The 131,410-nt window shown below is 50.4% G+C and overlaps 5 protein-coding genes across 9 annotated transcripts in view; 4 read left to right on the top strand and 1 right to left on the bottom strand.

Annotated features, from left to right (window-relative positions):
• The window catches only part of C2H21orf58 (chromosome 2 C21orf58 homolog), a 15,673-nt gene extending 2,470 nt beyond the window's left edge, over window positions 1-13,203 (top strand). The window contains exons 2-10 of one of the 3 annotated variants that reach the window (XR_011974028.1): window positions 1,156-1,216; window positions 2,042-2,115; window positions 4,237-4,398; window positions 6,520-6,631; window positions 7,053-7,189; window positions 8,785-9,011; window positions 9,529-9,653; window positions 9,971-10,038; window positions 13,003-13,044. Coding sequence is in view for 2 of the 3 variants with exons in the window: in XM_072640778.1 (XP_072496879.1) it covers window positions 1,156-1,216; window positions 2,042-2,115; window positions 4,237-4,398; window positions 6,520-6,631; window positions 7,053-7,189; window positions 8,785-9,011; window positions 9,976-10,033 (831 nt within the window). In the remaining variant the exon portion in view is untranslated. Of the gene's footprint in view, window positions 1-1,155; window positions 1,217-2,041; window positions 2,116-4,236; window positions 4,399-6,519; window positions 6,632-7,052; window positions 7,190-8,784; window positions 9,012-9,528; window positions 9,654-9,970; window positions 10,039-13,002 lie in introns of all 3 variants that reach the window. The other 2 variants (XM_072640779.1, XM_072640778.1) reach the window with 2 other exon arrangements.
• Window positions 13,204-16,768: 3,565 nt separating this feature from the next.
• Window positions 16,769-57,288, top strand: LOC140525399 (germinal-center associated nuclear protein-like). Of its 3 annotated transcripts, XM_072640780.1 has the most exons (24): window positions 16,769-17,954; window positions 20,728-20,860; window positions 21,700-21,896; window positions 23,297-23,436; window positions 24,404-24,601; window positions 26,010-26,278; window positions 26,927-27,089; window positions 28,769-28,929; window positions 29,724-29,965; window positions 33,437-33,777; window positions 35,180-35,280; window positions 38,778-38,930; window positions 40,407-40,604; window positions 42,067-42,135; window positions 43,159-43,293; window positions 44,296-44,443; window positions 47,099-47,360; window positions 48,144-48,241; window positions 48,674-49,064; window positions 50,298-50,552; window positions 54,739-54,859; window positions 55,384-55,566; window positions 56,178-56,313; window positions 56,925-57,288. In XM_072640780.1, the coding sequence occupies exons 1-24, from the start codon at window positions 17,327-17,329 to the stop codon at window positions 57,078-57,080; spliced, it is 4,878 nt and encodes a 1,625-aa protein (XP_072496881.1). In that variant the 5' UTR covers window positions 16,769-17,326; the 3' UTR covers window positions 57,081-57,288. The 3 variants fall into 3 exon arrangements, 2 of the variants coding, with proteins under 2 accessions (XP_072496881.1, XP_072496882.1); XR_011974029.1 differs by lacking the exons at window positions 56,178-56,313; window positions 56,925-57,288 and adding an exon at window positions 55,110-55,251 and having other exon boundaries at window positions 55,384-55,521; XM_072640781.1 differs by lacking the exons at window positions 56,178-56,313; window positions 56,925-57,288 and having other exon boundaries at window positions 55,110-55,476.
• YBEY (ybeY metalloendoribonuclease) lies at window positions 57,115-65,308 on the bottom strand. Its single transcript, XM_072640782.1, has 5 exons — window positions 65,180-65,308; window positions 62,796-63,023; window positions 60,767-60,898; window positions 59,580-59,648; window positions 57,115-58,827 (listed from the first exon to the last, which is right to left on the bottom strand). The coding sequence occupies exons 2-5, from the start codon at window positions 63,003-63,005 to the stop codon at window positions 58,738-58,740; spliced, it is 501 nt and encodes a 166-aa protein (XP_072496883.1). The 5' UTR covers window positions 63,006-63,023; window positions 65,180-65,308; the 3' UTR covers window positions 57,115-58,737.
• A 52-nt stretch (window positions 65,309-65,360) lies between these two features.
• MCM3AP (minichromosome maintenance complex component 3 associated protein) lies at window positions 65,361-98,123 on the top strand. Its single transcript, XM_072640783.1, has 29 exons — window positions 65,361-65,484; window positions 66,750-68,054; window positions 68,167-68,390; window positions 70,504-70,582; window positions 70,797-70,950; window positions 72,260-72,456; window positions 73,160-73,299; window positions 74,373-74,570; window positions 74,994-75,266; window positions 76,948-77,106; window positions 78,437-78,597; window positions 79,239-79,480; window positions 79,952-80,187; window positions 81,006-81,106; window positions 81,364-81,495; window positions 81,593-81,706; window positions 82,848-83,000; window positions 84,431-84,628; window positions 88,256-88,324; window positions 88,406-88,540; window positions 88,928-89,081; window positions 90,251-90,506; window positions 92,490-92,587; window positions 92,942-93,332; window positions 94,329-94,586; window positions 94,868-95,000; window positions 96,075-96,281; window positions 97,095-97,245; window positions 97,823-98,123. Exons 2-29 carry the CDS (start codon window positions 66,845-66,847, stop codon window positions 97,979-97,981), a joined length of 5,982 nt encoding a protein of 1,993 aa, XP_072496884.1. The 5' UTR covers window positions 65,361-65,484; window positions 66,750-66,844; the 3' UTR covers window positions 97,982-98,123.
• A 2,125-nt stretch (window positions 98,124-100,248) lies between these two features.
• On the top strand, window positions 100,249-130,244 carry LSS (lanosterol synthase). Its single transcript, XM_072640784.1, has 22 exons — window positions 100,249-100,402; window positions 100,663-100,819; window positions 100,912-101,050; window positions 103,372-103,480; window positions 105,202-105,323; window positions 106,906-107,002; window positions 108,371-108,506; window positions 109,978-110,086; window positions 112,709-112,827; window positions 113,411-113,508; window positions 113,796-113,823; window positions 114,767-114,823; window positions 117,024-117,095; window positions 118,104-118,154; window positions 120,961-121,110; window positions 121,756-121,852; window positions 122,304-122,409; window positions 123,034-123,099; window positions 123,409-123,492; window positions 124,524-124,694; window positions 125,634-125,712; window positions 125,886-130,244. The coding sequence occupies exons 1-22, from the start codon at window positions 100,389-100,391 to the stop codon at window positions 126,021-126,023; spliced, it is 2,199 nt and encodes a 732-aa protein (XP_072496885.1). The 5' UTR covers window positions 100,249-100,388; the 3' UTR covers window positions 126,024-130,244.
• The last annotated feature ends 1,166 nt before the right edge of the window (window positions 130,245-131,410 follow it).

The following is a 131,410-nucleotide window of genomic DNA, read 5'->3' on the forward strand; positions in this document are numbered from 1 at the left end:
CTGCCCTGCTGGGTCTCTGGGGAAGGAGGTGGGCAGCAAAGAAGATTCCCTGAAGGACTGATTGCTGTCTGGGGCTACAGTGATAATATGAATGATAAATGTAATGTGAAGAAGCTTTAGGAAACTCAGACCAGGAGCTGGGAGGGACCTGGGCCCAATGGTCCAATTTGCTCTTTTTATGTAGGAGGAAGCTGAGAGCCTGGCCAGGGAAGGGACTTGGCCCAGGTCACACTGGGAGAGCAGGGATTCGAACCAGGTCCTCATCCCTCAAGTCAGGGAGGACCCTACCCACTGTAGTCTCTCCTCTGAACATCACCACTACCAAGGAGGCGCATATTATAGTTATCACTTCCATTTTACATAGGAGAAAGTGAGGCTCAGACAGAGACAGCCACCATATCAGGGACAGGATTGGAAGGTAGACTCCAAGTGCAGGCTCATCTCCAGAATGTTATACCTACTTTGGGGGGTGGGGTGGGTTTCAGTCCATGATCCCAGGCATAAGAAGCTTGGCCTTCCCCTGGGCCTCAACTGGCCTGCTTCTTCAATGCCTGATTTCTCTGGTGTGGGAGCTTCCTCAGCCCAACCTGCATCACAATATCTCTTGAACTGCTATATTCTTCCTTCCTAAATTTCTGTGGCCAAGGAAATCACTCACCTGGGGTCAAACTGGAGGCAAGTATTTCCTCTATGTACCTAGGTTTGTGCTCAAGTAATAGATAATAGTGCTATTCTAGCCTCTGTGCCTGTATAGGGCATTGAAGGACAGTTCGAGGGTTAGTACCTTTTCTGAGGGGCTGCTCTTCTGGAAGGGAGGTAACCAGACATAGCTCTACTATGTACTTCCAATGTGACCTTGTCCCTTCTTCTAGAGGCTCAGTTCATCTGTGAAATGAGGAGAAAGGATCAACTGATCTGTGAGGTCCCCTCTTCCTTCTCTAGATCACCCTCCATAGGGGCTTTCTGCTTCCCCAATGCAGGGAGACTATGACATGAAAACCTCGAGAAGTTGCCTTGCATCCTTTTTGCATGATAAACTTGTGCCTGAGGTGACAACAACCCCCAAATATATTCCATGTGGTCTATGTCCCCATCATAGAGCCAGTCTGGTCTATGTCATCCCCTTGGGGTTCATGTCATGTTCTTTATCCACAGAAACTTGAGGCTGAACGAGAAAACATGGAAGACAATCTGGAGCCATCGGTCACTGCACCAAGTAAGAGCTGCCTATGCTTTCCCTCCTCCCCATGTGCTTGGGCACCCTTCCCCAAAGATCCCCACTCCCAGGGCCTTGCTCTATCAATCATTCATTCAACAGCTGTGGAATCTCTCAACAACACTGTTTGTTGACAGAATGTGCAGTGAATATGCCCTGAATGAGGAAAAGGATCCTCTAGAGTTGTGTGTAGCACGATGTGTATCAAGATGGTCAGGATCACTGGGGCAACTGAAGGGTGAATGAACAATGTAATTCATGCTCTTCATTGAATTCTAGCCCCCCACTCCCACTGCCATTTTTTCCACATCCATAGGTTTTTACAAAGTTAGAAATTATGGGTTTATCTAAATAGTAGAGGTGCTAAGGTACAGTGGGGACCCCTCACTCCTGCTGGCTGTGGGGCACTGATCCAGTCACTTAACTTCCCAAGGTTTCTGGGAACCCTTACAACTATAAGTGGCCAGCATTGGAAGAGAGAATTTCCTCACCTGGGAATACCCTATTGCAAAGGATCCTGTGGTTCTCCCCTTCCTGCAGTGTGAGCTCCAGGCGACAAGGACAGCTTTGTTTTGTCTTTGTGTCAGCTGCCCCTACTGCTAGGCACCTAATAGCCTCTTAAGAGATGCTTGTGGTGTTGTGTGGCATTGTGTTCTATTGAATTTGTATCATGTTGTGTGGTACTTGTGTTATATGGTATTATATTTGAATTGTGTTGTCTGTCAGTTGTATTGTGTCATGTAGTGTATGGCATTGTGCCTTAGGAAGCTCCTCTCTGAAGGACTTTTAAAAAGCCAAGCCCAGTGTATGCCTTGGTTTCCCCAGGGAACTATGATGGAGAAGATGGTGTTCTGCAGAGTGCCCTGAGGAGAAGAAAAGACCTTCTGCACAAGCTCCGGGTATGCTCATGGCAGCCGCACAATCCTGGGGGCACAAGGCTAGCACCTGAGGAGATCCCCACCTGCCAGTCACAACTCCCTGCCTTTACAAAGGAAGAAACTAAGGCACCAGAAGCGTCCCCAGACCCCTCCTTGCTGCACCTTCCTATGGGACCTTGTCCCTCCCCTTCAGTTATAGAAGGAGTCTCAGGGTCCGTTTGAGTCAAACCCCTCATTTTAGGGATGAGGAAACTGAGGCCCATCTAGGTGATTCGCCCAGGGTCACACAGCCAATGGCAGACTCCCAACCCAACACCTTGTCTCCATGCCCCACAGAACAGGGTTTTCTCCTGGTCCCTTTGCGGCCAATGGTTTGAGGTTCTAGAGGGGCAGCTGTCTGCCTTCCTTTTATTAATTGTAGACTTCAGAGAGGAAACAAATGGGCAGATGAGTACCACTGAGGCCCAGAGAGCAGAAAGGGACCCCCTCTACATCATACCTGGCCAGAGGGCACCTATTTCAGTTTGCAGGAAGGTCTCCAGGGACCCACTTCCCAAAATCACCGCCATTACCCTAACAGACCATATATCTAGGATACTTGATTTGGTGCAGTAGATGGACTGCTGGCCCCCCGAGTCTCAGGAAGACCTGAGTTGAAATCTGGCTTCAGATACTTATTTGCTGTGTGGCCCTGGACAAGTCATTTAGCTTCTGTCTGCCTCAGTTTCCTCAACTATAACATGGAGATGACAATAGCACCTACGTCTCAGAGTTGTTGTGAAGATCAAATGAGATAATATTGGTAAAAAGTGCTTAGCACAGCACCTTTCCCCTGACTTCTGGCTGTGGAAGGACTGAATTCACATGTGATTGTTCATAGAGGCATGTGAAGGAGTGTCTGTCCAGTGTGTGTGTGTCTGTGTCATGTCTGTCCTGTGTCACTCACATATTAAGGGATCCACCTGGAAATCGGCAGGTTGCTCTGCCTAATACAAGTGTGGTCAGCCTTGTCAATGCAGCAGCCACCCCTGCTAGCCTTTGCCCAGATTAGCCTGTGCCTAGAAGGCACTCCCTCCCTCCTCATCTTGGCATCCTTCCCCCATGGCTGCGATTTTCAGTGCGTGTTTTGGCTATGGTTGTGTACATACACACACATGTATGAGGACATGTGTGCACATTATCTCCCCTGATAATCCTACTACTAATAGCATGTTTATATGCTTTCAAATGTGCAAAATGCTTTACATGTTATCATAATTATCCAGGGAGGTAGGGGCTCCCATTTTACAGATGAGAAAACGGAGGCAAACGTAACTTTCTCAGGGTTACACAACTGGTAAGTGCCTGAGTCTGGATTTCAGTGTGGATCTTCCTGACTCCGAGTTCAGTACTCTACCCACATACTGCCTGGCTGTTCCAAAATTCACTTTTGCCTTTGTTTTCTCAGTACCTACCACAGTCTCCGGTCTGCAGTAGGCACCTGAAAAGTATTTGTTAATGGGCTGATTGATTGATTACTGAAAGTAATGTTAGTTAGCAAAGTGTTTTGGTTCATACTCAAAACATATTTGGGAAAGTGATTTTCAAAATATCCAAATAAAGCTCTTGCCAAAGCAGTGCTGAACACACTAAGGCAGTGGAGTGAGCGAGAGACTAGGGCGCTGGATCTGGACTTAGGAAGACTTGAGTTCAAGTCCTATCTCAGACACTAAATAGTTGTATGACCCCAGGCATGTCACTTCACAGCAGCCGGCCTCGGTTTCCTTGTCTGTAAAATGGGGATGATCATAGCCTCTCCTTCCCTCCCTCCTAGGCCAGTTGTGAGGATCACATGAAATCGTCATGTTGGGAAGGGAAAGGAGAATGTACCGGACACTGTGCTAAGAAATTTACAAATCTGATTTGGTTGGATTGACCTTAAAGTTCATTTCGATGGGAGCCATTAGGATTTCACCTTCCTCTGGTCGTTGAAAAAGTTCTTTCAAGTTTTTCCATTTACCAAGTCATTGTTAGCAATCAGTTACTGTTACTGCCAATCAAGAGCTAGCATTCATACAGTGCCCACTGATCACTGTGGGCTCTCCAGTCCTGAAGCTCTCTTCTGACCAATGTTTGCACCATCTCCTCTGCCTGGCTTTGCAGGAACAGCACCTTCTAGAACAGCTCTCTGGGCCTTATGCATGGGGAGGGAACCACAGAAGAAGCTACAGACCAGAGGTGCCCCCCGAGTTACCCCCAGTCCAGATCTACCCACCCTTCCCTGCAGGGCCCCAGCCAGAGCAGCCCAGGATCATCCAGCAGACGGTAAGGAAGGCTTTGCTCTCCCCAGGCTCAGACTCAGGAGATGCAAAGACAATAGTGACTCCCTGGTCCTTGAATGGATTCCCCAGGGAAGACTCTGGTCCCTCTCTCTAGGAAAGCCATTAGCCCAAGGCAAGAGAAAGGCGGCTGCAATAGTGCAGTGTGAGCCCAAATGGCTGGATTTGGCCATGTGGCTACAACTCACTCTCACGGTCCTTGAGGTAACCCTGAGGAGAACACACATAACTTCGCTAGTGGGCTGCCCATGTGAGGAATTCAGCCAAGGGCACATTAACTCTTAGTCAGAATCACTAAGAACAGTGAAAATATTGCACATCACCCACTCCCTGGGACCTCTGCACCCAGTGTCTGTGGGGGAGAGTGGGGCCATAGTATGGCAGAGGGTGCATGAGTGGGGTGTATATACCTGGGGCAGCCTGACCCTCAGCTTACACAGGTCACTGATAGCGGAGGCTCTTCTCTTCTGGGGTCTTTCAGCCAAACAGAACTCAGAGAGTAGGAACTAGGTTGGCCTCTAGGAGTTTCCACTTCTTGGACAGCAGGTAACAGTTTAGAGGAGGCAAAGGTAGAATCTGCTTTTCCAAATAGCAAAGATATTCCTCCAACAGACTTTTCTCAGTGGGAGGCAGCTGTAGAGACAGATCTTCCTGTGACCCAGCTTCCAGGACTCTTCTCTGAGCCACTCAGGGGTCTGGTTATGACCCCTTTGGTCTTTCCCAAAGCAGGATTTTTTTCTGTGAAATGACTCCCCTCTATCTCAAATTATGGTGAGAAGCCATAATCCCCACTTGTCATCCAAGCCACAAATAGGCAATATACACTTGTCTACTAGTTACTAAATAGCTCTAGCTGTCAGGTTTTCCAGCTTTTTGTTTTTAAGTCTCTTTACTCAAGTGTCTCTTTTCTGCAGGCCCGTTCCTGTCTTTGTCCCTTCCAGCAGAATTGTCCCAAACCAATGGGGCATCATTTTACAAAGCTGGTAGTAACCATAGAGGTGTGCCTACTGTGCACTAATGATGGGATGCCCAGAGGCCTCAAGGGCCATGTCATTAATAATGAGAGGAATCCCCCTGTGGTGTGCACAGTGGTCACTCAGCCTCTGCTTGGAGTCCCCCATGTCAGGAGAAGCAAACCCTTCCTAAAACATCTCCATGTCAGTCTCCATTCACCTCTTTGCTGCTCTCCCATCCCCACTCCCTAATGGCTCCTGGGCCTGCCCTTGGTCAAGTCTAATCTCTTTTGCACATCTCACTCTTCAAATATTTCTAGACCACTCTTCAGTTCCCCTGGAGTTTTCTCTTCTCCAGTGGGAGGATTCCCAATTAAGTCCCTTTTTTATGCCCAGCACTAAGTATACCAGGGCAAAAGCAAAACACCCTCTGCCCTTGGGGAACTTAGAGCCTACTGAGGAACCACACCGGCACATTAAAATCAATTCTCAGGGAAGTAAATGCACAGTAATTTCAGGGTGGACGCCAACATCTGGGGAAATCTTGGGACAGGCAGTGCTTCACCACACACTGAATCTAAATGTTTGTCCATTCAAAGACATTTATTCCTCCTATGTATAAAGCAGCCTCGTGGATACTTCCAGCACTGAGGGGAAACATAGGCTGGTCCCTGTCATCCAGGACCTTCCATTCTCTGGGCTGGGGCAGTGGAAGCAGGCAGGCTTTCCAGATGCTCCTGGGACAGGTCCTCTGGGCTAGCACCACCTGAGATCCCCTGGCCTCGGATAAAAGGACAAAGGATGGGCTAGCACATTGAGTGGGGTCATGTCCTGGGGGGTCTCAGAGGAGAAGGGGCAAGGCCAGGAGGCAGACAAAGAAGACTTGGCCTCTCCAAAGCAGAGGGAAAGGAGGATGAAAAGAGCCTGTGGTTTCCATGCTGAGAGCTGGACGCCCCCCCCCCCCCAAACCCCTACCAAGCAGAAGACTCGTGCTCCTTATGGGTCCTATCTGGGTCAGCACTTGTCTTAATGGGGAAACACAGGGAGGACCCTCCCCTCACCAGGCTTGAAGCAAGCATTGGAGGGGACAGGCAGGAGAGGACTAGGGGTAGAAACCTTCTTTCTGACCTCTCTGACTAGCTGAGCACTCCTAGGTACCCCAGCCTCCGGCCACCATCATCCAGCAGCTGCCTCAACAGCCCCTCATCACTCAGATCCCACCACCCCAGGCTTACTCTCCTCTAAGGTCAGGGAGCATCAAGGAAGGTAAGGCTCCTGGATCTCCCTCTTCTTTTTCTCCTTCCTCTCCCTTCCTCTCTTTTTCTCTCTTAATCTCTCTGTCTCTTTCTCTCTCCTCTCTCTCTTTCTGTCTTTCATTTTCTCTCTGTCTCTGAATCTCTGTCTTTCATTCTGAGTGTCTCTCTGTCACTGTGTCTTGTCACTGTGTCTCTTATTCTGTCTTTCTGTCTCTCAACCTCTCTCTCTCTGTTTCTTTCATTCTTTCTATCTCTGTCTCTCAACCTTTCTCTCTTTGTGTCTTTCTCTGTCCCTGATTCTCTCTGTCTCTCTCATTCTCTCTGTCTGTCTCGCTATCTCTCATTCTCTCTCTCAAGCTTTTTCTGTCTCTCTGTCTATCTGTCTGTCTGTCTGTCTCTGGCCCTGACCCTGAGGGTCTCTCTTCTCTCAGACATGGTGGAGATGATGCTGATGCAGAATGCACAGATGCACCAGATTGTCATGCAGAATATGATGCTGAAAGTCCTGCCACCCACAACCTCTCTGGTCAGTGAAGTGAACACGCCTTGGCTTCGACCTGCTCCACAGGTAGGCATGCCAGAGAGGTTCACCCAAGGTAGAGAAGGACAAGAAGGGACGAGGCAGAAGACCCAGGATTCTATGTGCACCCTGGGGGCACCTGACCAATAAACTGACCACAAGAACCGCCCCCGCCCCAGGTGCCAGGATTCCCATTAGCATCCAGCCTCTGGCTGAGGACCTAACCTCTGCCGGAGGGCTCTTCTATGGAGCTGACTGGGTTCTTGCTCCTTGGAGCTCCACCTAATTCTACAAGAGGTAGCCTGCTGACCCTGGCCCAGCCCACCCAGACACTCAAATGGGTCCCTGAATTCTGTGGGTCTCTTATGGGCTGTGTTCCATTATCTCTCCATACCTGTCTCCTCCTTCCAACACAAATATTCTGGGGGATCTATGGATGCAGGAACATTCTTAAAAGGGCCCTGGGTGGGTGGAATTAATGATTGTGGCCAACCCCTCCCCAGCCATCCCAGGGATGCCCAGGTATCTTCATTTGGGGTATTCTCCTCATCCCATCCTGGACATAGCTGTGTGACTCTGGGAAAGTCACTAACCTCTGTCAACCTCAGTTTTCTCCTCTGTAAAATAGGTAGACTCATATCTCCTACTTACCACAGTTTTTGTGAGACTCAAATGTGAGTGTTTTTCAGATCTTAGAGCACTATACAAAGATGAGCAGTGTTTAACACAGCTGAATTCAGGATGTAGTTATTAAGCGCCTTCTTGGGATCAGGAATTTTTCTAGACACCAAGTTGACAAAGACAAAACCAAGATGGCCCTTGCCCTCAGAGGTCTGAGGTCACCTTGAGTCTACAGAACACGACTTTTCTTTCCAAGTTATAGAAGGCTGGCTCATGGGCACCCAGCCACATCCCTGGGCTGCTCCAGCCTAGTGTCCAGGGCTGAGGACCAGTGACAAGCAGGGTCGTCGGATCATTGATTTAGAGGTGGATGGAAATTTTGAGGCCACTGAAGTCTCATGTGGTATATATGTCCTACATAATATGATATATATTATGTATTATATTATATATATAATATATCATTTAATAAAGTCCCATATAATAGCCCTGCTATTGACCTGACATCTGATCTCTTCTGGCCTATTAATGGCCTCACATTACAGATGAGGAAACTGAGGCTTAGACCCAAAGGTTCAAAGGCTCACAGACCTTGACCTGGAAAGATGGCAGACGCCATTCAAGCCAAGCCCCTCCTGTTCCAGGTCCCCTGGAGATGAAACAGCCTGCCCAGAGTCTCCTGGCAGGAGGTGATGGAATCAGAAAAAGGTGTCAGCCAAGGGAAAGTCTTCTGCTAGAGAGAGAGCAGCTCCCATGCCCCTTTTGCCCCCACTGGGATGTTGTGCAGCTCACAAAGCCTCCTTTCTCTTCTCAGTCTCCTTTTATAAATGACAACAGTGCCCTCTTGGGTCCCCTCGAGCCAGTTGAGTCATTGTCTTATTCTTGTCACCTGAACTGGTGGGCCACGCTGTCTCTGGACCATCACTCCTCATGCATAAACCTTTTACCTACTGCAAGAAAAAGGAGTTTGGAGAACCTACTGGAACTAACTTTTACCCCTTTTGGTCATTTTATGTGCTAAGGATCCACAGTTTGCATTGCGAGCTGAAAAGCCCAGGGCTTCCTCAGTCCACCATCATCACCATTACAGCCCCGCAGGGCTGCAGGCTCTCCCTGCTCCCCTGCCCGCAGTGGGCTACCCCATATGGCCTTCCCTGCTTCCAGCCCAGGCTGTGACCCAGGCCCCAAGCTTCCAGCCCACCATCCGGCACGTGATGGGGCCCACAACCACCATGCCTGCCCTCAACACGTAAGTGCTCTGGGGTGGAGGGAGGGCATTGTCTCGTTTGGGGAAATCCAGCCCCAGCTCCATCTCTTCTTCTTCTTAGGCTCCTGTGAGGCAGGAGGGCAAGGATATAGGGGGCCTGCTATTGGCCCCACCTTTCTAGAGCCCACCTTCTTGGGTTCAAGAGAGCAAAGGCCAGATGTAGACTTGGGGGTCTTGAGTTCAAATCCCTGGTTTCCTGCCTGTTACTCAGTAGAGAGAGGCTAGGCTTAGATGCAAGAAGACCAGGTTTCAAATGTCCCACTGGCGTTTCCTTGAGGCAAACATAGTCCCTTTCAGAATCTCAGTTTCTTCCCAACTCAAACAGGCATCAGAATCACTGGATACCTGCTTTGCAGGGCACTTGTGAGCACCAAAGGACATCCTGTCTGTACACTAAGTTTTAGAGTGAGGAAGTGTCTATGATTGTTAATAGCACCTGGGGGCCCTGTACCTCTGTTTCTCCATCAGTCATAATTATGAGTGACAGTTTTATCCAAAGTGTTTTATAGATTTGATCTTTGAGCTCTACATACCAGCGCTATGAGGCATGGGGATACCCATTTTACAGAGGATAAAACAGCCTCAGAGACATACCCACAGCTACAGAGCTAGTGAGTGGCAGAGGTAGGTCTTGTACTCACCTCTCTCTTGTTCAAATTGCTTTACATCTCTGGTCAAATGAGAGGCTTCAGGATCCCTAAATTCAAAAGGTTCAAAGGTCCCCAGAGGCAAGAGGGAGGTAGAGGGAGGTCTAATATATTCCAGCTCATGGTCCAGCCACAGCGTAGCCAGCTTAAGTGGCTTAGATGTCAAGTGATGAGACTGCAAATAAAGATTGTTCTGAAACTGTCATATGCTCATTCCCTAAGCCAAGATGGATGAGGCAGGGGAGCCAGAGACAGTGAAGGACAGGGATACTTAGGGGTTTTCTTTCTTTTAAGGGTAGCCTCCGAGGGAGCCCTGCCCGGTCTGCCCCCAGGCTTGTAAGCCCTGCAGGTCTCTAAAGTTGGTAAGTAGTGCAGAATGTTAATTTTTATTCAGTTTTCACAAACATCAAAGTATGAGCAAAACACCTTCAACTGAGCATTTAGTGAGTACCTTCTGTGTAATAGGCCCTGCTAGGGAAACAAAGGCAAAGGGGAATCACCCTTGCCCTCACGGAGCCTATAATCAGATCTTCCCTTAGCAGGAAGGATGCTCCTTGCACCAGGACATGTTTGCAGAGGCTCTTTGCGGAGGCTCTTTGCAGAGGCGGTCAAGCCTAGATGACCAAAAGACCTGAGAACATGGGGCAGCCCCACGTTCTCCACATCCTTCCTTACCCAACGGGAAGGAGTCTTTCTGTTTTATGGCATTGAGTCCATTGAGACAGGCTTGACCTGCCTCAAATATTCCCCTGGGTAGAGGCAGCTACTTGTAGTCAACTGGGCCCTACTGTGACATATATGTGTTCAAGGTTCTAGGCCTGGAGGCTGAGCCTATGCCTGTTTGGCAGATCCTCAGACTCCGTTTTTAAAAACTCAGTTTTTCCACTGAAGAAGAGGAGGATGGGACAAGACTTCCTCAGTGCCTGTAGTTCCCACTGTTCAAGAGTGAATATATCTGTGTAATGGGTATCATATTGTTCACCTTCTTGATGGATGGAGGAGAGAACTGGGGACTTCCAAGCTCTATGGGTCCAATCAACCAGTCAGATCCACTGTAACTGGACCTCAACATAGTCGGGTCATTTTGTCCTCTTGGAGAATCAAGGGCAACAAGTAGGGTTCTTTCCTTAGGAACCATGTGTCAAGGTTACTTCTGTCCCCAGGAAGGGCCAGCTGGGGCCTTTTCCAGCCCCATCCCTGTGTTCCTGGGTTCCCATTCACTTTATCTCCTTGGCTTTTCATGTGCTGTTTCATAGGAAATCAGTCAATAAACAGCTCTGAACTGGGCCCTGGGAGGATACAGGCAAAATGGAGCAGTCCCTGCCCTGAGTGAGCTTACATGTAGCTGGCTCAGACCCTCGGTCAATCAGTAAACACCTACTTCCTTATTTAAACTAACATTTTTCTCATTTTCTTTTTTTAAATTACATTACATTTTATTTTCACATGAACATTTACCTTTTCTCCCACCCTCTCCTGTCTTTCTCATGGAAAAAACAAGAAAAAACAACTCCCTGTTGCAAATATATGTAGTCAAGCAAAACTAAGTCCCATGTTGTCCAAGAACAAAGCTTTCGGTCGGCCTTGCTCTGCAGGCAGGTGGCCTGTTTCATTGTGAGTCCTCTGGATTGTGGGGACCTGAATTCCTACATCATTCCAAGCTGTCTATCTGCCATGTTGCTCTTACTGTGTCAGTCGGTCTTCTGGTTCCACTCATTTCAGGTTGCGTCAGTTCGTGAATGCCTTCCGAGGTTTCTCTGAAGCCCCCTTCTTCACCCTTTCTTACAGTGCTCTACTGCATTCATGCACCATGAGTTGTTCAGCCATTTCCTGAACATCCCTTCACTTTCTAACTCTCTGCCACCAGAAGAGCTGCTATAAATACGTTTATTTTCAGGGATCCTCGTCCTCTTTCTTTGGTTTCTGGCGTACAGCTCTCCTAATGGCTTTGCTGGGTCCAAAGGGTGATTGCACAGTCAGATAGCTTTTGGGCATCGCTCCAAATTGCTTTCCCACGTGGCTGGGCCAGTTTGCAGCTTCACTAACAATGCATGTGTACCCCCATTTCCTCACTGCTTCTCTAGCATTTGTCAGTCTTCATTTCTCTCAGCTTTTCCAATGTGAGAGGTAGGAGCTTGAACCTTACAGTCATTTCAATTTGTATTTCTCTATTTCTTAGTGATTTGGAGCATTTTTATGTGGCTTTCAAGAGCTTGGATTTCTTCCTCTGGAAAGTGCTTTTAACAAACATTTATTAAGACAGTGCTTCATGGTGTGGACACAAACAATAAAGATGACTAACACTGATGTAGCATGCAATGTGTGCCACGCACCATGCTGAACTCTTTGCAGTTGTTATCTCCTTGGTCCTCACAACAGCTCTGAGAGGCAGGGGCTGCTATGACCCCTAGTCTGTTGTTGCCTAGTCTTTCAGTCCTGTCTGACTCTCTGTGACCCCATTGAGAGTTTTCTTGGCGGAGACACTGGAGTGGTTTACCATTTCCTTCTCCAGCTCATTTTACAGATGAGAAAACTGAGGCCAACAGGGTGAAGTGACTGCTCAGCTAGCAAATGTCTGAGGCCAGATCTGAACTCAGATCTTCTTGAGTTCCAGACCAGTGCCTTCTTTACTTCATCATCCATATGCCTCAAAATAGGAAAATGAAACAGTCCTGGCCATTAGAGTGCTCACTCACATTCTGCTGGTTCAGACAATCAATAAATCCTCAAACCTTGTGGTGTGCCTGTCACGTGCCACTCTCTGAGCTAGATGCTGGGCACAGAAAGAGAAAACGGAGCCCACAATGTGCTCATATTCCTCATTACTTTTCTCTTGAAAATCCCCAGAAATACAGACAAGAGGGTCACTTGGGGAAGGTAGGAGAGTCACTAAGACATGGAGGAGGGGGCTGTCCGGTGGCACCCTGACAGCCTTAGGAGCAGGCATCTTGGTGGGGCAGGAGGAGGACGTTGCTTTGTTTGGGTGTTGGGGACATCCCTTTGTCCTCTGCGGGAGGCAGGAGGAAGCAGTACCCAACCCTAATGGGCTGCTTATTTCACAAGGGGAAGCTTTATCCAGAGGTGGAGACATAATTTAGGGGATGAACGTGCTCTGTCTGGCTTCCCCTCCCAATCAGAAGTGTGAGTGTGTGATGGAGGGGACAGAAGAATAGAAACCCAGCAGTCTCTGGCTGGGGGTGGGGGTACATAGGGGAGAAGCTCCCCAGAACCTGAGCAGGTGAAGGTAGGCCCTGGGTAGCCATGGCTGGGAGGCTCCAGCCACCATGATGAGCCTCTGAAGCATGGAATTTTATTTCACTGTGTAGGTCCGAGTCTGAAGCTACCATGAGCTGGAGATGGCTAAATGGGACCACTGAGTCATAACGGAGGTCTCTGGAGAAAGGAAGCTGGAAAGGGCAGGGACGGCCTTGATCTGGGATGTCTGGTTGCAAAGCTTGGCCCTGATGGTGGCTGGAGGAAATGGGCATCCCAAGACATGGCCAAGAATAAACAACGACTCAGTTTTTTGTGGTTTGTTTCCAAATAAGTTGTGCAACCCACGTCTCCTTCACCATTGTTATTATTGTCATTTGTAAAGAGCTGACCTCCCCAACCAACAGGGAGGCTGGCAGCACACACACACACACACACACACACACACACACACACACACACACACACACATGCACACACACACACACACATGCACAGACACACACACACACAGACACAGACGCGCACACACTGGACAGGCAGGTGGGGCCCAAAGCAGGCTTACAGAATAATTCAATTACAGGACAGTGGGGGAGTGGGAAGGGAGTGGGCACCTGCCCAGGAGGGGAAGCAAGAGCAGGGAGACCCAGTGGAATCCCCATGGAGCAGCCCATCCTGGCAAATTCAAGGTTTGAGCTTATGTGCCCCTGTCTACAAATACAGAGTTCTCTCATCTCTATAGCAAACTACCTCTTAAAATCCCACAGCAGAAGCCTTTCCTTGTCTAGGGAAACTGGAGTCTTTGTCCAGGACCTTCTTGTTGGCAGGTCTTGAAGGTAAAGGAGAAAGCGTTGGTCAGGCTTGTGTGCAAAATCAAAAAACGGGGCCGAGTCTGCAGAAATTACGTTTCACAGGAATTAACTAGAAACTGAGGCATGGTTATTGAGTGGGGAAAGGATGAACACAGGATGGCACATGAATATGACGGAAAATTACTGTGCTCTATGAAAGGATGATGGAGGTTTCAGAGAAGCCCAGGAAGACAAGGAGGGACTGATGCAAGGGAAGGGAGGTGACCAAGAGAATGTTTCACCCAGTGGCATCATAAAGACAAATGACTTTGAAAGACCAAGTGCCAGGATCCAGCCAACCTGCCTGCCTCCTGTCGCAGGAGATGACTCAGGCTGTGGAAGGAGACATTGGCTGGGAGTTCAGACACTGGGACTTTTTTTGACCAAGCACAGTTATAAAAGTTTTGTTGTTGTTTTTTCCAACGGAGGACAAGTAAGAGGGAGAAAAAATAGATTCTTGTAGACTGAAATAATTTAATTAAAAAAAGAACTATTCTAGAAACAGCAGCAGAAAATTCTGACTCACCGTAAACGTTGTTTCATAAATGTAAGAAAAGTTTTAAAGGTCCCCGTGGACAGCCTGCATCTCAGATTGCTAAATGGGACTCCAAGGTGGCCTTGTCTGTCCCCCTCATTGAGGAAGCTGGAGTCACACAATGAATTAGGGCCATGGAACCCTACCCCCTCATCTGACCCCTGAAGAGCCCAGAGAGGGGAGGGGACCTGCCCCACAGGCACTAAGCCCTGCTGTTCCAGGCTTCCTTGGCGGCATCCTTGGCCTTGCTCACACATCCAATGCGCAGAAGCAGTATTTCTAAAGGCCCTTGTCAAGAACACACCTGGTACCATTTTCCAAACCTCTCAGACGAGCAAGAGGTCCAGTGATAAAATAACAAAGTGGCTTCTGGTGAGGAAAGAAGAGAAAGGAGGCCTGCCATGTCCTGGCCTTTTTGAGCAGGTCTTGGAGGAGGCAGATGTACCCTGGCACATGTACCCCCTTTGTGGGCAGATGCTGCCACAGAACAGGGCACTCATCAAGAGGAGGTAATTAAAGATAGAGAGCAGGACACCTGAGCCCACTGTCAGGACAGAATGGCACTCCCAAGGCAAAAACATTGGATGAACTTTGGTTTCTTCCTCTTCCTTTACGCCCTAGCCAAGTACAATGACTGCCCTTTTAGGACTTTCAGGGCTCCAAAACTGATTCTCACAGCAGCCCTGGGAGGTGGGTACGATTGTGATCCCCATTTTACAGATGGGGAAAATGAGGCCCAGAGGAGGAGGTGACTTTCTCAGGGACACACAGCTAGTAAGGGACTGAATTTGGATTTGAATCCAGGCCTTCCTGACTACAAGCCCAGAGCTGTGACAACACTGGCACTGTGCTGTTGGGTCCATGGGCGTGAGTAGCCCCTGTACAGACAAGGAGAGCAAAGTTCAGAAAGTGTGATCACACAGCTGATCAGGCTTCCAATGGAGCAGTAACTGGCACCAAGATCTGCTGCTGCTGTGAACTGGGTATGCTACCTCTCCCAAGGAGTCCTTGGCTTCCTCTTGGGGCCTGAGGAGGGCACAGGGTGGATGGAGAACCAAAGGCTGCCCCTCCCACCAGAAGCAGCAGGAGGAGTACAGAACTAGTGGGGGGAGATCTTAGGGGGCACATACTTGGAAGGAATTCCCACTCTTCCACCCTTGAACCTTGGCCAGGTGGCCTCCAGTGAGAGGCCCCCTCCTGCAGCAGCCGCTTCCAGGCTGGGACAGCTTCTCTACTCGGAACCCTTTCCTTCCAAGAGCCTAAATCTGCCTCTTTGTAAGACCCCCCTCTCCTGATTTTACCTTTTGGAACTGAGCAGAGCAAGGTCAGCCCCTTCTGATGAGCCCCTTGAGTATGGCTGAATGGATGACTATCCCCCTAAGCAGGGAAATGGAGGGCCCCTTTCTCTGACCAAGAACTCTCCTCACATCACCTCCCTGAGCTCCCTTGGGCAAGTGCTGCAGTCTTTGTGTTACAGAGCAGGAACCAAGGCATAGGACAGTGACACCCTTCCCCCCAGCCCACCAAGGTGTTCAAGTTAATCTCTGAGGCCTCTGCTCTCCATGGGATGTGCTGTGTCTGCAGGGTGGGAGGGTTTATCAGCACCCGAGGGTCCCCATCCCCACCTGCAGGGACATCTCCCTGCACCAGCCTTAGGCTCTCCAGGCAACCCTTACTCTGCCAGCCCCTCGCCAGTCGACCCTCCTTCTGAAGAAGGTGCCACCATCTTTTCCAATCTCTAGCCCCTGGCCCAGCCCTCTGCCCCTCTAGCCCCTATCTCCCCAGGCCAATTCAGGCAGACTCTGATGCTGCTGAGCAAGATCTGCCCATGGCACTGTGTCAGGGCAAAACACGGGGCCTCTGTGACCTGGTGCCAACCCAGCTCTCCGGCTTGGCCAAAGAGGTCTGGCTCCATCACGGCCCCTACCCCGGGCTCTGTCTGTCTGTCTCTCTCCTGTCTATCTGTCACATACACCCTCTCCTTCCTTCTCCCTCTGTCTCTGTCTCTCCCCCCTCCCCCACACTTGCCCTCTCCTTCACCTCAGGGTCATTCTCTCACATCTCCCTCCCTGACCCCTGGTGACCGGTCTGGGGGCCAGCATTGGTTGATTTTACCCTGGAGCGGGAGCTTGCCCAGTCTGGTCATGTGACACCCCCTCCCTGAGTCTCAGTTTCCTTGTCTGTAGAATGGGGGAGTCTCAGCTCTGCCTGGGCCTGCTGGGGGGGCCCTAGGCAGCCTCCCCTGATCCCCTAGAGGCTCGGCCTCAGGACACACTCAGGCCTGGCCCTGTCCTCCCACCCTGGGCCTCAGTTTTCTGATCTATAAAAGGGGAGGGGCCTGGAGCTAGGACGGCCCTCCTCGGAGTCCCGGGGAGGCAGTTGCTCCCTGCATCCTCCCTGGTAGGCACATGACTGGGGGCCGGGCGGGGCCGGGTGGAGCAGGCCAGGGTGGGGGCTGGGGCGGGTCTGGATCCCAGCCTGGGGGGAGGGGAACTGAGAATGTGACCTTGAATGGGCCTCCTGGTGACCTGGGGCAGGCACTGTCTGTCTCAGGCCTCAGTGTTCCTCTCTGAAAAATGGGGTTGAAATGGGGTGGGCGCCATTCCCTGCGCACATACAGTGCTTAACAAGTCCTGGGGCTGCCCTGGCAGGGGCTAGAGGAAGGGGAGGCAGTAAAAGTGGGTGCGGCCCCTCCTTATGCAGGCCCAGGGCCACACAAACAGAGGGGCAGAACCAGGATTCTAACCCAGGGGCTCCTCTTTCCAGAGGCCGCAGACCCCCTCTGGGGACCCCGAGGTGCTGGGATTTGGGGGGACTTGTGGAGGGAGGGGATTCTTAGTCTGCTGCCTCCTCCCCAGCCCTGGCAGCCCCTAGTGCTCCCCTCTCCCAGCAGGCACCCCTGGCCCAGGCAGCCCTGGCACTCCCCTCCCCCAGTGGGCACTCTGGCCCAGCAGTCCTCTAGTAGCCAGGGCTCTGACTGAGTCTCCTCCCACCTCTTCTCAGGTTTCTGGGGTCCCTCCAGAGTTGTAGCACCCCAATACGCCTAGAACCATGAACCCCAACGGCCTGGGCTCAGAGCAGCAGCCTGTGGCTCCCCCTGCCAGGCTTGAGCCAGGCTCCGGAGAATCTAAGCCTCATTCAGCAGGAGGCCCCCTGGCCCCCAGCCCTGGTTTGGAGAGAGGTGGGGGGCCTGCCTCACAGCCCCTGAGGCTCCCAGGTCCTGATAAGGCCTGGCTCAACCACCAGCCCTTCTCTATTCCCCCCTACTCCTCTGGGGATACCTCGAGGTGCCCTCTGGGCACAGGGGAGCTGGCCCGTCCAGAGCAGGGTCCGAGGCAGCCCCTGGGCCCTCTTCAGGAGGCTGGCTGTCCACGGGGCCACTTCTCAGGGTCCCCTATGGCCTCAACCCTGCCTCGACCCAAGAAGAGGAGGCCCAAGCTGCTGCTGGAGGGCAGGAACAGCTCTCTTCAAGAGTCTGGCCACAGCCCCAAGAGGCTCAAGCCCGAGCGCGAGCCGGGAAGCTGCCCCCACCCCAGGCTGCGGCCCCACTACAATGCCTTGGACAAGTGGGAACTGGGGCCCATGGGTGACCACCCACTGAACAGGTGCTCTGCCCAGCTGAGCTGGCCCTCACCAGATGGGACAGCAACAAAAAGAATGCCGGAGCCAAGGAGTGAAGGTAAGGCCACAGCGTCTGTCCCTGGTACTGCCCCCCCGGGCCTCAGTTTACCTATGTGGAAAATGTGGCAGAGAGCCCTGGTACCTGAGAAATGGGAGCCACCAATGATTGTGACCAGCTCCCAAAAGGCATCTGATTAGGCTTGGCTCATGCCCACGTTTGCCCTGGCATTCCTGAGGCAGCAGAAAGAGCCTAGCTCTGGGGTCAGGCACCTGGGTTCCCATCTCGCCTCAGCTGCTTAGCTGCTGTGTTATCTTGGAGCAGTCACTGCCCCAGGCCTCAGATCTGCACAGAGGGAGGGTCGTCAGCCCTAAGGAGAGCAGAGCTTCTGCATCTGGGCCAAACTTCAGGGCTCGAGTCTTGTATCAATGTTAACTTCAGCCAATGTAGTGGGTACCTTGGTGGGCACCAGGGCTTTCTCAGGGTGGTGGTGAAACAGACCCTCACTGCTTGGCACCTTTGTTGGCACCTGATGCTGAGCCCTTCCTCCCAGAGCCAGGTCCATGATGACCACACCCCATCTGCCCAGGGCTGGGCACCCCCCAGGGTCACAACAGTGACCTTCAGGGTAAGTGTGCTCCCACACAGGCAGCCTCTTCTGGGCAGACTCTCACCCCAAGCCATTTCTGCCCTGGGGCACTGAGGGTATGTGACTTGCCCAGGGTCATACAGCCAAGGTGCGGCGGAAATTGCACATTGTGCCACATTCTTCTGAGATAGATGATGCTGTTCATGGTAGAACTGATAATCTTTTCCCCTCGGTGACCTCAGGGCCTTGCACCCCTACTTCTTTCCCAGCCTCTGCACTGCCTGGCTACACTCTCCTCCCTTCGGTACCTGGCCTCCTTGGCTGACCAGTCCAATTTGGCCTTGTCCCCTCTTTCATTGGCCATCTCACCCTGACAGGCCCTGACCTGTGTCTCTCCTTCCCTCCCTCCCCTACCTTCTCTCCCATTCCTGCGCTGAGGAATGGTCACCAAATCCTCAGCTGATGGGTCCCCAGAACGCTTGTTGGATCTGTCTTCCCTCTCCCTCTGTCCATGCTCCCCACCCCTAGGGTGCCTTCTCCCCCTCTTCCTCCAGGCCCATCCCCCATCCCATCTTCCCCAACAGATCCCCCACCATCTCCCTCCCTCACTTATCCCCCACCCCTCCCTGTCCACTGGACCACTTCCTACTAACTATAGGTGTGCCTGGAATGTCCCCACTTGTGCCTCCATCCTTGTGGTCACCACCCTTGGTGGTTAAGCTTGAAAAGACCACCCTCAAGGACCTCTACTTCCCCTCCTCTTGCTGTGTCCTTAGCCCCTAACACTGTGGCTTTGGACTCCATCATCCCATTCACCCTGCCCCCTGAGTAGTGGCCAAGCCCAGTGACCTTTTCTCAAGCCTCATGCTCTTTGACCTCTCTGCAGCCCTGGATGCCATGGGTTGGTCACTCTTCACCGACTCTCTCCTGACTGCTTCTTCTCTGTCTCCTTTCCTGGATCCTCCTTCAGGTCATGAGTGTCCCCCAAGATTCTGTCCTGGACCCCCTCTCCTTTCCCTCTGTGTAATCCCAGGTGTTCCAGGATTGACTCTAGAAGTGCTTCTTAGACCTATTTCTCAAGCCCCAGACCAGTGTTCTTTCCATGACACTGAGGAGTTCCCAGCGTATGGAAGGAGTTTGTCTCTCTCCACATGTGGTTTCCTTTGGGCCCCTCAGCTGCCCCAGGAGGGAGTCACTCGAGGATCTGCAGGCACTGCAGAAACTGAGGCTTAGAGGTGGAAGTCCCTTGCCCAGGTTCACACCTCTCTCCCAACACTGAGCCCAGGGGCAGGTGGGGCTCTGGTTAGGGGCTCTTCACCCTTTTGACGTCTTTGGCCCCCAGGCCTCAGGCACCTCTTCTGAGAATCATGCTGTTAAACTCATCAAATAAAAGACAGAATTACGCAGGAAATCAATTACTTGGAAACCCAGAGACCCAGATATCTAGGAGAACAACAGCCAGCTCCCCAAATATATGGGCACATGCCAGACCAAGTCCCCTCATTTGTTTCCTGGCTTTCCCAGTCCCCCATGTCACCCCGGGGCAGCTGGCCATGGACTCCAGCAACCTAGGAACATCCTTCCATCCATGAGCTCTCAGTTCAGAGGTAGCAGGGCCGTGCTAGGCGCCGCGGGCATCTCATGGCATTTTAGAGATTTCATTCTGGGCAAAGGCGTTTGTTGCATAAAGACTTCAGATGCTGGCACCAGTTTTCTCTTATGCTCAAGCAGATAACGACAGTAATGAAGTGGTAGATTAGATCTAAGTCAGAGGATCCCAAAAGAGAAGTGGCATAGTCTTAGTCTAGAGGGAAAATCACAGATTTAGATTTGAGACCTGGGTTCAAATCTTTCCTTGGATGTGTACTAACTGGGTGACCCCTGCCTATCCTCTTTGGACTTTGGTGACCTCTTCTGCAAAACACACCTAGTCCTAGCTGCAGCTCCTTTCTCAGCCAATCGCCTATTTATTGTGCTAGCTACTGGTGGTAAAAAGATAGAAGGAAAACAGTGGCTGTCCTTCAGGACCTTCCATTCTAAGTAGACGCGGCCTGTATTGGCCTTTCAGGGTTGCTGTGAGGACCAAATGACATCCTGAAGCGCTGTGTGACTATGGTGTTTCTGAGGCAGTGATGCTTTGCCTTCTGCTGGTCGGCCTTGGCTGCCCCAGGAGAGGAGCACATGTCTGAGGGACGCTGGAGTGGGTCCTAGCAAGGGTCTGACCTCCCCCAACCTCCTTTTCAGGTCCTGAGATGAGAGAGTCCCTGTCTGAAGAGCTAAAGTTCTGTGAAGAAAAGGAGACAGATGACTTCACCCCTTCTCCCCTCCCAAAGGCTTTACAGCCATCCTTGGCCAGGAGGGACCTCCCCAGCAGGAGGTGGGTCTGGGGCTCCTGGACAAGACAGGAAGGACAGGCACTCCTCATCGAGTGCAAGTGCCAAGAGCTCTCAAAGACTTCCTTCTGTCAGACAGCTTTGAAGGCCCCAGCTCCCCAGTGGATCCCTTGCTCCCCAAAGGAGAGAGAGTGTAGTAGCAGGGTGGGCTGTGGCCGGGAGGGACCTGGGGACTTCACTCACAAGTCAAGCCTTCAAGATTGCAGGCAGGCTTCAGGTATCTGTAGGGATACCTTTCAGTTCCACTCAAGGGCAGGACCAGGAGCCAAGCAGGGGAAAATCTGTGCTGCTTTGGGAGAACTTCCCAACCATCACAGGTGTCCTCACATAGAAGTGACCACCCTGGGAGGGAGGTGGGGAAGGAGTGGCTCCTCACTGGGGATGTTGTAGTCTCTAGAGGGACGTTCCAGGTATGGAATGAAGCTGGTGCCTCTGAGGGCCCCCAGCTCTGAGGGTCAGTGATCAGGCAGTGCTTGGGGCCAGGTGGACCCACAGGCAGCATTGTGTCCATCCCACTTTTCATTGTTTCAATGTTTCAGAACATTGAAGGGCCAATAGCTGGTTCCATGGGCCTGACTTCCTTCTTGTTCTTTCCTGAGACAGAGGAGAGAGCGGAGAGACCCCTCCTCTCCCACAACCTCATCCTGCTTCCAAAAGTCCTTTTTTAGAATTCACATTAAAATTCACCTAAAGACATCTTCATCATGACTTAATGGGCGCACCCCAGACCGGGGACCATGAGCAGGTGCCCTGAGGTGCCCAGACGTTGGCAACCCAGGAGGGTCAGTGAGTCTGACTTCCTTCCTGCCCTCTTCACTCTCAGCCACTTCTCCTCAAAGCCAGCCTTTCCCTGGACACAACTGCCCAGAGCTGAAGCTTTCCTGCTGGCTCCTAAGGTGAAGGCCTTAGACAGCCTGGGCTCCCCGCTGACCTCAGTTGCTGGCTTGCTCTGCACTGTGGCAAGGACATCGGAAGAGAAATACAATCTTCTCAATTACAGGGACAAACTTCTGAGACAAGGTATGCACTCCCTCTAGGTGTGCTAGTCCCATGCAGACAAAGGGCAGTCAGTCAGTGAGTCAGTCAACAAGCATCTCAGGCTGCCCTGAGTCAGACCACATCTGTGGCAGCAAAGTGTCCAGAGGAGGCAGCCTGGATGGGGAAAGCCCCAAGGTCAGTCTGTACTGTAGCTAACAGGGACAGAGTTGGACACTTTTCTGTCACACAAGAATGGGCATTCATGGCAATGGGTACTCTAAGGGCACTTTTAGGTATCATCTCCCATGAGCCTCATGGCTCTGGAGGAAGTTAGCGAGCACTCTGGCATTTTTAGCTGGGAGCATGCAGAGGACAGAGCGATGGCTCTCGATACTTGGAGCCAGGCAGATCTGAGTTCAAATCTGTCCTGGCTCTGTGACCCTGGGCAAGTCAATTCACTACCGTCTGCCTCAGTTTCCAAGTCTGTAAGATGTAGTAATGCCACCTTATTCCCATGGTTGCTGTGAGGGTGGAGTGAGGTCATCTTTATAAAGCGTTATGCAAATGTAAGCTGTTATTATTAGCCCAATTAAGGGGAAGAAACAGAGGGTCAGAGTGATCTTCCAGCTCATAAGCTTCAGAAGCAAGGTTGGCACCCAAGTCTTCCTGCCTCCAAGTATTGTGACTGGCCCTTGTGTTAATGAAGATTGGGTGTGGTCAGCCCAAAGCAGAGAAGGCTGTCTGGCTCTGTCCAGGGTGGGCTTCTTCTCGTTCTGCTTGACCACTAGGGGCAGGATCAGGAAGAGCCATGGGGGGAAGGTGCAGAGAGGAAGAATTAGACTCTGTGTTGGGAAACCATCCCAATGCAGCGAGGTCTGCCTTGGGAGGTGGGAGGCCCCCCTACTCGCAAGTTGAGGCTGGCCTTTGTCTTATATGCTGTAGAGTTGGTGCAGCACTCTGCCCATAGTAAGCACTTAATAAATGCTTCATCCACCCATCCACCCATCCACCCATCCACCCATCCATCCATCCACACACCCACCCATCCATCCATCCATCCATCCAACCATTCATTCATTCACTCATTGTAGAGAGTATGTTTGTTCATGTTAGGATTGGATCAGGTGGGCTCTGACATGCTGGGCTTGTGTATCCTGAGCCCATACATGGCCTGTGGCATCAAGCTGAAACACAGGAGCATGTCTAAGCTGGAAGACCCTTAGAAGCTCACCCAGTCGATCACCCTCTGCCCCTCTCCTGCTTCTGATGGAGCTGAGCTCCAGAGGGACGGGGCTCCCTGAGATTTGGGGCAGAGCCTGGACAGGAGCCTGGAGGGGAACCTGGGTCTCTGCCCAGCTGCTGTCATTCTCTCTAGACAGGTGGGGCCCACTGGCTGACCGTATGACTTGGCAGCAGAGCCACCCACATGCTTTGTCTTACAGCTCAAGTCAAGAGGACAGATTTGGGTCAAGCAAAGCCCTTGGTGGGGACCTGCCCAGACATGTGTCCAGAAAAGGAGCGGTATATGAGGGAGAGCAGGAAGCAGCTGAGCATCTTTGAGATGCTTCCAGGCTCTGACAAGGTACCTCCTGCTGTGGCCCCGCCTCTAGTCTGTGGCTGGCCTCTCTGGAGTGGGCAGCGGGGTCAGCGGCCCCTTGTTGGGCATCGCACCTGGTCCACGACTCTTGGGTCTTCTATCATCCCCTCAAATTCCATGCAGCCCAAGCAAAACTCCTCTCCTCAAAACCAGATCGTTCCCCTTCCTTTTCTGGGTGAAGTGACTTGCCTAGGGTCATACAGCTAGTAAGTGTCGGAGGCCAGATTTGAACTCTTGAAAATGATGAGTCTTCTTAACTCCAGGGCCTGTTCTCTATGCACTGTGCCACCCAGCTGCCCCCTACATCCCCTTCCTAACTAGGCGTGGAGAGCTAGGAGGGACCTGCTGCAGGCCCCTCATGTTACAGAGGAGGAAACTGAGGGTGAGTGAGCCATCCAGAGTCCCCTGGGACAGGAAATGCTTATAGGTAAAAAAGTCTGAGCTCTTGTGGGACCCTGCATGGGCATCTCAGTCTCTGTTTCTTGGGAGGTGGCCTAATCCATTCATAGCCACAGTTGTGTGTTGATTCACTTGGGAATGTGGAGGGCAGGACAGTAGAGAGACTGACAGTAATACCTCCTGAAGGTGGCCTGATGGATGTGGGTGCATCCCAAGTGTCTCTGTGCTGGAGGTGGGGCCTCTGCCTGTTTCTTCTTGGCCTCCAAGGGTAGAACCATCAGCCATTCTGGGGAAAGGTGCAAGATGGACATTGGGAAACCCTCCCTGACATAAGAGCTGTTCAAGCTTGGAAGGGGCAGCCCCAGGAGGCCCTGGGACCTCCCTTTGCATCATGCTTAGATGTGAACTCATCAAGGGCTGTTGTAGAAACAGGCATGCTTGGCCAGGTGTAGGCTGGGCCAGAGGCTGGGAGGTCCTGTGTGAGTAGCCACAGCACCCAGATCAGCATTTGTCCTCACTCTTAACTCTGGCTCTTCCTCCTTGTGGTCTTCAGGTTGACCACGCAGCAGCCATCAAGGAGTACAGCCGGTCTTCTGCAGACCAAGAGGAGCCCCTGGCCCATGAACTGCGGCCCTTGGAGGTCCTAAGCATGACCATGGACTACTTACTGACCCACGTCATGGATAGTGTGGAAGGGAATTCTCGAGAGTGGTATGATTTTGTCTGGAACAGGACTCGTGGGGTGAGAAAGGTCAGTCTTGGCTTCCTCTCTGGGGATCCTGGCTTCCAGGAGGCCCCACTTCACCTGTTCATTTCTTTTATTTAACTTGTCAGCTTTGTTATCGTATAATTGGGTGAAATAATTTCTTCTGTTAGGAATTCTTCTTTTTAATGTTTTATACTAAGAACTTGGTTTCTCTCTTTTTATCTCATTAGCTAATGCTTTACCTATTTTATTGCTTTTTGAAAAAAGTTGATCATCTTCATTCATTTTTTTCTTTTCAGTTTTGTTAATCTTTTCTTGCTTCTCAGAATTTGTCTTGGCATTTTTAGTTTGCTGTTTTAATTTTTGGTTTTTATTTTTAATTTTAATTTTTACCTTTTAATTGTTTGCTAGATTCATTAACCTGTTGTTTTATTCTTTTGTTGACGAAAGTGGCTAGAGATAAAAATTTCCCTCCCACGTTGCTCCCCAAATTTTGTGGTGCTTTTTATTCTACTTTGCTGTCTGGCTTTATTAGATCTGGGTGGTTTTTGTGTGTGATTTTTGAATACGGTGCTCAGCTCTTTCTCTTCACCTTTGTTTCATGGCAGGCCAGTGACTTAGATTCTGTCTCCTTGGCCTGTTTTTCTGGTCCCTTCCTCCTCATGGAGACCCCCTACATTTTCTTCATTTGTTTCAATCTCTGTTATCGCCTGTTTTTTCATGGGGTCCTTCACCTCTGTGTGATCCTTTCTCATTTTCAGGAAGGCGTAATTTTCCTGCCAACTCTTTTCCCTAGAGTTTTCTCTTCATTTTGAAAGTCCCTGGGATCTCCTGCTTCCTCTCCTCCTGGACCCCTGCAGGCCTCGTGGGCCTGGCCTTTGAGCAAGGCTCTGCCCACGGTCACCGTGAAGTCATTTTCTTTTGCTAGGCTTATGCTCTGGCCATCTCTGAATGAACAAAATCTCTTTATTGTTCGTGTCTTCTGTTCACTCCTATTCCTAACAGCGATTTTTGCCATGGCCATCCTCTGACTGCTTTTGTGTATGTGGGTGGGATGATGGGGTCTTGTTTCGTTTCAGTCTGTGTTGTCCTGGGTCCTGACATTGTCCATCTCCTCCCTAGCGTCTTCCGTGTGTCATGTTTTGGCAGGGGTCAGGTTCACCTACGTCCTACTCAGGTGGGTCCATGGACTGGCCCATTGACTTCTCCATGGCTGCCGCTCTAGTTAGCTCTTGGTGGGAGAGAGCCAGAGCACCTGATCTTTGGGTCTCTGGATCTGTGATGGGCTTGCCCACCCTGGGGAGGCCTGGCTGGGAGACCTCCAAGGGCCATGTTTGCCCACCCTGGGAGCCTCCGTCTAGAGCCTCCCTGCCTTCCTGCCCAGGCCCACAGGTGTTTGGGTCCAGAGTTTCCTTGGCCACTAGGTAAGTGGCCCTCTCCTCTTGCCCTCAAGGACATCACCCAGCAGCATCTCTGTGACCCCCTGACGGTGTCATTGATTGAGAAGTGTGTGCGTTTTCATATCCACTGTGCTCACCAGATGTGCGAGGAGCCTCTGGCCTCCTTTGATGCCAAGATCAACAGCGAGAATGCGCTTAAGTGCTTACAAAGTGTGAAAGAGATGTACCAGGACCTGGCTAACATGGGCACTCACTGTGCCTGTGAGGCCGAACTTAGGAGCTATGACATCCTGCTCAATGTCCACCAAGGATACATCCTGAGGTGAACCTGTGCATCCTTGTTAGAGGGTGGGTGTCAGACCAGAGTTTGGAATCAGTGTGACTGACTCAGCACCCATCTAAAAAGTGCTTATGGTGTGCAAGGTTGGGGGATCCAAAGACCTAAATGGCAAAGGGCCTGCCCTCAGGGAAAGCATATTCCATTGAGACACACAAAGTGCACAGTGCCTAGCTCACAGAAGGATCTGGATAAAGGCTAGAAAAACAAAAGAGAGGATAGATAAACCGAGGACAGCTGACAGAGGGATGTCTGTCGGTGGGGCACCTGTGGTAGGGCCTTCTCATCCCAGAAGATGCCTATCCAAGTCCTTACCTAAACCCTCCACAGAGACCTTCCAAGCCTATCTTCAGATCCTTTAATATGAAAAATATTTTAAAATATTAATTTGGGGAAAGCTGAAATGCTATAATATATATTTATTTATATGTATATGGGGGATCAGGAGAGGGAGCAAGAGAGGGAGAAACAGAGAGAAGGGGGTGGAGAGCAGAGCGGGGGGTGGTAGAGGAGGGTCAGAGAGAAGGGCAGACAGAGGCAGAGAGAGGAAGGGCCCTGGCTTGGCCTTGGCATGGCCCTGGTGTGGCCCAGGTGTGGCCTAATGACAGCTGTCCCTCTCCTGCCTGTCCCCAGAGAGTTGCAGCAGCTCCAGCCCAGTGTCCGGAACGCCCCCAAGATCACGTTCGCTGCCCAGGCTTTGTCTGCCCTCAACAGCAACAACTTTGTGAGATTCTTTAAGCTGGTGCAGGAAGCTGCTTACCTGGAAGCATGCATTCTGCACAGTTACTTCGGTCAGGTGAGACAGGGAGGGGCTGTTGGATGTTGGTCAGGGCCTTGTGGTAAGGCTCAGGACAAGGCTGGACCTGTGACTCCTGCCCCTTGAAAGCAGGAGGGTCCTGCTTCTTGGCCACTGAGACCCTTGGGGAACCTGACTTTAATCTTCTAGCCTGGGTCAACAGGGAGGGTCACACAGTCAGGATGGGTCCGAGGCCTATACTGCTAGATAGAACATGTTCTCCAGACTGTGTTTTAAATAATGAAATGTTTGGGGCCCTCCTTTAACCATTCTGGCCACATGGCTCCCTTGCTCAAGGGACTTCACATTCCTTTGCCAGCTTCCTTGCCTTTGCCCAGGCTGTGCTGCTCTTAGGATCCTGAGCTTCCTACAAATGCTATCCCTAATTAAGTCTCCTCCCTCTCTGGGCTTCAGTTTTTATATCTGTAAAATGATATTATCTAAGGATAAGAAGGCCATAGATTTAGAGCCAGAGGGGCCCTTGGACACCATCAATTCCAATCCCCCTTAGTCCAGATTAGGAGACTGAGGCTCAGAGAGGTTAAGGGATTTGCTCAACATCTCACAGCTAGAAAACATCAGAGGCAGCATTTGAACCCCACTCTTGTGGACTCTGAGTCTGGTGCCTGTCTACAGTGCCTCTCAAAAAGCAGCCCTGCTCAGCTTGTTGCATAGAGGTCAAGGTCACTGGCCAGACAGTCTGAATCTTCTACTGTGACTGCCACAGCCACGTCTGGGTGAGCCGGCTGGTCCCTGGATGTCATTGCCTCAGCCAATGATGGGCCATGAGTGGAGGATCTTGTGGCTGTCCTGCTACGAGATTCCCCTCTGAGACTCCTGCTTAATTTTCAGTTTACATCTTGACATGACTCCCAGTGGCCTGAGGAAGTTTTCCATTAAGTGATCATGTTCAGATCACTGACTTTGGCCTCATTTTCCTCACAGGAGGACAAGGATGGGAGTCACATAGGATGGGCAGACCTGGGTGGACTACAACCTGCTTGTGTGGAGGGAATGTCCACTTTGGGGAGATTGTGGGTCTAGTAGACTATTAGGGACAGGAGTGTATTTTAGAGCATCATCCTCACTAATTGTGATAAGGAGCTTGGATGCACTGGGACCAGATCCCAACAAAGGAGCTGCCTCTCAGGCTGCACCCCAGGGAGGATGGACCTTTAGGTGGATTTGCTCCATGGGCTGGGACCAGGTGGGCAGAATGCCCCAGGGATCTTGGTTTCCAGGCCAACGGGATCGTAGGGGTTGTCTTGTCTGGCCCCTCATTTTATAGGTGAGGAAAACAAGGCCTACCAAGCTTAAATGACTTGCCCATAGTGGTAAGTAACAGGTCCAGGATTTACACCCAGGGCCTCCAACTCTTTCAACTGAACCCTGCATCAGCTTTGCGCAAGACTAGGAAGATAAGCAAGCATGCTGGTTGATAGAAAATCTTAGTGATGCAGCCAACTGAGCTGAACATGGCAGGGAATTGGAAATAAATGTGAAGTAGCCCACTCGGGTCCAAGCAACCAATTGCTCAAGTCTCAGGCAGGCAGAGCCTGGTTAGACAATGGTCTGCACTGGATTCTACAACAGATGCAGTTCAGTCTTGAGCCTCTGCTGACAAAGTGCCAGGGTCTTTTCAGAAGATGGTTATTTGACTCCATCCACTTTGCTTCCAGGTCCGCAAGGATGCTCTCAAGGCTCTCAGTGTTGCTTACACCGTGAGCTCGCAGAGGTCCACGTTCTTTCCCCTCTATGACTTGAAGCGCATGCTCCTGTTCCAGGACTGTACAGAGGCAGCAGACTTCGTGACCTTTTATGGCCTCAGTGTGTCTGATGGGTATGTCAGTGCCTGAGGGGTGGTGAACAAATGAATTGAAAAGGCATTGATTCTATGCTCGCCATATGCATCAAGCACTGGGCATACAGAAGGCATAGCAGTCCTACTCTCATGGAGATCACCCTTTGGCAGGGGAGGCAGTGGATGGAGAGGGGCAGATGGCAGGATGCAATTGTCCCTGGTGTAGACCACACTTCAGATGGTAGGCTGAAGTGTTGGACCAGGGAGGAAGGCCTGCTGGTCGACCATGTCTCCAGAGGGCCTGTAATGGCTGACTCCCAATGTGTCCAAATGCCCATGGAGTCTGGAGGGGCCCTGACATGGGGAGCTCAGGGAAGGGGAGCAGGAGTCTAGAAAAGAGTCACAAGAGTAGGGTTCAAATCCTGACTCTCCTACTCATCACCTCTGTCACTCTTTGGGTCTTGTTTTCCTTATCTGTAAAATGGAGGTGCTGAACCAATGACCTCAAGCCTCCTTCTAGCTCCCAATCTGTGACCCTCTACATAGCAACATTTTTGTTTGGTATGTTCGGGTCACCTTTCTTCAGGCTCCAGGTGACAATGGAAAGCATGGTCTGTGGAGCATGGCTTCATGGAAACTGGGAGGGTCCTCTGATGTCATCTGGGCCGGGCTCTCCTCATACAGAGGAGGAAACTGAGTCACAGACTTGCCCATAGTCCTATGAGTAGAAAGTAGAGGAGCACAGTGGCCTCAAGGGTCACCACGGTCACAGAGGGTCAAAGGCTGCCAGCAGCAGACACACAAGCTTAAGCTTGTGGACTTTGTCTTTGTAGCTGGGTGGAGCTGAACCGCGCAGCCTTCCGCGAGTCAGAGAGGGCGTGCAAGCCCACCATGTCAGTGCTGATCAAACAGAAGCGAACCACGTCTGTTGGGGAAGTCATCAATGGAGGACCATTGCCCCCCATCACAAAGCACATTCCCATCTGCAGCTTCGATGAGCAGAGCATGTATGTCAGAGAGAGCCTCTATCCTGAGGCTACTCCCAGGGACCTTAAGACTCCCAAGGAACTGGCAGGTGCGTGATAGGCCATCAGGCTATGAGCTTGATTAGGTGTGACTCCAGTAGCCCTGGGACCATGGAGCCACTGCTCCCTGAGGGCAGGGATGCAACTGGAGTAGAGCTCAATCACACATGTGGATGGATGGATTGATCTGGCATCTCCTTGAGGTGGGACCCACTCCTACCTTGTCCTGGGTGTCTCCTCACAAGGCCTCTCCTGAGGCTCCACCCCAGTCCAGGAGGAGGCTTCCTTTGCCCATCATGCCTCAGCTGTTGGACTGCTGCTTCCTGTGGGCATCAGCCTTTATATACTGCAGCTTCCTGGGTTCCCCGAAGTGCCTGCCTGTGCAGCGATCATGTGCCCGTTGTTGCCTGTGAGCCTGGGCTCTGTTCTGCTCATATCAGGTGCACTGTGTGACATGCTTAGCATGGGGCATGATACCAGGAAGCCCTCTTTGATCAACTAATGGATGGACTGACCCATGTTTCCCTGTTAGCTCAGAACCACTCACCTCTTCTGGTCAGGATCCTCAACTCTCCCTCAGTTATACGTCCTGAATGTTGCCTGTTCTGCTGTTAACACTGACAAGCAGATCCTATTTTCTTTTCCTGAAGTAGTTTCAAGAACACACACATATGCATACATACATATACACTCAAAGTAGACATGCACACATAGGCACACACATGAGCACAGTACATGTTATATCTGTGTGTTGTAATGTATATAAAACACAGAGTCTTACCTTGAGCAGAAACATCTTTTCTCCCCAGCCTAGGCCTGTGTTTTGGGGGTGTACAGAATTCCTGAGGTAGAAACTTCCTCTGGCCCATCTATAACTTGACATGTCAGGGATTTTCTTGGGGCCTCAGAGATGAGGAGGATTGTCCTAGGTATCCCAACCTATATGCATCTGTTGTTCAGCCATTTCATTCATGTCCAGCTCTTCATGACCCTGGCAGAGATCCTGGAGTGGTTTGCCATTTCCCTTTTCTAGCTCAACTGGCATATGAGGAAACTGAGGCAAACAGGGTGAAGTGACTTGTCCAGGGGTATGTAGCTAGTGCATGTCTGAGGCTGGATCTGAACTCAGGTCTTCCCCATTCCAAGCCTGGTGCTCTATCTACTATACGACCTAGCTGGGCTGTATGTGTGTAAGGCAGGGCTTTGACTTAAAGTCTTTTGGACCCCAAGGCCATCTCTCTATTCCCTAGGTTACACTGCTGCTTCTTGAGGGCCCTAATATTGTTTTTTTTTTAAAATAAACTTATTATTTATTTAATTTTATCATTTATTTAAAAATATTTTTTGGGTTCTAAATTCTTTCTCTCCCTACCATCCCTCCCTGACCCATTGAGAAGGCAAGCAGTGTGATATCAATTATACATGTGAAATCATGCAAAACATTTCCACATTAGCCATATTGCCAAAAAAAAATCAAGAAAACAAAGTGAAAAGACTATGCTTCAATCAGATAATTCATGAGTTCTTTCTCTGAAGATGGAGAGCATTTCCCATCATGAGTTCTTTGGAGTTGTCTTGGACTGCAATATTGCTGAGAAGAGCTAAGCCGTTCACAGTTGATCAGCCTTAAAATATCACTGATACTATGCACAGTGTCTTCCTGGTTCTGCTCACTTCACTTTGCATCAGTTCATACAAGTCTTTCCAGGTTTTTCTGAAACCAACCTGCTTGTCATTTCCTATAGCACAATAGTATTCCATTACAAACAATCATATACTAGCCATTCCTCCATTTACGGGCATCCCCTCAATATCCAAAAGAGCTTCTATAAAGATTCTGTACATGTGGGTCCTTTTCCATTTTTTATGATCTTAGACCTAGAAGTAGTATAGCTGGGTCATAGGGTTTGCACAGTTTTATAGCCCTTTGGACCTAGTTCTGTTGTCCATAATGGTTGGATCAGTTTACAACTCCACCAACAATGCAATGTCCCAATTTTTCCACATCCCCTCCAGCATTTTTCTTTTCTGTGATATTAGCCAATCTGATAGGTGTGAGGTAGTACTTCAGAATTGTTTTAATTTGCTTTTGTCTAATCAGTAATGACTTAGCAATATTGTATGATGAAGGCTTAGCTATTCTCAGCAATTCAATGATCCAAGAGAAGCAATGATGTAGCATACCATCCTCCTCCAGAGAAAGAACAGATATTGTTTCAATACAGACTAAAGCTTGCTATTTTCACTTTCTTTTATTCCAGTCTCTTGTACAAAATGATTAATATGAAAATGTTTTACATGATTGCTCAAACCTGTATATGAGTGCTTATTGTCTCAGGGAGAAAGGAGGTAAGGGGGGGATAGAATTTAGAACTCAAAAGTTTTTTTTAAAAAAGGTTAAAATTATTTTAATGTAATTGGGGAAAATAAAACATTATATATTATAATTTGAAAAAATAGTGAGTTAGAGAATTTTTATGTGATTATTGATAGCTTTGATGTTTTCTTCTAAAGATTTCCTATTCATGTCCTTTAACTATTTGTCAATTGGGGAATGGCTCTTATTTTTATAAATTTGACTCAGTTCCATATATATTTGAGAAATGAGACCTTCATCAGAGAAATTTGCTGTAAACCTTCCCCCAACCCTGTTTCTTGCTTTTTCTAAATCTTGCTGCATTGGTTTTGTTTATGCAAAACCTTTTAAATTTAATCTTATCAAAATTATTACCCATTTTACTTCCCCTGATTCTCTCTGTCTCTTGTTTGTCATAAACTCTTCCCTTATCCATAGATCTGACAGGTATCTTATTTTGTGCTCCACTAATTTACTTATGATATCACTCTTTCTGTATAAATCTTGCACCTATTCTGGTCTTATCTTGTTATATGGTTTGAGATGTTGGTCTATGCCTAGTTTCTGCCAAATTGCTATCCAGTTTTCCCAGCAGTTTTTGTCAGATGGTGAGTTCTTGCCCTCAAAACTTGGATCTCTGGGTTTAGCAAACAGTAAATTGTGATGGCCATTTACAACTACGTATTATGTGACTATTCCACTGATCTACCATCCATCCATATTTCTTAGCAAGTATCAGATTTTTTTGATGATCACTGCTTTACAATACAGTTTGAGATCTGATACAGCTAGGCCACCTTCCAAGAATGGCCCTTGCTCTAAAGGAACCAAAGGAAATGGAAGCCATCAGCTTTGCACAAGCCTCCTATGTCCATAAAGGTTTGACTTGTACTTTCATGGAAGTTAGAGTCCAAAGGGCGACCCCAGAGGCCATCTAGCCCAACTCCCTTGTTTTACAGCTTAGGCCCAGGGGAAGGAAGTGAATAGTTATAGCCAAGCTGAGACTCACTTTCAGGTCTTAGACCCTGAGCCCTGGGGCCTTCCCAATGGGCTGTGTGCATCCTCAGCTTGAAGGCTTGTGAGCCTGGTTCTCCCCACTTGGGGTCTATTTCAGATGCCATCTGGACATTCCATAATCAGAGGCGTTCTTTTTTTTCTCTTGTAGCTGCTCCTGCGCAAGGCAGGAACACAAGAAGCATGGGAACCTTGATACCCATGGTACACCCCGAAATGATGCCCTCTCTGCTGCCCCTCTGCCTGCAGTCTGCACCAGCACCTCAACCTTGGCCTCGATCTGAGCTCCAACTGAGGCCTCTGATGTCTCCCCGGTCTCAGGGTGGGCTGCCCATGAAGCCCTTGCATCAGCCCCAACCCCAGCCTCAGCCTCCACATCCACTAGGGATTTCACCTCATTCTTCAGGAGCTGTGCAGCTGGTCCCATCTCCCTTCCAGGTTGTACAGTCTGTCTTTCCAGTTCAGAGAAATCATTCTACTTACATGGAGAGGGTAAGAGATCCCTCCTCCCACCCCAAGATGCTTAGGGTTCTGCCTGCCCACTTTCTGGTCTGGCTCACTCGTCCGCCATTCTCATATCTAGGGTTCCCAGAGATGGACCACCACCACATGGCTAGGGCTCACTCTCTTTCACATCCTAAGGTCTTAGGGCTAACACTGTCATGGAAGGAGGGAGTGAGGAAACACTTTGGCTACTTTCCACATTAGCTCATGGGCCCCTACCAGTGTGGTTTCTGTTTGCACAAAATCAGTTACTATGACACCATTAATTCTTAAACATAAAACATTTATTTAATAATAAGGCAAGAGCAAGACTAATTAGTGCACCACAGCCTGCACAAAGACCTAGGTCACCCCCTCTCACCCGTACATGCGTATCTGTAGGGGAGAGTGAGAACAGACTGAGGCCTTGCAGGGAGATACATGACTGAGAGGAACCCACGTGCTCAGGTCAGATCATGACGGTGGGCCACAGGCTTTGTTGTTCCCTTTGGGGACAAGCTACCCCACGTGGAGCTGCCCCTCTGTTAGCTGCTTCCCTTCTTGTCCTGACCATTGTCCTGCTGGCAAATCCACTCTTCTTCTGCTCTCCAACTGATGTAACAAAACCTCTTTTCACTTACAATCAACCTTCAAAGGAGGTAATATTATTACGACTTCGGAGATGCTCAGGCTGACTTTCCAGGTAACCCAGACATGCCCAGCCAGCCAGCTCCTCACTCACCTGGACTCTGAGCTGGCCAATCAGCACTCCACATGTAGTTCTAGTGTAACACAGCTCAGCAGTCTGGGCACTGCAAACAAGTTCAGCCTGCTTTGCCCAGATGGGTGCTGTTGTTCCATCAGCTCCCTGTTTGTGTTTAAAGCCATCTATAGAACCTGACTCCTCTTCCCCAAAGCTCCCAACCTCAGGGGTGAGGTGGCACCTCTCTCTGCTCCAGTCCCCCAAGGATTACCTGCTGAGTACCTTGGCTTCATCAAAGCAGCCCAGCCATCCTGGAACCCCAGAAGTTCAGAGCTGGAAGGGACCTCAGTGACCATTCAGTCCTACCTTGCCTGGGGTCACAAAGGAAGTACAAATCAAAGTTGGGACTTGAACCCAGGCTTTGCCGAGTGCCATAGTAGCAGAGTTGAGATGTGGCTCCAAGGCTAGTGGGCAGAGGATGGATCAGAGAGGGGAGAGGTTGTCAGGGAAGGTAGCATCAGGGTGTCCTCTGGGTGAAGGGCCTGCTTAGCTCTAAATCATGAGGAAAAGTTATCTAACAGAGAGCCAGGGGTCTTGGGACTTCCCTCGGTGGTGAGCCTTCCTTCTCAAAAGGGAGATTCTGTCAGACACACTTTCAAGTCTGGAGAATTCTCTGATGGTTCATCAGTTCTCCCCCTCTTTACCCAGGACATTGTGGATGCATTTGAAGAAATGGTCCAAGATGTCATTCTAGAGGAATGCAGGGGAATCTGCAGGTTGGAGGCAGCTTCCCACTGGGCAGCCTTCAGGTAAGATAATAATAATGCTTAGCATTTATAGAGCTTTATATATGTAAATTTGTTTGATCTCACAACAACCCTAGAAGGCAGGCCCTATGATTATCATCCCTTCTTGACAGATGAGGCAACTGAGGCAGACAGAGGTGAAGTTTGTAATGATCATAGAGATCACACAGTCCAACTGGTACCTGGACAAGGATCCCTACTTTAGCACACCTCACCTGTGACAACCTGTGGTCACCTGTGGTCAGCCAGAATTGGCCTAAAAACTTCCCCAGGAGATCCATCCCACTTTTGGGTAGCTCTCATTGTTAGCAAGTTGTTCCTGACATCCAGCCTCAATTCATCCCTGTACTTCTTCCCCACTTTGCTCTCAATTGGCCCCCGAGCTAAGCTGAGCCCACCTAACCTCTCTTCCATAGAGCAGACCGTCAGATGCTTTGAGACTACTCTCCTAACCCCTTGAGTTTCTTCTAACTCAGCCTAAATGTGCCCAATGTACTCAACTATTCTCCAGGAGGCACAATTTCAAGGCCATTTACTGTCTTGGCCATCCTCATCTGGTCACGATGGCCTCAGTCCTAAGGGAATATCCTCAGCTTGGGTGTTTTAGTGGGACCCCAAATCCAGCATAATACTTCAGCTGTGATGTATCCAGGACAGAGTACAGAAGGTTCATTCATTTCCTAGTCCTCTCTTAATGAAGCCTAAAATCTTATTAGCTTTTTAGGCAGCCACATCACAAAGCCAACTCCTAGTGAGCTTGTGGGTCACCATGATCCCCAGATCATTTCCAGGCAAACTACTACCTACCATACCCCACTCCCCACCTGCCATCTTGTAGTTATGCTGTTGACTTTTCAGAGTACTCATGTCTGACTTGATTTGTAGTCACCTCTTGTTGCCTGTATGACCTTGGGCAAAGGGTGAACTTTCTCTGAGTTTCCTCCTAGTAGAGGGCTCCACATCTATGACCTTGTGACTTTCCATTTATACATATTACATTTTGTCCTATGAGTTTCAGCCCAAAGCTCTTGTCAGATGGTAGAAATTGCCAAGTCTTTGAGCTATCATGAAAACGTACATCACAAGACCCACCTCTGCTTCCATTCTCCAGATGCTTCCTGAGGTTGCTAGCCCTGGCTTAGTAATCATGGGTTCTAGTTCTTTAGGTAGGCTTTGATGTAGAACGCTTGTGGACCCACCAGTGCTGGACAGGTGCTTTCTCATGAGCTCCCCATTTCTTGGTTCTCACTGTTGGCCATCCTTTGTGCAAAGGGAAGTGAGTCTTTTCTGGTCAAGGATCCTTCTTCTTGGCAGAGGAAATGGGCAAAATCAGAGTTGGGCAACTGCTTTCTCTCAGGAGTGAGCAGTTATCATCCCATCCGCCTCCAGCAGTGGTTTCATACCTTCTGTGGTCCAGTTTAACTCAAAAAGTCTGTTTGTTGTCCTTAGCTTTCCTGACCTGCCCCAGTGCATTCAGAGCCTATGTCTTCCTGACACTTTGGACATGAAAGAGCCATGCTTTTTTACTCTTCCTCTCTCACCTCCTCTTGCTTCCATCTGTCTTTTAAAGTCTCAGCTGGTGCATAGTAGCCTCAGTTTGGAGCTGGGAGGGTCTTCAGAGCTCACATTTTACAGAAATTGGTGGTAGTGCCAGATTCCATCTCAGGTCCAGTGCATCTTCCACTGGCCCACGCTGCCTTTGGATGGGGTCTCTGTGCAGTCATTTTGATCTCCTCATTGGATCAGTTATTCTTTTTTTATCTTCTTGGTTGGGGGAGGTCTTCTGGTCATGATTTCTGACCTTTCCTTCCTCTGAACCCTTTAAAACCTGGGGGACATCACAGGCCATGCCTGACTTTCCTTTCCTTCCCCATTTTCCACTTGATTCTAAGGTAGACACTTCCCACCTCACGCCTGCCAGATTTCCAGAATTCCCATCCCAACACTCAGTTTTTCCTTGTTACTTTGGAGAAGCAAATCCAGAATTGAATTTTCCTTCCTTGGGTTCTCCTTGTCTTTGGGCTGGTGACCTTCCTTGTAGGATTCTGAACAGTCTCCCCAAACCAGTGACTTATATTATGCCTATTCCATTTTAGACATCGAGGAGGAGAGGAGGAATGGATTGCATTGGTCAACCTAGAATTGCTGAGGCTTGAGGTCAAGTCTGCTTAGACATTCTCTCTCCTGGTTTCTTCATCTACAAAATGGAGATAATTAATATTACCTATCTCACACGGTTGCTGTGAAAGTCAAATGAGAGAATACATGTAAAGCACTTTAGAAATCTTCATGTGCTTTTAAAGGATTAGCTGTGACTCAGTACCATTTTATATCTGTGTCTTTTAATGATTAGATCATACTGAATACTTTAAAGATCTGTGATTATCTAGGAGATATTGGCACACCCATACCCAGTACCAATGACAAACCCTCTGCATTTTAGCCTGGAACCTTTGTTGTGATAGAATGTGACTGAAAATATTCCTTCTGGTGAGAAGCTTCTCCCAACAGTTAGGAAGGTCCTTGGATGATAAGTCTATAAACTCTCATCATGGCGCCCTGCTCAGTCTTTCCAGCTTAGTAAGACCAGCTGTTGCTGGCACCGCCTCTGTTGGCTTTGCTTTTGGGAACCCAGGGTCGTCTTTGTGCCAGGATGAGGTGTAAGAGAAGGATACTAATGGAGGAATAATAAATTGTGTTTTTAGGAATTTAATGTTTCAAAGTGCTTTAACAATTTCTCTTCACAACAGCCTTGTGAGCTGAGACCATTTTGGCACAGAGGGTCAATTTTCCATGACACAGTTATTCGATTAACCAGAATACTGATTTCTCCAGCAGTTCTAATAAGCACATTTTATTGTAATAGCTCAGGGTTGGTTAAATATAATCATTTGGTTTCACCAACCAGTCAGATTTGTCAGGAATGCCATTTCCTCAGTGATTTAACTGTGAAAAGTGATTAGACCTAGTGGAAAGCGTAATGAAGGAACATGGAATAAAGCACCGGTGTAGGGTATGGGTTCTGCCATGTCTGTATGTCACGTCCAAGGACTGGTACGGCCAGTTGCAAAGAATGGTTATGTAATCCCCCAAACCTGAAGTTCCCTTGTAATTATGGCATGTTTTAGGGAATAAAGCATAGTTTAAATATTTTCCTTTTAAATAAAAATGCCAAACTAGTTTCCAAATGGTCTAAAAATATCAATCCCGTTTAGACTTTAACAGTCAGTTGAAAATGCCAGGTAAATTAAGGAGACTACATGGCACAATGGAGTTTGGAGTCTGGAAGACTTGGATTCAAATTCTGCTGAGATGTGTACTTGTGTGACCTTGGGCCAGTCACCTAATCTCTGTCAGTCTCAGTTTCCCCATCTATAAAATGAGGGAATGGATCTGAAGGTCCCTTTCCTTCAAGGGCATCCTTTGATCATATGGGGACATTCATTGTCACACGCTTATCAGATGTCCACTGCTTAACCCTTTCTTTTCTCACATTTCAGGTACATTCCTGAAAAAACCCCAACGGCCTACATTGTTCATTTCTCTGAGGAGATATGCACTAACTTGCTAATCGTATTTCTGGAAGAGGAGATTTTCTACACAGCTCAGGAAGTCTTAAAGGAGTTCCAGTATTTCCGAAAATATTTATACCAGTAAGTAAATTGCTATTACGTTGAATATAATTATTGTGGATTTTTTGGCCAGCCCATCCCGTGGAGTCTTTGCATCCCTGGGAACACGTGTATGCAATTCAAAAGGTTATGGTAGATGAAACTAGAGCCAATGGAAAACCTGGGTTTCTCTAGCTAAACCATATAATAATCATGGCAATAATTCCACAAGCCACAAGGAGAGTAAGTAAAGGCACATAAGTGCTAATAATGCCACAGAGGCAGGTTACGAGCCAAACAACACTCTGTGCCTTTTTAACATGCTCCCTATCTCTTAAACACATTTTCTCCTGATTCCTCTTACTCTAAACCACTTCTTATCAGCTTTAATTCAAATCTGCTTTTAACCTTCCCTCAATATTTGGGATTTGGGGCATTATTTATACTCACACTTAATCCTTATAGGTTTTATCTCCAGGGCAAGCTTCTCATGCCAACTAAAGGCAGAACAGGAGCCCGGATGTGGGCAGTGGAATGAGTATTGAGGAGGGATCAGCTAGGCGGTCAATTTGGCTGATTTTATACACACGTATGGGCATCTGGGCAAAGCATGAGAAATCTGAGAAGGGAGTGATCACTTGCACTTGAGGGATGAGGGAGTGGTTTAGGGAAAGTATGGTGGAGGAGAATGATCTTTGAGTTGGGCCTTGAAGGAAGCGAGTGGATAGCCTAAGCCTGAGGCCACTTGAGCCTGAGCATGACTACAGGTGAGGGCAGGGGGAGAACAGACTCATCCGCTTTGACTAGAAGGTGAGAAGATGGAGGCTGGATTGTCTGGTGGTCTGGGCTGTGAATAGCAGGGTCAGGAGTCTCTACTTTATTCAGAAGGCAATGGGGTGCCCAAAGGATTTGAATAGAATGCTGCATTATCATCACATCATCACATACATTGATAAGATCACATGATAGATTGGAGGGGAAAGAGGAGAAAGGATGAACATGGGAAGAACTAATCCATTGTTGCCTTGCATTGAGTCCTTGCAATGAAAAGACCCAAGGACCTGAATTCAGGTGGTTTCAGTGTGGGTGAAAACAAGGGGATGAATGTGAAAGCTACTGCAAAGGTAGAAACAGTCCTTGGGTTGTGTGAAGTGACAGCTAGAGGGACTGGGAGGGTCAGCTTATATAAACTGCCTACTATATACTGGTTTTTTGGTAGTTATCAGCCAGAGGGCATGACTTAGGAGGCTGATCCTCAGGCTGCTCCAGCTTCTGAGGCTGTCCCTCTGCTGCAGGGAGGCCTTTATAGAGCCAGGTTCAGTCGGGGGAGTTTCCTGGCTCTACCGTTGGTCACCCCACATCGCTGGGCTTCAGTTTTCTCTCCTTTTGAATGAGGGTTCAGCTAGGTGTCCTCTGAGGCCCCTTTTGCCTTAGTATCTCCAATCCTGTGGTCCTAGTCCTTGGACAAACCTCTGCTCTCAAGAAATCAAGTACAAAGTGGCTCTTTCTGATTTGCAGATGGAAGAAGATGGTTCTAGCTCACAAAAAATGGAAGCGCCAAGTCCGAGCATTCCCCCCTGCTCCCTGCTATGCGGACCGCACCAATCAGCTGAAGGCCTTACTGCCCAGTGTGGCATGTGCCATGAGTGGTGAAAACCTAAGTAGGGGAATCCTGAACCTGGGTCACGCAGGCAGGCTGGGAGTCTCTTGTACTAGGTATGTCCCAACATGCAAATCTCAGGATAATTTCACTGCCTCGATTTTCTTTTTTTAAAAAAAATTTTAAAAAAGAGGTGCATTTCCTTATACACAGTAGGACACAAAGAAGATTCTATATGAAATCAGGGATCTCCATGTTGTACCATGTGCTTTTTATAAAAATACAACCAATTCTACATGTCACCTTCAAATCTGCTCTGATTCTCGGCCCTTCCTTCTGAAGTCCCTCCTGTTCTTGGCAAGGAAACTGTTTCTCTTTGGAGCCTTGGCAGCTCTGTCCATGATAGGGGAGCCCTGACAACCCTGGGACTTTTCCTTTTGGCATTCCTCATAGGAGGTGTTTCCTTTAGATAAAACATCCTGAGTTGAGTCCCTGTGGCTCTGAGCCCCCAGTCAGACACATGTGAGCAGCTCTGCAGAGGCAAGCTCTCTGCCCAAGCCCACTTCCGTCCACACCTCTACTCAAACTCTGGCTTCTTTGGGATGTCCCTCAGCCCACTTTTCCTCCCTTTGAAGTCTACTGAGCCCAGACTCTTCTGGTAATTTCCCTTGTCTGGCTCCGCTCATGCCTCGCTGGGCTTTGTGCTGGCCTGAGCCCTTCGAATGCACAGGCTCAGAATCCCTTTTTAGTCTGTGATAGCTGATAGCATCTCTGGGCTTTGGGAAGAATTCCACTGAATGCTCTGTTCACACTCCATCCAACAGTGTTCTGACCAAGCCAGTCAAGGTGACAGAGTCAAATGGGGTGACTTTGACCCCATCCTTGTACACTTAAAACCCTTAGCTTTCTTCAAGGCTCTGCTGGGGGAAACCTCCTACAAGAAGCCCTCCATGATTATTCTCACCCCAAGTTGTTGGTGCTAGGTCCTTCTTTAGACTGGCTCATAGTCAACCACTTAGCGAGCACTGATTAAGCAGCTGCTAGGTGCCAGGCCCCATGATAAGTATCAGGGATACAAAAAGAGACAAAAGACATTCCTGCCTTCCAGGAGCTGACATTCTGATGGGGGAGACCCCATAAGGGTAACTAGGTCCATCCAAGACCCAGAGTAGTGGGGCAGGGGAAGGCCTCCTCTACAAGGTGGGGTCTGAGCAGAAGGAGGAAACCAGCGAAGCCCCAAAGTAGGGAGAGGGAGGGAAAGAGGGAGGATGAACAGGCTTGGGAGACTGCCCAAGATGCCCTGAGGGCAGAGACTGGGGTTGGCCTTCCTTCCCAAGGCCCTGACTGCTATGTTGGCTGTATTGGAATGGAAGAGAAGGCTATATCCTCCGCTGTCACTCAGGATGTTCCCACATCCTGGTCACTCCCCACTGGGGATGGGCAGGGAGCAGGCGTGGAAGGAGGCTGGTGGGGAATGGACGTGAAGTAAGCGTCCATCACTGATAGAGAGAGACATGGGTAACTGGCAGTCTGGTGGTGGGGGCCGAGGAGCTGATGGACTCTGCCATTGGGTTTCAGGTTGAACTGGACCAGGACCGAGATGATCCATCAAATGAAGGTCCAGTATTTCTACCAGAAGTTGCTCAGGTTTGTTTGGCTGCTCCCCCAAGGCCGCTGTCCCAGGGCCACTTGTTAGGACCCCTTGGTCTCAGGTCCTCCTCCTTGGTGCCCCTCCCTTCCTCCCCTCAGGCACCAAAGTGAACTTTCAAAAGCAGCATCTCTCAGTCCTTGCCTTGCTCTAGCATTTCCCTTAGCTCACTGTTATTCCTGGGTAAATGCAAACTTCTGGGGGGTTCTCTGAGCCCACAGCTCTTCTTGTCAGTTTTAGCACCATATACCCCTCAATGTGTAGCATCAGCCCACCACCCCCACCCAGGCACTGACCCTCCTGGAAGGCTGGTCTCTACACCAGGATGGGGGTGAGATCCCCACATAGGCAGCAAAGCCTTCCGCTGGGGTGGAGTGATAGGAGGGGATAGGAACCTCATTTCTGTGGAATGTGCTTATCTTGGCTCCCAGAGAGGGCATCCCAAAACAGTCATAGGAGAGGATCATTGAGCCAGAGAGACATAGCATTATTCAGTCAACAAACTTCTCTATTATCTGACACCTGAGCCAGGTTCCAATCCCAGCTGTCATGTCATTGACAGAAACAAGAACAAGTGGCCTAGCTTCAAGAGGGATAGAATGTGACTGAAACCATTATTGAGAGTGTTTAGACAGAGGGGAACCCCTGAAAACCCCCCTCCCAGGCTTGGCTGGTCACCCCAATTTGGGGGCAGGGCTAAGAAGGGGCCTGGTGGTTACCCACAGTGTGCCCTTGATGAGTGGCCAGGCTCCTGGCTCTGAGGCTGTACTTGGGAAAGAGCCCTGGAGCAGGCCCTGAGAGGGGAGGGGAGGCCCCAGTTGGGGTGGGAGAGGCCCTGGAGGAGCCTGGGGAGGCCTTGGTGGGTACATCGCAGCTGACATCCCTGGATGAGAAGAGGTACCTGCATTTTCTCAGCTTCTACTGGGGAGGCCGAGCCTCAACCCTGGTCTCAAACCAAAGGCCCAGGGTGGGGGTGCCCCTGAGTTCTGAAAGAAGGAATGCTCCTCTTCTCTCCACTCTAGCAAGGCTGTGTGGACCCCGCTGGATTGGCCCTCACTCCTCTCTGAGCACCTTCCTCTGCAGCATGGACACGTGTTTTGGAAGGTGGTGTTGGTTTTGCCGAGGACCGAGGGAGCTGGACTGGATGAACCGGGCAGGTGAGGGGTTTGCTGTTCTCATCAGTTCTGAGGGAGGCAGTGGCCATGCCCCTGGGAACCCAAGCCAAGAAACTTGGCCAGTGGGATTTTGTCCACCACAGCCCAGTGGTGGGAGCTGGCCTGGGAGCCCCGCGCTGGCTGTGGGTGGTACCCAACAGTTCCAAGGCTCTCCTGGGTGGGATCTGGCCCTACCTTTCCAGCCTTACTCCCACTGCCAGCCCATTAGGCCTCATTGCTGCTGCCAAGTCAGTCTTGCTGAGGTTCAGCGCTGATGGAAACCCTCCCCGCTAACATGCTCAGAAATCAAGATGTCCACACTGCCTTGCCTGGCCTACACGGCTTTGTGTCATTTGACCCTGACCTCCCACTGCTACCCCTTTGCCACACTCTGGGTTCTACCCAAGTGGCACTTGGGGTCTGGGGTCCCGGGTGTTTGGAAGGCTGTCTGTCACAGCAGTAAATTTGGTTTGTCTTTGCATGCTGGTGTCCACACACCAGGCATTTAATGACCACCTGTGGAATTGCTGAAGGGAAGGAGGGGCCCCAGAGGGAGGATGGAGGAACAACCAAGGAGGGGGCATTGCTGAGAGGTTTGAGGTGGACCTGATTTCCAGAAAAGCTTCTACAGGGGAGATAGTGAGCTCCTCATCACTGAAAGTCTTCAAGTGGTGTCTGGATGGAAATTTGAAAAATAAAGTAATTGTAAAATATTCTTGACTGATTCTGATGTTAAAAATGGAAAGCATCCCTAGACCAGAGCTGTTTCATTTGCATGAAACAGAAAAACAATAACTTAGTCAGAATGCTTATGTTTAAGCTATGAAAAAAGGAACGACCTGACTGCTGAAAACATTCCAATTTGCCTGAGGTGGCAGGTGGCCCATTGGGACCAGCCAGATGCTGGGGAGGGTAGCTGGACAAGTGACTTCTGGGCCCATGTGGCTGATGGGGACCTGCACCTAGGGGTCTGACCTGGGGGCCTGTCTCTGCCCTCTCCCACAGGACCCTGGCAGACTGGGTGAAGGCTAAATTCGCAGGTAGCGAAGGCGTGACGTGTGGCCAGGCCCAGAACAAGATCCAGACCCTGTCCCTGTTCAGCTTTTTCAGCAGGGAAGGAGACTGGAGGTCCCGCGTCTACGTGTCCATCAAGGTAGGCTCTGTCATCCGTGTCCTTCTGGTCTGGGCTGTTGGGGGCCTGTGAGGTCAGGGCCATGGTTGGGAGGTGCCACCAGGTAGGGTTCTCTCCCACTAGACTTCAGAGGGCTGTGTCCTTTGCCCAACTCTGGCCACTCAGGGGGCCAGGGCCTTGTCCGGCATGTCCCCAAGGCTTCCTTCCTTTCTCAGGCAAGAGGCTCAGGTGCACAGGGACAAAGAAAGGGGAATCCAGCAAATCTGATGCCATTTTTTTGTGTACACCTGTGATTTCATCAGTATAGAAAACTCCCCAGTGTGGAAACTACCTCCTTCATTGAGGATCAGCAACCCTCCTTGGACTCTTAGAGAGCCGATTGAGGTACTAAGGTTAAGTGACATACCCAAGGTCACACAACCAGAAAGTGTCAGAGGCCAGACTTGAATCCAGGACTTTCTGACAGAGGGGCACTCTCCATCTACTACACTCTCAATAGGAACTTCAGGCCTTTAATTTGACTCACATTTTCTGATAACGAGATTTGTCCTTTTCATTCATGAATATACTGTCAAACTCTTGGACTGTAGACTTTTTTTTTTGCCATAAATTTGATTGTTTATCCTAGGATTATAGGGCCTTAGATTCAGAGCTAGAAGGGTCTCAGAAGTCTATTTTGAGTCTATTTTCACAGGTGAAGAAACTTGAGTCCCAGAGTGGTGACATAACTTGGCAGAGTCTGGAGGGTCAGTGAGGAAGGAAGACCTCCTCTGCAGTCCCAGGGTATGGAGGTGACCCAGGCTGCTTGCCTGCCACAAGGGCACTGATGAGGAAATCCAGGCACCAACAATTGGTTTTGAGGACTGCTGTGGGTCCAAGAGAGTCCCCTGGAGAGACTCACGCCACCACTTGAGGTTGGTGGGAGGCAGGAGCAGGGCCTGGAGGGACCTTCTTGACCCACCTGCGTTGTCACCGGGCAAGGCCTGCTGAGGTTGTCTGGACCTCAGAGCTGGGTCCGCGGCCTGTGTTCACAGGAAGCACTTCCCGAATGCTTGCCCAAGTGAGGTGGCATTCCTGCCATCACTCCTTCCGTGTTCTCAGAGGCCTCCGAACTTATCCTTGTCCTGACCTCCCTTTTAAGCTCCTTTTGGGGAGAACTCCCTGGGTCTCCCAGCTGCATTCCATTCATCAGCTGCTGCTGTCATCTAGTGAAGAGCACAGAATGCTGGGGAAAGGACTCAGTATTCAGAAAATCGAGTAGACCTTAATCTGAGTTCGTATACTACAGCAAATTAAAAGTGGGTCAATGATATGAATATTTTTAAAAAATTGAATCAGAACGAAAGGGAACAAGATGCTGTGGTAGAGAAGAATGAGCCAATTCTTATCTTCTGAACAAGAGAAGACATTGTAAGACCAAGTCTGTGGATTTCATTAGAGGCCAATATTGTTTTTACGCAACACAAAGCAATGCACAGAGAGTAAAAAAGGAAGAATAAATGAAGAAAAACATTTGCAGGAAGTACATTTGGTACAAATGTGATACACAGAATCTCTAAGAATTTGGCACAAGCGATGGTTCATTTCTCAAGGTCAAAGGGCATGACCAGGCATTTCCTGAAAAAGGAAGTAAAAATTATCAATAACCACTTGAAAAAATGTTCTGAGCCTCTAAAATTCAGAGAAATATAATGAAAACGACTCAGTTCTCTCCTTACCTTTATCCAATAGTGAGAGAATTAAAATGACAAAATGACTATATTTTACACTGCAGGAGGAGCTGTGACTAGTGGGCTCTCTTTGTAAAGCAATACAGCCCTATATGATAAGATTACAAAACTGGTGTTATCCTTGGAAGCAGTGATCCCATTCCAAAGGATGCTGTTAAGAAGCAGGGGGTGGGGGAGGAGGGAGAAGTTCTTATCTGTAAAAAAAAAAAATTAACAGTTGCTTTATTCATAGCAACAAACAAACAAAAATCATTGCGTAGAGGAGTGGGCCTAGGGATCTGAGTAGAGGGGAATCAACTTGTGGACACTGTGAGAAGAGAAGGAACATCAGGTTCCACAGTGGAAGGGCATGGGTTTCTGTGACCCACTACTCCCTCTACGTGTGACTTTCTACTGATGTACTCTCTGTGTCTTCATGAGAGAGTAGGCTTTGCACTTATTGGAAGAATGTAAAAGACTTTGCTTTGAGCTCATTGTTTCTCCTGGCTGATTATTAAAGGAAACCACATTTGCTGGGGGCTCAGGAGCAACCTTGAACCTGAGGCAAGTGTCCCTGTGGAGCCCCAAACTGCTACTGTGAGTTGGGGGAGAGTCACTTCAGAGAAGGTGCTACAAAGGAGGAAAACAGAGAGGAGATGCAGAGTAAGGAAAGTAGAATCAAATCCCATGTCCAGACCTTCCGGATATAGCAGCAATCTAAAATGTACCTACAGATACCGCATGGAGATACCAAACACCTGATGCTTTGTTATTACTTTGTTAAAGTTAGTGTACACATCTTCCAACAAGTTGTAAATAATTTTAGTTTACCATTTTATGTACTAATAACCTCTTTTAATTATTTTGCTATTTTAATGGTTTTTGTTGCTGATTTTAAAAAAAGATAGGAAGGTGATCAGCCTCGAACTGACGAAGAAGCTTCTGATGTTTGTCTTTTCTTCTCTAGGTGGTGCAAGGCATTCTTGATGATGAAGAATTTGAGGTGGCAAAGTCACAGAAAGTTTTCTTTGGGACCAGCGGCTTCATTCTCCTGTTACCATGTAGAGAAAGGAATGTAGGGGAGGCAGAAAGCAGGCTCACCTACTGGCTCTCGGCATGGCGGCAGCTGCAAAGGATGCTCCAGTCTAAACCGCCCTCTCCGCTTATCCCACTCTTGGTCCTCGTTCCCTTTCAAGGAGAAGAAATCGCAGAGAGAGAAGTGGAGGAGGGTGAGTGGGGGAACCAGAGCTTCCCGAGTACAGCCCGGCACCCTCCCCATTGTTCTCTTCCTACCCTTCTTTATGTCACCCTGGTTTTCCAGGGTGATGCTGTCAGAACCCCACTAAGTCAAGAGACCCACCCTTTACAGGCTGCTCAAAGACACTGACAACAGCAGGTGGGGGGTGGTCACAGACCCTTCAGAGTGTAATGGGAAAAGGGGAGGCAATGGTCATGGCGGAGATGTGGCATCTCCTCCTCTCTCCTGTGAACACATGAGCACATGTAGGCACAGTCCCACGTGCTCAGGCCCTTTTGCCATGACTCAGATGCCCATGGACCACATGGTCTCTCCTTCCCGTGCCTGTGGCAGCCTCCCAGCTCTCCAAAGATACCCTCTCCTCTATGGCCCTGCTCTATCCCTTCCTGGTCATGGAGTCATCCTCCTCATGCTTCTCATGTACATTATCCTTGTCCTTTGAATGGCTCACAACTTTAGCTTATGGGGCATGTGTAGTATTGAAAATGACACAAAACCAGAAGCTGTCTCCCCTCCCCTCTCCTCTAATGTGCCTTTGGGAGTTGCTACCAGTCAGGCAATCACTCAGGAGGCACTTAGTAAGCTCCTGCTGTGTACGGGCTGCCGAGCTCCAGGTACAGGTGTAGACAGACATGTAATCAGGAGGGAGTGCACTGGTGTGTGGGTGATTCGCTGCAGCCAGAGTTTGGAGACAGAGGGACCACAGAGCTCTCCTGACCCAGCTGTCTCAGATGCCTTTCCTTTCTTTGCTAAGGCCTGAAGCTTCCAGACTTCATTGCCAGAGGACTTATTTCTGAATATGTCGTGGTGGAGATTCCTAGTTCCCCTAGCAATTTGGCATGCAACCATCAGGTGAGGGGGAGTGATCTAAAGTAGGCACATTTAGAGACCCTCAAACAGGACCTGACGGAGAATGGGGGGTGCCTCCTGTGTGACTCCCTGAGGGATGGCTACAGAAAGCCTGGCTTTTTAAAAGGCATAGCCAGGCTTTGCTAATAAACATACCCATACAGGCTGTGCCTGGACCAGATGGAGGCCAGCAGGCCAGAACAGGAGGAACCTGGGAGTGGGGTGGGGTCAGCTTCCCCTGACCTTTCTTGGGACCTTCAGACCTCAGCCCATCTCCCCTCAAGGAGCATCACCTTAAGGGGCAAACATTTCAGAATTACCGAGCAAACCCAGGAAGGCCCCAACATTCCTTTTGTGTGTTTGCGCTGGCTATTCATTGGATCTCCTCTGCCCACTGACTCGGCCTCTCTCTCCTTGCCTTGCTTTGTTTCCCAGCTCTCTCTTGCAGTGAAGTGGCTGGTCTCGCGTGCCCCCAGCAATCCTGGCCTCTCCTGCCAGACCCTGGCTCAGTTGGTGGAGGATGGCATCCAACGTGAATTCCAGCAGAGGTTCTCCCATGACTGCAAGGAGAGGCGGCTGGCGGGCCTGCCCTCCCAGGAGCCTGGGGCCATCGTGGCTCTGTACAACAGTGTCCTGGGCTTCCTGGCCGCCCTCATCTCAGCAGAAGAGCTGAGCCTCCTGTCCTGGCCTGCCCCTGAGTTTGCCAGGCCTGGGGGCAGCCAGCTGCTCCCCCACCTCCAGTGGAACACCCCAGAACACCTGGCCTGGCTGAAGAAAACTGTGCTGTCCTTCCAGATCCCGCCCATAGCTCTTCCCCCTGTGGATGGTGCATAGCCTGGAGGGAGCCAGCCCTGGCCTTGTCGCGGGTGGTCACCCCCTCTTCCCTTTGCCTATCCAGGCTTCAGTTGGGTTGGGTACCCTGGCTTTCCTTCTTCTTTGTTGCTGTGGAATCCTCCGCCTCATTCACCCTGAGGAAGGCTGGCAACATCTTCCCCTGTGGCTTCAGGGTCCCTCAGACAGGCCGTGGGGGTCTTTCTCTAATGCTGTCAGCTCTAGTCTCCACCCTGTTGTATGCCCTTACAGACGGGAAACTCACTACCTCCTAGGCAACTCTCTCCTCCCTGGGACTGCTCATGTGAGGAAGGTGCTCTGGACACTAAACCTCCCCCTCCTCATCTGCCCTTAAACAAGGCTAAGCCTTCTTCCAAGTGCCTGGAAACAGCCCTTATGCCATTGCTGCATCTTCTCTTGGTCAGCCTGGCCTCTCATGTCATGGACTCAAGGCCCTTCCCATCTGGGTACCCCCGTGCACTTACCATTCTTATTTCTAAACTAGAATGCCCAGAACTGGACACACTGTTCAGGATGTGGGCTGGCTGGGGCAGAGCATGGTTAGGCTGCCCCTTCCTTAGGCTTGTTAGTGGTGGCCTTCAAGGCCTCGCCAGACTGCTTTAGCACTTCTTGTTGGCCTTGCCCTATTCTGATTTACACAGAACTTGTGGCCCACTAAAGTCCCCAGATCTTTTTCACCCCCAGAAAGCAGCTATTTAGCTGATCCTCCTTCTTCTTTACTTGTGGAAATTGACTTTTTGATTCTAAGCATAAGACTTTACCTTTATCCTTAGTGGATGATTCCATCTTATTAGATTCGATCCAGTCAGTGTTGTAGGTTGGCAAGATTTATTTGGATCCAGGGTGCTAACTCTGGGTGCTAGAAGCTGGGTCCTTCTAGTGAGTCCTTTGCACATGAATCAGTCATCCATGCCTTCATCTGAGCCATGGATAGAAATGTACCAGAGCACTGGACCAAGCCCAGGTCTCCGGGATGCCCCACTAGAGATGTCCTCCCCAGGGGGCATTAAAGAAATGGCTCGTCTTTGTGTCCTAAGTTTGGCCAAGAGACCATGCTGGGGACAGGAGAGTCCACACCTGTGGGATGCTCTGTGGGAAGGGGCGTCCCACTGGTCTCTTCCTGGGGGAATGGAAATCGCCGCCCTGTGTTTTGTCCCCTTCATGCTGTGGTGCTGGCTGACTCAGTGAGAGATGCTCTTTCTTTCAGCTCCGTGGAATGCAGCCCGCTCCCAGGTTTTTCAGTATGGGTCCCAGATCCCCAGCTGTGGCCAGGCCCAGCATGTCCTATGGTCGGAGCTCGAGAGTCTGCTGCATAGAACCTACCTCAACTTCGCAGAAAGGACCCAAGGCTGCCCCATGCAGGGCTGCTCCATGCTGGATGTCCCCTGGGATGAGGTCTTCTCTCTGTGCATCAATCATCGCCTGCGGGACTGGCCACCTCTGCCCCTGCCTGTTGTGTCAGGTATGTCCTCTGTGTGTGTGTGGGTGTGTGTGTGTGCATGCGCACACACATGCGTGTGCTAACCCTAAATGCCTCCATCGTTGGGGTCAGCAACTCACTGCTCTGGAGGGGCTTACATTCCTGTGGGAGGAGAGGGCCTAAGAATGATGAGACATAGAAGACCTCTCCCAGGCAATTGCAAGGTCATCTGAGGTGGAAGCCATGAACTGTGGAGGGGACCGAGTCTGGGAGGGAGCCTGGGGGTGGAATGGAGAGGGAAAGACTTCTTGGTGGGCATGTAGTCATTCGTTCCCATTGCTGTCCATCATACTGTCTAGGTGGTCTCCTTGGGGGTGGGTGAGGAGCCTCTTCTCCCCCTACACTGCTGGCTAATCAGCTCCTAGGGGGATCTCAATCACCTCCCGACTGCCCTTCATTCCCACACTACCAGCTGCTTTTTGGACATTGAAACCGAGTATTACACAGGCATCTTCTGGCCAAGGACACCTCCAGTCCCTGGTCCCCCAGGCTCCCAGTCTCAGGGACATCCTTGAGGCCCCTTCTCTTCCTCCACAAAGCCTCCAGCCTGGTGCAGACCTGCTCCACCTCCCACCTGGACAGCTGCAGTAGCTGTGGTGGGTCTGTCTCTCCTCCATCCTCAGCTGCCCCATGTCAGCCCCATCTTGCTGCCCTCCCACAATTGCTGGCCTCCCCATCACCACCAAGAACAAGCACAAGACCCTTCCTCCCTTCTTTTCTCTTCTACTAGTCTGTGATTTGACTTGAGAAACCCTTGTAGTTCTGTTCCAGGCAGAAGGGCTGCCTAACTGGGTGCTATCACTGGCACTGGTTGGATTTGCCACAACTTGTGAATCCCAACAGTATCACTGACAGAGTAGCAGTGAACAGAGTGAACTCCAGTCCCCCTCCCTACCCCCTAGCTCCTCCAAACAGATCTAGGAAACACCCCAGCTAGAATACCCATAGGGAAATTCAACAACTCTGTACTAACTGGGGACTGTATCCAAGGGCAAGATGAGGTCCCAGATCCAAGGCTGGGTGTGGGAACAGGGGCCAACTGGCAATTTGTTGCCTACTCCCCAGTTCTGGGTCACTGTGCCTAGGGGTGACAGTCCAGAGTGAGGCCCTTGCCTCAGTCAGTAGCAATGGTGTGACCCAGGAGCAGCGTAGGGTCTCATCTCCAGCTTTCAGTCCAATCTGAAGTCTTCAGGGAACTCAGATCAAAGAGACCCCTGACGGTGGCAGAGTCCAGCAGCAGTCCATTGTTGCTCAGACCCAAACCCAGTTCAGCCTGGACCAGGGGAGCAGTGACCAGACTCTACCTGGGACCAGATGACTCAAGAGCTCTGAAAGCTTCTTAGATCCCTGCAGGAGCTCAGGATTGGCTAAGCTTAGAGTAACAGCATTAAACTTCTGCAAGGAAGCAGCAACTGAACCAGCCCAGACCTTCCCTCCAGAGGTGGAGAGAGCCTGGCCCCAACTTCAAGTCAGAAGTCCGGAAGCAGGCTGGACAAATGAGCAAAGCAAAAAAACCCATCATCAAAACCAATGATGACAAGGAAGCTCCAGATACATAGCCCGAAGAAAGACTCCCAAACATCCACGAGCTAAACCTCAAAGATACGACAGCTTGGCGTCAGTGCCACCAGGATTCCAGGAGGAGATGGCGCAAGGGCTAAAAAATGCTTTAACAAAAGTGGGAATGCTAGAGGGAAAAAACTGGAAAAGAAATGAGCTGGAGAGGAGATAATGGGAAAGGGAATTGGCAGTTTAGGACAAGGAAGACAAAACCTGCCCAGGCACCGGATTTCTTTAAAATCAGAATGGATCAAATAGAAGTGGATGACTCCAGAGATGGTAAGAAACAATTATAATAATAAAGACTAAAATGAGAAGAAGATGTTAGTAACTGAGCCGGAAGAGATGAAGGAGAGAAAATGTAAGGAAAACCCCAGCAAATTTTGAGAACCTGGATGTCATATTTGAAGAAATGTGAAGAGCGCCCCGATCTCTTAGAATAGAGGAGGAAGAGGAAATAGAACCATCAGATACCTCTTGAAAGAGACCCCCAGGGACATCATGGCCAGAATTCAAAACTTTCAGGTCAAAGAAAAAATGCCACACACAGCCAGAAAGAACTACTTCAATCCCAGGAGCCACCTTCAGCCTCCTGGGCCTAGGTGTGGCTGGCACTGTGCTCAGTCCTGGAGATACAAATGTGGAAAAAGAAAGACAGTCCCTGACCTCAGGGAGCTTCCCCTCAATGGAGGGAGGAGGTACACCATAGGAAGCTGAGAGGGGCGGGGAGAGGGGAAAGAGAAGGCGCCCAACTGGGGGGCTTGGTGGAAAAGTCAGTCAGAGAAGTTCCAAAGGCCTGTACCCAGGGGAGGAATGGGAAGATGCCTGAGCCAAGCTCTCTTCTTCAACGGAGGCTTGGAGTTCAGGGGCGGAGGGTTGTGAGGAAGCTGCCAAGGTCTTGCAGGCTGACTGTTGCGAAGTCGTTTTTTTCAGTCACGTCTGACTGTGACCCAGGTTGGGGTTTTCTTGGCAGAGATGCTTGTTTTCTTCTCCAGCTCATTTTATAGATGAGGAATTGAGGCCAGTGGGGTAAAGTGGTTTGCCCAGGGTCCCACAGCCAGGATGTGTCTGAGGTCTGATCTGAATAGAGTTTGCAGGCTGGTACCCCAGTAATAAGAGGCATAAACTCTGAAGGTCAAACACAGGAGTTAAGAAAAACTTTAGCCAATAAATATTTAGTTAAACACCTATTATGTGCCACGCAGTAAGCACTAGGGATACAAACAGGAAAAGGACAGTCCTGACCCCAAGTTTACAATAGAATGGGAGAAGACTACATGGAAAAGTGTGTGGTGTGGCTGGCACTCAGTTGCTGGGGGGGAAGGGGAATGGTGAAGTCAAGGAAGTCCAGAATGAACCTCCCCTTAAGTGGAGTTCATGGCTCCACCATTCAATTTGAAACCTGGCCCAGGGGAAGGAGGCCTGGAACAAAGCTGATTGGTTTGTACAAGATGATGTGACTCCCCCCACCCAAATCAAAGAAGTTTCCAATCACCTCACAGTGAGGGGATGTCTGAAGAAAGGTAAATGGGAATCCAAATGATAAAGGAAGAGCCATGGCAGGATGGGCCATGTGCTTCTGGAGCCCTATCATCATCATGGTTCATAGAGGGAGTTTGATCAGAGCTTGGGAAGAGTTCTGTTCTCTCTTGATGTTAAGAGAAGAACAGATAACCAGGGGAAGGTGAATATGTGGGTGGGTGGGTGGAGAGAAAGGGAGGTTTGGGGGAAAAGCATTCCCTAAATTGTGGTGCACCAGGAGGGGATGGGCACTGACACTTGAACCTCACTCTCATCTGAACTGGTCAAAGAAGGAAACAGACATACACACACACACACACACACACACACACGCACATGGAATTGGATAAAAAACACTCAATAGAGAAAAGGGAGAAGGGGGAGGGGGAATTAATTGGAAGGTAGATTAAGAGAGGAATCAGTCTTAAACAACAGACACTGAGAATTTAGGGAAATATTTACATCTCTTTCTGAGGCAGCAAGGAATTAGAATCTGAGGAGGTGGCCATCCATTGGGGAATGGATGAACCAGAGATGGTATGTAGAGGTGATGGAACACTATTGCACTGTTAAGAATTGTTGGAGGGGATATTTCAGAGAAACTTGGGAAAATTTGGATGAGGGAAGTAAGCAGATCCAGGGGAAGAGTTTGTACAAAGAAAACAAGATTGTAAAATCAGACAATTTTGCAAGACTTAGAATTCTGATCTGCATGATTAATCAAGATTCCAGAGAACTAATGATGAAACATGAATGTTCCTCACCAGAAGGACCCAAGTGGAAAGTGATGTACATATTCATACACGTATATGGGTATATATTAATTTTTCTTTTGCACACGGCCAATATAGAACTTGGTTTTGCTTGACTTTTTTAAAAATTTATTCTCACTTTTGGAGAAGGAGGAGTTGAAGTGGGAGGGGGAAAGGGTAGATCTTTGTTCATTAAAAAAATCCTAAATGAGGTGAGTAGCTTTGTTTTAGCTCTCAGCAACTGCTAAGCATCCTATGATTTACTGATCCCCTAAACTGCAGTAAATGCCAGTGCTAAGCCTTCCCACCTGGTTATGTTGGTTGTATTTCGGCAGGAGCCATGAGCAGTGACGGTCAGATTAACGTATATTTTTATAAGGATCATCTAAATGAATTTGTTTGCCCAACGTCATGGAAACAAGCCAGACTTCGAACTCAAATGCAGAATCTTGAACGGTGAGTCTGCTTATGTTTCTTTGTAGTTTGTCTGAGAAAGTAGGGTTATCCTAATACAGATAAAGTCAGAACCATATTGGTGGTGATGTGTCGTTCCTCACAAAGAGGACAGTATTACTTATGGATACTCTTTCCAGAACTCTCCTTGGGGTCACAGTGTTTGAAGACTCTTTGATTTCCCATCTATTTTTTTCTTTAGCCAAGTATTCATCAAAGAACCTAACTTTCTTTACATTTCTGTGTTTCTCAGAAATTACAGAATTTGAGTTGAAAAGGACTGTCAAGCTGGTCCACAGTATAACCTATCCAACAAGTGGCTGTCCAGCATCTGCTTAAGACTTCTAAAGAGGGGAAGTCCAACATCTCTCAAGGCAGCTGGGACATCTCTCCTTGTTAGGACACTTTTCAGAATTAATCACTCCATACATGGCTTATCTTTTCATCATTAACAGATATTGAGAAAAGTATTTATGAAAAGTGCTTTCATGGCTTCTGGCTAAAAATGGTTTGGTTTTGGTTTCCAGGTCAGTCCAAGAACGTCCTCCATCCTGGAAGAAAAATATCTTGCAGGTGCCTCTCCCTCTGCCCAGCATAGAGAAAAAGTCGGTCAGCAGGACCAACAACTGGGAGAATGCACCCTGCTTGCAGAAAGGTCTCCCGGAGTGTCTGCTAAGCAGCATCCAGATGGAGAAGGAAGAAAGCAAAAAGTGAGTCCTTGGCAAATGTGCCAGATCCGGACTGTACCCTAGGAGTTCTGGAAGAAGGCCTATGACAGAAGTGTCACAGTAAACACTGATTTAGCTCCTGCTTCAGAGCAGGCACAGTGCTGAGGCTGTGGATGCAAAGACAGAAACACAGTTTGCTTTCCCTGGGAGAATGCCACTTGTACGTAGATCCAGGGATCTGGAAGGGGGCACTTGAGATGTGAGGTGGGGTTGGGGAACTGCTGCCACACATCAGAGGGAGGAGCAGGGAATGGGGGGCAGCTGCAGAGGCAGAAGGAACCTGTGGCCTCAGACCCCCAAGGAAGAGATTTTTAGGGACCAGGTTAGGTCTTGTCTCCTCCCAAGAGTTTATTCTGGGAAGCTCCCACGTAAAGCTGTTCTGCTTGTCAGGTGGCTAATGACAGACAAGGGGCCAGACAATTCATCATCATCCAGTGGCCAAAGTCTGTTTTGGCCCAGCCTTGAGCTGGTGCTTGCTCCAAGGACTTGGCTTTCCAAACTCCCTGGTCCCACAGGGGAGAGAAAGTAGAGGGGGAAATCCAGTAACCTGCAGGAGCTTCTGCAAATACCCTTCAACTCACCCTTGCTTGCAGGTTTGAGGACCAGCTGTGCTGCTGGCTGCGTGAAGACCCCCACAGTCTGGCTGTTTCCTTTCCTCCTCCCCTGCTCAGTCCTGTGTCTCAGTCAATCTCATCGGTGACCTGCTTCTCTACAATGGCAGGAATGCAGGTAGGAACGTGGCCTCTCCCACCCAAACACTCTAAGATGATAGTGTCTGCAGGTCCTGTGAACCTTGTCCCGTTCATAGAATTACTTGGAAGGGAGAGCCCCAGCTGGGACGTTCTGAGCCCTGGTCATCAGCGCTGGATATGCTCCCCCTTATTCCACTGGAGGTACTCTGCTGTGTCAGGGACCTTGAGGGGCCACCCAGGGCATGTCATATTAATGCCTTTAGAAGGAGCAGGTTTATAGAGTGCTTAGCATAGTGTTGTCTAACCTTCATAGAACTGGTCGGCTTCCCTTTGGCAAACAGACAGGGCTCAAATATGGGGAGCTTGACTGGCATGGCTCGTTAGCCCACCCCATCTGAAGATCCTCGATCTTCTCTGTAAACAAACTCGGGAAGCATTTGACCATGGGAAGCACAGTACATGTTCTACTGCATGTTAGCAAAGTAACAGGTCTATTCTATCCTCCCCAGGAGGCTCGGGGAAAGGGCACTCACCTCATGGTGAGCAACCTCATGGGCTGCTTCCCCTCAGCCTCTGCCCATCCTCAGCTCCCAGCACCAGACTGGCATGCTGCCAGGCCCTTCCTGAGTCTCTGCTCCTCCCCAACAGGCTACAAGGATGGAAGATGTGCCCTCTGTGGAGAAGTCTGACCTCTCTCTGTCTAAAAGACTGAAACATTTAGAAAGATTAATTAAAGCCACCAAGGATGAAGATAAGATCTATAAGTTCCACTTGTCTACTCTGAGAGACTTGGGAGATCTCTAATTTTGTGGAAAAAAAGAGACTCATATTAGATGGATTTGAAGAAATGTGAGAAAACCTTTAATTCCATGTTACCCCTTCCCTAACCTGTTTGATGTAGTTTGACATCAATAATCCTGTTACTGTTGAAGATTAGCTACCCCTTACACACATCTGAGGGGGAAGGATGCTGGGTCCAGTTGTGAAATAAAGGCACATTTACAGGTCAGAAGCTGCTTGCACCAGCACTTTCTCTCCCTTGGGTTAGTCACTTGGGCAGATGAACGGAACTTAACTGCTTATGGATGCCTCAGGGTCCCCACAAAACCCTGGAATTTATTTTCCTGAAAGAAATTCCTGATGTCATCTTGCTTCTGGGTCCTCTGCCGCCGGGGCAGCCATGGCATCTTTGCAAAATGACCAACTCACTGGATGGAGCCGTCTTTTGATGATGCTGTCCTGGTAAGCTAGGATACCACGGCTACCCTGGCATAGCTTGTTCTGCCTGGACTATTTACTACCTCTGTGACCTCCAGCAAGCCCCCTTCCCTGAATAGGTGACCCTCACTTTCTCCATAAGCAGAAAAAGGGGGAAGGCCATGTGGCCCTCAAAAATTCCTTTTAGCTTTAAATGATCCCACAACAGCTATTGGGGTCAGAGGCACACTTATCACCTTCTCCACAGACAAAATTCCTGAGCCCTCCTGAATGGCACAAGTTTGCAGGGGTTCTGGGCAGAAGTGGAACTCTCCTGCAGTCATGGTCAGTGGGTCTCCTGCTGGCCCACTGAGACTGGGAGACACCTGAGAAGCAGGGCTCAGGCGGAACTTTCAGCCTTGGCAAGCTGCACAAGCATGGTCCCAATGGCTCTGAAGCATTCTATGTCCTGAGAAATGTCTGTGCCCATCTCAGAGGGCTCCCTCCAAGGTTGAGGACAAGGTGATTCCCCAACTGCTCATCTTTTCTAGGAGTCTGAGGTGCAGGTACAAATCAATCCTAACAGCCAGTATGCCCCTTTCCATGGATAATGGTGAGCCCCACCCAGACAGAGGCCTCCTGCGAATGCAGGGAAACTCACCCACAGGCACTGGGCAGCACTGGGCCTGCTCACAAAGATCACAGGTCTTTCCTCTGAAGACCCTGAAGCAAAGTCCATCATATCGGGCCACAGTTTAAGTCACAGCATAGCTTTCTTACACACTCACCCTCTTGCCTTTTACCAAAAAAAGTTATAAGGGTAGACTGCACATTGTGGAGGGGCAGCCCCATGCCCTCAGGAGCTCTGCCCATCCTGGGCAAAGTACAACAAGTCATGCAATAGGATCCGTGCCCCATGGGAGACCGAGGGCCCACCCTCTGCTTCTAAGCCCTTGGGGGTAGAATGGGTAGCCACCCATGGGGGCGTCTGAGCCAGGACTGCCCCCAAGGCAGTCAGTTGGTCTGGCCAGATGGCTGGCCCTAGCTGGTAGGCTGAGGTCTCTCTCCTCCCCACAGCTCTTTATGTGCACGCACTTCCCCTTGCTTCCCTCCACTTCTGATTTCCTTCCTCCTCCAGGTCTGCTATCTCTCCCTTCCCTTCTGGTCACTCTGTAACTTGGAGGACTCTCTCTGGCCATCATGGTCTGAGCTCCATGCTACACTGGTTTCTTCGGGGGCAACTACTACCAGTCCGTAAAGGGGATCATTCAAAGAGGTTTTTGGTCAGTGGTTGGAGGCTGGTCCCAGTGACCTTGTTCAGTGCTTCAAGAGTGAGCTTTTCTTTGTGGTACATCTGAAGAAGAGGAAAAAGGGGGAGGATTATGGATGGTCTGTTAGGGCAGCATGTTTCGTTAACCACACTATGGACAATGTTCTTGTGTGTGGATGGGTAAAGCAGGCTCAAGAGATGGAGGGTCTCTAACAGATCCTGCATGAAGCATGGCCCGGCTCGGCCCCCTGCCCTCCTGCCACGGCCTGGCCTGGCCCCCTGCCCTCCTGCCATGGCCCGGGGAGGAGCAAGTACAGATTTCCATGGCCACTTCTGAGGTGGCTGAGACTCAACTGATTATGTTTTGATTTCAACCATCTTCTCTTTCAATAAAGAGGAGGACTTCCTTCTCAGAATGAAATGTCAGTTTCTGTGTCTCCCCTTTAGCAATTTTCTCCCCAGTTGTGTCCTTTATGTGGGAGCTGATGCTCAGACTCACATGTGGTTGACAGGCTGGCACAAAAGAGGACCCTGGGAATTGTGGGTCTGCTCGGGGGCTAAGGTGACCCAGGACTTGCCTCCCACCAGCAGAGGCCAGAATGTCACAGATGCTTGGTCTGGCTCCTGACCCTCTTCAGTTGGGAGTTTCTCTTCTAGATTCCCCCCCACCATGGGATGCTCACCACTGCCCCAGGAAGGGAAGTGTCAAGGGGCCCCTCTAGAGAAAGACAAACCCTCTCTGCTGGGAGGGAACACGCTATATGTCTAACGGTCTTTTTCTTGAGACTGGGTCTATGTGGGAGTTGAATTGTGGGGACTGGATCTCTGTCACCTACCTCTTGCCATTCTGGTGCTGTGCTGTGCTTGTACCCAAGCAAATGGCAAAGTCCGTGAGCTGCAGTCACCTGCCAAATAAACACAGACACATCTGGCACGTGGAAAAAATGTGCGGTAGCAAGGTAATCTGGAAAGAGCCCCAGAGTGAGTTTCCAAGGATGAGCAGGGCTGGCTGGTGACCAGGATCCTAGATCTCACGATTTTGCTGTTCAGTCTTGTCTGACTCTGCACGGCCCCATTTAGGGTTTTTTGGCAGATACTGGAGTGCTTTGCCATTTCCTTCTCCAGTTCATTTCATAGAGGGGAAAACTGAGGCCAGCAGGGTGAAGTGACCTGCCCAGGGTCACATAACTAGTGTCTGAGGTCAGATTTGAACTCATGAAGATGACCTTTCCTGACTTTAGGCCAGGTGCTCTACACACTGCACCACCTGGCTGTCTAAGATATTCTCTTTCCCCAAAACCTTTTCTATGACTGGCAAGGGCCCCATCTGTCAGCATCGCCTTTAGCTCCTCTCTTGCACTCACACCCTTCTCCAGCTTCTTCTCAAGGTCCATTTTTGCCTTCACAGCATCTTGCCTGGACTTGCCCTCTCCTCCCCTGGCCAGGCCCTCATTACCTGGACTATGGAGACAGCCTCCTCACTGGATCCCTGCCTCACCTTCCTCCAGCTGGCTGCCAAAGGGGCCTGCCCACAGCACTGCTAGGACCACGTCTCTCCCCCACTTGTGAAATCCCAGTGGCTCCTAATAACTCCAGGGTCAAATATGGGGAGCCCAATGTTCTCTTGAAGTCCCCCACTATCCCATGGGAGAATACTGGGAAACTGAGACCCTTTTGAAAACCTTGGGAAAATTGGCAGGGCCACTGAAAGAGGACAAACAGAAGCACTTTAAAGGTCAGGGATTCCTCTGAGAACCCCCAGCAGGGACTGGACACAAAGTCTCTTGAAGCCCAACCCTGGGTTCTCTCTCTAAGGGGCTTGGCTAGAAATAACTGTCAAATGAGAATGTACTGCACTGTTCTTTGCTGAAGCACTGGCAGCCCACATGGCACAGAGTGGAGCCCTTGGCAAGCCCATGGCTCTGGCTCCAAGGCCCTGCTAAATATGGGGGTGTGAGGGAACCACAAACAAACGTGCCTTCTTAGGCAGGACTGGCCACCGGGGCCAGAGGTCTCCACCTACCGTCAGCACATCATAGTAGTCTTCACCATTCTCTTGGCACTGGTGGAAGATGTACTCGACTCCCAGGAAGATGTCTCCCAGGTTGAAGTCATCTGGGCACTCTGGCTGGGGTGCTGTCCCTGCCCTCAGGTTCTGCCAAGGGGAAGACACAAAGTCCAAGGATGTCACTTTCTCAGCACGAGGGTTTCTTTCTTATGGATGTTCTCCTGGGAGGTCAGGGGTGCAACTGGAAGGCTGAGGTCACTGGAGTCCTGGGACACTCATGCTGACCTGGTTCCAGGGGCTGCGGGGCCATGATCAGGTCATGTGACTGGGATCCAAACCCCACTTTGCTCCTATGGGGGATAGGTATGCGAGGATCTGGGGGTTTCCCTTTCTCTAGGCCTCAGTCGAGTGAAGTGGCTAGACATCCACTCTTAATTCTTGCTGCTGTGATTGGGGGCATCTACCTCACAGGGTTCTTCTGAGAAGGATTCCTCATAAAGCTGAGTGCTACAGAGGGGCTCCACACCTTTCTCTGTATCCTGTTTCAGGGGGAGCCCTGATGTTCACCAAGAACCCCCTATGGCAAGTTTTGCTCAGATGCTCGTGGAGAAGGAAGCTAATCCCCATGAGAGCTCTGCTGCCAGAGGCCACCCCAACCAGCCTGAAGCTGCTGGTTCACAACCCTGCCCCTCCCCCCTGTCCTGTTCCTTTTGGCTTAATCTGCACAAATGGGAGAAAAATAAAAGGCAAATCTGACAGTCAGCAGAACTGTAAACGGCACAAAGCTCTGACTGAGCCAGGGAGATGGGCCTGCTGCTGGGGCTTTGATTAAGGGAAAAACTGCGAGGTCAAGATGGTGGAGGAAAGCTAGGGATATGCCTGTGCCCCCCCAAATTCTCCTTCAGACAAATTCTAGGTCGGTAGAGCCCACAAAAGGATGGGGTGAAACAATTTCGTAGCCCAAGACAACCTAGAAGGTCGGTGCGAGAGGTCTGTGTCTCTGGGGTGAACGCAGGCAGTGTAGCGCCATGGTGCAATAAGCAGCTGGGAATGAAGGGAGGAGCCAGGACAATTCCAAAACACTCAGAATGAAGACTACCCTCAACCCCAGAGAAAGGTGGGTCCAAGCAGGCTTTGTGCCCATTTCCTCTTATTTCCATTGTTTGTGGCTTTTTGGTCCGTGTCTTCTTTCACAACCTGACTAACATTAGGAAATACGGTTTACAGGACCGCACTTGTATAACCTATATCAAACTGTTTTCCTTCTTAATGAAGGGGGGGTGTGGGGGAGGAAAGGAGAAAATCTGCACCTCAAAACTTTAAAAAATGACTGTTATAGATTTTTGTATGTAATTGGAAAAAGACATTTTAAAAAGAAAAAGAAACGAATTGGAGCCAAACAGGCCCTCTCCCCTTGAAGCCTTCTTGTCCTGTGCTCCTGGAACACAAAATCATCAAGCATTCCTTAGCACTGAATACGCTGCAGAGAACAGCAGAACCTGGGAGTCACAACTCCCTACCCCCACGCTCTAGTGGGAAGGAAGCCTTTACTTTTATTGAGCACTGGCCATGCTGCAGCTCTTGGCCCTGCTCTCTGGGGCCAATCCATTCCTTCAGACACTCAGAGAAAGCTTGCATGCTGCCCTGCAGCCTTCTCTAGGCTGAGCAGGCCCCGTTTGCTCCTCATGGGACCTGATTTTGAGCCCTGAGCATCTTGGCCCCCACCTCTGCTTGCTCTCTCAGAAGACAGTGTGACCCTGCAGGTGTGGCCTGAACAAGGAGGAGAGGCTACAGTGGGAGCTGCCCCTCCACCCTCTGGGAAGTGTCCTTTCCCTTCATGGAGCCTCCCCAAGGCAGAGACCCCACTGCTTCACTGCTGTTATTAATCTTCTTGGAATAAAAGTGCAAAAAAACCCCAAAACCAAGCTCTCCAGGAGAAACTGCTTGTCTTTGGTGGGCTGAGACCTGGGGCTGGGGAGCCTGACCTTCTCTAATGGGGTTCTGGAAGCTGGGCAGGCCCAAGGCAGCCAAAAAGCTACCTTACCTCATGAAAAGGAAACGAAAGAACATCAGTGGGACCGTGGTTTTGCCTGTAGGTTCTATTAAGGCGCTGAATGCCTTTGTTGTCCACACATATCACACCCAGGTCGAACTGCCGAATGCCGAGGATATGCCGGAGGAGCTCAATTCTGGCCCGAAGAGGGACCCTCCGAATGGGGATGATGCTCTGGAGGTTTCTGAGTATGAGGCTCATCTTGGGACTAGGAGAACCCTATGTGGATTATACGTGAGCACAAAATATTAGAACTAGAAAGTGAGACTACAGACTCCTAACAACACCCCTGACCATCGTGTTAACTTGCAGAACTCAGTGATGCAGAAAGAGACCAACCAGCTGCGTCCAAGTGACGGCTTTTCTGGATAAAGTCAAGATTCAAGGCTACCAAGTCAGTCCTGACCAAGATCAAGATCATCTCACTCTACCCGAGTTCTGTACAATGACCACAAAGAAATAAACATATCATTCTGATGATGAGAACAGCTTCAAACCAAATCCAAATGCTTCATTGATGCTTTTGTCTTGATGTTGAAGCCACGTACCATTCCTCTCTACGCTGAAGCAATGAAGCAAAAGCCTCTGTGCAGAAACCCTGCCTCTGTTCTATGGTGTCCATGGCACCTCTCTGCCATGAAGACGTCACCTTTACTGCTTAGAGAGCAACCTTCTTTTAGATAGCTTTTCATTTCCATCGTTGTATGGAATTCCCAGAAACCTGTCCATGTTTCTCTGAATTCCTGTGCACATTCATCATCTTTTTCTGTACATGCATCTTCTCCTGTGGTCTCACTGGACAGATACTTGTTGTTTCTACTTCCTTGCTCTCCCCCAAAAGAACCACTGTGACCACCTGGGTGCACATCGGACTTGCTTCTGCCTTTGGCTTCTTTGGAGTGAAAGCCCAGCAAGAAGATGTCTGAGCCAGAGGACAGCAATGGTCTGCTCACTCATTTGGGTGCCTGCCTGCTATTCCACAGCCCCACCGGCAATGATCAGATCATTTTCCTCTTTACCATCTTGCCTGAATAGGAAACCTCAGGGTTTTAAAAATTGTGCATTGCATGTCATTTAGAACTTATGATGGCTTACAGTCTTCTTTGGTCCCCTTCAATGTCGGGGAACACTTCTCAAGTCTCTGAAGTTTTTTCATCATACACGTATACACAAATGCAATTCTGGATTACATCTTCTTTTTCCTCATTGTGGACAGTAATCTTGTATCTACAGAGTGACCCTTGTTCTCCTTTGCAAAAATGAACGCAGGAAACAGTACATAGGGATTATTTATGGTTCTGTGAGCAAGAATTCACTTGGACCTCTACTCTATTCCAACCAGTTTGATACTTTACAGAAATCACATAGGGATAAATAGAGACGATAGGTTCTTACCACAGGCCTTTATGATGGCATAATATTCATTATTCATTTACCAGTTACGAAGCTCACTTGTATAACCACCAGTATGCAGACAAAGAGATCTCCATCCTGTTTTATGCTTATTCCATGGCCCAAACCAGCAAGGATGACTTGATGCTTTAGAAAGTCCCCCAAGTTATTTTTGTTACTTCTGGACCATTCTCTGTTGCCAACACGAGTGGGTGACCAGCTTGTGATGACTCAGTAGATGCCCTGTGTTTCACTCAGCTTGTGACCACTCCCCCCCTCCCATGCTAGTACATCATTTTTGGCCTTCATGGGTGAGTTCTATCAACCAATGAGATCCTGCATTTTACTGTGCCTCTTTTGTATATTTGGGCACTGAACCCTATAAAAATGTGGTCCTGGGGACCATGGGCACCTCAGATTGTGGGGAGGGGACCACAGACCCTTTAAAAAGTGTCATTGGCTCAGAGCTCTGCTTCAGCGGTTGTTCTTGCAGACTGGACAATGACAGTTCTCACGTTATCTCTCTGGCAGAGTTTAATTCTTTTAAGTCACTGCAAACAACAGAAAATAAACCTCTACACAGATCAAAAGCCGCTGTAAAGGAGCAGGTACTGTAAGAAGGGCATTCTGTAGCCTCTGATTGGCAGGTTTGCTCCCCAAAGTCCTATGGCCTCTGCCCATCTGTGCCCATCTGTGCCCACCTCTGCCCCCGCCCGTCCCCTCCGGACCGCTCGGCGGGAGCGCACCGGGAGCAAACATGTCGAGTCAGCCCCTGTAGCCCTGTCCTCGCTCGCCTGACCTCCAGGACCGCCCGCCCAGGTGCCAGGTCCAGCGGCCACAGACCGCCCCGGGGGCACCTGAGGAGGAGGGGGCGGGGCCCTCCGAGAGCCGCGCCTTCCCCGCCCGGGCCTCAGTTTCCCCTTCTGTAAAGAGCGAGGGTTGGCCTCGGAGCCGCCCTGCGCCTCCCCGCACCGCGTCCTCACCCGCCACTGCCGCGTCCCGTTCCTTCCAGAGGTCCGGGTGCGCTCAGCTGCGCACGCGCACGCACGAAACGCAGCCCGCGCGTGGAGCGCACGCGCAACACGTCATGCATCACGCACACGCGAAGTTAACTTCCGGTTGCGGGACCGGGCCAGGAGGTAAAACTTCCGCGCGCGACCGGAAGCGACTTGGGGTCCGTCTTTGTTTACGGCCCGCCGGCCCGGCAGCTCCTGGTTCTCTTGTTCGCTGGGCTCGAACCCGGGGCCGGCCGAGCGTCCGCCGGGCCGTCTCTTTGTGCTGCGAGTGGGTGAGTGCCGGCAGGGGTCGGGGGTCGGGGGTCGGGGGGACGCCCCCCTGCCGGGTCGGGGCGGGAAACGGAGGCAGTCCGAATCCAGCGCCTTCCCCGCCCCGGCCTCAGTTTCCCCGTCTGTAAAAGGAGGCAGCCGGGGATCTCCTCCCAGCTGGTTTGACCGGTGCGGAAACTGAGGCCCAGGGCGGGGTGGGGGCCACCCGGATCTCCTGCCCTCACCCCACCCCCTTCTCAGCAGGGGGCCCAGTACAGAGCAGGCGCTTAAGCGGTGTCGGTTCTGCCTGCCGACGACTTCGGAAACCGAGGCTTGGGGCGTGCAGAAGAACGAGGGCTTCCGGGCCGGGAGAGTGGGGGAGGGGGCGCCGTCGTGCCAAGGACTTGTCCAGGGTCCGAGGGCAGATCTGAACCCAGGTCTTCCCGACCTCCAGAGAGGCCCCAGGGGCGGGACAGGCGCAGGACAACGGCCGGGGGTTTGGCAGGAGACCCTGGGAGGTCCTGGAGGCCGAGGAGCCATGGCGGGGGCAGGTCTGGAAATGGTTGGGGGGGGACCCCAAGTCAGAAAGTATGTGACGTTGTGGGGGGCATTAAGTGAGACCCGCCCCTGGCACTCGTGGCTGGACGTGGGTGTTGGATCCCAGGGCTTGGAGGCCTCGGGATAAAGTGCTAGCTATTTCCCTCCCCTCTCCCCTCCCCCCTCTGAGTCACCTTCCCCTCCCCCCTTCTCCCTTAGGTCAGACCTCTCCTCCCCCAAGCTTTTGAAGGCCAGGGAGGGGCCAGGGGCTCAGCTGAGGACACCCAGCTCAGTGAGGGATGGGCAGCAAAGCTTGCACCTCAGTCCTGGCTCTGGCTCCATTTTTAATTCTCTCTCACCCTGAGGCCTCATTGTGCCATTAAATAACTAGGCCTGGCCCTCTGTCTCTCCCTTTTTGTTTTTGGAAAAGTAAAAGTGCCTCAGGCTTTGAGTTAATTCCCACCTAAAATGATAAGTTCCTATTATTTCTTATTTGTCAGTATTGAGTGACAGAATGCCAGGTGGCGCAGGGGTTGGAGCACTGACCAGGGAGGCTGGAAGACCAGAATTGAAGCCCTGCCTTGGACTGTGTGACCTTGGGCAAGTCCCTTATTGAACTGCCCATTGTAAAACAGGGATAATGGGCTCACTTGAGAGCGGCAGGCCTCTTCAGGATCAGAAGCCTCTGCAGGCCTCTCAGAATGATCACAATGTCCTCTCACCACTCACCTCTTATCTCTCTGTCTTTCAGCCACCTGCCATGGCCAAGATGGAGAGAAGCCTAGATCAGCACGTGGTTTTGTAGCTCTTTTAATCTCTTTTGCTTTTTGGTAACTGGTTTGGAAGATGAACCCCAACAATCCTTTTGGGGGACAGCAATCAAGCGTGTTCCCTACCCCTTCCAGTGGCTCCCTGGGAACGTTCCAGGTTCAGCCGCCTTTTCGATTTGGTCAGCCCTCACTTTTTGGACAGAACAGTGTGAGCTCAGGACAGAAGACAGGGTTTGCACAGTCCTCTGGTTTTTCCCAGACTTCTGGGGTGGCTCAGTCTTCTTCAGGACCTACAGTAGGGTTCCCACCTGCCTCCACTATCGGGCTGTACTCTGCCCAGGCCCCAGGCCAGGCTCCTGCCCTCACAGCAACTGCCGGACCTCCCAGTTCCTCTGGCCCTAGCAACCCAGGATTTAGCTTCAAGCCACCCACCAGTCTTGGAGCTTTCCCTGGCACCACCAGCTTTGGGATCAGTAGTGGAGAAGTGTCCGGGGGCACTTTGGGGCGATCTGAGTTCAGCTTTAAGCCTCCTGAAAATGCAACGTTCAGACCAATCTTTGGGGCAGAGTCAGAGCCGGAGAAGACACAGAGCCAGGTGACTCCGGGGTCTTTTACATTTTCCCACCCCACAAGCAGTGGGCCTGAGGCACTGGTCTCCTTCACGTTTTCCCAGGTCTCAAGTAGTTCAGGCACCAGCCCAAGCTTCACGTTCTCCAAACCAGCTGGCAACATCCCATCCTCAACCTTTGCCTCTGCTCCCTCAAGTCAGAATGTGGAGGAGGAAAAGAGGGGGCCCAAACCAGCGTTTGGGGGCTCAGGGAGCAGCTTCACAAGCTTCGCATCACCAGGGTCTGTGGGGGAGCCCTTTTCTACAAGCAAAGCAGTGAGCAAGCAAGGACGGGATGATGCTGGTGGCCAGGGAGGATTGCTATCTGGACATGTGAAAGGACTGAAAAGGAAAGAAGACCATGACCGTTCCCCCAGGAGACGGGACTATGATGCTCCAGAAGATGTGGAACTCCTGTCGAGGGGCGATCATCCTCCAGAAAAGCGCCCTCCCCGCTTGACTCGGCCCCGTGGTGGAGGCCTGTTTGGACGGACGCTGCAGGACATGCTGAGGAGCAATAAAGAGACCAGCCGCCTAGGTAGCAAGGAAATGAAAAAGGAAGTGAGTGGTTTAGAATCCACCGAGACGGAGCACTCTGCTCCAGCAGGAGTGACCCCTCCTGTGTTGTCCACTCCCCGGCTGAAAGAGGAAGGAATGGATGGCAGAGACAGCCAGGAAGGTACATACTAGCCACGACCACTTGGGAAAAGTCCTAAGGGTGCATCTGTTCTGAGGGTTGCCCCTGTTTGGTCTCCACTGACCCTCCTCCCTTTTCGTGGCTTCCCTTGCAGGATCTGCCAGCAGGGCCACCCTTTCCCACCGGGGGAAGAAGGAGAGTGTGGACAGCACCAGCAGCTTGCTGCAAAGTGAGCTCACCGCTATTCAATGCAAGAACATCCCCAACTACCTCAATGACAGGGCAGTCCTGGAGAAGCACTTCAGCCGCTTTGGGAAAGTACAGCGCATCTATCCCAGGCGCAGCCGGAAGCTTGCCATCGTGCACTTCTCAGACCATGTGAGTGCCCTTTGTGGTTGGAGGCCCTCCATTGGGTGCATTGCAGCCCCTCTTGGCCTTTTCATCGTGGCTGTTTTCCCTACCAGGGAGCATGGCTCATTTCCTTAGAGGCCTTCTGTTGCCACCAGTGCCCACTTGGGGCACCCAAGCCATACTCAGGGATCTCTTGCTCCTGTCTGGTGACTGGCCCTCTGCCCTTCTCTGCCTCCATGGCCTCACTCTTTGCATGATGAGGGCATTTACTAAAAACCTACCATGTGCCAGGCCCTGTAAAGGCAGTTCCTGCCCTCAAGGAGCTTATAATCTCACGAAGGATTTAATAAGCAAACAAACACACACCAAACTCTGCAGGATGACTAGGAAATGACCAGCCAATTAACAGAGGGAAGGCACTGGGATTTAAGAGTGGTTGCCAGTCATTCATTGCAGTAGAGGAAGGAGAGTGTTCCAGGCCTGGGGGATGCCAGAGTTGGCAGCAGGCAGGAGGCCCAGGTTGCTGGCTCCTGGGATCCTGCCCACTGGCGCCCTACTTCTGCTTCTTGTTTGAGTCATGACTGTGGTCTTGTGGGAGCTACCACCAAACTGTAGCATAGGCAGAACTTTGCGTAAAAAAAGACAGTTTGGAGGCCAGGTTTGTGATCTGCAGGCCGAGGCTCTGATTCTTGACCATGTGCCCAGTCTTCAGCAGGAAACCCATTTCCTGTGTGGTTTTGCTTCTGCTTCCCTTTGCCCTCCTTTATGCTGGTGGTCCCTGAGTGTTAGCACACATGGACAATTCTGCCCTGGGGTGTCACCATTGGATGCTCCCCCCAAATAGCTTCCCTGAGCTCCCACGTGCTGTCTCAGGGAGAAATAGACAGGAGAGGAAGCAAGCACTTTCCCACTTCTCTGTGGCCTCCCCTAACATTCTGTATCCCTCAGGAACAACAAAATGATGCTACAATGTAGCCCTTGTCAGCGAGCTCTCCTGCAGATGCCTGGTAGTATTCAGGGGCTGAGGCTCAGTGTCTCTGCTGCTTGAGGGCCAGGGGGATTACATTGGTATAGGTAGTCTATCCACCAAGGTAGATTGCATCCCATCTGTAACATGAGAGGTGGTTTTCAAGAATTTCCATAGCCAGAACATTCCTTTGGCTGTCAGCAGCCTCTCTGCCCATCCTTAGTGAGCTGATCCTTTGGATTTGGAACCTTCCTGACTTGGCTGCCCTCCCCACCCCCCAAGTTCCATCTCTGCTCATCCCATCTGGGTGTATCCCTGACATCATGAAAAGCATCCTCACAGAATTGCTCCGACTCCTTGTGTGGTCCCTACTAGCATTCCTTTCCTTCTTTCTCTGTTGTTTCTCAATTATGTTAAAAAAAAATTTTGGCATTCATGTTTTAAAATGTTTAGTTCCAAATTCTCTCCCTTCCACCCCTTCCTCCCTCCTGAGAAGGCTAATAATTTGGTTTATATTTTACATGTGTAGTCATGTAAAACATTTTTCCATATTAGCCACATTACAAAAGAAAACACAGACCCCCCCCCCCCCAACAAAAAGAAAAAGTAAGTTAAAAGGAGTCTGCTTTGATCTGCGTTTAGACTTCTTAGTTCTTTCTCTGGCTCTGGAGAGTATTTTCCAACATGAGTCCTTTGGGATTATCTTGAAGCATTGTATTGTTGAAAAGAGCTAAGTTATTTGCCACAGATCATCCTGCAATATGTCTATGGCTGTGGACAGTGTTCTTCTAGTTCTGCTCACTTCACTTTGCATCAGTTCATGTAAGTCTTTCCGGGTTTTTCTGCAGTCTGCCTGCTCATTGTCTCTCATAACACAATAGTATTCTGTTATGTTCATATTCCACAACTTGTTCAACTGTTCCCCATTGGATGGCATCCCCTTAAGATCCAAGTCTTGACCACCACAAAAAGAGCTGATATCACTCTGTGTGTACGGGTGGGTCTTCTTCCCTCTGCATGATCCCCTTTACTTGTCAAGGCCAGCAGCTTGTTCTCAGCATCAGGACTGTCTTCGGGTCAGGTCATTTTGTCCCTGAGTGTTTCCTCTGGGCTTGTTATCCCTCCCTCTCCTGCTCCCACCTCTTCCTCATTGGTTCTGGAATTTGTTTTCAGGCTTCTGCAGCCCTGGCTCGGAAGAAAGGAAAAGGCTTGCATAAAGACATGCTCATCTTTTGGCACAAGAAAAAAATAAGTGAGTTAATTCTGGTCTTTTCTGTTGGATAGAATGCTGCTGATGGGCAGCTGCTGTTTGTAGCTGGTTACAGGGCAGGAGGCTTGGAGGGCAGTGCCCAGCTCTGGCCTCTTCTGTGACCTGCAGGAGGTGTGGCTTTGTTCCAGATGATAATGTCTGATTGCTGGGAAGCCCTTGGTCTTCAACACTCCTGACCTAAGGTGCTTCTCCTCAGGTCCCAGCAAGAAGGACTTTTCACCAAAGGAGAAACAATCAGGTGAGGGGGAGGCCGGTCAGAGCTGCGAAGACTCACCTTTCCAGCACTCCCCGCTGCGCAAGCCCCTCCTGAGACCTGCAACGGGCGGCAGTGGCAGCCTTCTGAGTAAGAGGTAGGCATGGTGGCCATCAGCCACGAGCAAAGCCAGGGAACCTTCGTGGATGTACTTGCCTGCACTCATCCTGTTTCCTCCTGTCTCATTTTTGTCTTGTCTCTAGTGCCATGTCAGTACCCAGTAGGTACTTAATATATGCTCATGGAAATGCCTACTGGGGACCCTGCATAGACAGGCAGGAATCAGTGACTAATTATCTGTAGTTTTGAGCCACGCATTATAAAGCAGCACTAACTTTTTTTGTCCATTTGTCCTTCAGAACCTCGGAGTGAAGGATCTGATTTGAACTGACCTTACGAATGGCACGCGTGCTTTATGATCCAGGAAATGAAAGTGGATGGATGGCTTTTTGTTAATGCCTTCCGTTGGTGCTCCACCATTGCCATATGGTCCCTAAGGCAGCAGGCTGTGGTGGAAAGAGCTTAGGTCCGAGGGCCAGATGCTCCAGCCTTGGCTTTCCTGCATTCTCAGTGGGAGCTGTTGGCTGGTTCGGTTCTGGAAGCTTTCAGGGCTCAGGAATCCTCCTTTATAAATGGGGGCTCTCACATTTCCAGGGGATTTTCATGACTCTCCAAAGTGATAATAAGAACAGGGCATGTTTCTTTTGGGGCTCTCCCACCATTCCACCACCATTCTGCCACTGGAATAAAAAGATTGACCAAACCCTCCCGACAGTATGCAGAGTTAAGCAAATACATTCCCTTCTTGACCACGCCCATCTGTTGAGGCTTTCCAGTGGCTTTTCTGATGTCACCATGCTGTGCTCACCCCACTGTCATCTCATTGGAGGCAGTTTGTATGCCTGGAGTTCCTATTGATGGTGACACTGTAGCTCTGAACCCCCACCTCCAGTTAGAACAGCAGCAGAGGTTGGAGTCATGTCCTCAGCCTGAGTAAAAGAGAATCATGAGTGTGTAGAGGAAAAGCAGTGAGGGACTGAGCAGTTGTTCCTATTACCCCGCTAGTCTGGATTGGGCTGGGCAGTAGGCAGTCCTGAGTTCACTGGGATAGAGCCTTCTAGAACCCAGGGCCATTTCCAGGCCTGGAGGCCTCCAAGTAGGACTTTGTGGGTGGTGAAGAAAGGGTGTCTTCCCAAGAAACTAAGCCAAACTCTAGAGAATCAGGGCTGAATGCCCCAGGCATTCACACAAAGGGCTAAAGGAAGGCCTCCAGGTGATTTTCTAGGAGATTGTGGGCTGGAACTTCACATGGAGAGAGATCACAAAGCCACTGGTGCCTGGAAGTCATAAGACTTCTCTGAGATCAGGCCAGGGACCTCAGATGAGCACATTGTTCTTTTTTGTAGTTCTCCAGTTAAGAAACCGAGCCTTTCCAAGTCTCTGCAGTTTGAAGGGGAGCCCTTCGATTCTGGGCCTGAGGTCCCAAGCTCAGACAACCTGGGCCTGTCGGCCACCACCCTCAGCACCTTAATGGGAACGGTAGCTGAGACATCAGAGGACAAGTACCGCCTCCTTGACCAGAGGGACAAGATCATGAGGCAAGGTCAGTGTTGGGCTGGTGCCTCTGTCCAAGCCCCCACATGATCTGCATTTTCCTTGGGGTTGCCCACGTTGATGTAAATGAGAGCAGGAGATGTTTCCTTCACTTTGGTCTTGGTGCATCTGGCTGCCAATGCTTTCTGAATTGGGAGGTAAGCACCAAGCACTAGGCCTGGACCTAGGAAGACCTGAGTTCAAATTCAGCTTCAAACATTTTCTGGCTGTGTGACCCTGGCCTGGTCTAATCATTTTAGCCTCCACTTCTGTTTCCTCACTTGTAAAATGGGGATAATGTTAACCCCTCCCTTGTGAGAATCCAGCAAGATCTGTGCTTAGCATACAGTGGGCACTAAGTGCTGCTTATTCCTTTCTTTGCCTCCTTCCATTCCCTTGATAACAAGGGCTTTTGTTGTAAAGCAGAGGAGGAGACAGTTTGCCGGGCCCTGTCCTTGGTGTTCTCATTGTTAGAGGCCTTTCTGGCAGAGGTGAAGGCCTTCAGTAGTGAAGACTTGGTCCCTCCCCTTCCAGTCTCTTCCCATTGCTCTCCCCCAAGGCCTGCTTCCTTCAGGATTTCCAGCATCTCCTTTGTCACAGCCTCCCCTTGGGACTGTGCCCAGCTGGGGCTCCTGGAGGACCTGGTGCTGGTTCCTTGTCCTTTGTCCTTGCAGATAAATGCTGATTGGTTCCTTCTCTTTGGCATGGTCTAGCTCGAGTCAAAAGAACGGATCTGGATAAAGCCAAAGCCTTTGTTGGGACGTGCCCAGACATGTGTCCCGAGAAAGAGCGGTACATGCGAGAAACCAGGAACCAACTGAGTTCTTTTGAAGTGATGCCTGGCACAGATCAGGTAGGGTTACGTAGTTACCTGTACTGATTTATCCTGGTGGCTTGTGCCCCATGTTGTCTCCCTGAGTGCTTCACTCTAATTGGAGCTGTGACGTCGTTGGTGTGGTGATTGCTGCAAAGCCTGCACATCCCATGGCACTGTCCTTCCTGTCTGCCCTGGGTGCGAGGGGCCCCGTGCAGCACTCAAGCTGGGCACTAACCACTCTCCTTGTTGACATGAGATACCACCTCATGTGATCTCCTGTGGAACATTGATTGTCATCTTTATACCCAGTTTTCCAGTGTAATCCAGCCCACTTGCTTCTTCCTCTTCAGTTCTGGGCCCATTTCAGTGTCTGTCTGCTCACTGCCACCAGAGTCCATCCTGTCAACCCCAGCATGCTCCTGGTGACAGGGTATATACAGATGGCTGCAAGTCACGGATATAAGGAGAGCCCAGCTTTCAGGTGGTCTAGTGGCAATGGAAAGTTGCTTAGTGGCCTGTGGCTAGCATGACCTGCCCACAGGCAGTGCCTTTGGGTTTCATCAGAGGCCCCATCTTGGACAGACATGCAGCTGAAGGGCACCCTGGCTCTCCATGAAGTGCTCCCAGATCCAGGAAGAGGCTGCTGCTACATGATCTAGGTCTTGGATGGAGGGCTCATGGAAAAACATACAGAGGGGTCAGTGGTTGAAAAGACAGGGCTGGGATGGGATTGGCCCCATTGAAGGGTAGCCTGTTAGTAAAATCCTCCCAGACATCCTCATATCTAAGTCATCCTGGGTTCAACAAAGGCAGGTGGAGAACAGTGCACAGCTGACTGGGCTGACTGAGGAATGAAGACAATACTTTGGCCTTTGCGTTGAGGTGCATCAGCATGGGGAGCTTTGGGGAGATGAACCTGCAGAGGTAGGGCTGCCCTCCATACCTTGTCGGGAGCTCCCAGGAGCGAAGTCTCCTGTCCACTCCTAACCCTTGTGCAGGAGAGAGATGGGTTTTATTCCTTAGTAAAATCTTGAGTATACAGGCCTTCTGTGACAAGCAGAAGTAAAACAAATGTTAACCAATATAAGGCTTTTTCACCCTCTTCTTAGGTGGACCATGCAGCAGCGATAAAAGAATACAGCCGATCCTCGGCTGACCAGGAAGAGCCCCTACCCCACGAATTGCGTCCCTCAGGGGTGCTCAGTATGACCATGGACTACCTTGTCACCCAGATTATGGACCAGAAGGAAGGGAGCTCTCGTGACTGGTATGACTTTGTATGGAACAGGACCCGTGGAATAAGGAAGGTATGACCTGGGCCTCCTTTTGAGTATTGTACGCTGGAAGCTGAAACCTGGGAGGGCAGCAGCTCCCATTTCTTCAACCTATCCCAGCTACAGTGGGCTTGCTCGATAGCGTTAGCCCTAGGTGGCAGGCACTGGGAAGCTTGTCCCCATTTCTTAGACAAGAAAAGTAAGTCAGATGAAGTCCCTTCCTTCAGGTCAGATGTACAGGAAGCGCAGTCCTACAGGACCTTGGTAAGCACCGCAGGAGGTCTGATTGTTCTGGTTGTTCCAAGGGTGACATGCTATCCTTGAAGTGATAACCACATCCCAGGAGTCATTCTAGACCATCCTAGGAAGCAGGTACTTTGTAAAAGCTAGGATGACCCTGGCCTGCAACAACACTCTCACTGCCTGGTTTTGTCTGGCTTTGTTCTCCCTGGGCAGGACATCACCCAGCAGCACCTCTGTGACCCCCTGACGGTGTCACTGATCGAAAAGTGCACCCGATTTCACATCCACTGTGCGCATTCGTTGTGTGAAGAGCCCATGTCCTCCTTTGATGCCAAGATCAACAACGAAAACATGACCAAATGTCTGCAGAGCCTCAAGGAGATGTACCAGGACCTGGCCAATAAGGGCATCCTCTGTGTGAGTGAAGCAGAATTCCGAGGCTACAACGTCCTGCTCAATCTCAACAAGGGAGACATTCTGAGGCAAGTACTCCATTGGGGGGGAGGGCTGAAAGCGTGGGAGCTGGTCAGGGCTGGGAACTGTCCTCCATTAGCTTGCTGGCCACCAGCATGGGGAATTGAGCAACAGCTCGGAGCAAGAGGCCATTTGGGCATCACACAGAGAGCTCATCTAGTTTATCCCCCAGAAATTGAGGCCCAGAGAGGGAAAGTGGCTCACCCAGGATTTCTGGAGCCCAACCTGGCCAGCAGTCTCCATCTGTTTGGTCAGCAGTGACAAGAGCAACGATAGGGCCAGGGAGGGAGGGTGGTCACCTTGGGGGGATGTGGGGAGTGCAGAGGTATGCTGATGGCTGACCTTTACTTCAGAGACCAGTGCCAGGACTGTTCCTGGAACTTCAGGATGGGGGTTTGAAGTAAGAGAGGCCAAGCAGGAAACCTGGGCTCTGATGACGTGTGTACATCATGTGTCCAGATGAACGTGGCTGGAGTTTACACGCTGTGGGGGCTTAGGGGCTAGCCGTTGGGTTGGAGTTCTTTGGTGTTTGTATTTCAAAATGATGGTCTATACCTTTCTTTTAGTAGCTCTGTGGGGTGAAGCAGACATTTTGTTTAAAGAGAAACCTCCGGGGAAAAGGCGACTGTAGGATAGAATCTGAATGACCTGGTAGGGAATGAGACTTTTGTCTCCTTTCTTAAGTCATTCAAAAAGGGTACTTTTTGGAAAGTTGCATTAATTTTCTCCCAAAATAGCCATGAGTTAAAATTTCATTCCCAGTTTGTCTGTTTCAGGTTGTCTGTGCATATAAAATTCTTGTTTTGTATTGTATTGTATGTTGTATTGGATACAGTCATTTTCAATCTTTCAGTGAACATGTGCTAAGTATGTGCTATGTGCCAGACCCTGGGCAAGGTGCTGGAGATAGAAAGATGGAAATGAAATAGGCCTTGCTCTCTGGAGCTTGTACTCTACGGGGAGTGGGGAGAGGAGGGTAGCAGAGACGCATCTCAGGGAGAGGCAGTCTGGACCAGCCCAGGCATAGCCCCACCTCCCCTCCAAGCCTGATGGAGACAGCCCAGGGCCCGAGGGCTTGGGATGCCCTCAGCATCCTCCTGTAACAGCCCTTGGGGAGATGTGGTGCAGCCACTGAAGACCCACAAAGGAAAGTCCCTGGGCACTGTGCAGTGGTCCACCCTCAGAAATAGCTAGGATTTTATCAGTGGAAATAACATGAAAGAGGAGGCCTGATCATGTCTTTACCACTGTCCCTAAGGCCCTGCCCTCCATGTTTTCTCCTCCTGAGAGGAGGGCACTGTCTGGCTTTTCTCTTTGTATGCCTCACTCTCTGTGCCGTGCTTGGCAGAGAGTGAGCAGTGATTCCTTTATTCCTGTTCATATATAAGCGTATGTAACATGTGCACACCTGACTCTACACTCCCATTTGAAGTTACTCATAAATGAATAACTAGAGGGATGTCTCCTTCCGTGGGCCCATGCGGCCAGTTGGGTCTCTGGCTGTAGAGAGGCCTGAGTACCCATTTCTAGTGCGTACTTGCTATGAGCTCTGTTTGGCTAGCGTAGAGCTGCCCATCCTCACCACCACATACCTAGCTTCGCATGTGTTTGTCATGGTGATCCCCCCTCTCTCTTTCCTCCATCATGTCCTGCATTTCTTCATGAATCCCTTTCTGCTTGCTTCCCCAGAGAGGTGCAGCAGTTCCGGCCCAATGTCCGCAACTCTCCCGAGGTGAAGTTTGCAGTACAGGCCTTCGCGGCCCTGAACAGCAACAACTTTGTCAGGTTCTTCAAGCTGGTGCGGTCCGCCTCCTACCTGAATGCCTGCCTCCTGCACTGCTACTTCAATCAGGTGGGTGAGCTGTTACGGAAAGGCTGGAGGATGCTTGGGGAGGACTTTACTTTGGTCTGCAGTGAGAAAAAATCCCTGAAATCAAAGGGATGTGGAGGGAGCATTTCCTTTGCTTTCCCACTTACTGCCAGGAGACCTTGGGTAAACCACTGTCCCTGGGCCTCAGTTTCTCCATCTGTAAGATGAAAGGTAGTTTAGATCAGAGGTGTCAAACTCACAGCTGTTGAACCAGACTAAAAGGCAAATAAAAGCATAGTACAGCAAAGAGGATGCCAGCTTGTGGATTTTAGGCAGCCAGATGGCGCAGCAGTAGAGTACTGGGCCTGGAATCAGGAGCACCAGACACGTCCTCTCTGTGTGACCTTGAACTTCACCTCTGCATACCTTAGTCTCCTTATCTGTAAAATGGGACTCATGATAGCAGTGACTTTCTGGATTGTTGTGAGGATCCAGTGTGATAATAATTGTAAACCCCTTGGCCCAAGGCCTGGCACGTAAGGCGCTCTGTAAATGTTAAGGATCTTTATTAACTGTTAGGATTTTAAGTCAGTATTCAGATTTCTGTTTGAGTTTGACACTACTGGGCTAGTCATCTGTCAGGTCTTTGTGATTCATGCTGATGCCATCCAGCACCATCCTCAGAGTGATCCATAAAGACAAACAAAGGATCTAAGGCCCAGAAGAGGAGTGTCCCAGGAAGCCATTCCCTTCCCTCATGAGACATGCAGTAGTGTAGTCTGTTGAGTTCTGCAGGAGTTGGGCATGACAGCAGATCACCCGTCACTATAGTTTTCGATGCAGAGGGACTGTGTTTTCTTTTTAAAATTTCATCTCTGGCTTTCTCAGAAAGCCTAGATTTTTAGCTCCAGAAACATCTGGACATTTTCCCAACCTGCCCTACAGGGGCAGGGAGATGTCTATTGTGTGTGAGAGTACTCAGTTTTTTGGGTCTGTTTTGAGGGATGGAGAAGAGGGGTTTTTCCTCTTTCTCAAAGCAAAAAGTTCCCTCACTTGGTCCCTGTTTGGGAATGAACAGATTGTTTAGGAAGGAGGTGAGTATATGTTTCATGAGCTTCGGCACAAAGTGCCATGTGTCCAGTGGGGAGATTTCTCCCTTTTATGGAATTTGTTCATGAGAATAAAAGTGGCACAGAAAGGTTTTGTTCCTAAGCCAAGCAGCTCATGTGGTTTGCAGGAAAGGGTCTTTTTCGTTTGATGAAGTGCTGGAGGAGTTGGTGATCAGGGAAGTGGGTGACCTTGGCTTCAGAACATGCCCGGCGCATCTGTTGGGGCTGGCCACCTGCCCTGATGGGCCCCATTTTTCTTTTAGATCCGCAAAGATGCATTGCGGGCTCTCAACGTGGCTTACACAGTGAGCACTCAGAGGTCCACCAGCTTTCCCTTGGATAACCTGGTGCCCATGTTACTGTTCAGAGACGCCGAGGAAGCGACCGACTTCTTAAATTACTATGGCCTCAGTGTGTCAGATGGGTGAGAACTCCCAAGAGCTCTTGGGCCTGTCTTGAGCCACTCCTTCCTTTTGTTAGTGGTGCCTTGTAGTGGCTAAGAGATGGCCTTGATTTTTCAAATCCTTTGCTGGTGGGATTGGGGGTTGGGAGCCTCCAGGTACAGACTCACTGAAGGACCAGTCTCCCCAAGGATGGAGGCTTGTTACCAGTTTGGCCTCACTTTTGAAGATAGTCTGCTAAGTCCTACGGGGGTTGTGTTCTGTGTGGATGGACCCTTGATGAGTCCACGTAGGAGAGCCCACAAATACCAGGAAGGTGGCCCAGGATGAATTGCTTCTAGTTCACCTTTGCCTTTCCAAATTTTAGATCAGTTGCTCTTGTTGAAATTGGACATTCTCTGGAGCCCATTTGTTCTTTGCAGGCCTGGAGGGCAGGCATACCCCCCCTTCCTTCCCTCCCCATGTGATCAACTGAGTGGTACCTTTTCCTTTCCTTCTCTAAGAGTATTGGCCTGCACTTAGGAGGTTCCAGGTTCAGAGGGAGTGCAGTGACAGATTTGCTGGGGTGGGGGGTGGGGTTGGAGCTCACCCTTCGCCCTCGCCCCTCCTGGTCAGGAAGGAGGCATTTCTCTCAGGTGATCTTGATTTCCTGTTTTGGGGACAGCTGTGTCGAGCTCAATCGGTCTGCGTTTTTGGAACCTGAGGGCTTGACCAAGGCAAAGAAGTGCAATTTTATCACAGAGAAGCTCACTGTCTCCGTGGGAGAAGTGGTGAATGGAGGGCCATTACCCCCTGTCCCTTGTCACATCCCAGTGTGCAGCTTCAACACACAGAACAAATATGTGGGAGAGAGCGTGGCCCCTGAGCCTGCCCTCAGTGGACAGAAGCCAAGCATGGAGAGTGGAGGTGAGTGAAAGAGGTAATCTGGGGGTTGCAGAGTCTCTGCTGGAGAGGCCATCTAACTAGTCTCACCCCCTTTTACAGATGTGGAAACTGAGGCCTAGGAAACTCAGGGACTTGCCCAGCATCACACAGGGAGTAGGGTGTGGAGCTGAGATTTGAACCCAGGTCTTGACTCTAGATCCTATGCCCTTTTCAGTGTGCCATGCTGCCTCTGGGAGTGTGGCCCTTTGAGATTCCCTGGAGAAACTTTTAAAAGCCAAGTCCTAGCTTTGTGCTTGGGTACCCTGTGTGGTGGATGTTGGAAATGGTCCCAGTTTTTTGGGACATGTGGATCTTGGAGGTTCTGCTGTATCCAGCCAGCCTGATTCTAGCTGCGAGTCTGCTTTCCCTGCCCTCGGCTTCTCCATGCTTTCTTGTTCTTAGTGGGGCGGTGTTCCGTGATCTAAGGTCCTTGTCACCATTTCACTCCTTCAGTAGGTGGGAAGGTGGAAGAAACTAACCCAGGAACAGAAGTGCTGGCACTCCGCGTCCCACCACAGCCCTTGCTTGTTTCCCCGGCTCAGCCACCGCAGACCCAGAGTACTGGGCTGCCGCCAGCCCTTGTGGCCTCTGCGTCTGCTGCACCATTGGCTGCCCCATCATCTCTGTTCCAGCCCGTCGGGCAGCCCGAGCTGCCTCCTCCCAAACCTCGGCCTGCTTACACTGACATGGTACGGAAGAAGGCCTGTATTGACTTTCCTCTATGGCAGGTAGTAGTAGGGGTGTCAGGGTGAGACATCCCCTAGTCCAAGGCCTTCATCTGATGGATGGGAAACTGATGCCCAGGCTCACTGGACACCTTGCCTTTAGTACTCTCGGTCAGTCAGTGAGCAGGCCTGTGTCAGGGGTTTCCTGTGACATAGCTTACCCTGCCCATGGCTGGTTTGGGCAGCAGCATTTGCTTGGTGTCTCCTTGATAACGTGAGTCCCCCAAAGGCAGGGTCTGCTGTGGCCTTTCTTTGTGTCTTAGCACAGTTTCCACTTAACAGGATGCATGCTGAGTGGGAGCACTGCTTGGGGTGTAAAGCCCAAACCCTGCTCCCCAGGGTCTTCCGTTTTAATGGGGAGACATGTCAGTGATTAGGTACATACGAGATATAGGGCATCGGAGGAAGGTGACCTGAACTAGTGGGGCAATATCAGGAGGATGCCAGTGGGCTTCCTGTAGCTATTGATGTTTGAGCTGTGGCAGTGAAGGGACTGGGCATTCTGAGCCTCAGTGACAGCCTGGGCAGAGGCTCAAAGAATAGGGGTGCTGAGGGGAGTAGAGGGAGGAAAGGGGACTTGAAGTGTCACATGGACGACTCTGGTTCTGAGAAGGCAGAGAGCCATGAGATTCTGACACTCGCCGAGCCTTGAGTCCTAGAAGGGGGCGGTCTCTAGCATGGAGCTGCCCAGAGGCCTGTCACGAACCTGTGTGGAGCTAAGTTGTGCTGAACAGAACCGAGGTTGAAGAAATGGGGGCCATTTGTTTTCTGTTTTGTCCTAGGACATCGCGGGGGTCGTTGAAGACCTTGTCCAGGACGTCCTCAGAAACTATTGCAAAGAAATTGGCCAGGCCGGGGCCGCCTACGTGGCTGCAGCCTTAGGGTAAGCTTGCTGGCTCCCAGGGATTTCTCTCTTTGAGCCAGAAAGCTGTGGGTGTCTTGTGAGCCTCCTCTGTGGCCTTCCAGCCTTCCACAGTATGGCCCCTCAGCAGCCCCTGTCCCTGGCTCTCCCTTTCTGTGCACAGCTGAGGCTGGCTTCGGGAGGGTGGGCCCATCCTGACTCCAGCCTCCTAGGCCCTGGGGTGGGGCGGATGGTGCTTAGAGGGGGCCCGATGGCGGAATGCATTTGTCTTTGTCCAGAGTTTCCAAGATGGCCACAGAGGAGCTCGTGGCTGCAGCAACAGCGGACGTGTTGAGGCAGGTCGCTGCCGAGGAAATGAGCAAAGAGAGAGAAAGAATTCAGGTGGAAAAGAAGAGAGCTGAAGATCAAAGGTAACATCACACGCTGACGGGTGGCAGGGTCCCCACTCGAACCGTGGAGGGGCTCAGGGTCCCTGGGACATGGATTCACAGTGACCTCCTCTGGCAGGCGGAGACGGGAGAGAGAACGCCTACTGGCCCAGCTTAGCCACGTGCTGGCGGCCGAACTGATGGATCTCGTGGTGGCCGAGTGTGTGCGTGAAACCTCCTCACGGGAGCTGAAGTGAGTATGGCCAAGAGGAGTGCCAATCTTCTCCTTAGGCCTCATTGCTCTGATCTCTGGTTTTGACTCATCTCCACAAAAGCCAGGCTCTTCCACTGACCTTGGAGTTTGGGCCCCTGGGCTTGGTGCCTGCTTGGCCTCTGTCTAGGGAGGGGGGTGGTTCCTGGAGCTCTGCCTTTGGGGCATTCTCCTAGAGTGGAGGGGTCCTTGGCCTTGGGATATCTCTGCCTGATCTGTGGCTGAGCTGAGGGAGAGCTGAGACCTTACTGTTGAATTGGATGCCCATGGGACCAGCCCTGAGAGAATACAATGGAGGAAAAATCTTGGAGGAGCTGGGTGCAGCTGCTGTGTCTGATGGCCTTGGGAAATAATATATAGTGATTCATCCTGTTGTTCATGCCATGGCCTCCCTGCCCCCCATCTCCTGGTGTTGCTGTGCTCCAGGCTGTTTATGTGGAAAAGGCCTAACCAGGTTTTGTCCGCTGGCAGGAGGGCCCCAGAAGAAGGATCTGGTGGGTGACCCCAGGCAGGTCGCACCTTGAAGGTCCTGTGGACTGTAGTCTGGCTTCCCCATGAACTAGCTGTGGGAGTTTGGGACTGGCTAGAACTGTCCACTCTGAGCAGTCTCTTTCAGCTTGCACTTTGCTCTTGAAGCTGCCGGCAACCTGTGCCCAGGGTGCTGAGCCTGGAGTCAGAAAATCCTGAGTTCAGATCTGGCCTTTGACAGTTACTAGCTGAGTGACCCTCTGTGCTTGAGTTAGCACCTACTTCACCAGGGTGTTGGCAGGATCCAGCGAGATCCTGTTTGTCAAAAGCATAGCCCAGTACTTGACATACAGTAGGTGTTCTGTGAACGCTTATTCCCTCCTTCCTGCCTTCCTTGTCCAAACATAACATCTTCCTTGGGATCCTTGGGAATTGAGAAACCCACAATTGAATGACCATGACCACTGTTCCTTTTGCTGGGGTTGCCACAACTCCGCATTTCTTGTGGCTTCCAGTGGAAGGGGCTTTTGGGTTTGTTTTCTAGTTCTGAAATCAGTGCATGGGACTCTTGGTAAGGATGGATGCCCTGCTGAGGAGGGTTAGGCCAGTGTTGTCTCAGAGGGCTTGAGGTGTCTCTGCCTTTGTCATTGTCTAGGAGCGCAGTGGAGATGGAAAGGAGGGCCTGTGTGGCCCGTTGTTCTCAAGACGTTTGCGATCGTCTCATGGACTTGTTCTTAGCAGAGGAGATTTTCCAGAGTGCCCGAGAGACCCTGCAGGAACTTCAGTGCTTCTGTAAATACCTGCAGCGGTGAGTGCGTCTCCACAGGGTCTCCAAGGGCTTTCTTTTCTCTTCCATCAGGGTGTCAGGTAATGCACCTCATCCGTGGTCTTGGAGAATCGATGATGGTCAGTTTACTCTTCATCACTTCACATGAGTCTTTCCAAAATTCCAATTCTTATATGTTGGAGCAATTTCCTTCATGTCTTGATGTTAGATTTGTAGCAGAAAAACCTGCTTTAAAGATTTTTTTCCAATTTAAATGTTTCCCTTCTGATTTTAGCTGCACTGAATTTGTTTGCAAAAGCTTTTCCATTTTATGGGATCAGAGTTGTCCCTTTTCTGGTCTGTGGTCTTCTCTGTCTTTTGTTTGGCAAAGATCCCTGCCCCTCTAATTGGTGTATGATGTGACACACTGGAGCCAGCCTCTAGTGGCAGACATGGGTCTGGACTTTATTTCCGTCAGACTGCTTTCCAGTTTTCCTAGCAGTTTTTGACCAATAATGAGTCCTTATCCCAGTAGTTAGAGTCTTTGGACTTATTGGAAACATTATTGGAAACATTCTGCGTTGATATTGGTTTGCTTCTTGGGTTTTCAGTTTGCCCCTGGGGTTGGTTTTTCTAGTCGTAACTGGTACCAAGTAGTCCTGACTATTACTTCTTTGTAGCGTACTTTGAGATTTGGGGTTGCTTGTCACTTTTCTTTCCCACTTTTTTCATTACTTATTTTGAGAGTTTTTACTTTCTTCCCGCTCCAGATGAGTTCTGTTGTTGTTTTTTTCTAGATCTATAAATTACTCTTTGGTGATTCAGCATGACACTGAAGATGTACATTTATTTAAGTAATATTTTTTATACGAACTCTGACGGTGAGGGGACCGGGCAACCTTGAGCAATGCCACTGTGATTGTGTGGGGCTGTCTTTGTTTCTGGACAGAGTGTTTTGTAATTTATCCATGTGGTCACTCTGTTTTTCAGTAGGTAGATTCCCAAGTACTTTGTAGTATCTGCAGTTATTTTGAAAGGAATTTCTTTTTTTACCTCTTCCTGTTGCATTTTGGTAGTAATCTACAGAAAGGCCAAAGATGATTTGTGTGGGCCTGTTTTATAGCCTCCTATATTACTGGACTTAGCAATTCTTTTAATTAATTTTTAATCTTTATGGTTCTCCAAGTAAACCATCATATCTGTAAAAGGTGATCATTCACGTTCTGCATGTTTTTTCCCTCAATTTCTTTTTCTTATTTTATTGCCATAACATTGTTAGCGTTTCTAGGATTACATCGAGTAATGGTGACAGTGGATGTCCCTGCCTTGTCCTTGATCCTTGATCTTACTGGAGAGGCCTGTAGCATTTCCCCTTTTTAGGTCATAATAGCTCATGGTTCTAGGTTGACGTTATTTACCATATTATTGATAGGACTGTATCATCGTCAGACGTGGGTGTTTTTGTTTTTAAGGTGGAGAGAAGCTGTCACAGCTCGGAAAAAACTCAAGAGACAGATGAGAGCATTCCCTGCGGCCCCCTGTTGTGTGGATCTCAGCAACAGATTGCAGGCCTTGTCCCCCAGCGCTGAGTGTCCAATTGCTAAAGAGAACCTGGCCAAGGGAGTCCTGAATCTGGGGCACGCAGGAAAACTGGGAGTCTCCTGCACTCGGTAAGAGGTGGGGGCCTTGTTCTCTGTGGGATTCACCTTTGCAGGGTCCCTTCAGGTGCTCAGACCATGGATTGGTGGTCCTACAAATCTTCTAGTAGCCATCCTTTAGAGTTATGGCAGTTCTCTCCTTGTCCTTCTGCTCTGGTGGTTTTTTAACTTTTCAAACAAGATTAGTTTATGTGTTTAGCATGTGAGTGCAGGTGACCTGTAGCTGATGCATTGGAAGGTAGAGCTGCATAGCGATTCACAGGGATAACCCTTGTGCAGTTTGTTTACTTATTTGTGTTTTATTGTATTTTATTTATTCTGTTACACATCTCTCAATCACATTTTCATCTGGTTCTGGCCACACTCATAGATGTTGTGGGCCTCATGAGGCCTGCTAGTCATGTGTTTAGCACCTCTGTCATAGATCCTCATAGCTAGAAGGGACTTCAGAGGTTCTGTGTGCATACCATGGCACTTTCTGTGTCTTTCCATATTTTATTTTATTTTCAATTTATTAATTTATTTCGTTTTAGTTTTCAACATTCACTTCCATAAGTTCTAGATTATCTCCCCCTCTTTTCCCAAGAGGGCATGCAATCTCATATGGGCTCTCCACATTCCTATTAAAACATTTTCACATTAGTCACATTGCACAGAAGAATTATAATGGATGGGAGAAAACATGAGAAAGACAAAACAAAAAAGAAAATAGACTGCTTCACTCTCTCTCTCTGGATGTAGGTGGCATTTTCCATCATGAGTACTTTGGAATTATTTTATGGCCTTGCCTTGCTGAGAAGAGTTAAGTTTATCAAAATCAGTCCCTTATGCCCTGTGGCTGTTTCTGTGTGCAAAGTTCTCGTGGTTCTGCTCTCTTCACTCAGCATCAGTTCATAGAAGTCCTTCCAGGCCTCTCTGAAGTGCTCCTGCTCATCAGTGCTTATAGCACAATAGTATTCCATTACATTCCATCACTTGGTCAGCCGTTCCCCAATGGATGGGCATCCCCTCAATTTCCAATTCTTGGCCACCACAAAAAGAGCTGCTATAAATATTCTACAGTGGGGCCTTTTCCCATTTGTATGATATCTTTGGGTCAGCCCTAGAAGCAACGTTGCTGGGTCACAGGGTATGTACAATTCTATAGCCTTCTGGGCAGAAGAACGTAGGCTTCTTGATGTCAGGGTTTGTTTTGCCTTTGTTTCTTTCTTCAGCACCTAGCACCGTGCCTGGCACATGGTAGCCTCTTGATGAATGATTATTGACTGACTTAAGTGACCTGCAGTTTTTATGCCTTGCACATTGTAGAATTCCATAGTTTGTAGTTAGACTGGTTTATTGATTTTCACTGTGACAAGAGTTTTGGTTTAGGGAAAACTTTAGGGTTGTGGAAAACACTGCCCAGTTTTCTGCAACCAGTCCAAGCCTTTTTCTTTCTAAGTCTTGGCCCTGCTTGTTGTCTGTCTCCAGTAGTGACTGTCCAAGATGCATACAAATGGACCAGCCCAACCAGGTATCACTCCTAATAGGCATTCTTCATCCATTTGGTCTTGAATGTATGGATTGTTAGACTAAGTACTTTTGAGTGGTTATGGGCTACATTTCAGAGGCTCTGCAATGTTTGGGAACCTGATGCATGGGCATGGGGTGTCTGTAACACTTATGGGGGCTGCCTTTCAAATCCTACTGTGCCAGGCAGTCCCCATAACAGTGGCAAAAGTCCCTGACAAGTGAACGTCTTCATTTTTTGTCTTGCTTGTGATCAGTGATCACAACTTCATTGAATGGTTTTGTCTCTTATTCCTTGTATCAGTGATTTGTGTGGGGGCTGTACACACACGTGAGGCAGCAGGTGCCTTATTGGAGAAAAGCCTTGAGGACTATGTTTTTTTTCTGTTGGATTAAAAGCTTTTTAAAATCTTCCAACACTAACTCCAGGGTTGGGTGGGGTGTCTTGTAGCCTCTCTGCTTTATGGGTGGCTGCATGACTCCCAGATTATGGAGAGCTGCTGTGCTCATTCCCTTCTCCCTTGACCATCCATCCAGGATGCCACCTTGATGCCCATGGAGCCTCTGTATCAAAGTTTATTGGTGGGGAGAAGGCTGGCGGGGCCCCTCTGCTGGGGTTGCCATACTCTCTGCCACTATTTTAGTTGTTCAGAGTGTGCCCCTCTCAGGTATCCTAGGACTCAATCCATCTCTGACCTCCCCATTGGGGAACATTTGGGAACATACAACTCTTCTTTGTATGTAGCCTGTGAAGGCAAAAAAGCTCTCTAGGAGCACCTTCGCTCTCTGAGAGGAAACACTGAGGAAATAGATGGTGACACAACTCTTCCATTTTTGTCAGTGTCAAACATCCAGGTTCACCCCTCAGTGCCCTTGCAGGGGCAGGGGCAGGGGGCAAGGGCGAGTGGTCTGGCCAGTGGAGAGGATTCGTTTTTGGGCCTTCTGTTGGGTGGGGAGAATGCTGCTGGGGTAGGAGAGGCTTGGAGCTCATCCTGGTTGGGTGACTTGGGCCCCAGCCTCTTCTAATGCAATGTGAGAGGTTGAACTCAGTGGTTTCCGCAGTGGTTTCCAGCCGAATGATGTGCACACTTGCACACATGTGTATGTCTACTTAATACCTCACACAGGTGAACATGTTTAAATGTTGAATTATCTCTGTAATCTTTTATTCATCTTTCCAAAACCTTTTCGTTAGTCCTCTTTGCAGAAAGAGAAAGGGAAGATGGAGAAAGCCAGGGCTGTGGTACAAGCCTCAGGCCTTAGACAGGCATCTCGGGAAGCCCCTGTCCCAGGGTGGTCAGACTCAGGGAACCAGGGCCTTGGCTTTTACTTGAACTGGTCAGTATGGAAGAATGTGGACCTAGATGCATCGGCTTTAGGTGACTTGTATTGTCAGGCGGGGAGAGGAGGGGAAGGGGCAGAGCAGTCACAGAAAAGGGTTTGGAAGGTTCAAAATTGCCTTCTTTCCAATGATTTGGTTTCTTTGTTCCTGTACCCATGGAATTTGAAAGTAAACCTTTATTGACCACTGAGGGCAGTGGATGTTGTGTAAACAGAGCTTTCTGCCTCAGCCTCCCTGAGAACTTGGGAGGCTCCAGAGAGGAGAGGACACAGCAGACCAGGGCATGTTCTCGAGGAGTGTGTGAAGCAAGCTCACAGGTCCCAGGGGGTTGGCATTTAGGGGAAGCTGCCAAGGGTGAACAGCCATGGCTAGCTGTGTACAAAGCTCTGGTGTCTCTCCTGATCTTGGAGCCTCTCCAGGGACACCTTGCCCTCCTTGGGGGTGTGTGGGGGCTGTATGCACACGTGATGCAGCAAGTGCCTTGCTGGAGAAAAGCCTTGAGGACTATGTTTTTTTCCTGTTGGATTAAAAGCTTTTTAAAATCTTCCAACACTAACTCCAGGGTTGGGCGGGGTGTCTTGTAGCCTCTCTGCCTTATGGGTGGCTGCATGACTCCCAGATTATGGAGAGCTGCTGTGCTCATTCCCTTCTCCCTTGACCATCCATCCAGGATGCCACCTTGATGCCCATGGAGCCTCTGTATCAAAGCTTCTGCTGACCTGAGGCTCTCCAGGCCAGCCTGGTACGGCCCCTCCACAGATGCCGAGACTGTTGCTTCTCTTTCTTAGGTTACGGTGGATGAGAAACAAAACAATACACCAAATGAAGGTTCAATATTTCTACCAGCAGTTACTCAGGTTTGTTAATGGGGTTAAAGGTTCATTATGCAGTAGCAGAGGACTACTTGACTGACTTCTGATCTGGGGTCTTCTTCCCAGTGAAGCTGTGTGGACTCCTCTGGACCTGCTGACCCTCGTTGCTGAGCATCACCCTGGGCAGAGGGAGCAGGTGTTCTGGAAGCTGGTATTGGCGCTGCCCGACGGTGAAGAGCCTGCCTCTGGCTGCTCCAGCAGGTGAGCCTTGCTTCTGAGGGGCTGAGACCTTGCCAGGCCCTCTCAGCAGCCCCCGAACTCACATGCCGGGTGTTCCTGTCTCCCTGAAATGACGTGTGGTCAGCTCTGGACGCTTTCTCCAACCTGGGCTCCTCCTGGTCTTTGGATACCCCTTGGTCTTGGGCCTTTCCATGGGTGGACATTTGTGCTGAAGACCACAGACCTCCATGAAGGTTTTCTCCAGATTTGGCTGACTTTGACCTCAAGTGGGAAGGGGGCTTGGGTCTTGGAAAGTGTGTGCCAGATAATGTCTCCCTTTGGGCAGTCAGTCCATGGAGGTGCAGCTGGGCCTGGGGCTGCTCCTCCTTCTCACCTTTAGGGTTTGTTCCCTTTGTTTTATCTTCGTAGGATTCTAGCAAACTGGCTGAAAGTCAAGTTCATGGGCTATGAAGACTTACAGAATGGTGCCTGTTGTGCTTCTGAGGGGATCCGGACGCTGACCCTGCTGAATGCCTGTGGCACCAAAGGGAATCAGACGGTCTGGGTCAACGTCTGCGTTAAGGTGTGTGTATGATGGCCAAGCAGGGTACTAGACGTCTGGCCCTCCTTTCCCCACTGAGTGTCAGCTGGGGGAAGGGGCCCTAATATGTCCTCCCTTGTGAGCATTTACTCCTTCCTCACTCTGGTCCAGGTTTATCAAAGCCTCCCTGGGGCCTTGCCACCCTCACAGGGCTCTGTGCAGCAAGGCCATTGCCCACGAGGTGTGTGTGGGGCCCAGTTATAGGAACAAGGACAAGGGAGTGCTGGACACCATGGTCTCCCTGTTAGGGGTTGCTTCTTGCCCTTGGTAGCTCATATGGTTCTTGGAGGTCAGGGTGGGCATGGGGGTGTCTTCCAGTGTGGAAGTTCTTTCCCAGTCTGTGGGAGCTTGTTAGCACCTCAGGTACCAGGAAATGGCATCATGTCAGAGGCAGGGCCAGAATCCAGCCCTTCCTGCCCCATGGCCGGCCCTCTGTTCGAAGGCTTTGTCTCCATTGGGGTCTCACGAGAGGCACTGGGCAGCATTGAGGCTCCAGAGAAGTGACCCACCTAGAGTCCCACTTTGAGTTCTGACTTGAAAGAGCATGAGAGTGGGGAGCAGGCAGGAGGAGCCAGGCCTCCAACTCCTGTGGTGAAACCTACCTGGCTATCCTTGGCGTTTGTGTAGACCTCACCTGCTGCTTTGTGGCCAGGATGACCAGCCTGGGACTGAGCTCATGGGACTCTGGCTTTGATTTGGCTGCTTATGAAGTGGAAACCTGTGGTGACCAGGGGACCCAGAAAGGCCATACTTAGCTAGTGGTCGGGCTGGGCCAGATCCAGGGCCTGTGCCTTGAGAGGACAGTGGACAGAGTGCGAAGTTAGGGGATTCCGACCTGACCTCAGACACTTACACTACCTGTGGGACCCTGGACAAATCACTTCCCCCTCAGCCTCAGTTTCCTCATTTGCAAGATGGGCATAATCACTGCCCCTTCCTCCCAGGGGGCTTGTGAGGCCTCAAGATCAGTCACTTTGCACACATGGTAATGCAGTGTGAATGCTTGCAGTGATTATTTTCATTGAAAGGCATGAGTGGGGGAGTCAGACCCAAGTCCCCATCGATAGAATGTCAGCCCCTTCAGGTCTGGGCTCCAACCTCTGCTACTGTGGCCTCCCTGACCTGGTTCTGTTGTTGCTGTCCTCCTGTAGGTGTCCCATGGCCTGTTGAGCGACTCAGCCCTTGATGCCACTGAGTCACAGAAGGACCTTCTGGGTACCAGCGGCCTTCTTTTCCTGCTGCCTGCCCCAGGCAAGAACGTCGAGCTGGCCGAGGATGACACGTATTGGCTTGTGGCCCTGCTGCAGCTCAAACAGCTCTTGCAGGCGAAGCCCTCCTACCCCTTGGTACCCCTAGTGGTCCTTGTGCCCGGCCAAGATGGGCCCTCCACGAGAGAAGTGGAGGAAGGTGTGTGTGGGACTCGTGGACTCCAGGGAGGGAGTGGAGAGAGTTGGGGAGGACTGACCGTTCCCAGCCCGAAGCCCTTGTCCTTTGTCCCCAGGAGACTGACCCCTGCAGTCCAGCCTTGTTGCCTGGCATGTCCCCCTGCCACCTGCTCCTTCATTTCACTCACATGGATTTGCTTTCTTTCCTTTCGTTTGTGTCCCCTTTGTTTCCATAGAAATCCCTGTCCTTCCCCCACCAGAGGGGCCTTTCCCTAAGGGGAGAAACAGGCCAGCCAAACTGATGAGTGGGTCCCTCTGCAGTGATGGGAGGGAGGATCATTTCCTTGCTTCATCTCCTGGACTGAACTGGGTCCCTGGAGTTGCCTTGGACCCTGTGGGACTTAGTGTTCTTTCCATCAGTGTTAGATTCCCTTCATTCATTCCCTCTCAGTTTACATGAGACTTCCGAGTCCTCTCTGGACTATCCATAGCCATCCTTCCTTTCAGTGCCCCCACAGTTCATTCAGCCTTTGCTTGGTCCCTGAGCATCTCCCTGTTTCCCGTTATGTCCTGCTCTGAAGGGTCAGCACTGCGGGAAGCCTGTACCAAGTGCCACCTATGTGCCAGGCATTGTGCTAGGCTGGGGATACAAAGCATGGCAAAGGACAATCCCTGCCCTCAGGGTGCCCCCAGCGCAAATAGCCACACACAGACACACTACGGACAGGATCAGTGGGAGAGACTTGACAGAGGGCTGGCTCTGGTGTTCAGGAGGTGAGGGAGGGCATTTCAGGTCAGAGCCCTAGCCCCAGATTGCACAGCATGTGTGACTTGGAGTTGGGGGTGTATAAAGGATCCACACTGGAAAGGTGGGAGGGACCAGGCTGTGAAGCTGAAATGCTAGATATGTTTTGGTAGGGCTATGAAGCCAGTCATCGAGGGAGAGGGAGAGAGAGAGAGAGAGAGAGAAAGAGAGAGAGAGAGAGAGAGAGAGAGAGAGAGAGAGAGAGAGAGAGAGAGAGAGAGAGAGAGAGAATGGGAATGGGAATGGGAATGGGAATGGGAATGGGAATGAGAATGAGAATGAGAATGAATGTGTGTGTGTGTAAGGGGGGGCAGTCTTGGACATCCTTGGACAAATGCCTGCCAGTAGGATCTTTCTGGGCAAAGGCCAGACATGCCATCGGGCTTCATACAAGTGGTCTGTCCACCCCTGCTCTGCTTTCTCTCCTGCCTTTCACCTCCAGAATCCTTGAACTCCTTCACAGAATGAATGGGATTTAGACTAGAAAGAGACCTCTTTGACTCTGTAGTGCGACCCTTCTCTGAAAGGAATCAGCATGTAACATGGCTGTGGTCCTCTAGTCTCTGCCTGGACAGTTGCCCAGGGAGGGGGAGCATCCTATTTCTCAAAGTGCTCCTTCCCAAAGTTCTTTATGGGCAATCTCCTGGGACCCTTTCAACAGCTCCGTGAAGCAGCTCCCATCTGAGCTAAATTTTAGCCTCATCTTCTCTGCAGTTGCTGGCTGGGTTCTGTTTGTCCAGAGGTGTCAGACACTGGGGCCCCAGGCAGCCCTGACCACAGCCAAATACCACTGGGAAATGTTTGTCAAAATCAGCGGAAGTATCACAGAACGTCAAGGGGGTTAAAAGGGGTTTTCTAAGTCAGTGGGCAGTCAGCTGGGATCCTGGTGGAAGGTTTCTGTGTGTGTGACTCCCCTGCCTTGAACACTCCCCCTTCCCTCTCAGAGCCTCGTGGGCATTGGACGAGGTGCTGTCCGGTATGATGCTGTACTTTCTTAGCCGCACTGCCAGGTGTCCCACCCAGTGGTGTCTTTGAGGCAACAGCACAAGGAGGCATGAGGGCAGCATAGGCAGGGGTTGGATTGACTCAAGCTGATATGGCAAAACAGTGCACTCCAAGATCCCCCAGGCCAGGTATCCCCCAGGCCAAGCGTCCTCCGGGCCAGGCGTCCCCTGAGTGATTTGTCTGCTGCTTTCCAAGGTCTGATGCTCCAGCACTTGGTCTCATCCCAGCTTATTTTGGATTACATCATTGTGGAGATCCCGGCTGCAGTCAATGATCTACAAGGCACCAGCAGGGTAAGACGGCACCTTGTATTGCCAGCAGATTGTAAAACATGTTTGGAGGCAAACTGCTTTGAAGCTAGTCTGTCTTCCTGAATTCCAGCACCGTCTTGTCTGCAGGAATCCACTGTAGACATGTGGTTGTTCTGGAGTAGCCCATAGCCATCATGAGAGCCTGGTCAGAGAAGGCTTCCTGCCCTCAGTCGGAGGTGCTGCTTGGGGCTCGGCCCCAGGCTTCTCCTGAAGCAGACTTGGAAATCAGGAGAGTGGTCTTGGGGTACTTACCCAGGGACCCTCTGACCCTGCTTTGGGGAGAGGTTCTGGTGGTCCAGTTGAGCCCCCTCATCCTTTACCCATGTCTGCCAGCAGGTGGCCCAGGCTGTAAAGTGGCTAGTCTCTCATTGCCCCAGCTCCCTGGAACTCTGCTGCCAGACTCTGCCGCAGTACATTGAGGATGGCGTCAGCCGCGAGTTCAGCGACCGCTTCTTCTACGACCGGAAGGAGCGACGCTTGGCGGGCCTGGCCTCACAGGAGCCCAGCGCCATCATCGAACTCTTCAATAGCGTGTTGCACTTCCTGGCTGAGGCAGCCTCCTCCGAGCAGCTCTGCCACATGTCCTGGCCCATTACGGAGTTCGCAGAGCCAGGGGGCAACAAGGTGCTTCCTCATCTCCAGTGGAATGCACCCAACCACCTGGCCTGGCTGAAGAAGGCCGTGCTCTCCTTCCAGCTGCCCCACATGGACCTTCCCCCACAGGGTGGTAGGTGGCCCCACCTCTGCAGGGGTGGGAAGTGTGGTCCAGGTGGCCAGATGCCAAGGGCAGAAAAGGTCAACTTTGATCAGTATAGGAGACTTCCAGGGGTGGTGCTCCCTCTGCCGCAGCAGATTGTACCTGCTCCTCAGTGAAGAGTGGCTGGGGCCCTTGGGAGTTGGCATGACTGGCCATATGGCCGGTAGGGTTCAGTGAGGAGACTTGAGCTGGGGCCATCCTGGCTCCAGCATCTTCCTCTAGAGTCAGGGCTGGCTGCTGTGTCAGTCTGGACACCAGGGCCCCTCCGGGATGGGTAGACTCCGTTAGACCTGTGGAGCTGTGAGGAACAAAGGGCCAATGGGGTGGCCCAGGGCTTTGCCTTTCCCTCATCTGATGTGGCTTTTCTGCCTCTTGAGTGCTTTCTTGAGCTCTCTGAGGCCAGTGAAGCATCTGTCTCTCAGTGGCATGACATTGGCATGGTCTGTAGGGCTGTTTCTCTCTCTGTGCAGTGAGGCTGCTGGACTCAGTGTCTTTTAGACTGCTCATAGTCCTTCCCCTGACATTGTCCAGCAGAGGAGCACCAGTGCAGTGTGGCCTAAGTGCCAGCTCTGGGCCATGCTGGCAGCTGGACACAGCATGTGGTTCTTAGGAATTCCACTATCCTGTAGCTGTTCCACTAATGAGGCCCTCCAGATTTAGCTGTCCACCTGCCTCCATCCTCTTGGGCCCAGGATAAGCATGGGGTCCCCCTGTCTATGCTGGAGGGGATGACCTGACCTAGACACCATGGGCGCCTCATGCCTGCTGTGTCTGTGTGTGCATGTATGTGTGGGTGTGTGCCTTCATCTGTGGGTATCTGTGGATGCACGTGTGTGTGTGTGTGTGTGTGTGTGTGTGTGTGTGTGTGTGTGTGTGTGTGGCTTTGTCTGGGTGGGTGTGGGTGTGGGTGTGTGCATATGTGGGTATGTGTATGTGGTTGTGACCTAGGCTCTTGGATCTTTTCAGCTCCCTGGAGGCTCGTGTGCACCATGATTTTCCAGTATGTGTCCCAGATTCCAAGCTGTGGCCAGACGCAGCCCATCCTTCAGTCACAGGTGGAGAATCTTCTGAGTCGAACGTATAGCAGGTGGAGGGACAAAGATGTATGGACTTTGGGAGAGCTGGGGCCCTCAGTGAATGAGATTCCATGGGATGACATTATAGCTCTGTGCATCAACCACAAACTGCGGGATTGGAAACCGCCTAGACTGCCCGTCACGTCAGGTAGGGAGTGGCCTGTGCCAGGATGGAGAATGATCTCTCAGGTGTGGGGGTTTGTTTTCCCTAGAATTCCCCCATGCTGATCTCAGGGGCCTTGAGCCCCTGAACCTCCTTCTTCTGCAAGCTCCCCAAGATGCACCAATCAGAAGAGTTTTCAGCTGGGTCCTGGGGAAAGGGCCGGCTTCCCTGGGCCATTGTGACCAGGATGCTGTCAACTGGACACTGAGGGACTGGGATCCTTGGAGATGCCTCCACTTATCCGTCTGTTCATCCCTTTGTCTTAGAGGCTCTGAGTGAAGATGGTCAAATCTGTGTCTACTTTCTCCAAAGCCATTTAAAAAGCTTTGATGTCCCTGGGTCTTGGGAGCACGCCAGGCTGCAGACCCAGAAGGAGGCCCATCAACACAGACAAGGATGGTGCGTTGGGTTTCCTGCCCATGTTGTTGGGCCATTATGCACACATGTGTACACACATGCGCACACACGCACACACACAGAGTGCAGACACATGTGCATACACAATGCACGCATATACTGGCACATATGCAAATATTCACATAGCTCTGTCACACACATGTGCAGTACACACTGCATGCATGCACACATGGCATGTATAAACACATGCACATGTGCGTGCACATGCCTACACACATACATGCACACACGTACACTCACATTCATATACACAGTCTCTGTATTGAACCTCGGGTCCCAAGACCAGGCAGGGTGTGGGGTGTAGTATTCCACCCATCTCCTGGGCTTTCCAGGATCATCCTCTGTTAGTGGTGCTGTCTTGGGACTGCACTGCCTCCACGTGTGTTCATCTCCTGGCGCGTTCCCACATCCCTTGGGAGAGCCATTGTTCTTCCCTGCCTTCGGAGGGCTCTCACCCCCCCAGCGCCTCCCTGCTTTTGGAGTCAGCCCATCTCAGGCAGACCTGACTAGCCAAGGGCTGACCTTCCCTGTGTGGCCATCTCAGTGGGCTGCTGCCCCCTCTCTGCCCCGCTCCACTGATGCCCTGTGACCCCATTCCAATTCTGATCCTTCCGGTGGGCATGGGAAGCCACTTCCAGCCACTCAGTCCTTGTTCTGCTCAAGCTGGCATTTGGATATTCTGGAATCTGTTTCTGGGTCCTGGTACGGACTGCTGCCACCTTGGCCCTGAAACACCCCTTTCCCCTTGCCTGCCTTTGCCACGACCGTAAGTTGCTCAGCAAGGAAAGGTCTGAGGCTGGATTGGAACTTAGATCTTGTGACTCCAGGCCTAGCTCTGCCCTATGGTGCCCTCTGGGCTACGGGGCTCTTATGTGTGCTAAGAGTCCTTATTGCTGTAGAAAAGCCTTTTGACAAGACATATCTTCCTGTTTCTTGAGTAAGTGTGCCCAGTCCAGTTGGAGCCATGCCCTGGACCAATGCGCGGTTCATCTCAGGGTGTAGGGGCCATGATAGCCTTTGTTCCTGTCTCTGAGTGTTCCCTTTTCCTCTTGACAGTTTGGGCATGAAGCCTTTGCGATCGCCTGCCAGAGGCTTCTTCTCTCCATGGTTGCACATTCCCTATGGCAGACCTAGGGGCCCAGAGAGCGGCCGCGCCAGCCGTGTACCTGATGCCCAGGAGCTTGCCCGCACGGCCTCAGTCTCAGAGCTGCTCCCGGGGCGCCTGGCCACCAGCCTTCAGCTGGAGAAGGAGGAGAGCCGGAGGTGAGGAGGTGTTGGAATGGGGGGCCCCTCCTGCCTCTTTTTCTTCTGGGTCCACCTGCTCTGCCTCCCACGGATGCTCTCCAGCTTTGGGACTGGGCCTACCCTCCTCCCATACAGGGCTGGCACATGGAAACTACGGTACTGTGGGGGTGGGGGGCCTCCAGGGAAGGTTGTGGCAGAAAGCCACTGCCCTGGTCCTGACTGCAGGCCTCATCCCTCTGGGCCCATGGCAGCCCAGGGCCTGTGTGGGCAGACTCTCAGTCCCTTGGCTCCTCCCAACAGCAGTGACAGAGTCGGCAGGTGGCCCCCTGCCTTCTCTCTTGCCGAGCCTGGGCGGTGGGTGGACTCAGCTCCGACTGACCACTCATTGGGAGCTGGGGGCTAGGGAGGGTTCCTTCCGGAGTTTGGGATTTTGTTCCGTATCTCATCTTCTCTTTTCTTCTTGGCACCATTTCTGTAGTTGGTTTTGGAGTGGGAGGGAACAAATGGGGTAAAGAGAGTTGGGGAGAAGGGAGAGGGAGGAGGGAGAGACGGAAAGCAAGAAAGAATGTGAGTGGTGGTGCGTGGCCCCAGCCTCATTTCCAGCCCCCTCTCTGCTTCTTAAGTGGTCCGCTTCCCCCCAGCACAGTGCCTTTGAATTTTGATGATGAACGACATGTGACAAAGGCACCAGCTGGTGGGGATGGGGTGGTCCAGGACAGCCTAGGGGCCGGAGGTGGGCTGCCAGGAAGGCATTTGGGGAGAGAAGCTTGCTATGACTTACCTAAATTTGGGAAGATTGAACACTTGTGGGTGTGGCCTTTGTCCCTTTAGGTTTGAAGACCAGTTGCGCCACTGGCTGGCTGGGGACCTTGAGCAGGGGTCAGACTCAAGCCTCCTCCCCCTCTACCTTCCTCAAGCTCTTGTTTCGACACCCCAGACTCTTCAGTCGGTGCTGCGAGTGTCTGCAACCACTAGTCCCCAGGTAAGGTGGAACTGTGACATGACTTGTGGATCAGAGCTTATGGTCACCAAGGTAGTGGCTACTGATGGGCCAGTGGCCATCATAGCTGGGGGTCATGTTCCCTGAAGTTGAGTCTCTGTTGCCTCTGGCGTGTATGACTGGCACTAATGAGGGTGTGTGTGTGTGCACGCGTGTGTGTGTGTGCGTGTGTATACGTGCATGTGCACCTGTGTGTGCATGCATATGTGCCTGTGTGTCCTCCAGGCCTGGGAGGACATGGGACCTGCACATACTTGCCTGTTCAGGGTCTTGGGCTCCAAGCTAAGAGAAGAGAAGGGTCCCTGGCCATCCCCCCTGACATCAGCAGGGTGGGATGGATTCTTTCTGTCCTCAGCTGTGCCTGCCCCCTGGCATGCTGGCATGTCTGTCTTCTTGCATACTCTTCCTGCTGTGGATCCTTCCTTGGGGGGTGCTTCATCATGCCTCTGCTGGCTCTAAGCGACTATATGGGGAGTCTTGTTTGCCATGGGAAGGAAGATCTGAGACATGTCTGCAGAGCCAGGATCTCACCCCAGCTTCTATCCTTTTATCTTTGAAGGATGAGAAGACTGCTGAGCAGTGGCAGCCCCCCCTGGAGATGGCTGGATCTTTGACTGACAAACTGAAACACTTAGAAAGCCTGCTTCAGAAGACCCGAGAGGAGGAGCTCGTCTGTGAGCGTCATCTCTCCACACTGTTGGACATGGTGGACATTTGACAAGCCTCCCGGGCAGTGGGGAGGGGGCTGTTTCCCACGAGAGGCTGTGCTCAACATATACACAATAATGTTCTCTGCGGATGCTTGATCAGCAGCTTGGATTGTGACAGTAAATCATGGAAATAAAGAGTGACTGCCAGGCCTTTGTCTAGCGGTGATGGCGCCGGGCCTGAGCCCGGTTGCCTCCTTGGACACCCATCCCAGGGCTCTTGTGAGGGGCAGAGGGGCTGGTCTTGCCAGGCCTTTGGCACAGCTGTGCACATGCTGGCTTCTTTCAGAAGCTGCTGTGCCCCGATCCCCATCTGTGTGAGACTTCGCTGCTTCCCTTTTTTCCTGTTTTTCTCCAAATTTCTGATCTTGCTCTGTGTTTTCTAACTGGCCAGGGTGAAATAGAGCACACAGAGCCTACCTCCTTGGGGGGAACCCTTCCCTGAGCTTGGGGGTGATGCCATTGAGCACGTGGGCTGCTCACATGCTGCAGGAGGGCGAAACTCAGAGGATGCTCTGGCTAAGCCCAGCTTTGGCTGAATGCTAGAGATAAATGACTCCTAACTTAAGGGCGAGCTCAGAAAGGCTGCTTGCACAGGCACCGGATGGGCAGGTCTTGGAAGATCTGGGGGGCTTCGTGAAGGAATCACTATTGGATAGGGGTGCTGAAAATGGGCTCGACTAAGAGGAGCTCCCAGGAGCAGCTGCTTCCTAGCCTGGTCTGACCTGTCTGGAGGCTGGCCGGCAGGACCATGCTAGGCGAGAAGCCCCAGGCCGGGCCATCAGCCCATTTCTGGTCAAGGGGAATTTTTAAGTGCTTGGAAGTCATCAGCTGGCATGTACTGAGCACCTACTATGTGTCAGGCAGACCACAGTCCCTGCCCTGGAGGGGAAGGCGAAGGAGGCTCACAGTTCATGCTGCCCACAGGTGGGATGTGCTGCCTCCAGCGTGCGCTGCTTCCACCACCTAGGCATGGAAAGGCTGGGTTGGTCTGTTAAATGGAGGGCTTGGCTGGAACCAGGGGAAGAGATGGACATAGAGATGTCTGTTCACGAGGGCGGCTCCCTCCCCTTCCCATGCCAACTGGAGAGTGTGTTCAGAAGGCCTTGACCCAGGCAGAGCCCCTTCAGGCCAGGCCATTCCATAAGCACAGGCCTCTTTGTGTTGCATGGACATGAGATTGGGAGGCTGGGGCCTGGTCCGACTCTTGTGCCCCCAAGTCTTGCCCTTAGGCCTTGATGGTCCTGGGAAGGGTGGGTGGTGAGAGGGTGGCCTTGGTACTCTTATTTTTTAGGTTATATTTTATTTTCTCCACAATTACATGTTAAAACCACTTTTACCATTCATTTTTTTAAATGTTGAGTCCCATGTTCTCTCTCTCTGCTCTTCCCTTTCCTGAGACAGGAGTGGTCTGGTACAGGAGCGCACCCACGTGGAGGGAGCCCAACCGGCTCCCTTCCAGTGCTCTGTGTGTGATCCCCAGGGCCAGGCCAGCAGGGACGAGTCACCCCAGGGGGTCCAAGGAGGGAAGGCTGTAATGGCAAAGTGGGGAGGCAGGAACCTGGGGCTAGCTGGGAGGGGCTGATTGCCTGGCAAGAGAAAAGAGCAGGGAGCAGAGCACCTGGGAAGGGTGTTGGCGGGCACAGGGGACCAAGTGATGGAAAGGGCCCCATCTACGGTTTGCTTGGCACTGATGCTGGAGGGCTTTGCCAGCTCCTCCAGCCCATTTGACAAATGGGGAAACTGAGGCAGACAGCCTAAATGCCACACAGCTAGGACGTGTCTGAGGCTGGAGTGAACTCAGGTCTTCCTGACTCCTGACTTCCTGGCTCCTCACTGAGCCATCCAAGCCCATTATACAGAGGGGGAAACTGAGGCCCAGAGCAGCAGGGTCACTCAGGTCTGCCCTATCCCAGACCGGGCACCGAGCTAAGGACGTCCTCGGGGGCAGAAGTCGGGGGTGGGGGGAGGGGGTGGGTCCAGTGGCGGGGGAAGGGCCTGATAACACACCGGTGAAATGTGATCCTGACTGGCTCGCTGGGGGCGTGGCGTGCGGGGCGAACGGCCACGCCCCTTGGCTCTTGAAGAGTTGGTCCCGCCCCCCAGTCACCCTTCCAGTCCTCCTCCAATCCGGCGCGTCCCTGCACGCTCCACCCTTCTCAAGAGTCCGGGCCGCAGCCAGTGGCACGCGAGGTGCCCCGCGGGGGCCCCGTCCCAGGCGCGTTCCCATTGGCTCCCAGCTCCTCGGCTCATGTGGCCTCAGGTCCCAGCCTGACTACAATTCCCGGAGTTCCTCGCGGCTGTCCTCCACTAGACTGGGAGCGCGGGCGAGGGGAGCCGGTTAGCTCGATCCCCGCGCCCGGACCCCGGCCAGCGGCCACCCCAACCACCCTCGGGTCTGAGTCCCGAGCCCGAGCCATGACGGACGGCACGTGAGTAGCGCCCGCCCCGGAGCCCAACGCCCACCCGCCCCCCCGCCCCGCGTCAGTTACGCCCGCCTGTCCTGCTGGCCGGCAGCTCGCTGCCCGGCTCCGGCCCCCACCCCATCGGGTACCCCCTCCCCACTCTACCCTCCCCCCACACGCACTCATGAGGCGCCTACTGGATGCGGGGCGGGACCCCCCCTGCCGAGCCTGGGGGCGGGGCACAGGGCAGGGGCGTGGCGCCCCCCTCCTTCACATTCCCCCCCCAGGTGCTTGCGGAGGAGGGGCGGCCCCTACAAGACCCCCCCGGCCACGGAGCTGAGCTGCTGGCGCCTGGCCAACGAGGAGGGCCGGCAGCGCTGGACGTACGGCCCCCGGGAAGACGAGCCGAGGGCCCTGGAGGCCCATGCGCTGGGCCTGGACACGGTGGGGGCCGCAGCCCGCCCGCGGGGAGGGAGAGGGAGGGGGAGGGGGCCTGGACAGCCCCACCTCACCGGCCCCCCTCTGCCCCCCTGCAGGCGAAGTATTTCGAGGAGCTGCCCCCGGCCCGCACGGCCGGGGAGGGGGCCTGGAAGGGCATGCGCTTCTACTCGCGGCTGCAGGCGGAGGACGGTCACTGGCCGGGGGACTACGGCGGTCCCCTCTTCCTGCTGCCAGGTGTGTGCCCGCGCGCGGCCAAAAGCCTAGGCGCACCCCCAGGGGGCCTGCCCTGAGGATGGTGCCCAGCCGCCCGCAGCAGCTCTGGCTCTGACCCCCAGGGCAGATGGAAGCCCAGCAGGAGGCTGGAAGGAGAAGAGGGGCGGTGGGATTGTCTCGGAGCAAAACACAGCCCGGGCAGAAATGCCATGAGAAAGACGGAAAACCAGTATTTAAAAAAAAAGCTGAAAAATGGCTTTAAAAAACAAGAGCAGTAATAGGGGAAAAAGGGAAAAACGAGAGCTTGGAAAGAACAGGAGGTCCAGACCTTCTCCCAAGAGCTCCGTGAAAATAACGTTGAGGGAATTGAAGCCTCTGACTCCAGGAGACATCAAGAAAAAAGTAAAACAGTCCAAGGGCTGAAAAAACAGGAGGAGATAGAAAGCGCAGCAGACAAAAACCAACGTAGAAAAGCAAGAATGGAAGCCTTGGCCGAAAAAAGAGCCCAGAGCTCAGAACCAGAGGTCAGTGTAGACATGGAAAGCGGCTGTGGGTCACCTCCTTTAAGAATCCCCAAAGAGAAACCTCCCAGCCAAAAGATGAAAGACAGAAAACACAGCAAGCAGCCAGAAGAAAGACGGGCAGTCACTAATATCTACTGGCGAAGCGCTTCGCCCGGGATGTGGCAGAAAGCAGACCTGCCCTCTCTCCACAGCAGCGCCCAGGCACTCACATCACTAGGGGTCCCAGAGGAAGGCTAATCCAAGGGTCTGGGAGCTGAATATAACAGGGTCATCATGTTTGAACCTCCCTCTGAACTGTGTGGTGTGCCACACACCTCTCACCTGGCGGGGTATAACAGGGATGGTTTAGTCAAACTCTTAAAGATGGGGCAGTAAACAGAGGGACGTAGACTGTGAATGGGAGAACACTGATAAAATGAAAGGGTGTAGCAGAGAGGATGAGAAGCCAGAGTCCAATAGTAAGAAACACATTTCAAACCAAAAGATAGACATAGAGTAAGGGATTCAGAGGGGCAGGAATAAAATATATTTTGCTTCAGATGAAGTAAAAAAAAAATAGTAATTATGATCTCAGACAAAACAGCAAAAAAAGATAAACAGGGAAACTACATTTTGATGGAAGGTACTGTAGACAGTGAATTATCACTACCATTATCACTATTACCACATGTACAGAATGGCATAGGACCTGCATTCTTGAAGGAAAAGCTAAGTGACTTATAGGGAAAAGTAGTAAAGTATTAGCGGAGAATTTTAGGTGGTTGTTCCTTTGCTAATGGAATGGAGAGAAAGAGGACCAGGATGTTAAATAGAGTTTGAGAAAAAGAATGCCTGAATGAAAGGGAAAGAGTGAATGGGGTTTTTTTGGGAGGGAGGGGGGTTTACTTTATTTAGAATGCATTAAAACTATTCAGCCAAGATTGCTTTTGCTTTTTGTTTCTTTAACTTGGATTTTAAATCAACCTTCAGTTTTAGCAGTTTTTTGCCCACCTTTTACATTTAGGGCTGGTCCCGTTATATTTCTTGTTACTTAATCTTTTAAATAATATTGGTATTACTTCCTGATGGTGCTTAATATCATTTAGGAGCACCTAATTCTAGATTTTAACTTTTTTCCCTTTCAATATTATTTATGCTGCTGCTTTGCATATATAAGTACCTATTTATATGTATATTTTAAGTCTAGTATCAGGATAAGGTGACTCTAGGATACAGCGTGGAGGGAGAGGATTAGGGGTTGTGCTCAGGGGAGACCAGGGCCAGTGTGAGGGGGAGGATCTCTCTAGGGTAAGGGTGAAGGTAGATTTTAGGAGGCAATAGGGTTAGTAAACAGGAATGAGTTTGGGGTAAACATATAGACAAATAGGGTAACATTAGCCAAGCATTGCTAAGAAGAAATGAGAGCTTGAATATTTTAAATTAGGTCACAAATCTGCTATTGCCTTTTTGTTGTTGAATATATAACTAAGCTATGCTTGGTGTAAGACCCACAAGGTAGTGTTAAAATAATACTCTTTTCTGCTAAAAGGAACCCAGCAGATAATTGTCTACATTATGTTAATAACATTTTGAACTGATACTCACATAGGGTTTTAACAGTTATAAAATACCTTTAAGAAAGATACAACAGGTATTGTTAGCTCTATTTTACAGACATGAAAACTGAGGCTCAAGTTCAAGGATTTGTCCACAACATCATGTGGATAACGTCAGAGGCAGCATTTGACCTCACTTCTCGGGACAGTCTCAGCCCTGTCCTCTACTTGATCTGGAAGTAACCCCTCACAATTAAGGAACTCTGAATTTTTGATTCCATAGGACTCCTGATCACATGCCGTGTGACCAATATTTCCCTCCCAGCTGGGTACAAAGAGGAAATTGAGCGCTACCTGCGATCCGTGCAGCTTCCTGATGGCGGCTGGGGCCTGTGAGTGCAGAGGATAAAGCTTTGTTTTCTCTCTGGTCCCCTGCTCAGTCCACTCCAGCAGCAGCTTGGTTTGACCTGCCCCAGGTGACCAGTTGAGCTGTTCTGGCCTTCTCCACCTCCTTGCCTTTGTACTGATTGCCTTCGCCCCATGCCTGGCAGGCTTTTCTTCATTCCCTCTGTAGGTAGCCTGTGCCTTCCGTCCCTTCCCATGGACCTAATCTGGATCAAGTTGACACACGCTTGTGGAAGGTCCTGTTTGTTCCTTTACAGGAGAATAGAAACTTTTTGAAGGCAGGGATTGTGGCTTCTGTCTCTATACCTTCCACCTTGAGCACAGGGCCTGGCCCCACAAACCCTTGAATAATCCAGGGAGTCTGAGATGAAGAAATCCTCAATCTTAGATCAACAGAACTTGGCAATCCTAGAACACAGTTCACCCCAGTCAGTCAGGGGGCCACTATTGATTTAGTGCCTGTCAGGGGCCTGACACTTGGGGAATGTCCTCAGGGAATTTAGAGGATGTGCCTCCTTAGCTGTGTATCTGTGCATGTGTGCGTGCGTGTGTGTGTTTGCACGTGTGCACGCAAGGTAACCAGGAGTCTCCAGGAAAGGCCACCAGCTACGGGTGCCACCTGAGTTCCCTCTCTAAGAGGAGAACCTTCCAGGCCTTGGGGCCAGGCAGCTTGTGGAAAGGACTGAGAGGGCTGATGGCTTGTTGGTGACTGCGTCAGATCATGCAGGGATGTGGCGTGGGGTTGGAAGGTGTGGGGACAAACTTACCCTTAATTAGGCTGCTGTGATCGGATATGCCCTTAGGCAACCTCTTTTTCCTATTCTTGTTTCGATGACAAATCCCTGAGACACATCTGTGGCCTCTGATCCAGGCTAAGGCTTGGTACAAAGCAGGGAGGCCCTGGGCTTCTCAGGATGCCCAGACAGGCTTCCTCTTGGCTTGTAGCAGAAATGGCCCAAATCTTGTTCTCAGCTTTTGGTACCCTCATTTTTATACCTGTTACAAATGCGTTCTTCCTCAGTCCATTTGGAATGTGCTCCCATCTTTGATTTGTTCATTTGTAGCATGGTGAGCCTCTAGTGGAATTCTTCCCTTGAGAGAAGGTTGAAGGGTGAAAACGGGGATCTCCCACTCTCTTCCTGGGTAGAGGTCCTTTGGGACCTGCTGAGCTTTCAGAAGTCCCAGGAGTACATGTCTCTTTCTTCACTGGTTAATGAGCATGGAGAAGCTGGTCAAGAACCTGAGTGCTTTTCTTGCTGAAATGTGGACAGATTTCCTGCTTCCTGGGGCCCAGGCCTTTTGAGTTATGTTTGGAATGACAGAGTTCTTTAGGTACAGTGGAAGAGAGGGAGGGAGGGAGGGAGGGAGGGAGGGGGAGAGAGAGAGAGAGAGAGAGAGAGAGAGAAAGAGAAAGAGAAATAATGAGAGAAGGAGATGGGGAGAGGGGGAGAAGAGATAGAGAGCTGGAGAAGGAAGGGGAGAGAGAAAAGGGAGAAGAGAGAGGAGTGAGGCAGAGGAGGAGTGAGACAGAGAAGGAGTGGAGAAGCAGCTTGGAGGGCTCCATCCTTGCTGAGGCCTTGGGGTAGGGTCGCTCTGCTTCTCTCCCACGCCCTTCATTTGTCATGAGGGATCCAGGCCAAAGCCTTGCTGGCTGAGATGGTGGCTATCGGCAGAGGTGGAGTCTTTGTACTGCTTTGTTCTTTTGCAGGCACGTGGAGGATAAGTCGACAGTGTTTGGCACTGCGTTGAACTATGTATCCCTGCGCATCTTGGGGGTTGGACCAGATGACCCTGCCCTGGTGCATGCCAGGACCAACCTTCATGAGAAAGGTGAGTGTTGGGGTTGGCGTTCTCTTGGCCAGGACTGGATTCTATGGTGCTGTGTTTACTTTTAAAAAAAAAATTTCCCCAATTGCTTGTCAAACATTTTAAAAAATGTTGAGTTCCAAATTGCCTCCCTCATCCCCCTCTTCCCTCCCTGAGGCAGTAAGCAGCCTGATCTAGGTTACACATGTGCCATTCATGGAAAACACATTTCCATATTAGTCATTTTTGGGCAAGAAAACTCAAACCTCCCCTGAAAGAGAGTTTAAAAAGTCTGCTTCAGTTTGCACTGAGACACCATCAGTTCTTTGTCTGGAGGCTGATGGAGTGTTTCATCATGAGTCCTTTGGGATTGTCTTAGATCCTTGTACTGCTGAGAAGAGCTGAGCTGTCACTGTGTCTCCCTCTTGGACTCTCACAATAGCCAAACAAATGAATTTCATAAAGAGCCCAAGGGACAAATACAGAATCCTCTGCTTTGACACCTAAAGCCCTTCCCAGGCTGCTCCATCATCTTGGCAGGCCCCATGCCATCTGGTGCCTGGCTGCCTCCACCTCTAGGCTCTTTCCCTTCGTCTCCAGCTCTGGGCCTTCTGAAATGTCTTCATTTAGGCTTGTCAGGGGCTTGTTTGGGCACAGTTGTTCGAGAGTTGTCTTGAAGGCAGGGGCAGCTTTTGCCTTTCTTTGTCACCCTGGTGGTACCACCATAGTAGGCATTGTTGAGTGCTTATTGGCTTGGGCAGGCTCTGAGTGAGCATCTGAGGTGTGGTTTGAACTCAGTTGGACCTTCCCGACTCCAGAATTGGCTCTCTGTCTGTCCTTTGGGCCCACAGAACTACTCATGATACCTGCTGGACTCACTTTGGCTTGTTGTGAGGTGTGAGGGAGGAGGGTTTTTTATAGGAATGTAATTTTCAGTCTTTTGGGCTTGATAAGGATCTACTTGGCGTACAGTGACTAGAATGAGCCTTGGTCTTGGGGCCCCAACTCTGGAGGTCCCGCCTTGCCCCTGACTGGAGCTGGGCACCTTTGGGTACCAGGCTTTCCTTGAGGACACTACCCTTAAAGTATTAGATGAGTGAGAGACATCTGTTAGTGCATAGACAGGTAGAGATGGACCTGAACTTGAGTCTGCTGTGAAGAGTGCAGTTTTCTTCCTGGACTTGCTTCTCTGTTTGATTTGCTTCTGAATGAGGTGACCAGGCTGTGTTTCTCCCTCCATCTCCTAACATACCTTTTAAATGCTATATCTTGTCCCATTGCTAGACTGAGCAACAGATTGCATGTCATTTTATTTATGCCTCTGTTAGTGTCAGGTTTTTTATCCTGATTTGGAGGACACGTAAAATTTGTCTGGGAGCTTTGGTGTGGCGAGGGATGGCGATGGGGAGGGCATAGGTACTTTTCTCTGGTCATAAGTTCACGTGCTGGTTGGGATTGCCTCTGCCCCAGGTTGGCCTTGTATTCTTCTTTCTTCTCTTAATGAATGTTGGCTCCCACCAACCTTCTGAGTGGGCAGCAGCAGTTGTGTTGGGCAGTAGGGAGGCACCAGAAGGGGGTTGATTCTTTGGGACCTGATCTTTTCTAGGTGGTGCTCTTGGAATCCCTTCATGGGGAAAGTTTTGGTTGGCCGTCCTGAATGTTTACAGCTGGGAAGGACTGAATACCCTCTTTCCTGAGATGTGGTACGTATCACAACACGATTCTCTCTCGACATGGAAATAACTGTGTTCTCTCCTTGACTGATTGGTCTTGGAGGCTCTGGAGCCTGCTTGTTGGTGCTGCCAGGCCTGGGACCCTGGCTTCCCAGGCTGTTCACTCTGGCCTCTGCCCCACTGTGAGGGACTGTTGTCAGGCTTCCAAGGCCCCCTTACCTCCACCAGATTCATAGGCCTGATAACTTGGCCTGGATGTTTTCAGTGAAGCTCCCTTCCTGTCTCCCTTCCTCCAGCAAATGCTACTGGTTGGCTTGGGCACCCTCTTCATGGCTGCTCAGGCCTCTCTCTGGGCCTGCATCTCTGGCCCTCCTGCCTCTTCCAGGACTGGCAGGCCCCTTGGTGTTCCCTTTTCTCACCCATCTTCCGCCTCTGTCCCCAGATCTGCTTGGCTCTCCCCACTTGTAAAAGCAGCCTTCCATCATCCCTTCTCCTCCATCCCAACACCAGCCTGGCAGGCACCACTCCTGTCATGTCTCTGTCTCCTCACATTTTGGTGTCAGCTCCCATCAGCCAATGGATGCTCCTCCAGGATGCCCGGGACCTCTCGGTCATCCCATCTCCTTACTGTTCAGTCCTTGATTTCTAACCTTTGCGCCCCACCTGGGGTCTTTTCTCAACACCCCAGAGGCTCCTGCCTCTCTCCTCCATCTTTCCATGTGTCCTCTTAGTTCTCTTGGCAGAGCCCTTCATCAAGGTTAGTGGTCTTGAGATCTGTCTGTCTTGGCCTTTCTCCTCTTAAACTCCAGTTCCCTGTTGTCTCTCCCCTGACTGCAGGGGAGGCCTCCGAGCTGACTCATTTGAGCACCACATGCTACTGCTTTGGCTTTGAGGAAGGTTTCCTGGTCTCTAGTCTCCTTGTTTGCCTTAGTCTGCCTTACCTTGTATTTCTCCTTCCTTCACCCCGATACCCTGGGCGCTAAGGGCCTGCTTGCCTTAGTGCCTGAGCCTTCTCTTGCCCTCTGTGACTTTCAAGTTCCTGCCCATCATCTCAGACCCAACACTACTGGCTTGCTTCCCGAGATTCCTCCTCATGCAAGGTTCTCAAGCCAAGGTGGCATGATCCTTTTTTGGGGACATCACAGGAGGATGCCTGTGTTGGACCCTAATGTTCTATGTCCAGGAAACCTCCCCCTGCCATATGCTTAGGAGACTATGGGCTTCATGAGGTGGGGGCCATCTCTAGGGCATGCCATCCGCCTGTGGGAAGTGCCCAGTGCTGAGTGGTGGAGGTTGGAGCCGAGGCCTCCTGCAAGTGGGGCAACCTTGGTGCCTCACTGGAAGCAGTGCAGCCCCCAACTAGACAGTAAGCATGTGTTTGGCTTTCCAATTTACCAGGCTCTTTCCAACCTGGATGCCTGCTCATCCCTCAACCCTGTGGTGCCACTGTCGTCAGGTGTATCTGCCCATGAGCTATTGCTATGCCATGCGCCTGCAGGGCCAAGAGGATGAGTTGGTTCAGAGCCTCCGACAGGTGAGGACCTTAATTATGGTGGGGGGGATGAGGGGAAGGTGTCAGGCTGGTCAGAGCACTCATGGTTCTGCTCAGCAGCAGGTGCATTTAAAATAAATACAGGAGCCTCTTCTTAAGAAAGCTGAGAGAAGGAAATAGTGCCAGGCATAACCATGGGAGGTAGGTGTTATTATGTTCTCCATTTTACAGATGAGGAAACTGAGGCAAGCACGTTAGTTAAGTGAATTGTTTAGGGTCTTCCTGACTCCTGGTCCTGCCCTCCAGTTGTCTTGTCCCACCCAGTTGGGCGGGAGGAGTGAGACATTAAAAACAAGGGTTGATTTTGGCTTTACTCTTCTCCCCTAACGTTCCTGTGTTTATTTTTTTTTAATTGTAAGCGTGGTAACTGTAGATAAACCAACATTATTAAATGAAATGAAACTGCAAACGAGCATTCTTTTCGGTTTAGGGGGAAAGGTAATTTGCCTGTGATAGTTGGAGCCCCTTGGCCACCTTTCCTTCTGAGTGTTTTTCTGGATTTTGCTGTCACCTTCCCTGTGGCTTCATGGATGAGTCCCCATGTTTTGTGGCCTTCATGCTTGTCTTTTGAGTGAAAAGCAAATGGAGAAATGGCACCTGGTAAAGGCAGAGGAGTTGGGATTGGCCGAGGCTGGGAGCAATGATGAGCCTTGTTTGCTGGGGAGGCCTTTGCCCTGCCCTGATCCTGGCCTGGCCTGGCCTCTGTCTAGGGAGCCTTGGCCCCATCACTCCTTGGATCAGGCTCTCTGCCAAGAGGCCAAGCAGTATGCATGACTGTTGGGACATTTACAAAGAGCAAAAGGCATTCCCCTGCTATCAGCAGGCATCTATTACACACCTATTGTGTACAACTGGTCTATGGTAGGTCAGTCTACGTGGTCCCCTCCTCCTGGGAGCAGAGGAGACACTCTGAGAGTCACCGGAGGAGCCATGGTCAGTGCTTCCTTAGTTGCATTTACAAGTGGAGAGCCCTTGGTCTAGAGCCTGATTGGACTGGGCCACAAAGGCCTGAGCTTCTGGGTTCAGGTGGAAGACGAGACAGGCAGGTGTCTGAGGTCTTTCCTTCGTGTGTGTAGGCACTATGCTGGGTTGACAAAGACAAAAGTCAGCCCATCGGTAATTAGGTACCTGTCTCTTGGAAGAGGCCACATATCAGCATAGAAGTCTAGTGAGAGTCCATAGAAAGACAAGGCAGCTTGGGAGGGTAGCTGGGACGTAGGGGGAAGCTTCCTGTGGAAGGAAGAGAGGGAAGGATCCCTCCTTCAAGGAGAGGAGAAGAGCGTTTGAAGAGTGGGAGATGACCAGGAGATAACCAGCGCAGTACTGGGGAAGGTGACAAGAGGCAGGAGGGCCTCTGTGCTGATTATGCGGGACACCAAGTATGAGTAGGCCCAGGTGTGTGGGATGCCCCCCAGGCCAGAATTCGTTTCTGATCTCTTGTATTTCTTTTCAGGAACTTTACATCGAGGATTATTCCAGCATAGACTGGCCAGCCCATAGGAATCACGTGGCTGCCTGTGACCTCTATACACCCCACAGCTGGCTCCTGCAACTGGTCTATGGTAGGTCAACCCACATGGTCCCCTCCTCCCTTCTATAGGAGCAGAGGAGACGCCCTGAGAGTCCCTGAAGGAGCTGTGGTCAGTGCTTCCTTGGCTGCATTTACAAGTGGAAAGCCCCTGGTCTAGAGCCTGATTGGGCTGGGCTCGCAAGGCCTGAGCTTTTGGGATCAGGTAGAAGATGAGATGGGAAAGCATCTGAGGTTTTTCCTTTGTCTGTCCTGTTCCCTGGCTGGCATTTCATCCCCGGGGGGTAGTTCCCTGTCCCAACCCTGTTTTCCGGCACCTCACTAGAATGTGAGCCCTTGAGGGCACGGGCTGTTGTGTGTCAGAGACCTCCACATTTGTCATGGGGTCTGGCATGTGCTCTCTCCTCTCTGGCTCAGTGGCATTTCAGGCTTTGTTTGGCAGGACACAGATGAGGTCACTTCTCTTTGGGGGGATGCCCTGTGGGGGTCACAGACTAGGTGTCAGGGTCCTGGGTCCTGCTTGTCTGAGGCTAACAGTGAAGGACCCCAGCCTAACCCTTTGGGAGGCAGATGTCATTGCTGACCTCTGCCCTCATCCTTGGCCATTGCATTGATCAGAGGGCCGATGTCTTAGAAAATTGTTTGTAGGATGTTGAGGCTGTCACTGAAATTGTTGCCCTGGTTCTGCTTACCTGATTGTGCCTCAGTTCATATGGGCTTTCACTGTTTTCTGTGAATCTGTCTCCATCACTTCTTGTACCACAGTGATCTCCTGTTACGTTCACCTCCATCTCTGGGGCTTTGTAACCACAAAATTCATGCCAGCGTGAGTCCTTCCACTCTTTCTGGATCTCTTTGGGGTAATGGCTGGTACTGGTGCCACTGGATCAGAGGATGTGGCTGTGCCAGCTCCACTGTTTGCCCACAGCCCCTGCCTCTGATGTGGGGACAGGCTGGCAGGCCCCATGAGCTCCTAGTCTGGGTGTTGCCCTCTGAAGTCTAGCTTGGCTTTTTCCTTTGACCATGACTCTCATTCTTAGGTTTTGAATCACTCCCTTGAAATGAGCCCTTTGCCAGAGAAACCAACTGCAAAGGTTGATTTGCTCGCTCGAGTCCATTTTAGCCGCATTGTGTGGTTTGATGCACAAAACTGCCTGTTTTCTCCTCTGCTGTCCTCTGTCCCTTGTTTTGTCCTGAATCTTCCCCTCCCCTGAGAGCTGACAGGTCCTTTCTTCCTGGTCTTGCCATTGGTTCATGACATCTCCTTTGAGCTTGGCAGCTGCCCTGAGAGGGAGAGACTATAAGTATTTTGTCCTCATTTAATCAGGGCCCTGAGGCTTAAGCAGATTCCATGGCTCTCTTCCAGTCCTGAACTTCTTAAAGGCTTGGGGGATGTGGGACCCTGGGCATGTCCCCTCACCTCTGCCTTCTTCAGTTTTCCCCTCTGTAGAAAAAAGATTGTGATAGGATCCACGGAGGTTGTCTTTGTAACATCCATTTTTAATTCTCCCTTCTGCTCTTATGCTGTCAGCCCTCACAACCCCTCATCCAGTCCTTGGCCAAGGGGCTCTGTTCCTCTTGTCTCAATAGGCATCTCTGTCCACTAAGGAGCTGCCATCTTAACTCCGTTCAGACTCCTCCCCCCACAATGCCCTGGGCAGGCTCAGAGATCTATGAGAAACTATCCCTGGCAACTGGCACCTTATTGGTGCTTCCCACGCTGGTGGCTCAGGGGGAGCCCTGGGGTCTCATCAAGGCATTCCTATGTGGTGGGCCTCCAGCCCCAAGCCCCTTACTATCTCCTGACCCTCCCTGACAGGGGGTGGAAAATAAGAGGCACATTTTTGCTGCAACAGATGGCAAAAGAGGCCCCTTCCATGGATCCCATGCCTATGATTTCCTGTGGCCAGGCCTCTGCAGGCAGTGTGCCCTGAGCACCTTTGGATGATAAATGGGGATCAGGGAAGCCTTCATGGAAGGGGTAGCCTTTAGGAGATGACTCAGGAGTTGCTTGAGGACCTGTTCTCCAGGTATTAGGAACCAGCAGGCAAAGAGATTAAGGACAGTGGGCCTGGGGAGATAGGAGGGCATGTCAGGTTTTAGGGACCATGTCAGCAAAGGCCAAGAGGAGGGAAATGTGGCGATGACATTAGGGGATGTCAGATGCCTCTCTGCTAAGCTGGGAGAGCAAAAACCCCTCTGAGCCCATGTTTGTGTCATTTGTCCAGGGGCCCTAGTCTGTCACCTGGGAAATCACTGTCGTCTCTTGCAGACCCTCCCCCTTCTCTAGGGCCTGTGCTGTCTCCCTCCCCCCATCCCCATCCCCCATCCTCACTATTTTCTGAAGGCTGTCCCTAGTCCTGATCCCTCCCTGGAGCCCTCCTTGGATGGGCTCTAGACCCAGAGCACTCATGGTCTAGCACTTCATTTTTGTTCTTTTTCATTTGGTGTGGGTGTGCTAGTTTTGTTTCACCCAAGAGATTTTTCAGCTCCTTTCTTTTTCCCACAGGGCAGTGCTGCAGGAATGCACCAGCAGTAGAGAAGGGTTTCTGTGAACTTAACTGGTCTGAGACATGGGTCTGGGGGCCTCGGAGGACCCCCTGACCAGCTAGCAACATGACTGTCTCATTGTGTCTCTCCCACCCCCCCCTTCTAGGAGTGCTTAACCTGTATGAGAGCTATCATCTCACAAGCTTGAGGAAGCGTGCTGTGGCCGAGTTGTATGATCATATAACAGCAGACGACCGATTCACCAAGTGCATCAGCATTGGCCCGGTATGCTTCCATACCTTCTCCATCCTCTGCTGGGTGCCACGTTCTCCAAGCTAGAGTGCCATGGTGGCAGCCTAGGGTTGGTAGGCTGATCTCTGATGCCTGCTGGCTTTCTAAGCCTGGGCAATTGACTTGGTCTCTTGAGGGCCAAATTCTAGACAGCTTGCCGATTTTCCTGGCCAGAAGGATTTTCTGTTTGTCAAAAAGGACATACCCAAAATATGATCTGGGCAGTCCATAGAGAGGGATTCATGGGATATTGTATGGGCCTCTTTAGAGTTAGAAGGAGAAGATTGGTGCTCACAGGGTCCTTGGGATGATCTCATCTCAGCCTCTTGCTTGGCCTGTTTCCACCTTGAGGGAGTGGAGGGAATGGAGCTGGACCCCCTGGTCAGGACTCTATCTCTCCAAGTCACTGGCCCTTATGGCTGGATGTTCCCTAGATTCTGTGGATGGTCTAGATGCCAAACCCGCGAGCCATTTAAAATTCTCTGTAGAGTGGTCATTTGGAGGGGTGTGTCTACTAGGACATTTGGTCACTTTTAGCTGTAAAGCCATGGCCACTTGTGATTTCTTCTTTCGGCAGATTTCTAAGACAATCAACATGCTTGTTCGGTGGCATGTGGATGGGCCGGCCTCAGAGGCATTCCAAGAACATGTCTCTAGAATTCCAGATTACATGTGGTAGGTCTCAGTAGAGAAGTTGCATGCCTCTCAAGGGAAGCTATTTCTTCTGCCTAATGTATTTGGACAGTGGAAAAGGAATGGTCCATTAGAGGGAAGAGGGGGAGCATAGAGGTAGGGGTAGAGGAGGCTGGAGAAGTGCAGGGCCCTGGAGGATCACCCCAGTGAGGGAGACTTCAGTAGCCACGCCTGATTGGAGGGTGTATAAGGGCGGGTCTTGTTGGAGGGCTTGCACTCTTAGGGAAGGTTTTTGAGTAATCACCTTGGCTTTGTCACCTTCCTTGCAGGTTGGGGCTTGATGGTATGAAGATGCAGGTAAAGTACCTTTGGAACAAGATTCTGGGGGTGGGAGGGTGGGGATCTGGCTTACTGGTGGTACACTGTCTCCATCTGGGCTGGGCCCCATGAATGAATTCTAGTTTTGAGCTGTGAGACCTGGGGATGGCAGGAGATGAGGGAGCCTTCTTAAGGACGTTTGGGCTTTGTGGGTTAGCAGAGGGTTTCTGTCTGTGCACTCGTTTGCAGGGCAATGCATCTGTCAGTTAGCTCTTGAGTCCTCTTCCATAGTTATCTAACTTAATAAGTCACTCATTTCAGTGAACAAATGCCAGGCACCTCTATAGGGTCATTTTTGCAGATGCATGAGGAAATAGCTCTGCTGTTGTGATGAAGGCATGACAGTGATGCTGGCTCTGGTTATCAGGAGGGAGGAAGGGAGCAGAGCTAGGGGTTTGTGCCCATCTGCACCTGTGCTCTGCCTTGGATCCTCCATGAGGACCTTACCTAAGTAAAGGCCCCAGTATACTCATTTATGCCAGTTGGCACCTTATACTTCCCAAGGAGGGGTTTCCATTTTCAGAGTGGCCAGATTCTAGAAACCCTCTGTTTTTTTATTGTCATTTTGGAAGGGAGGAGTTGGTTTGGGGACAGGGAGGTTTTCCAGAGTCTCAGAAACCCCTTTGTGCCTTGGCCTCTTTGCATCTGAGTGGAGCTCTGGACCCATGTTCAACCAGTTTTTAATCTGGAAAGTTTTTTTATTCTAAGTGCTCCCAGAAAAATGGGACAAGAGAAGGGGGCCTGGGATGAGCTCTTGTGGAATTGGTGCTTTCCTTAAGAGGGGAAATAGTGTGTGAAACATTAACCTTCTTGTGTAACGATGGGGTCGGCTCTGCAGGAAACACACAATTCTGAGTCAGGACCCTCCAGGAAGGGAAAGGATTCCAAGCTGCCACCTTCACTGCACTGCTTCTCTCTCTAGGGCACCAATGGCTCTCAGCTCTGGGATACAGCGTTTGCCATCCAAGCCTTCCTTGAGGTATTCCATTCTCCTCCTTCCCATTTATTCCTGACTTGCCTATGGACTGTGGGCATGTGTCCCCATTTTCATTTTTTTTTGCTTTTTTTAAAAAAATTAGTTTATATAGAACTAGACAAAGCAGGAACACAATTCATTCTGAGAAACAAACCTAGAACAGAGTTTTTAACCGGCAGTCTACAAAGTTTTAAAATATTTAAAATATTTTTATGACTCTCAATTTACTGAGTTTCTTTGTAATCTCAAGTATTTTGTGAGTTTAATAACATGGTGGGAAGAGGTTTGTTGGCTTCAGCAACTGGACTCCCAGAGGGTCCAGGATACTGAAAAGGTCAAGAACTTGGGATTGAGGATGTCGAGGCAGATACTGTGGACAGACATTAGAGGTCAGGGTCCCAGGGTTGGATCAACTTGAGAACCTCAGTTACTTGGGAAGAACTCAGTTTGTCCAAAACTGAGTTTAGACAAATGTCTTTCACCATAGAAGCCACAGGCAGGTCAGGACAGATCCATGACCTACATGTTGTGAGAGGTCAGCTCCTAAAACAAGAGAAAACCTGGACAGGCTCTTAAAAACAAGGGATGGAGAAGATCAGACCAGGAGTTCCCAAAGGCGGGGACCTTGTTTTTACCAGCCCCATTAGTCATTGGTCAGTCATTCAGTTTTGTCTGACTCTTTGTGACCCCTTTGGGGTTTTCTCAGCAAAGATGCTGGAGTGATTGGCCATTTCCTTCTCCAGCTCATTTTACAAATGAGGAAACTGAAGCAAACAGGTTAAGTGACTTGACCTGAAGAAGGTGGGTTTTTGTGACTCCTGACCCAGTGCTGTGTGCACTGCCCTTGCCTGGGACATAGTAGATCACTAAGTAATTGTTAATGAGAGAGGATCACTAATTCCTCAGTTAGCAAGCCTTTATTAAGCACTTTCTCTGTGGTGAGCGTTGGGGATACGAAGCCAAGAAACGAAGCCAGATAGATCATTGTGATGACATTAAAGGAAAGGTTTTTGTCCAAACAAACTCAGAGGAACTAGGACAATAAGGGAAGCCTTGTACAAGAAAACTTTTCAGCAGGCATCTCTGACAAAAGTTTGAGAGCCAAGCCAGGGCAGGACATGACTCAGACTCGCCATCTCTATGAACCATTCCTCCTTGGGTGAGGTTTTAAAGGATCTGAAAAAACAGTTCTCTAAAGATGTGGAGAATGTTAACTCTGACAGAAGGCCTCAAATCACGATGAAGGGAAATGTAAAGGTTGTGCTTCCCTTCTAATAAATTGAGATGCCAGAAGATAACTGTCAGGGCACACCAATACATTGTTGGTGAAGCTGCAAATTGCTCCAGCCCTTTTGGAACACTTATTAAGTGCCTTCTGTGTGCCAGGTACTGTTCTGAGCACTGGGGGATGCCAAGAAAGGCAGAATAACACTACTGCCTTGAAGGGGCTCACAATCCAGGTGGGGAGACAAAAAGCAAATACATAGATACAAACAAACTCCATGCAGGATAAATTGGAAATAACTAATAGAAGGAAGGCACTGGGAAGGCTTCCTGTAGGAGGTGGGATTTTAAGTGGAACTCCAGTCATCCTGATGACTATCTGGTCACTAGATTCAGATGGCTGTGGAGGAGAAGTGAGGCTGGTGACCTGCACAGCCCTCCCTCACTCAAAACAAAGTCAAGTGCAAATCATGTCATTTCTCTGATGGCATGGTCTTCTTTGGCAACGAAGGATGAACACAAATGTCCTGACAGCCTTTTTTATGGTGGTATTCATTCGTTAGGGTGTGTGACTGGGGTATATGAAATGGTGAATATGAAGAATTTGGAGAATTAGGGTAATTCTCATCTGAAAAGATGCAGTGTGAAGCCAGTCTGTGTTTGATGTAGTTTTAATGACAATGTGTCCCTCTCCCTCTCATTGGAGGAGCTGGGATTTACCGGGTGCGTAACAGTACAGTATAGTCAGGCTGGGGTACTGTTGGTCGGTTCTTTATTATGAGGGGTGGTAGAGGAGTGGCTAGAGAGATACTTGGGAAAGAAGGTGATGTAAGGATCTTATAGGGCTCTGTGAGGAGCCAGAGAGACTGTGGGTGTCACATGCTTTGTCATTCTGAAGCTGAGCCAGTGCAGGGCTTTCTTGTGTTCATCACATCACACTTAGGTTCTTCATGCTTCATTTTGGTTGTGTCTTTTCTAGGCTGGGGCTCACAACCTGCCAGAATTTGCATCCTGTCTAAAAGATGCACATGAATTCCTTAGAATTTCCCAGGTGAGCCTTGCCCCCCCGATCCATAGTGGGACCACTATGTGAGATGTGTGTGAATTTGTGCTGAGTTGAGCCTGACCCATGACCATAAGCCTAGGACGCTGAACCTTCTTTTAATCCGATTTGGGGAGCTTTACCAGGACCATTAGTGGAAGGGGGAAGAGGCCATGGAGAGTGTGCTTGCTCCCCCACACACTTCACTGCATTGTTCTCTTAATTGGTCTTCCCCTTTATAGCTGGTTTTACCCCCATTCTTAGGGTATTGACAGCTCTCCAGTTTGTCCTTTCCTGGTTATTCAGGTGAAGACAAGGACCCAGATGTTCTCAGCTCTTTTGGCTGAGTCACCTGCCATGAGAGCAGTAGCTGGAGCAGCAGGACTCCATCCCTCTTTCGGGGCCCTCCCGCCTGCTGACAAGTCCTGGTTAGGTCTTCTCCAGACTGCTAGGCCAGTCCTCTCCGACCCTGCCTTGGGGGATGGTGGATGGTGACAACTCCAAGGGGCTAGTAGACAGATCAGAAGTCTGTTTCGGTTGTTCATGCACTGCCCTGAGTTTTCCATCTGTAGAGTGTAAGAGTCCCTCTTCTCTAATGGATTTATCATGTCTGTAATGAGTTTTGAGCTGTCCACACCCATTCTCATGCTGAGCAGCAGAGAACTCTTGTTATATAGAAAATGGACCTTCTAGTAAGGTTAACTATTTCTTGAAATTCTGTGCATCAAACAGCTTTTTCCCATCGATTGCTGTGATAGAATAAGCATTGGTGTCCAGAAAGAGTAGGTTTAAGGTGGCAGGGTGGGACAGCAGTCACAGGCTGGTGGATTGGGTGGATGTGGGTGTGGGAAGGACTGGTGGGCACTGGGCAGAGCAGCTGGGCTTCACAGTCTTTTCATTTTATCTACTCTGAGTTAGAGCCTTGTCATCTTTTTTTATGATTCTTCCTGTATAATGTGCATGTTGTGTTCTTCTTTCCACATCTGTGTGTGTGACGTGGATTTTTTTTTTGTCTAGATTCCAGATAATCCTGTTAATTACCAGAAATATTATCGTCAGATGAACAAGGTACGCACAACTTGGGCCTGGCACAGATCAGAGAGAAATCTTGTTTGGATTCTCATGATTTCACTGTCCCTTGTTTTTTAATTGGGAAGAGGCTTTCTGTCTCTTGCATTTAGTTAGGTCTCCATGGAAGGCTTTTCATTAACAAAGGTCAAGACGTTAGGTCATAAGCTGAACTGAGTGAGCCGTGTGCCAAGGGTGGCAGAGCTGGGGGTGTGACTGACCTCCTCTGGAAGGGAACTGAGGTAAGCGGTCAAGCCAGGGTTAGAACCCAGGATTACTGGTTCCCAGGTCATTCCCAGCATCCTTTTCACCAGCCCATACCTCCTGTGGGTTGCCTTTACCTTCCTCTGTCAAAGGCAGCCACTTGTTATCTTTGGGGTGATCAGTTCAGTGGGGAGAAAAGGAGACAAGTATTTATTAAGCTCCTATGTCAAGTGCTGGGATTACAAAAAAGGCAAAAAGACTTCCCTGCCCATGAGGAGAATACATTCTAATGGGGGAGACATGCAAATAAAGGTGCAGACAAGCTGTATACTGAATATAAAGCGCGTGATGAGCTTCCTGGAGATGGTGGGATTTTAGTGGGGACTTAAAAGGAAGCCAGGAAGGTCAGTAGTGGGAGTGGAGAAGGAAGGACAGGATGGCCAGAGAAAATGCCTAAAGCCAATAGATGGAGGGTCTTGTTTGTGGGATGGCTGGTGGACCAGTGGTCCTGGAGGGGAAAGCATGTGTCAGGGAGGAAGATGGAATAAGGAGCCAGGTCACGGAGGACTGGGATGCCAAGCAAAGGGCTTGGGCCGTGACCCAGAGGTAATAGGAAACCCCTGGAACTTATTTTTTTTTAAATCAACTTGTTTTCAGTTTTCTACAGTCACTTTCATAAGTCTTAGATTTTTTTCCCCCTCCCTCTCCTCTCCCTCCCCTAGATGGCATGCAATCTTATATGGGCTCTACACATACATTCTTACTTACCACATTTTCATATTTGTCATGTTGCATAGAAGAATTAAATTGAATGAGGGAAACCATGAGAAAAACGAAACCAAAACAACACAAGAGAAAATGGTCTGCTTCATTCATAGTTCTTTCTCTGAATATGGAAAGTACTTTGCCTCAAGAGTCCATTGGGAATTTTTTAGGTCCTTGCATTCCTGTGAAGGGCTAAGTCTACCAGAAAAATTCCTCACACACTGTAACTTACTATAAGCAATGATTTCCTGGTTCTGCTCCTTTCACTCAGCATCAGTTCATATAGGTCCTTCTGGACCGCTCTGAAGTTTTCCTGTTCATCACTTCTTATGGCACAATAGTACTCTATTACATTCACATACCACAACTTGTTCAGCCATTCCCCATTGCTGGGCATCCCCTTGATTTTTAGCTCTTGGCCACCACAAAGAGAGCTGCTATAATTATTTTTGTGCATACCACTGGAACTTATTGAAGGGTGTGGGGAGTAGGGGATGATATGATTCAAACTGAACTTTAGTGGCTAAATGGAAGGGGGAAAGACTTGAGGCAGGCAGACATGAGGTGATGAAGGTCAGCATCAAGGAAGGGGCACTGTCAGAGGAGAGGAGGGGCCATACTGGAGAGATGATACAGAGGGTGAAATAGACAGGCCTTGGTGCCATATTGGATCTGGGGAGTGAGAGAGCCTGAGGGCCTGGGAAGATGGGCTTGCTTCTACAGTAACAGGGAAGACAGCATGTGGGAAAGGCTTGAGGGAAAGATAGCAAGGTCTGTTGTTTGGGACATGTTGAGTTTTTGATGTCTCCTGGACAGCCACTTCTGGATATCTGCCAGGCAGTTGGAGATGTGAGATTGGAGGTCAGCAGAGGCATTAGGTCAGGAAAGGTGGATTTGAGAATCATAATCTAGAGACCATTATTCAATCCAAGGGAGCTGATAAGATCCCCAATGGAAGTAGTCTAGAGGGAGAAGAAAAGAGGGCCCAGGACAGAGCCCTGAGGGGCCTCCATGGTTACAGGGCATGATCTGGAGGAGGATCAAGCAAAGGAGACAGAGAAGGAATGGTCAGAGAGGGAGGAGGAGAGCCAGGAGAGGGCAGGCCCCCAAAACCTAGAGGGAGGAGAGTGACCCACAGTATCGAACCCTGCAGAGAGGTCAAGACGAATGAGACTTGACTTGGGAAAAGGCCATTGAATTGGGCTCACTGTAGAGAGAACAGTTTGGGTGGAATGAGGACACTGGAAGCCAGACTGTAAGGGGTTAAGAAGGTGAGAGGAGAGGGCTGATTGTCTTGTGTGGTCAGTGAGTCGATGGCCAGCTCTTGTTCTGGAGAGGCTCCTGGTGAGCTGCAGGCAGAGTGTGGGCTGGGCTGGGAGACTGGGCCCACACAAGAGATGCTCTTCCCTTGCCCTGTGGGTTTGAAGCCAGGCTTTTCTTTGTTTTCGTCCTCACCCTCTCTAAGCTGGCCTAGATGCCTCACTTTGATCTCCTTGTACTTAGTTGTGGCCCAGTCTGGCCACTGTAGTGCATCCAGCTCCCTGGGATGACAGCCCTCCTGCTGTTCTCACTGCTTGGGATCCATCCTGGGAGCAGTGAGCCTTGTGACGAGGGCCCCCGTCCTAAGCGAGCCTCAGTTTCCTTATGTGTCCAACGTGGGTGGTCTGGCTCATGTTACTTTTCTCCTCAGGCTGTTTGCCATAAGTTCCAGGGAGCTCTGGTTTGTGGGAAGCCTTCGCTCTAGTCCATGCACATGTCCTGTTCTCTGAGCCTAGCTTGGCGGAAAGGGAGGAAGGAAGCGGGAGAGTGACTGAAGGGACTTGCCTTTGACTTGCAGGGTGGCTTCCCCTTCAGTACACGGGACTGTGGCTGGATTGTTGCTGACTGTACAGCAGAGGCTTTGAAGTGTCTTCTTCTCCTACAAGAGAGGTGCTCTTTTATCATGGACCCTGTCCCCAGAGAGAGGCTGTACGATGCTGTCAATGTGGTGGGTGATGGGTGTGTGTGTGCCAATGCCACACTGGGGCTGGGGGGAGACACTGCCTGGAGTGTGCCCTGAGCTGGAGCTAGAGCCATGGACAGCATTTCTTTGTCCTGTGTGGCCTGGAGTGTTCTTGTGAGAGGCTGAAGGCTTGGCTACCTCAGCCTCACAGCATCTGGCCCTCATCTTTATTCTGTACAGAAATGAATGGAATCTGGTTTCTTGATCTGAAATGAACATCTCAACCTTCTGGATGTGGGGCTTGAGTCCAGCACAGTGCAGAGCAAAGGGCTCTGGTGGTCAGAGCTGGATGCTCAGCTTTTCCTAGTCCCAAGGCCGCTGCAAAGTTTCCTTTCACCTTTAGCAGCCAGCTTTGATCAGCTCCCTCCATCTGTGGTGCAGGTACTGGGCTCGATCAAGGCAGTTAATCTACTCCTTAGCATGGATTAGAATTGCTTTTACTGCTAAATGCAGGGACTGTAGGGACCACAGTTGGCCCCTTTGGGGAGGGCCTTTGACAGGAGTCCTCGTCTTCCCCATGGCCCTGCTTGCCCTCCCCAGCTAGGAAGCCATCTCTGTCTGCCAGTGTCCCCAAGTGGGAGCACAGCCCACAGGATGTGGCCTCAGTATACTCGTCTATCTTTTGTATAGCTGCTGAGCATGAGAAATTCAGATAATGGGTTTGCCACATATGAGAAGAAGCGTGGAGGATGGCTCTTGGAGTTACTGAATCCCTCTGAGGTGTTTGGTGAGTGTCCCTGTCTGCTGTAGCATAGTGGGGAGAGATTTGACCCTGACACAAGGCTCTTGCTTCCTGTCTGCCTCTACCATAAGTGCCCTGATGGCCAGCCTCTCACCCACCACTGCCCCTTTGTTGACTGCACTCTCTCCTTGAGGGGTGCCAGTGTGCCATCTCTGGTTAGGCAGGGGAATGGTGGCTGCTGTTCCTGTCAGCATGGGCTATGGCTAAGCATAGTAGTGTGACGAGGTGGGGCACCCAGGACCTCAGGCTCTTTGTCCTGAAAAGGAAGTGACTGTGCTTGTGAGTGACATGGGGCCCTTTTCCTAGCACTAAATCTCCCAGAACCTCTGTCTTTCTGCATCTCCCAGGCAAGGGGCCCTTAGCTAGTCTGTGTGCCAGACCAGGGGAGCTCTGGATGGCCAGCTCTTGACTGGGCCTCCTGCTGCCTCCTTTCCAGGAGACATCATGATCGACTACTCCTATGTGGAGTGCACATCGGCGGTCATACAGTCGCTGAAGCATTTCCAGGAATGCTACCCTGAGTACAGGGCTGAGGAGATCAGGTGAGCAGAGATCGTGGGAGCAGGGGCTCCGTTTGTTTTTTTCCTGCTCCTGGTTCCCTGGGCTCTGAAGGGGCCCTCTGCAGCTGGTGCTCAGAATGTGCTAGCTGTGCTGCTGGGGTGCCCTGGAGCCTCAGCTCAGCCCCTTTCCTCCCCTATCTCTTTATTTGGTGATGTCTCTCGAGATTCTGGACCTTTCATTTCTCCAGGTGTATCTGACACAGTTATCCCTGTGCTTATTTGCTTGGTGTCATAGCACTTACTTTGGTATCTCTTTCTAAATGAGGACAAAGAAAGGCCCATTTCAGAACCTGGTCCAATGGCAACAAAGCCATGAGCTGATGCTGATACGGGCTGCTCCTCCATTGGTTTGACTTTTTTGGGTTCATGTGGATAGTGGCAAGAGGCAGGGTTCCCGTCTTTATTCCCACATTGTTTTTTTCTGTCTAGTGAATTTATGGAATTCGCTGTCCCCTCCCTGGGCACAGCAGGGCAGCAGCCCCACATCTGATGGGGAAGTGTTGATGTCAGGGCTGTAAGCCCCATGGCCCTTGTAGACCCCATGGCCCTCGTAGACTGGGTCTGTGGACCTGGGGCTGATGGTTGCCTCTCTGTCCTTTGGCCTAGGCAAACTCTTACAAAAGGACTGCACTACTGCCGGCAGGTGCAGAGGGTCGATGGGTCGTGGGAAGGGTAAGTCACTGGTTTGGTTTCCCCTGCCTGCCCTTCTTTCCTTGTCCTTTCTCTGGACAAATGGCTTTTGGAGAGCCTTACTGGAGGCCCTGTGGCTACTTTCTGGAGCCTTGCAGCCCTGGTGGAGAGCCTGGTGGTGTGGCCAGGGGCTGAACAAGGGGCTGAGCCAGGAAGGTCTTCGGGCCTGAGGGCTAGAGACGGGAGGGGAAGCCTAAGAATTCTCTGTTGGGAGTGTTTTGCGGTGCTTTAGTTTGTGGAGCTTGTTGGACAGTAGGCTAGATGGCAGTCTCATTCCTTCTTTTCTGCCAGGTCCTGGGGAGTGTGTTTCACCTATGGGACCTGGTTTGGATTGGAAGCGTTTGCATGCATGGGGCATACTTACGATGATAATGGGTAAGTGCACCCACAGACCCATTGGGATCTGTGAACCTGAGTAGGGTCTCCCAGCTACCATTTGGGTCGATGGTGATGTGGATGGCTATCTCAAAGTGCATGCACCACTATTGGAAGACCCAGTAGGATTGGGGTCTCTTTGAGAACTAGTCTTCTAGAGGGTTGCTTTTTCCTCCTGAAAGTAAAGGAGCATTTTCTTGTAAAACACTGGGTTCATTTTAAATGAACATGGTAGACAGCAGAGATTGGCAAAGGCTGGGTTTGGCAGGACAGAGATCCACGTTTGGGTCCTGCCTCTGCCTTGGGCAGAACACTGCCTCCCACAAGGCTCTGGTGGCTTTAGGAGACTCTGTGTGGTGGGTGGTTTCAGGTTGACATCAATGAGATTTCCTACACCTGTGAAATCCTGGCTCTCAGTCCTCCAACCAAACCCACCCTGATCCATTGATTGATTGGAAGAAAAGGACACTGAGACCTGTTTCATCCAGGGACACCAACCTTTTAGTGCCCCCGAGGCTACTTTGCAGTAGTCAGCTGGTCACTGATAGTTCTTTGCAGTGACAGATGCCTCTGGTGGGTGTGTGATGAGGCAGAGATCTATACCCAGGTGACTCCCCCAGACTCTCCGTTCACAGCCATGGAGCTTTTGTCCCTTGAATGTCCCTTGGCCTGCAAGAGAGACCTTGGCCTTGTTTGAATTTGCAGCTGTTGCAGGACATGTAGCTTGTGGGGACTTGCTCAGTGGCAGTTGTGCGTGGGCAGTCTCTGGCTCACAGTCATCATCCCTTTAGCCTTCTGTCTTGTGGATGAATAAGTGCATTGAGGCTTAGGGTTGAGTTGAAATGGTACTCGATTCTCTCCCTTTGGATTTACAAACTATTGTGAGAAATGAGGGCTTGGTGACATGTGCATGAGTCAGGTCTGCTACCTCGTGGGATCCTAGAAATGGTGTGCCTCAGGTAGCGGCAGCTTTGCCTTTCTGTGGCCTGTGACTGTGGTGTTTTTGACAGCTCTTGGCTTCTCTTGGGTAGGGATGCCTGTCCAGAGGTGAAGAAGGCCTGTGAATTTCTACTTTCCAAGCAAATGGAGGATGGAGGATGGGGAGAGAATTTTGAGTCCTGTGAGCAGCGGCGATATGTACAGAGCACCACATCCCAGCTCTTCAACACCTGCTGGGCCCTGCTGGGGCTAATGGTGGCCAGGTAGGAGGGCTGGGGCAGCACCTACTATAGACATGCACCTAAGAAAGGCTTGTTGACTTAGGGGTCCAAATGTACAGATCTCACCAGAGGGCAGAGGTGAGAGAGAAACCTTACTGCCTCTCTGACCCTAGATCTTAGGTTCTCCTCAAGGACTTAGACCAGTGGTCTCAGCTGTCCATGAATCCTCCCAACAGCAGACTACTCCTAGTCAGGAGTTCTTCCCTGGACTAGAGTTCGGGGTCTATGGATAAATTTCAGGGGGTCTGTGAACCTGAGTAGGGTCAGAGTAGACCTGTATCTTCACTCCCATCTCATTGAAAGTTAGCATTTCCTTTGATGATGAATGTTGCTAAAATCATTTCTAAGCCCTGACCTCAGCTACTTGTGTCTTACTTTGTGTGTCTCGTTGAGACCTGTTCATAGGCTGTCCTCTCCTCCTTTACAATGGCAGCTTCTTGGGGTCAGGGGCTAGTAGTGATGGTCCTTTGTGTCCCTAGCCCTTGGGAAACGTCCTTATATTGATTGACCCTCTGACTGTGCTGGGCTCCCCCTTCTTATTAGTTCATGTCCTCCTGCCCAGGTTCCTCTGAATTCCTTATCCTCCCATTCTTTGGTCTGTCTGTCTGTCCAGCTGTCCAGTGCTCCTGGAAATGCTCGGGGGATGCACATGGGACCTTTGTTCTCAGGGATATGTGCCCAGTCCTGAGGTTCCTGGGGCCAAAAGGAGGCACTGTTGACCCTCTCTGCTGTCAGGTGCCATATTGTTTTCAGACTTGGACTAGATTTCACCTGTAGTACTTTAGTGTATCTGTCTACAATTAGGCCTGTTTCTATTTCCTGTTAGTTTTGTTGGTATGAGGGAGATTCTGAGATCAATAGTCCTTTCTCCCAAAACCTGACTTTTCCTTTCTTCCTTGTTTTTTTTCTTTTTTTTGGTAGGCATCCCAATACTGAAGCCATTGAGAGAGGAGTGAAGTGTGTGCTTGGAAAGCAGCAGCCGAATGGAGACTGGCCTCAGGTAGAGCAGGCCTGGGCCAGGCTGGGTGTGGGGACAGCAGGAGGGAGGCCTCCGCATCTGGAGCATTCTACTGCCATGGCCTTGACTGCAGCAGGGGCAGGGTGGCTTGTCTGGTCTTTGTGTTTTGGCCTTTGGAACATCCCTGTTCTGTTTCTTTCCCTGTCTGTCTTTAGGAAAATATTGCTGGGGTCTTCAACAAGTCTTGTGCTATCAGCTATACATCTTATAGGAATGTTTTTCCCATCTGGACTTTGGGCCGATTTTCTCACCTATATCCTCACAACCACCTTGCTGGCAAAGTGATGATGTGAGCCCTCAATGCAGGAAGCCAAGGCCAGGACGGAACCACAAGCACAAGACCTTGGAGAAGAGCATAGTGGAATGGGGTACCTCGGCTGTGGCTGGGGGACTGGAGGAGGTGCTTGTTCAGACGCATTCTTTTGTCACACAAGGCTTCCACACTGCTTTTGGTTTGAATCTCCCATGGGTCACAACCCAGACGTCTTCTAGTTGGCCCGAGGCTCTTTGTCTTTGCAAGAAGGTAGAGAAGGGGGAGGACCGGCTCATCCCCAACTCCCTCATTCTTTGTGAGTCTCTCCCTCCCCAACAATCATGTTCTTTTTGGTAGGATGCTTCTGTTTTCCCATTGTCTCTCCCCTTTGAGGACACTGCCTGTCTTCCTCACCACCCTGAGCACGCCTTTAGCACTCAGATCCTTGCCAAATGCAAACTCAAGCTGCCCTGGGTTCACGAACTAAAAGACTACCCTGTTTTCCTCCTGTCTCTCCACAAAAGAATCTACCTTCAGGAGCTGGACAGCTTCATGGAGATCACAAGGGAATAGATGGCTGGGGACTGCCTGTTGTGGCCAGTCTCCTGTCCCAGGCAGGAACTCTGCCAGATGCTCCTCAACTTCCTCTGACTCGAGTTCGCAGGACACAGCCAAACTTATTCCCAGAAGAGATGAATAAGAGGCACGGGGTGGCTTGACTTGAAATGTTTTTTCATATTTAGTGACATAATGTAGGCTTCCTCTAGATGGTCATTTTCATCAGCTTTTGCTTTATTAATGTTTCTATGTTATATGTTGTACTTTTGTATTCTTGACCTGACACCCTAACATAGGTTCAGACTCGACAGTAGCCTGCGTCTCAGGCTGCTCGTTCCTCTGGGCAGAGCTGTGGCTGCCCCAGTGTGATTGCCGGCCTCTTGGCCTCACTGTCCCTGCCCCTCCCTTTGGCCCACCTGAAATTCCAATGTATTGGGCTCTTGTGACGCTGAGAGTAGCTGCTTGTAGGCCCCGTGGAGGAAATGAGGAGAAGCATCATTGGCTTCCCTGGGAAATGAATGAGACCCCCCACTCCCCTTCTTAGGATCGATGTGGAGCATCAAAGGCCAGAGCGATGATGGGCAGCCCTGAAGCTGCCTCCAGCTCCCCAAAGCCCCCTCTCTTCAAGGGCAAGACCCCTGTGGTGGCTGCTGCACTAACTGCTTGCATCTGACAGGTGTCGCTGTAAACCTTTATTTTTTAACATGTCCATGTGTCTTTAAAGGTTTCATTGAAGGCTGGGCTACTTTTTTATATACAAGTGAGATTTCTTTTCTTGGGCATCCATTAAGATGCATTTCCAGTATGAGAGAGCCATTTCCTGGGCCCTTCCAGGATTAGTGACACCTCTCGGCCCCTCCGGCTTCTTATTGCTTGGCCTCTGATACAAATTGATTGTCCAAGGCTTCTGGTCACTTGTGGGTGCTGCTTGCCATGCCCACCTTACCTACCCTGGAGCTGGTAGGGTTATAGGTCTAGAGTTGGAACTTTCCGATGGTAGCCCATCTTCTTGTTTCAGATTCAGGGTCTCCTTTTATTATCTGTATTTTAGAACCTGCTGATTCTTGAATAACTTGGGTTTTTGCTCCTCATGGACCCTGATATCTCTGTGCCCTCCCCCTGGGTTTTCTTGAATGGGAAGCAAAGGGCACTTCTCCCTGGCAGGAGCTCCCATGGGCAGTGCTGCTCCCCTGACCCCTTGCATTGCTGCTTAGTGCTATGGGAGGCAGGCAGGCTGGCAGAGCTGGTGAGGACTGTGGCCAGGCCTAATTCTCAAGACTCTTCCTCCGGCACTTGCTGCCCCAAACCATGCAGGTGGGGGGCTTCAGCCACAGCTAACTGTTCATCTTTTTCTCACAGGCTCTCAAGGCCACCAAGCTGTGTCTTCCCTAAAGCTCCTGCCGCTCCCTGCAGCCAGGGCTCTGTGGGCCTAATGCTGCCCCTCCTGACTTTGACTGCCAGCCTTCAGGCACATGTTGTTCTCCATCAAGGACAGCATTCTCAGCTAGGGCGGAGGCCTTCCTCCTGCTGTGATGGGGGAGGGCGGATGCTTTCCATAGTTTTTCTCGTCTTGGGTAGTTCTTTGCTGGACTGGAGACTTCTTTCACTGAGGCTATCTTAGCAAAACATTCATCCTCCTGATTTTTATGACTTCATAGGTTCTTGGAAAATAAGAGCCCAAAGGGAATTTAGACACCCCCACAGAGGGTTCCACAGAGCCATGATTCGAATCCAGATGCTCTGATTCCAACTGCACCTTTATTTTGTCCCCTTTGTGTGCCCAACGCTGCTCTCAGCAAGAAGAAAGCCCTTGTTCCCCACTCCTGGACTCACATACAAGTGCGTTTCTTTGCGACTGCTCAGTGAGCATAGGCCCAGACACGTGGGCCAAGATGAAAGAGTTGTTTTAGATGTCCAGACTCATCTGAACAAGAGTGTAAGCCAGCCTCTTGGCTGTTGTCTCCCAGCTGAACCTCCTTTTTCTTCTGTTGTGGGATTTCTCGGTTTTGATGCTGCTATGGTTCACGGCTTAGGCCTCCTGGCCTTCTTGGCATTGCTTCTTGGAAATCTCCAGCCAGTGTGTGTGTGCTCCTTGCCTTTCATTTGTCCCAGCGCCCCAGAAGCAGACTAGTATGGTGACGAGGCCAGTCCGAGGCCCTTCTGGGGCCGTCTGGCCTTGGGCAAATCACTTAGTTTCTCACTGGTCCAGAGGTACTGACTGACCCACATTGCAGTGAAGGGACAGCTTCAGTTCTTCTCTCCTCCCCCCTTTCCCTGGGCCACAGGGTTGTAATGTTCCATGAGGTTATGATACCACCCACAAGTTAGAGACCTCCCTGTGAAAAATAGATTCAGCAACCCTGTTGGCAATTAGCAAAAACCTGGGAAAGGACCCACATCTCCAGAGCTTGGGAAAAGCTGAAAAGCTGTGGAATCTCTAGGTCAGAGGTCACCCACTGGCTGAGAGAGACCAGATTTCTTTCTTTTTGTCTATCTGACAATTTAGTGGATGGGAGATAGTCAGTCTCAAGGGTTTTTCAGTCAGATAAAGGTAAATTCAGAAAATGAACAGCTTTTCAGGAGGGTTAGGATTTTTCTTTTGGAAACTGTTGCCTATTAAAATTCTTTGATGACCTCTCAAAGAGAGAGTGGATCATACTCTCAGAAAGTGGTGTTAGCTAGCTCTTTACAGATTTTGGATTTTCATGAGAGAAGACTTAGAGCAAAGGTTTTTCCACCTTAATCTGGTATTTCTCTTTTTATTTTGGATATACTAGGGCTTTTTTATTGTTATGCAGAATGGGTTTATCTAGGATGAAATCCAGCTGTCTGGACCCTTCAAATTGAATATTTGAGTACTGCTAACATTTCCTACCTCTCCTTGATCTCTCTGTCTGTTTGTCTGTCTGTGTTCGTTCTTCGTTTTCGAAGAAGACCATGGATGGTGATAGAGCAAACATTCCTTTAGTTTCTAATTTGTGTCCTCCTGTATTTGTACAATATTTCCGTCATTGGATAGAATGTGAGCCCGTGGAGGGCAGACACTGGCACAGGACTGAAGTACTTTGTAAATGTTTGATAATTTAGAATTGATTGGGGTAAGATGGGGCAGGGTGATCTTGCCCCCATTTTTGGAATGCGGAATTTTTGCCTTTATAATGAGCTCCTTAATCTCCATATTTTGTTGGATTTTCCTGAACTTGCCAAACCTCAGCCTCCTTGATGGTTTGGTTTGGCTCTAGCCCTGGCCAAACTTGTTGGAACCATGTTCAGCCCATTCAGACTAGTTGGAGTGAATGATGCCCACTGGCTGAGGGTATGATTGGAAGCTGGTGGGCAAAAGTGCTCCCCTCATTGTTCACTCATATACATCTTATTCTCCCTTTGTATAATTTTTAAAGGAAGCCTTTGCTGTTTCCATTAACATGTCTTTGTCTCTAAATTCCTTTGTATGGCAGCTGTTTTATCATGTGGTGGTTCACACAGACATTCCTCCAATTACCTATAAAACTAGAGATAATTATGGTCTAGAGATAAGTTAATGTTGAAGAAGACCTTTCCCTTTCTGTCACTTACTTCTGGGTTTTGTTAGAGCTAATATGACCAGTGGGCCTTTATCTTGGGTTCTGCTATTTTGCTGAAATGATTATTTGGCTGCTTTCTTGTTGGTATTCTAAATAAAACATTGGATTATTTAACATGATTTTTGTCTTTGCTGCTTCTCTTTGTTAACACTCGTCCAGTTGTAATGAGGAAAGTGACTTGCCCCTGCTCACTCCTGTCCCCAGTGGGGAAGCCTCTGCTGAGTGTGAGGGAAATCAAATCAAATTTTTTTAATCGTAATAAGGAAAAGTGTCTTTATTACATCATATGTTTCAGAAGCCTTTTTCCATCTTTTGATATAAACGTTAGTTTTATGTTTGTTTAAAAAATTGATCTGTTTTATTTCCACTTTGCTAATCTTTGATCATGACAAATCTTTTTTGTTTGCTGTTGATAAATCTTATTTGCCCATATTTTTGCATTGATGTTTGTTAATAGGATTGAACTTAGTCTGAAGATGAGGACCATGATTTGGCTTCTGTGATGAACCTTTCTCAGTTTTTGAAAGCAATTTATAGAGTAGAGGGATTATTCTTTGTTTGATCAAATTCCCCTTTGCGAAACTTGTGTCAGGGGCTTTTTGGTGGCTTCCCATTAAAGGCTCATTGAACTTTTCCTCCGACGGGTTCCCTGGGTTTATTTCACTCTTCTGCCTATTTTGATATTTTATATTTTTTTAAATCTTCATTTCTTTTATATGCTCAGTTTTGTTGTGTACTCATGCTTAGAGTTTTCTTCATTAGTTCTCTCCCTTCTGACTCTGTCCATTTCATGGTCATCTCTTTTTAAAAATTTGCTAGTGTTTGATATTTTTTTTGACCATACTTGACTGCAATGAAAACCTGAATTTTAAATGCCTTTATTGGAGTCTACTTCTTAAGGTCTCTCCTGGGATCCTGAGGACACTGCTCAACTCTCCCACCCCTACATCTTCTCTTGTCATTGTGGTGTAGTCATGGGGTAGAGTGGAGGGAGGGGGAGGAGCCATTGTATTTATCTCCCAGTGACTCATTGGGCCAATATCCTGCCTCTTCCTCCTACCCCGCCTCCCCCCCAGGAGATTGAGGCCTCTCTGCCAGCCTTTGAATGTGTCCTCAATGCTCTGCTGGCAGACTTGATGACCAGGTCAGCTTTCTAGTCAAAAACCCAGGCCTTGAGTTGGTTTTCTGCTCTTGAGTGTAGAAAGCCTGCCTGTGTGATGTGGCTTCTGGCTACTTGGGTTCAGGACTCAGTTGCCCTTCCAGACACCCCTTCCCCAATCCTTTG

This window comes from Notamacropus eugenii, chromosome 2 (genome assembly GCF_028372415.1).
Source record: "Notamacropus eugenii isolate mMacEug1 chromosome 2, mMacEug1.pri_v2, whole genome shotgun sequence".
Taxonomy (NCBI): Eukaryota; Metazoa; Chordata; class Mammalia; order Diprotodontia; family Macropodidae; genus Notamacropus; species Notamacropus eugenii.

Bases quoted from the DNA above. Each gene is read 5' to 3' on its own strand.
- LOC140525399 (XM_072640780.1), top strand. From the start codon at position 17,327: ATGAACCCCAACGGCCTGGGCTCAGAGCAGCAGCCTGTGGCTCCCCCT. The intron at 42,136-43,158 runs GTTTGTTTGGCT...TCTCCACTCTAG, and splicing joins TTCTACCAGAAGTTGCTCAG to CAAGGCTGTGTGGACCCCGC. The intron at 48,242-48,673 runs GTGAGGGGGAGT...TTTGTTTCCCAG, and splicing joins ATTTGGCATGCAACCATCAG to CTCTCTCTTGCAGTGAAGTG.
- YBEY (XM_072640782.1), bottom strand. From the start codon at position 63,005: ATGAGCCTCATACTCAGAAACCTCCAGAGCATCATCCCCATTCGGAGG. The intron at 60,899-62,795 runs GTAAGGTAGCTT...TCCCCTTGGCAG, and splicing joins TTTCGTTTCCTTTTCATGAG to AACCTGAGGGCAGGGACAGC. The intron at 58,828-59,579 runs GTAGGTGACAGA...CCTCTTCTTCAG, and splicing joins CAGCACCAGAATGGCAAGAG to ATGTACCACAAAGAAAAGCT.
- LSS (XM_072640784.1), top strand. The intron at 110,087-112,708 runs GTAGGTCAACCC...CCCCCCTTCTAG, and splicing joins GCTCCTGCAACTGGTCTATG to GAGTGCTTAACCTGTATGAG. The intron at 114,824-117,023 runs GTATTCCATTCT...TGTCTTTTCTAG, and splicing joins CCATCCAAGCCTTCCTTGAG to GCTGGGGCTCACAACCTGCC.
- MCM3AP (XM_072640783.1), top strand. From the start codon at position 66,845: ATGAACCCCAACAATCCTTTTGGGGGACAGCAATCAAGCGTGTTCCCT. The intron at 88,541-88,927 runs GTGAGCCTTGCT...TTATCTTCGTAG, and splicing joins GCCTCTGGCTGCTCCAGCAG to GATTCTAGCAAACTGGCTGA. The intron at 97,246-97,822 runs GTAAGGTGGAAC...TTATCTTTGAAG, and splicing joins CTGCAACCACTAGTCCCCAG to GATGAGAAGACTGCTGAGCA.